We start from the raw sequence: 144,179 nt of genomic DNA, 5'->3' as shown, positions 1-144,179 counted from the left end.
AGGAAAAAAACAAACAAACAGCTTTTGTGAGGTTGTCATCTTCTTTAGGTATAGGATGAAGGGAAAGGCTCAGGCCATGGGAGTCCTGGCAATGTGTGCTAGCTGGTGAGCGAACACAGAGAAAGGGAGATTTCCACCTGTCTGTGGGTAGGGGAAGGGCAAGAGTGGGCCAGGAAAATATATGTTGGAAGAGTGAAGAGTTTTCCAGAAGGAGAAAAAAATGGGCCTCAAAGGTATAATTTTCCCTTCTCTTAACTCTTCTAATCCATACTTTTCTCCCATGCATCTATTACTTCACACGACTTGTGGTTGTGGGTGAGTTCTATACATGGTCTCTTCAAAATCATATGATACATCCCTTGAAGGTAAAACTATGTATTACACTTACTTATTATTCCTAACAGAGATACATACTGAATTATATTACTTAGCAAAAGGTAGGTATTTTGGGGAGCAAGGAGAGAGTTGGACTATTGATGAAAAGGGGATAAAATTTATATCATTCCTCTGTCTCTCCTCAATTAACCTAATTCTCTTATGCTAAATTCAGATTATGCATTATGCTTATGCATGGCTACATGGGAGCCTTCAAAATCTTCAGCCCATAGGAGGAAAGTGTGGTAACTGTAAGTCACAGGATTCTTCTTGGAATGGAAGTCTGGAGGAGGGAAATTCCACAAATGATCAGACGTATTATTTGCAGATTAGCTACCATATGGCATGTTTAATTGCATTCCTAAAACAACAGTGAGACTAAAATTGATGGTTCATTTTTAAGTTTCAAGTTATAGAGCCTTTTCAACATCATTTGAAAATGTCAGTGTTTTAGCTAACTGGCCAAATTAAGGAAAGCATTTCTCATCGTTTAAAGAATGAATTGGAAACTCTAAAATGGTTGAAAGCTTAAGGAGAAAACAATATTTTTTAAATGGGTTGACTTTACATTCATCTCCTGAAGTCACAATCCCCTTTCCCTCTTTCTTTTCCTTTACTTTAAGCAAAACCACAAATCTATACTAATGAAAGGGTAATAGACCAGACTTCTTCCAGACATCATTCCGATGTCCTTCCTGACAAAGCTGGGGGCATGGATGACCTGCAAACCCCATGGCCCCTCGCCCAGCCCAGCTTCGCTCCCCAGTGGGGACCCTCTCCCAATCTGGGGCCCCCTTCAGGGCAGGCCAGCCAGCCCCCATCCGTGCACTAGGCCTCTATCCTATATAATAAAAGGGTAATATGCAAATTGACCCTAACAGCAGAACAACCAGAATGACCCCTGGACCAGTCACTGAGGCGCACTGACCACCTCTTGGTCCTTTTCCCTGGCCGGCAGGCTCCGATCACCCGATGGCAAACAAGAAACCAGGGGTGGGTGGTGGCAGGGGGAAGGGCCGTCTGCGGGCCGCTGGGGAAGATGGCCCTGATCTCTGGCCAGGCCTAGGGACCGTACCCGTGCACAAATTCCATGTGCCAGGCCTCTAGTATGAAATAAGAGCACATTGCTAGAACCTAAAATTTATACTCTTCCTTGCTACTCATCTGAACAACAATAAAAGGGTGAAAATTTAGGGAAAAAAAAATACTAACATTAAACTCCAAAAAAATGTCTTCAGAATCTGCCCTTACATTGGGCTGTCTGGATGGTGAAGAGACCTCCCTGCTCTGTTAGACCTTGCTGTGGTTCACTGTCACTACAGGGAGACGTTCAGGACTCCACAGGCAGAGTGGACAAAAGTGTTCATATCACTCCACTGCAATGCTCACTTTCTTTCCACATATGACTTTTATAGCTTTTAAATCTCTACTTGAATTTCTGGAAGTTTAAGGACCTCACAGCTGGCACTATTAACTTGCTTGAGGGAAGGGAATAGTGACTGCCAAACTTTCAGATCCAAGACTCCAGCAGGCTCTAGTGAACTGCAATTCTGTTCTTCAAACTCTGAGTCCATAACAAAATCCAATGACAACTTCTGTATAGTATCTTAAATACTATGAAACCAAGTTTCTCACTAATATATTTACAGAGATAGATTTATCAAAAAAGTAAGTGAGGAATACTCCTAACCAAAAGTGAACTTTAACCAACAGAAGGATGAATATCACTCATCTTTCCTAAGGACAGACATGCAACTGATCATTCATAAAATGTAAATTGGTTTAAGGATTTTAGTCCTTATTTATTAGCACACTGTTCTTTTTTTAAAAAAAGGAAAAAGTATCTTGCTATATTACAGATGGAATGTTTGTGTACCACCAGCACCCCCAATACATGCTGAAGGCCTAACCCACAGCGTGGCTATATCTGGAGACAGGGCCTCTAAGGAAGCACTTAAGGTGAAATGAGATTCTAAGAGTTGGGCCTTGGACTAAAAGGATTAGAGTCCTTATAAGAGACACTGGAAAACTCACTTTCTCTCACTTTCAGTTTGCTTAGACCAATGGTTGGCAAACTCATTAGTCAACAGAGCCCAATATCAACAGTACAATGATTGAAATTTCTTTTGAGAGCCAAATTTTTTAAACTTAAACTTAAACTTAAACTTAAACTATATAGGTAGGTACACTGTTATTAACTTAATTAGAGTACTCCTAAGCTGGCCTTTGCTAAAAACGTCCTCAATCTGATTGAGGTACGTTCGCTGAGGTCGACCCCTTTCAACTCTCCCATCCACACTCGTCTTGTATACTTGTTTCCGAAAACCGACTCCTGTGCATGGACCACGAATTTCAATCACACTGTACGTGCGTGCCCACACGTGGTATTTTGTGGAAGAGCCACACTCAAGGAGCCAAAGAGCCGCATGTGGCTCATGAGCCGCGGTTTGCCGACCATTGGCTTAGAGGATAGGTCATGTGAGGACAAAACATTCTCACCAGAAACCCAACCTGCCAGACCCTTATCTCGAGCTTATAGGCTCCTGGACTGTCAGAAAACACGTTTCTGATATTTAAGTCACCCAGTCAAGGGTATTTTGTTATAGCAGCCCAAGCAGACACTAGCCAACACCAAATAACCTAGGGGCTACTACTTATAAAAGGCAGAGTCAGGTTGATAAGAATGAAAAACTATTCTTCTGGATGGTTATTTTATATTTATTTTGTTAGTTTATGATTAAGCGATATTACAGTATTATTCTTAGTTTGTCTTTTTCTTCCAAAGTGATTTTGGGGGCGGGAATTGCAAACCAGAATACTGCAAAACCACAAACAGGTGAAAGTTTAGAATTTACCTGCAACATTGAAAGAATTCTCACGCATTTCTAACATCATCTTATGTTATCTATCAGTGACCTGAAACTGTTGTGTAAGTGACCTGAGATTGATTATAATTCTAAGTTTTACTGAAACCTAAGTGATTTTTTAAAAATAAATTTTTATTGATTTCAAAGAGGAAAGGAGAGGGGGAGAGAGAGACAGAAACATCAATGATGAGGAGAGAATCATCACTGGGCTTCCTCCTGCACACCCCTACTGGGGATCAAACTGCAACCTGGGCATGTGCCTCGACCATAAACTGAACCATGACCTCCTGATTCATAGGTCAACTCTCAACCATTGAGCCATACTGGCTGGGCTAAGTATTTTATTTTATTTTATTTTCTAACATCGCCAACTTTTTATTGTGACATATTTTGGCCACATGAGAATGTGTCAAACATTAATGTGTAGTTACATAATTTATGTTTAATTAAAAAGTAGCATTCATCAAAGCACTATGAAGAAATATATAAAAATTTTCTTAGAAGGTCCCCAGCTCCCTCCCTTGATCAAATCATTCTTCTATCCATGGAGGTCATCACTCTCCTGAATTCTGTGGTCATCATTCCCATCCTGAGTGTGTGCCCTTCACCCCAGCCCCACTGGCTTCTTATTGGGAGTTGGATGGATCTGTATCTTTCTGCCATGAGAATAATCCAGGGATCCCATTTATCCCTTGGGAGGTTTTGAGCTTAGCTCTTCAGCCTCTTCCCCACACAGCTTCAACATTTGGCAAATATCTTGAGAGGGAGAAGTATTGGGAGTTTGAGGCAGGCCTCCATTATTTCTCTGTGACCTCATCACAGTAAGAATGCCAGTCTTTTCACTCTGCTTCAGTCCTACCTCCCCAGCCTCCCAGGCAGTGTCCAAGTGCAGATAATGTCCCCTGTGAGAAATGAGCCATGACTGCTAGGCTCCCCAATTTCTAAATTTGTCACTATCGTCCCATACTCTCAGGGAAACCTTTCCAGTGTCCAACATAAGCCATCTGCCTGGGATAAACCAAAGTCTCAACCTAATCCCAGAATTAACAAAATCTCCTACAGGAAAGTCAACTAAAATGGCAATGGCAAGGAAAGCAGTGGCCAGCAGGCAATTCACTCACCTCAGACAGATGCCGCCGGCTCTGAAATGCCACTGGTCCCCGGCGCATCCCATTGTCACTGCATTGCATTTGCCCTCTGGTCCCTTTAAAAACATAATATTTGTTACACATTTGGCTGGGTCTTGTAGAAATATGGTAGAAATTTTGTGAACAAATGTTATCAGAACTTTCCTATTTTGTTACTTTAAAAACAAACCATGAAATATATTGAATTTTATCAAATGTTTTTTCTGAATTTAACATCAGGGGCTTTCTATTTTAATCTCTTAGCTTGGTGGATAATATCAATTAATTTTCTAAAGTTAAATACCCACTTTATCTTCTGTCATGCCTGTAAATTGCTTATTATTCATGTTAAGTTGTTGGTTTTAGTTTGCTATTAATTTATTAGGATATTGCTGCATTCAAAAAGAAGCTTGGAATATATATATATATTACTAAGCATATGCAGATAAAATATAGGTAGTCAAATGCTATATAAATTATTTCTATGTAAAGTAATCATTCTTACTATTTTTTATAAAAAGTAAATAAGCTTAGAAGTCATATATGACCCTTTATCACCTTATTATGAAAATGTCAATTAAATGTATTAGAAATATGTGTGGCCACCCATATTTATTGGGACTGCATTTAGTACTTTAAGACGTGTGTAATTTTTACTCAAATTTACTATCATGATTAATTAGTGCTGTGAAATGTATTCTGTAAACTCTTGTTCTTTATTTCAGGAAGAACACTTGGTGTAAAGTCAACAGACCTGTGTAATACACTGCTCGACATGTGAACTTTCGCTTTCTCAGTCACTTCATTGTTTTCAAAAGAACATGAATTCTTATACACTGACATGTGTACAAACACCTACCAGATGGTACCTTGTTCCTAGCATTTCCTCAAGAGGGAGCAGAATTTGCTTAGGCTGTGGTTGTGTCATTTCTAAATGAAAGACTCTAATTATACTAGCCATCTATCAGTATGGCTCTTAAATTCACAGGGTGACCACACCCTGGCATTAAAGCCTCAGAGTTCAATGGACTTGAGATTGTCCTCAAGGGTTTGAAGAATCTGTGTAAAAACGCTTTCAGGATATTTAGCAATGCATCCATCCCACTGTGGATAGGCCTTTCAGCTATTTTTAATTTAGACTGTGTAGAAAAAGAAAACAGCTGAAACATGCTGACATACAGTATACATATGTTGAACTTTCTAAGAATCTGTAAAATGGTTTTCCAAGTGGCAATACCCATTTATTAGCAATGTAATGGGACATTGGCAACATCTGGCATTATCAATCTTTTTAATATTAGTCATTTTTGTTGGGTGCATAGCTAGTTGTATTCCATTGTGTTAATAATTTGGATTTCTCTGATTATTAATGATATTGCTCACTTTTTGTTGATCCATCAATTGACAACCTTGAGAAGTGCTTGTTTGGGCTTTGGCCAATTAAAACAATATTTTTTAAATTACTTAGTAAATTTTGTTTTTATTTTTATCTTTCTTAGCTATGAGTGGTTTGTCATTTTGCTCTTAATATTTTTATTATTATTTTTACTCTGTTAAATACTGTTACTTTTACTGATGGGTAGTATTTCCTTGCATGGGTGCACCAGTTTGACTATCCATTCACCTATTGAAAAACAAACTGTTGGCGTTCAGTTTCTGAGAATTATAAATATAATGTGTAAAAAAAATTTGCATGCAGGTTTGGCGTGGATATAAGTTTTCAAATCATTTAGTATCTATGCATGTGATCACTGGAACATATGGTGAGTCCATGTTTAGCACTGTAAGACACTAGCAACTGTCATCCAAAGTTGCTGTACGTTGGAGATTAAACCCTTACCAGAGATAACATTGGCAAATACATTCTCCCATGCAGTGGGCTTTCTTGTTTTGTTGCTGGTTTCTTTTGCTGTGCAGAAGCTTTTTACTTTGATGTAGTCCCATTTTTTTATGTTCTCCTTAGTTTCCATCGCCCTAGGATCTGTATTGGTTAAAAAAAAAAAAAAAAGCTATTGCTACAACAAATGTCTGCTATCTGACTGCCTATGGTTTCTTCTAGGATTTTTATGGTTTCCTGTAGTACTGGTATGCATGCATATGAGCAAAACCAATGGACACAGACGGGGGTTGGGGGTGAGAGTGAGGGCACATGCTGGGGGTGGTGGCGGCCGGGTAGAGGTTGATGGGGGAAAAAAGGAGACTTATGTAACACTTTAAATGATAAAGAATTTAAATTAAAAACAAACAAAAACAACCCCAAAGTTGTTGTACTAGTTTGCATTTACATCCCCAATAAATGAGAGATCCCAGAACTCTGCACTTTCATCAATTGGTATTGTCAGTGTTTTGGATCTTAGCCATTCTCATGTGCATTGGGGTGACTCTGTTTGAATTTGAATTTTCCTAATGACAATTTTGATCATCTTTTCATATGTTTATTTGTCATCTTTATATCCTCTTGGATAAAATGTCCATTCAGATGTTTTGTCTCCAATTTTAAAAATCCAGTTATTTACTTTATTTTTGAGTTTTAATATTTCTTAGTACATTTTGTATGCAAGTTATTCATCAGGCATATTTTGCAAACATTTTGTCACAGTGACTTTTGATTTTATTCATAATGTTTTAGTAGAGCAGAAATTTTTCATTTTAATTAGCTCTAACTTATGGGTGTGCGGTTCTTTTTTTCATGAACTATGGTGTTAGGTTTATATCCAAAAAAACTCAACACCACACCCAAATTCATATAGATTTCCTTCTGTGTTTCCTATTAGAAATTTTATAGTTTTATATTTCAAATTTGTTATATACTCCATGTTGAGTTAAATTTAATGAAAGGTATAAGGTCTGCTTCTATTTTTTTTTTTTTTTTTTTACATACAGATATACAATTGTTGAGAAGACTTTTCTTTCTCCATTAAATTGCCTTTGCCTTTATCAAAGATCAGTTGGCTATATTTGTAGGTCTGTTGTATTTATGTATTTTGGATTCTGTTCCATTAGCCCAGTATCTATTGTTTTACTAATTCCAGCTGTCTTGTTTGCAATACGTTTGTAGTTAAGTCTTGAAATAAGATAGTGTCATTTAATATTATACTGTTTCTTCAATATCATATCAACATCAAGATAAGATGTTTACTGGAATTTTGACTGAAATTACATTTGATCCACAGATTAAAAAACAGTTAAATTGGCACCTTAATACTGCTTCCAATCTATGAACTATAATAACTCCATTAATTTTGATATTTTACTTCTTTTTTCTGTGTTTTGTAGTTTTCCACATATAGACTACCTATATTGTTGGATTTATACCTTAGTATTACATTTTTTGTTGTTATTATAAATGATATTGACTTTTAAAATTTTAAAATTCCACTATTCATTGTAGCATACAGGAAAGCAACTGATTTTTGTATATTAGCCTTGTATCCCGTAGTCTTATTATACATGCTTAATACTTGCAGAAGATTTGGTTTTCGTTTTGTTTTTCTAGATTCTTTGAGAGTATCTACATAAACATTCATGTCCTCTATGAATAAAGACACATTTATTTCTCCTTTTAAATATGTATACCTTTTATATTTAGATATCTTATTGCATTAGATAGAACATCCAAAGCAATATTAAATTTGAGTGGTGAAACAGGACATTGTTGCACTGTTCCTGATTAAGGCAAATGCATCCATCCTGTCTATTATGACTAAATATGTTAAATATAGCTTTCCTTTGATTTTATTTTCTGGAAGAAATTGTAGAGAATTGGTATTATTTGTATTCTTTACATTTTAATAAAATTCACCAGTGAAACCATCTGAGCCTGATACTTTCTTTATTAGAGTATTTTATTTATTTTTTTTAAAAAAATATATTTTATTGATTTTTCACAGAGAGGAAAGGAGAGAGACAGAGAGCCAGAAACATCAATGAGAGAGAAACATCGACCAGCTGCCTCCTGCACATCTCCTACTGGGGATGTGCCCGCAACCCAGGTACATGCCCTTGACCGGAATCGAACCTGGGACCTTTCAGTCCGCAGGCCAACGCTCTATCCACTGAGCCAAACTGGTCCCGGCGATTTATTAGAGTATTTTAGGTATTAACTCAATTTATTTAATAAATCTGTGGCCATGAATTTGTTAGTAGTATTCCTTTAGTATACATTTACTGTTTGTGGGATCAGTAATGAGAACTCCTCCTTCACTTATGATATGGGAAATATATCTTGTCTCCTTTTGTCTTTGTTAGCCTGGCTAGAGGTTTATCCATTTCATTGATCATTTCAAAGTACCAGCCATTGGTTTAATTTATTCTATTGTTTTTTTGTTTTCATTTATTTTAGCACTAATTTTTAATATCCAATTTCTTCCATTTGCTTTAGGGTTAAATTGATCCTTTCTCCTAGTTTTATAAGTAAAGATTATTAATATCAGATCTTTTCTCTTTTCTAATATATGTACTTAAAGCTATAAATTCCCCTCTAAAAATTGTCTTCACTGCATTCTAGAAATTGTGATTATTTATATTTTTTCCATTTGGTTCAAAACATTTTTTTAAAATTTATCTTCGAAATTTTCTTTGATCAATGGGTTATTTAATAGTGTGTTTCTTAATTTCCAAATATTTGGGGATTTTTCCAAGTCTCTTTTTGATAATTTCTAGGTTAATTCCATTTGGGTCTGAGAACATACTTTGTATGATTAATGCCTTTTAAATGTGTCAATGTGTGTTGTATGGCCTAATATGTGATATGTTGGTGAATATTCCATGTGAGCTAGAGAACAATGTTACAAAATGTTGTACTCCCTAAATATCAATTATATCAGCCTTATTGGTAGTATTGTTCACTTCATTTATATCTTTACTGATTTTCTGCCTGCTTGATCTATCAATTAATGACAGAGTGGAGGTTGAAGTTTTCAATTATAATAGTGGATTTATCTATTTCTCTTTTTATTTCTGTCAGTTTTACCTCACACCATTTGACATCTGTTGCTAGGTACATACACACTTAGGAATGTTACATGTTCTTAGAGAATTTACTCCTTTATCACAATGCCCCACTTGATTACTTGTCATTTTTTTCTTTTTTTCTTATATAGTTTTTTTTTTAATGTTCACTGGTGTGGGAACCCTAATCAAAGTACACCGGATGTTCAAGGCCAAGTTGAGTGTGGGGGCCTGGTCCAGAGTATGCTAGATGTTCAGGGCCAAGTTGCCATATATGGGTTCAAAAGCAAGGATACAGTGATTGTACTGTATGCACTGCGCAGGCCTACTTTCCTACAACCCGAATACTGATGTCACTATTTGGCAAGAAGCCTCTTTCTGTCTAAGTTGGTAGAAAGTGTGTTACTGACCAGCTGGTACGAGGCTGTTTTTATGGGCTGCTGTGTGTGGAATGGCTCCTATGTTCGAGGTTGCTTTGTGTGGCTACTGCTTTGTAAGCTACTTTGAAGAACTGTTCTGTCTGATGGCTCCTTGTTAGCAATGGCTACTTGGCCTGCAATAAAGCCTCTCCTATAGGCCTATAACTTCTCCTGTCTTCTCCGTCTAATGAAGGTCCATGAAGGTCCAGTTCCCGGCAGGGGAACTAAGGCCCCGACAGTTGGCATAGTTGAGCAGGATCAAGGAGGAACTTACTCCAACTATTAGGCATTATGAATGACACATGGTTGATATATATTATGTTACCTTCAAAAAGTATTATAATCTGTCAGGCAGTTAAATTATAGGAATCACCTTGACCATGTCAAACTTTGGTTTTAGCCTTTTTTGGTGAGTCTATTTCATGTTTGTTTTTTTTTCCTCAAAACTATATCATGATCTTTATATATATCCTAGGCTATGCCTCTACTATATGTATCTGGAGCTGGGCTCAGTTTTTAAATTCTATCTCCCAACAATGAGCAAGCAATGACACATCTGCCCAGCTCTCCAGCTGCAGTCATCTTTCCCTATGTGTCTATAGCTTAGGAGTTGGTACAGAAGCCAAGAAGGTGACCTTTGAAGCTCTTTCCCCACTTCCTTCCCTTTGTGGCCAGGTTTCCCAAATCCCAGCTTTCTGGGCAGTCCGCAGCTCCAACTCTTCCTGCTCTGTCTGATGAGACCACTACTGCCTACTTGAAACCTATTTCCTGCACCACATTTTAGAATAGGGGTTGAAGAAAATTCTGAATAGAAATGGTGGCTATAGTTTGCTGACCCCCTTTCTACAACATGCTCTCAGATTAGAAACCAAAGTAAAAATGGAGTTCAATTCTGACACATCCCTTCTATCAAAATATTTATATGCCATCCAGATTATGGAAAAGAACAAACAACTCGTATTTTAAAATATCCATTTAGCTTTTATAGTCTTGTTTTGTTTTTACATTGAGATGGTCTGATGACAGATCACCATCTTTGTCAGGATCAGTAATCTTTTCTTCTTATTCTTATTTCCACATAAAGTTTATATTTCAATTATAAAAAAATAAATATCAATTATACTGTAGTGATAAATTTCCTCCTTGACTTCAAAGGCATATTTGAAGCATAAAGTTTAAAGAAGGGGGTGGAAATGAAGGAAAATGAAAAAGGAAGTGGGAAAATCTCTATAAAAAACTGGTTTTGCTTCAACCACAGAAGTTACATTGTCACTCTGTCTCAAACATTTATGTGAATAGCAAGTATGTTTGCTTAGAGCTTTCTAATTTGACTTGAGTAATTTCTTATTCAATTCACAACACATCTTAGATACATTCTGATTTGAGAAATATATAAATATCTCAGAGAAATATATAAATAATTTGAAGCTTGCTTGAAGTTTTAAATTCTCTGAAGTATTTCCCATTTCCATTAACATGTATTATTAAGAGGTACTCAATTATTAGAGGCTGGTATAATCTCGCGATCTTTTTTCTGCAAGAGTATCTATATCTAAGAATACATTGAAAAGATGTATTCTGAGAGTGTTCTGTTCTAGGATTTAAATAATAATGTTTGAGAATAAAAATTACTTAATGCAGTTGATTTATTTTATTTTATTAATCCTCACCTGAGCATATTTTCCATTTATTTTTAGAGAGAGTGGAAGAGACAGGGAAAGACAAAGAGAAATATCGATATGAGAGAAACACATCGATTGGTTGCCCCCTGCACGCACCCTGACCAAGTCCCATGCTTAGGAGGAGGCTGCTACCGAGGCACGTGCCCTTGGTCGGAGTCAAACCCAGGACACTTTAGTCTGCACTCTATCCACTGAGCCGAACTTGCTAGGGCAATTCAGTTAATTCAAAGGTCAAATATTTTAGCCTACAACTTATTTTTTCCCCCAAAGGATATTTTCTAACCTCAAAGAAAAGAAATGAGTATTTCCTAAGTAGCTAGAAAGTATTGGGGAAATAACTCACAAAACTTAGAGACAATATTTATGTCTCAAGGTCATGCAGGCATTCTGATTCTGACTTAATTCAGCTCACATCCTTCTCTCCACTCTAAAGCAATGTTTGTGAATGTTAAAATAAAACCAAATGTTTTGTATTTGCCAGAAATGCATTTGTAGAATCACAAACCTATTGCAAGGAAATGTCCTTGATTTATAATTTACTTCCAGTAAGCTCAATCCAATATGAAATAAAGAACACTCAACTGGCATATACAGACATTCCTTGCTGCAACTGCCTGCGGTGTATTTAGACAGAAGAAAGCTTTGGAATATTTCCAAAATATAGGTGGATAAATTGCCTCTGAGAAGAAAGTATATAGAATCTCTCTAAGTATAGTGTCAACTCCTTACTTGTCATATAACTGATGTTCCCATTCTAAATATAAACTCTGACATGTAGAATTAAAGATTAAAGGACATGAAGGAATATCCTATTTGACATTTGTTGCAAGTGATAATCTATGGACAGTTGAATTCACTGTGTACAGGAGGAGGAGCACCACAAATTTCCTATTATAAATCCCAAGAGTTACCACTTACTGAGTACTTCACAGAGTGTCAAACATTTATTATGTCAAACACATAGGTGACTGTTTTAATTTTCCCACTATGTAGTTATAAAGAATTATCTCTATTTTGTAGCAAATTAAACTGAAACCCAAGATGGTTAAGTGATTTGTTGCAATTCTGGGAGCTAGTCATTGTGCAAGCAATGTTCATCCCAGGTCTCTCAGAATCCAAAGCTGAGGATTTCAATGCCTCTGCCATCTTGCCTCTGAGCTAATATGAGTTATGCAAACTCAGTTAAATAATTTTTTGATTATCAATTAAATTGTATGCTCAGAGAGAGTAAGACTACTTCTAATCTACCTCACAGTGGTGTTCATTTTTTTTATTTTATTCAGTCATTTGTTAATTCATTTAATATTTATTGAGTCCAGGTTCCTTGGACATTAGGCATTTAAAACAAGACAGATAAAGTCCCTGTGGAAACCACATTCTAGTGAGGATGACTAACAATAAGCATAAAAAAGAGAAAAAATAAATAAAATAATTTCCAATAGTTATAAATTTTATGGAAATAATTAAATATAGTGTGTCCCAAAAAATGTATACACATACTTTGAATAGGTAGTTTATTAAAAGACATTTCATTTTCAAAATTGAGCTATCAGCTGTTAAAGTGTATATGCATTTTTGGGACACTCTGTATAATAGAAATGAAATCTAATTTAACTAGCTAGTCAAGGGAGACACCCCTCCTTTTTGCAGAATTAACATTGGAGTTGATAAAATGCATAACACACTCAACATTTTGAAGCCTGGAGTCCATGTCTGTCAAGCGTTGAGATTAGTTCATTCAAATTCAAATTTGCTATCTATTCCTTTTATATTGATTCAGAGGGAGAGCCGTTGAACTCTTCAGGTAGAGATGCATCCTTCTATTGCTAATATTCTTTCTGATCACGGCTATTGCTTTATAGTAAGAACACTTTTTGAAAAGAATAATTGGCTCCTATGATAGTGTAACTTCAAAAAGAATGATACTTTTTCCTTACTTGTTCCTTACCATTTCAAAGGCTCCCTTCTCCCATTGTTAATCTCTTGGAACATGGTTCAAATAGTGAGAGTGATCTGCTTAGTGGAAGGGGTGTGTCCATTCATGACATGGTGGTGGGTTTCTTTTTTACTGATATGTTAAGATAAGTGATAATCAACCAAGAAAATGGGGGAAATGTAGTCAGAATACCCAATAGTCATTTGGGCACTATTGTTTAGTTGGTTTTCCGAAATTGAGTAACTGTTCATAGCTTGTATGAACCAAATTCTTCCCTGATGTTTACCTGTAATGCAACAAAAAATAATATAGGCTAAAATTACAAAAATTAAAGACATCACAAAATTCTTATCACCATAACAGTATACATAACATACACTGCCAAATTTATTGTCTGCCTACTATATTACGGTAACCTTTGAGTTAAATTTTTATTTGCAATGTTGCCTGATAGTATCAAATAAAAGCTGTCTGTAGAGGTAGTGAGAAACTTGCCTAACACTGGGGAGAATGGACCACTCATGAGAAAGGCTTTAAGAATATTATTTGTTTGGAGGACAAGATATCCAATGCCTATCAAATCTCTGAAATAGCACTGCAAATTGTAATTACATATTGTTTTGTTATGGCAAACTATGATTAAAAGAATATTTATATTCTTGTTATCAAAAAGGTACAGCACATTTTTCGTTTTGCTTCCTATTAATTGAAGTGATATAATCTCTAAAGGTGAGAGTAGAGCCATCTGCTTTCTTCGCTCCCTTTAATTATTTTGTGTTAGCTTAGACAAGGTGTTATTGGAGATTTATTGCAAACAATTTCACTTCACTGTGGCTTAGGCCTGATTGTGTAAGCATGGCCAAACCTGAACTCTCTATGGCTTCTGTACATCATTTTGAAATAGCTATATTTCCAAAACAAAACTCAATATCTAGAAAAGAGACAAGATATAACAGGTGCCATATATAATGCATGATTGCTGAAGGAAGGATCTGCTAACCAAAATTACTTTAACTCCTTTTTATCTTGCTTGAATAATCATTCTATCTTCTCAAGCTTTTGTTTCACAGATGTTCAGTCCTCTGCTTCTGTTGTACCTCCTTTGCCAAGTCCATTAGGGATGGTTATTTGAAGAATAAATGTTCCTTGTTCTCCCCTGCCCCACTTGCTGTCTCATTGCAATGGTGTTAGATGGTGATACTTTCTTGCCCTCACTAGTTTGGCTCAGTGGATAGAGTGTTGGCCTGTGGGTTCAATTCCAGTCAAGGGCATGTACCTCCATTGCAGGCTCCTCCCCAGCCTGGGCCCTGTTTGGGGTGTGTACAGGAGGCAACCAAATGATGTGTTTCTCTCACATCAATATTTCTCTCTGTCTTTCCCTCTCTCTTCCACTCTCTCTAAAAATATTGAATGGAAAAATATCCTCAGGTGAGAATTTAAAAAAAAAGTGAAACTTCCTTCTCCAAGAATCATAGGTTGACACTCAACCACTGAGCAACACTGGCCAGGTAGGACATATTCTTAACATACATTAATTATAAGGTATACCAGCCATAATTGCATCATTAGTTCATTTAAGAACATATCTTAGGCTAAAAAGATGTAAGTAAACGTTAAACATATCTTTTTAAACGTAATTTTAAATGTACTTTAATGCAGAGGTCTTTAAAGCAAATACAAAGGAATACTGATTGATTGTGATTTTTCCCATGCTAAGTACACATGCTTGCTAACCTTGCATTTTCATTTCTCATTTTGTGTCTTTTGATTTTTCAGGGCATAGTTACTAATCAATACTTAAATATATCTCAATCACTATATATGATACATTCATCAGTTAAATGAACAAAGGTTATACATATTCTATAGGAAGTCAGCTCCATGCACTCACAGAAATTGCTATATGAATATTTTGTGAGGGAATATGTGATGAATGTAAAAGTTTTCTAAATGAGAGGACAAGGATTATGTACTTAATCACTGATTAGAAATGATAAAGGTTATGTACTTAATTATGGCTTAGAGACTATAAATGGGTAATCTTAATACCTCTTTAAAAATGGTAAGTAGATATCAAATGTCAGTGACAGTGTCAAATTACTGGAATATATATTGCTTGTGGGAGAGTAAATTCATGAAATAACTTTGAAAAATAGTTTAGAAAATACCTCATCAAAAGAATATTTACACATTTTTTGAGGCTAGGCACTTCTATTCCTAAGTATATGCCCTATACATTCTCAAAAAGACTTTGAAAATGCTTATAAAATAATAATTTGAATTGAAAAACAACAACAGTGAACTTTCCAAATAACCACCAATCTTAGAAGAGGTCAATGGTATATAGTATACTAATTCAATGGACTAGTCTACAGCAGAGACAATTGTGTAATAGCTACCTAAAACAACAATGATAAATCACAATATGTAAATTGAGTGAAAAGTAAAGAATATATAGTATTATCCCATTAAGATATATTTCAAATGAAACAGAAAAATTTGAGGGATATGCATATAGAACCAAATAAAGAAATTCAACATACTTTAGTGGCTACTCTGAGGATTTAGACAAGGAGGTGGGAAAGGGATTGGGTACATATCAGGCTGATGATAACAATCTTTTAATTAAATTGAATGGTGTGCCCACTGGGAACTACCATATCTTTCTTCTTTATCCTGTACAAGTATTTCATAAATATTCTCTTGTATCTACTTGATCTTTAATTTAAAAATCATTTAATGAATAATGATAGAAAATGGTATAATAGTTGTGTTTAAAATAGGTATTTATTTTTAGTAAATAAAAATTCAAACCAAGAACAAAATCTAAAAAAGAGATAAAACAAAACAAACAGTATTTATTGATATTCCTGGCCTTAGCTACTATCATGATTACCTCTTTGCTGCCTGTGATATGGTTTTGGGAAGACACAACCTTTGCCACTCTCTAGATCTTATTTGTGGCATATATGAGATTTTATAAAAAAGAGAGAACTGTTAAGAATTATAAATGCTATCATTTTGACTCTCACAGAAGCTAGGATTTTAGCCCAGTTAAGTCTGTATGTTTTGGGGGGTAGATGTGTATGTATGTGTGTGCACACACACACATGCACATACTATACACACATGCACACACACCACATGCAAGCAAGGCACTGAAAACTGTAACTGGTTTAATACTTTGATTCATTTGAGAAGCTATTTTTGTTTTAGGAGCTATGAAATATGCTTGACCAATTGAAGAAACCTGACCACTTGATGATATATTACTATTATTACATTGTGAATTGTCCCTTGCAAGGAAAGGAAAATCAAAGATATCAGGCCCCCAGAAAGAGTTGTGGGAAGTAGAAGGTAGTAACATCAACTCACAGAGGTTTTTGTTCCCATATTATATGTGAAATGTGTAAGGTCCACCTCACTACTTCCTCAACACTCACAACCAGCCAGTTCTTTACCGAAAAGTTGATTTCATCTAATACAAGTTCTGTAAAATATGTTTCCATGGGCAAATAAGGTTGGGAAATACATTGTCAAACAAAGATAGTAAGTTTACTACAGCACATTTTAGAGGATGTGAAACACTGAACTGCATTTTGATTCTCTTCTAAGTGGGAGACATTGTACACAGTTCCACAAATTAATTTGATCATGATGACGTTTTCCTCCTTGGAGAATCACACTAATGGGGTTAGTAATTTGTGTAACAGACTTTGAGAAATGCTTCTAAAATTTATTCTATTCTTTTCTCTACCTTTTCCTCAAAAGATATGGTAATTAGAGAACTTAGGCCAGTGATGGCGAACCTTTGGAGCTCGGCGTGTCAGCATTTTGAAAAACCCTAACTTAACTCTGGTGCCATGTCACATATAGAAATTTTTTGATATTTGCAACCATAGTAAAACAAAGATTTATATTTTTGATATTTATTTTATATATTTAAATGCCATTTAACAAAAAAAATCAACCAAAAAAATGAGTTTGTGTGTCACCTCTGACACGCGTGTCATAGGTTTGCCATCACTGACTTAGGCCATGTCAATAGATTCTTAGAACTTATTCTGGATGGCAGAATGGGAAGAGAAGCAAACAAATGAAACTGATTATACATATACTCTTATTAGAAAAATCATTTTATAAAAGCATATTTTGTATTTTTTATCACCCAAGGTGCTATAAAAGGTTCCCTTTGCCTTTTTGTAATATTACCTGTTCATCCTATTTTATCTCTTCCCCTCTCCCCCACCATCAAGATCCTAAATTAATTGATTAAATTTAATTTGGTCTCTAGAACTAAAAAAGTAAAAACAGAAATCTTTGAATAGATTCACCTTCTCTTTAATCAGGCCAAAGAATTTTCACTTTAAATATAGAAATGTGTCTCACTCACGCTTCTGTACAAATATCATGAGACCCACATCCTACTTGGTTGTTTTTAGATTCTTAGTCCTCATAAAAGGATAAGATCAAGAGGTGAGAAATGTTAGGTGCATGTCCTCAATGGAATGGAATAAAACATTATTTTACACTACATGGAAATATGCTTTATTTAAGTGTGAAATTGGGATAAAAATAAGCTATCATGCTTTTATTATGACTTAGGGGTTTTCAGAATTTTAAAGTTATTTCATGCCCACCAATTCCCTCCACAACTTTATTGAGGTTATGCATATATAGGATTATTATTTCTATGTAATGATTGGAAATGTGCAAGACAACAAATTTAGATAACCTGTATAAAGTCACAGGGGTTAGTATGACATTCATAAAATGAGTGGGTTAAATTAAAAGAACATTAAGAGCTGAGTTTAGATTTAACACTATTGGATTCTATACTATAATTATGTTCTTTCTGGTCACACTATATTCCAGTAATAATAAGAAGATACAGTAATAATGAATACAGCCAAGATCATATCTCAGCAGTAGTCTTATACATGATACTAACCATTTACCACCTTGATTAATTTCTAAATCAGCCACTAATATTTAGACCAAATGTGATGGCATGTGCGGACTTACTTGGGGTTCATTTGTGGGTAGGCAGAAATTATAACCCCTATGTCTGTAATAGGTGGAATTCTGCCTGCTACACATACACAAAACAAACTAAAATGAATTAAGATGCTGGCTGGATAAAACATATTAAACAAATATAAAAATAAGGCAGATAATGGAATGCCTGATTCCATAATTCTTGGTCTACTGATTACATGAGATTTATAGTTTGTGCTATGAAGTCCCCGGAAAATGAAGATTGGTGGTAATATCAGCTATTGGGTAAACAAGTGGTAAGTATATTTGATAATGACTCTTGCAACTTCCACATAGATTGTACACATGAGCAAAGGATAACCAGGTGTTAGAATTATAAGTATTAGCCGAAGTGTAGAAAAATATAGGGGAAGACTTATCTTGTGCTGAGACTACTCTGCCAATTGAGAACTTGAAGCAAATCTCTGGTTGCAACCAGCACCTCTTAAAAAGATTAGGTGGACCTTGGCACTACAGAATGGTAGGAGGGTAAATTCCAATGTTTCCATGTTACTTAAGCCTTGGAAACAATTCTCACAGAATACTCTGATTGTTATTCCCATCATATACAACAGGAAAAAATACCTCAGATGGGTTAAGAAAACTAACAGAGATTTAAAAACTGAAAATGGCCAATCCAGAATTCCAATTCAAATGTTTCTCATTCCAGCACTCAAAATCTTAAGTACTAAGGCATGATGATTCTACAGAAACTAGAAGCACCTAATATGGAAGAGGTGTTCTGGAACCCTGAAATAATATTATTGTGATCCCCCTATGTGGAAAGCCAGTTTGGCATCACTCCTACATTTCCCTCACCATCAGGGATCAATTTCGACATATGTCGATGTGAAATTCAGGATACTAAGATCTGAGGCAGGTCACATCCCTGTTTCAGAACTCAATTTCCCCATTCATATCATAGGAAGGTTGGAGCAGATGATCTTTAAGATTCCCTTCAGATTTAACCCTGTTCAAAATTCCATCACAATTTTCCCTTTAAGTCTAAGATTTAGAAACTCTTCTAATGCATGATTCTATTTGAAAATGAGATCATACCACAAATAACTAAATAAATGTATTGACATTAAGACTTTTCAACCTAAACATGGTAGTTCTTTCTACCCTATTCATTTTCATCTTTGTATAGTACTCCATAGAACTCTGCGGTATTCCATAATACACCCAGTTTATTTAGTTCTCTATCTATATAAAATTATATAATGCATACCCCCTTCATCCTGTTTACTTATTCAGCAAAATATCACCGACATTTCCCATATCTCTTAATATTAGTGAATAGTCTTGGTGAAACATTTATATTTCCCTATTTTTAAGATTATCTTACCTCTCTTATCAAAAGTGGATTGTGCTATTTTTATTTTCTTCTTACTTAAAACCTGTCTCAACACAAATTAATATTTTAGCTTCTTAAAAAATAAATAGAAAAGCATGGTATTTTACTCAAGAATTATTCATAAAACAGTCAAATATGGCCCTGAATTTAATTCTATAATTATAAATTAAGTACAAATTTATAAATACATAAGTAATTTAAAAACAGTCCCTTTAATTTAATAGCTACATATCATATAGAGTTTGAATTTTCCAGGAATTTTTCATTCACTTAAAACTGAAGCTCAAAGTCTAAAATAAAATGATAAATGACTAAATGGGTTCTCCTCAGACAGATGGAGATGACAAGGTTAATATGATATAAAGAAAAATGAAAAATGTTTGAAAGCATGAATTTTTATTTTTCATTTTTCTTTGCTCATACTTTATGCCACCCCAGTTGAAATGAACACATTTTTCTCAAATAGAAATAAAACTTAAAATCACTGCTTACATTTCTGTAGATGTAAGGTACACAAAGTACTTTTTAAAAGTATCCACAATAAAAGGTTTGGCTGTCAGTTCGCTAATTACCTGAGTAGAATCAAGATTCCAAGAAAGAAATAAGAGAATATTGTCTGAAGGGAAGAGTAGGAGGTTGAGAATGTCACCAACTCAATGGTTCAAACCAAGTTCTATCATTAAACTAGACTCTAAGCCACCAACACCACCTAACTGAATCCCACCCCTTATGCCTCACAGTAAGTACTCCCTTCTTCTGCATTCCCAGTATCATAATTGATAACCATGGTACTTCTATATCAAATAGTTAAATGTCAGGATTCAAATAAAGAAAATCATCCTTTGAAGACTGGATTAAATAAACAGGAAAGAATCTCATATATTGCAGAGTACTGGATAAGAAGAACGGCCCTAGCCAGTGTGACACAGTTGGTTGGAGCATCGTCCTGTACACAAGTACACCAAAAGGTGGTAGGTCAGGGCACATACCCAGATTGTGGTTCAACCCCTGGTCGGGCACGAACAGGAGGCAACCAATTGGTGTTTCTCTCTCACACTGAGGTCTCTCTCTCTCTCTCTCTCTCTCTTTCAAATTAACAAAAACATATATCCAGGTGAGGATTTAAAAAGATTAGAAAATAAGAACTAAAATATAAATACTTTACAGGGATATTCTTTATCTTTGTCTTAAACTACAAATTGAAGTTATTTTCATGGGGGTAAGTACATGGGGGTGGAGGGGATATTTGAGGCCTAGCAAACAGAAAATCTGCATTTCTCATTGTGTCATAAATCAACTCAGTAACATGGTATCAGTCATTAAATTTCTCTGGGCTAAATTATTATTATTATTATTATTATCATTATTATTATTATTATTATTTACAAAAAGAACCTTTGGTTGATTATTTTCTAAAGTCAATATCAGGTCTAACATAACTTTCACTGAGTAATTAATTTGACATTGATTAATGGAAATGTGGGGGAGAGTAACAAAAGTATGAAAGTATCAAATTTGACCAATATAACATCAACGAACTATGGTGATTTCAAAAAGTTTTCATTGACATTCCACTCAATATCAATCCCCACAACCAGCTATGTGTAATTTCTTAGAATGCCAACAAATATTTCACCATCTTAACTGTTTTTCTAAAACGTGTATATAGTGTCTTAAAAGTGAACACCAGACTGCCTTCCTTGTGAACCTGTGTGAGGCTTGAGGAAAAAAACCATGACTTACTCACTTTTATATCCCCTGTACCTGGCACAGCGTATGAAACTGTAATAGAAGATCAGTAGTATTTGTTAAATGAGCGAATGAATGGATTGATAAATTGATTTGATCTGGTTTGCCTACGTTTCTGAAGATTAAGTGAAAAATGATTTCTATTAGAAATAGGATTCCATCAAGTAGAAATAAACCTTATAAAAAAGTGAAGTAAGTAGCTGCCCTATTAATACGAATTGCGTTAATGACAAAGAAATTATCTCTCCTATTTATTGTCATAATGTTGTGTAACCATCACTACCATCCATCTCCAGAACTCATTTCATCTTGTAAAACTGAACATCTATACCCATTAATCTTCATTCCCCCGCACCACTATCCCTGGCAATTGTGTCACTTCCTGTCTATAATTCTGACTACTCTAAGTATCTCATGTTCTTGGAATCATGCAGTGTCTGTCTTTTGATGACTGTCTAATTTCACTTAGCATAACAATCTTGTTGTTGCATATGTCAGAACTGCATTCTTTTTAAGGCTGAATATCTCATTGTATGCATATAATACAATTTTCTTACCCATTTATCTTTTGATGGACACTTGGATTGCTTCAACTTTTTAGCTTTTGTAAATTCTGCCCCTCATTTTAAGCCACAGATTTGGAGTTCAAGAGAACCACTCAAAGAGAATGATATGTGTCCCTTGGCAAATGTAGAGGACTTGGGGATCTACACATGACTCAGAACTGTAATAGTCTAAAGGCAAGAGGCTGTGACTAGAGCTTTCTGGTAACAGAGGAAGAGACTGGATGTATTGGAAACATTCTGCACTTTGAGAGCTTGGCAACAAAACTGTGTGTTCACCATGAGTCAGATGTTAACTCCCAGGAAAGGGGATTGGCTATGGGCCATCTTGACAGAGTCCACATAAAGGACAAAGATACTGAGGTCTACCTAGAGGTGCAGAAACTGAGGGAGATCATCGCTACCACTCAGATGCATTGTCAGAACCAGAAAACTGCTTTTGGTGGCCTTTAGTGGGCATCTCCTAGGAACTGTTAAAAGAGCCTCACAAGAGAGAGACAGTAATTGTGTATCTAAGGCCCTGACACCAAATTATAATGTACTAGTCGAGTGGTATCTTTTCTCCTCCTCACCCTTGTTAAAAAGCAGCTATAGGGTATGTATGTGTTTGGGTGTGAATGTGGTGGTGGGGCAGAGAGTTCTGAGCTAGCAACAGAATGAGGGATAGTATGCCAAGAAAGAAATTATTTCTCCCTTCCCTTATCAGGTTTCTTATTCTGAAATAAATCTCTTCAGTGCCACAGGAATATTTCAAATTGCAAAGTGTTAGAGTCTTATGCTAAGTTGAATTGCACATGTTAATACTTGGTAAAGAACCTACTCATCTATTAGCTTGAATAGGAAGAGCTGTGGGATATGCTTGGGATTTCATGTGGGAGAAAGAAGAGAGTCCACAGAGAGACTTGAAATGCATTTTTGTGAGAAAGATCTTGCAAGAATCTATGTCTTAGATACACTGAGTTAGTTGTTTTGGGAGACTGCTAAGTGAAGGGGTCTACTGGGCAGTTGGATATTTGTTTATGAAACCTGGAAGAGTGTTGGCAAAGGGCTTATTTTGTGTTCCAGTAAAAAATGAGAATAATAGAAAATTAAGTCACTGATCTATTATCTGTTCAAGGGCAAGAAATATGTTTAATGAAACTTTAAATGATACCTCAATTGAGGCCTGGTAGCAATTAGGTATTAATAAATGTTGTTAAATAATAGAACAATAAGTAATAATAATATTAGATAATATTTTGAACATTTAATACGAGCCAGAAATTTTATAAATTGTTTACATATATTAATTCATTTCATCCAGAGAGCTCTGTGAACTCAGTATTATGATGATTAGGCTATATGCAGATGAGAGAAATGTAAAAAATCCTAACAGTTGTGACTTGGGCATGACATTAAAATTTCTGGTAAGACTTAAAAAGTGTATCAGTTTTCTTGCTTAAACCTCTCACTTTTTGACAAAGAGAGTAGAAATTTAAAATATATTTTCTGTAAATTTAAAGAACACCTGTTTTTCTTTAAAGTATTAATCTGAGATGCTAACATTAGTTTCCTCAATGAAATGGTCTTATGATTTTAAACTGAAAGTCTTCCTACAGTTGGTAGATCCATATTGTATTTTCTGTTCACATTTGTTTTCTGCTTATGCAAACTGTGTCAAATAAATGGTAATGGTGATAATAATGATTTTATATATAGGTGTGGTTTTGTTACCACAATTAAACTTTAAAAAATGAAATCAATCATTTAAGAACTGATTCACTTTTCAATAGAACCACAAAAAATATGAAATTATTTTTTAAAAAATTCCAGGAATATTATAAACTATTGTTGCCATTTTCACATGTCTTTTACTTTACTCGCAGTTTACAATCCTTCAATACTTGAAGGGATTCTAAAACCAACAGAGAAGGAAATTCATGCTCTAGTTCCAGGCTGCCTGCTCTACCAGTCCTATCCACTAACAGTGTCACAGTAATGACACTCCTGTGACTCCAAAGTCTAAGAGAAAGTCCCCGGGAGGCATTAACAACGAGAGACATTTGCCCGAGGAAAGTCGGCTTTACCATGTCATGATTGCCAAGGACATCTGAGAATCATTACAAGATAATTCACAGCCTTGATCAAAGTTATTATATCATGTATAAATGTTGAGAATGTTTACAATTTTCAGACCACAATTTGACATTTAAAACACACACACACACACACACACACACACACACACACACAATGATTTCAAAAGATTGGTCAGCTTAGGATCTGAAGATTCATACACTCTTATTCAAATGTGCAATGACATGCATCTGGAAGATATCTTATAAGATTCAACTTTTAGATTTCAACAGATTTTCAATGAGCATCTACTATGTGCCAGGTCCTCTTCTGGGTGCTAGGGAAAGTGCATTAGATATGGCAAGTAAATACCTTGCTGTCATGGAGAACGGATGTTCTTACATGGTGGTAGGAGCATTACAAGAGGATGGAAATAGAAGTGGAGATGTCTTTGGGCTCAGACTTCAGAGCTTACACGTATATATATTCTATTGCACAAAACGAATTGAAGGCCAGCCCCAATTCAAGCTTGGGGAAACAGACCTGACTTCTACATCTGGTTCATCTAGTTTCCTGAGCAATGAGGTATAGGTATTTTCACTCTCCCATGAGATTTGAGAAGGTTAAGACTGAGATAACTAAACCACACTTTTTCTTCTCAGTTATTTTAATACTGTATGCAGTAACATGAACATTAACCCTTGTAATATCATGCTGCAATTAAAGAAGCTAACATTTGAAAGAGCTATAGATATCTCTTCCCATGTCACTCACAAGGAAATGCTATTCAACTTATAGTCACTAACTGTTAAAACTGAAAAGTATCACCCATCATTTTATTGATGAGAAAATATGACAGAGAGAAATGAAGTAATTTTCCCAAAGTCACAGAGTTAATGACAAAGCCAAGATTTCTGATTCCGAACTGTATGCTCTTTGTATTATATCATGTTGCCTCTAAAGTTTTATTATAGCTGATGATTAAAGAAGTGAATTAATAGCTATGCTATTTATTACCAGAATCATGTTATTGAGAAATGGTTTACAACCATGCATAAGAGTTCAATTTCTCACATCGGATTGCCTGGATTTAAAATCTGTTCTGCCATGAACTATATAATGAACTCTATAGATTATATTAGGCAAGTAACATAGCCTTTCTAAACTTTAATTTTCCCAGGTGCAAAAATGTGGATATTAACAGTACCCACCTTGTAGTTTATTAATGAAGATCCAATAAGGTCTGTCACACAGCACTATTCCTGATTATGCTTATTTATAAGGATAATATTTATTTTATCAATAGGATTTTTATTAAGGTGAAATTAGCAAGTTCAGATTTTAAGTATATCATTTCATAAGTTTTATCAGTGTATAAGACTGTGTAATTATAGAATACTTAATTTACCTCCAAAATTTATCTTGTGCCTCAACCATTATAGGCACACTCTGCTCTTATTTTAATCACATAGAATTCTCTTGTTGCCCTTGAAGTAATATAAACGGCATCATCAGACAGTATGTACTGTTTTTTGCCTGACTTCTTTTGCTTCACATAATATTTTTGAAATTTGACCATGCTGAATATATATATATGTTTGTATGTATATGTATATTACATATTTATATGTGTGCATTTATTTATATGTGTTATTCATAACATTATTGGGGAATAATTATCTAATTATCTACTTTCCTAGTGATGATATTTGGATATTTGGATTGTTTCAATATTGAATGAATCTTCTACAGAATTCTTGTTCTAGGCTTTCTTTGGGGCACATATTTTTATTTTCTTTGATAAATATCTTGAGAAAGAATCAGTTGATCATATGGAAAGAGAATATTTAACATTGTAAGAAACTGCTAAAATATTTTGCAAGTAGCTGTACTGTTTTACATTCTCACCAGAAAGTATATGAGTTTTGTTTACTCTATATCCTCAAAAATTTTTGTTAATTTTGTAACTTTTGTTAATTATCAGTTTTGTTAATTTTAGCCATATAGTGCATATAAAAACATAGCATTATAGTTTTAATTTCCATTTCCTTAATGAAAGCTGATTATAAAAACCTTACCATGTACTTATTAAATACACACATGACTTTTTTCATAGAGTCTGTTCAAGTATTTGGAACTTTTTTATTGTTTTTTTACATGTTCATCATTGAGATTTAGAATTTCTTTATGTATACTAGATATATGTCCTTTGTTAGATATTTTCATTGTGAATATTTTTTCTCCATATGTGACTTTGTAAGTTATGTAAATGTCTAATGACTATGCTGTACACCTGAAATTAATATAATATTCAATGTCAACTGTAATTTCAAAAATATTAAAAAATTGAAATAAAACCCATGCACAAACTTTTCTTTTTGGGCATTATAAATTTTAGTTCTAGAATTCTCTTTTTTGCTTTTAAAAAATAGTTTTCATATATTTGCTGAGATTCTCTACTGTACACTTATTGATCATATAAACATCATGACCATTTTTCTTTTAAGTTCTTGAACTACTAGAAATAGTTAATTGAATGTCTTTATTTTCTGGTTGCATTTCAGGTTTTGTTGGTTTATAAAGACTGCTACATTTTATATTTTTATTGACTTCAGAGAGGAAGGGAGAGGGAAAAAGAGATTGAGACATCAATGATGAGTATCACTGATCAGCTGCCTCCTGCACACCCTTACTGGGGATCCAGCACAACCCTGGCATGTGCCCTGACTGGGAATTGAACCATGATCTCCTGGTTCATAGGTCCACACTCAACTACTGAGCCACACTTACCAGGCTTAGTTGCTATTTTTTAATGTGTCTTATTATGCTGCACTTTGTATATCTCATTTTTTTTACCATGTGTCAAACATGTTATATATTATCATCATTCTGATTTTTAGTACACCTCTGAAGAATGTCAGTATTTGTTCTAACAGGAGTTAAAATATTAACAAATCACCTTAATCTTGTGCAGGATTAGTTTATATTGCTTCCAGATTAATTCCAGTTTTGCCCTTAGGCTTCCAGCAAATTCTTAGTTCTAAAACAGGGAAGGGTTATGGTACTTCTAGGGTTTTAAAGGAAAGTCTGAAATGCTTATTATTAAGACCCTCTCCCTGGTGGGATTCAAACTCCAATCTCATTATCCCCTGCAATGAGTGGCAGCTGAAATGTTGGCTCAGCTTTTTCAGGATTTTAGTTTTTGTTTTCTTCCAGGATTTTTTTGGTGTCTTTCCCCTCTTTCCACCCCAAAACAAACATCTAAGGAAAGTTTGCATGTGAATTTGGAGTTTTACCTCTTGGTTGTTACTTTGTTTCTATGATTTGCCCCTCAATTTGAGCCTCTCACTAAAAAATAAATACAGAGTCATAACCCACCTAAGTTTTGTGGGGTTTTTCTGTAAAAAAAAAAAAAAAAAAAGCGTAAATATAGAGGGCTAAAGTTTAACACAGTGCAGCAAGGAACAAGAAATTTACTAAGAAAGGGGCTTACATTTGTATTTCCTCCAATTAAATCATTATAGAAAGAAATAAATTGACTGGGTGGTGAATGTTGTTGTTGTTGCTTTAATTGGATTATTCTCTAATCCCATAAATAAGTGTCTAAGGCAGAATTCTAAAGACAGGCAGGTGTCCAGGTGTGTCTGTTAGGCCCTTTTGGCTTCCTAGGCAGAATGTGTCTCCTCAAGCCTCTGTCATGAGCAGAAGCCACCAGTAATTATCTCTGCTTTCCTTGAGTATATTTTAGGGTTGGAGATGGAGTGTGGACCTGCTCATCTCAGGTTCTATTCCTAAACCTCCTGGACTCCTTATTCATGTTGCCTCCTGGGAAGACTTAGTTCATATAGAAAAGGCACTGGCTTTGATATAACTTCCTGCTATGCTCCAGAATGGAGTCCAATTGGTTCTCTTCGCCTGCATCTCTACATGAACATCTTTGCTGTGGACTGGACTCTACAGGAACCTTGAAACACACCTCTACTTTCTTCTCCATGGTCAGTGAATGGGGTTCTCTCTGTGGTATATGAACTGGGTGGTCATAGAGGGATGTCTCCCATGTATCAGTATCCATGATAACAGTCTAGGTAAGAAGGAAGCATGCTAACCACCACTCATTCACCACAGAAATTTTCAGGATTGTCACAAAGCAGAATGAAGAAAGAAGGTCAACCCTGCACAGCAAACATTATATTGTTAAAATGCCCTCTTGACCTCTCTGTGTCCAATTTCCCTTCAAAAAGTCCCCTCCTGTTTTACGGTTTATAATCTTTACTCGGGCAGTTGTTCCCATGCAGTTACATTATTCAACCTTCAAGTAGTTTGTGTCTTTACATTTTCACTGGGGGTGGAGAGCAGAAAAGGGAGGAGTGCATCACGGGGACACAGCATTTCTTCATGTCTTTCAAATCTATCAATGTTGGCTTCCTTCAGTCAAACTGAAAATCCATCAAATCTCTTTTCAAACAGGATGGTTTTACTGTGAAACAGCCATTCCTCCCCCACACTGGGCTCTCCCTCCTCCCACTCGGCTCTCCCTCCCCCTACGCTGTAATCAGGATTTCTAAGACTGCTCGATTTTAAATAAGGATTCTCAGCAGATCTGAGGAGACAAACCTTCTGCCATTGGTGTATAGTTTATGGGCTTGCTAAAGCATCTCCTGGCTTTCATGGGGATGAAAGCCAGCCTTGCATACTTGTGCATGCAGTGAAGGGTTAAAAAGCACTAGAGAGACACAAGGCATGTGTTAATTCCTGCTGCTGCAGCAGCATGCATTGCTTCCACTTTGACCTCATAGTTAATCTGCGTGGTAGCTGATCACGCAGAGATTCTCGTGGTTTTTATATGTCTTTTAAACACACACAAACACACACACACACACACATACACACACACACACAGCCCTGCCTCTTCTAAAAGAAAAATAAAAGCAGAGCAAGTAAATAAACCTACAAGGATGGAACTGGAGGAGTACGTGTGAGTGTGAGGGACATGAGAGTGTGTATTAGGGTACCTGCTTTCTCACCCCCCCCTTATTTTTCTCTGAGTGTCTTTCCCTGTACCCTCCCCCTACCTCAATTATATTATTCCCCCAGACTTGGAAGCTGCTCCCCGAGCTGATGCTCTGATGGTATCTGCAAGCGTGTGTGCTGATCTTATTTCTGCCCTCTGAATATTAATTCCTGAAGCTGGTAGCAATATATCTCCCCAGTGACGGGACCTACTAGAGGCAGGTGGGGGGAGCCACCACCAGATCATAAGCATAATAATAATACAAAGGGGAGGGATTCTTCTGCAACCGAGAGGCAAGAAGCAGGGGGGGGGGGGAGCGATGAGTTCGCCAAATATATGGAGCACAGGAAGCTCAGTCTACTGCACTCCTGTATTTTCACAGAAAATGACGGTGTGGATCCTGCTCCTGCTAACGCTCTACCCCGGGTAAGATGTGCTGTTTTCAGCTTCGTTTTGTTCCGGAGAGGTGGGGGAAGGGTGAGGATGTGGCACTACGGAGACCACCCAGATTGAAAACACTCTTCTAGGATTTGGGGCTTTGTAAATTAGGGGGGATGTGAATGTGTGAGGAGTGGAGGAAGGGAGGAAAGAGGAAGGTCACTTTGGTTTATTTATTAATTTATCGCGTTGCTTTGTTTTGTTTTAGAGTGGGCAAGCTAATGTATTAAAGACTTTGTGTTTGAGGAGTAGCATGTTGATATTACCGCAAAATGATGTCTAGGTGGGCTGTGCTGATACATGCTGGCATTTGAGGCCATGTTGGAGGAGGCGTTTGGGGTGGGGGGTCTCGAGGAGAAAACTGCAAATGAGGTCCTGGCATACACCTGGGTAATACACGTTTGGGGGAGGGGTTCTGTTCTTATACATCAAAGTATTGCTTGCTCCTGCACTTTGGCATTCTTAAGATCAGTTTTCTATCCAGCCCCACTGACCAGGCAGCAGGCTCCGCGACACGCAAGCACGGTTCAGCACCAGGGACAGCAGTCCCGCTTAGAGCCAAATGGAAAGAGGCTTGTCTAACCCATAGGACATCCCTAAATTCACACAGGACATCCATATAGTGCAGACAGAAGGCCAACAGTGCCATGGAGCACTAATGACATCCGAGGACCCTACTCTGATTATTCCTACCTCCTCCTTGAGAAGGAAGGGGGGGGGGGGGGCTTTGAGGCATGGGCTTAGGAACCTAGTTGATGAATGCATGGAGGGATATAAGTCTGGAAAGAGTTGTCCTTGCTGCGGTATTGAAAACTATGCAGAACCAAGGGAATGTGATGCCAACATTGTGAAGCATGCATTAATGCCCTAGAGCCTTGATTCACTGAACAGAAAAGATGGGAGGGGAGTATGGATTCCCCAAAACCCTGAGCAGGTGTGTCATCTGAAGTGCTTTCACCTACATTCTTTGAACTTCCTTGCACCACAAGTATTAGTGGAATATTCTTCCAACTATAGTTCACCATTGATCTACCCACCTACACATCCACAACCTCTCCCCCCAACACACCTCAGGATTTCCAGCAAGGACCAAGTGCAGGTTAGAGAGCCACTATTTACAGAACTTGAACTCTCCTGTATTGCCATTTTGAAATAAAACTCTATATTTAGGGTAATTCTACATCCCTCTAAGAAAAGAAAAAAGTAGCTACAGAATATATCAAGCCATTGCCCTAAGGGTTTTGTGGGAGTTGACACTCTTATGTAGTAGTTGTAACAAAGTGAGATAAGAAGGATGGAGGTGAAACTGTTATTTTACTAAAATTTACGAGTTAACTTCTCTGATGCTTCATTTTATTTAGGGCAGGTAATGGAAGATGCAGATTCTGATAAAGAAGAGACTCAGGCAAAACAAGGAGTAAAAGCCTCTCTTGGAGTTTCTAAGCAGAGAGAGGACCTACTTAATTTTTCCAGCATTTTTCTATAAAATGCTGCATATAAAAAAAGAGTGCATTTTCATTAAGAATATCATATTAAGTAGATTTTTTAGAAGAGAAGAGGTCCTTTTACTGGAAATGGTTTATGGGCAAATATATTTTAGTGGAATCCTGGAAAAACATTTTCCTATTCAAAATTTGCAGACAGTTTTTTCTGTCTAATGTTGTGGTAGCTCTTAATTTGTTTCAGAAATTAGACAGTTGATGGTGGTTTTTGGATAGAAAATATCATTCTCATATTCCTACCTTTTATGAAACCTGTGGATTAAAATCTACACAAGACAGAGGGAAATAGGTCTTTCCTTCCCATGCACCTTCCATCCATCTTAATGAACAATTTTGCAACTAAATAGATAAGGACATCCTTATGTATTTTATCCTAGTGGTATTACTTCAATGAAAAAAAATGTGTAACTTTATAGTTACTCATAATAGTGGCTATTTCTCAGTTATAATTTCCTAGCCATTCCAAGATAGACTTTCCACAGTTTAACTACAAATAGCTATAGTGAAAGGGAGGATATCTAAGATGTCTTACTTTTTTGCAACAGTACCACCTATTCTTTTCCAATATACAAAACATAACACTTGGAAATACATTTTACTTTTTAATTCTTGGCAGAGTATTTTAAATAGCTCTAAATACTGGGAGCCATGTGCCACGCGAGCTCTTCCATAGGGGGATTTCACATTTCCTCAGTGATGACAGAAACAAGGCATTGCAGGTCGGTGCAGAGGATGAGATCAGAGCTTCAGTTTGCTGCAATCCCAGAAAAAAGCCAGTTGCATGGCTGAATCGGGATGGATGGAAATTGAGGCTTTGCTCTGAAGCTGCTCCTAAAGAAGGACCATAAGTAACTGGAAAAAATGTGGGATCCTAGGAGACATCCTTCTGAAGAAGGCTTTGGGGTTAAATAGTGGCAGTAGAACCACCTAAAAACTTTAAGGGACATTTTAAAAACATTTAATTGACTTTTTCATTTATATAACTCCAAAGGATATGTTTTCCTCCTCATTAATTGATTAAATTCATTAAGTTGTGTGCACCTAAGGAGGAAGAGAAGCTTTGGAGTGAAGATATAAATAGCTAATATCTCTTCTTATGTGTGAAGTCGTTAATTTATAAAACTCAAAATTACCTAAACTGTCATTATCTTGTATATAGTGCTGTCATTAGCTTCGCCTGAAGAACATGCTAAAATGGAGATTCCTGGACCATACCCTGGAAGATTCTGAACCATTATGTCTGGGGTGTAGCCCAGGAGTATTCATTTTCAACAAGTACCTTGGACCACCATTGAAGAAAAGTGGTATATGCCTTACTAATCTCCAAAGTCTATTCGCCACCATATTCAATGTTTACAAGTGCTTGGATTATTGCCACTTTTTTCATCAGCTGAGCACAATGAGTCAATTTCACCTCAGAATTTTTTGTTTGTATGTAAATCATTGAGTATATTATAGAAACCATAAAGGGTCAGAAATAGCTATAAAAATTTTAGTAAACCCACCTCATGTATTAAAAAACATTGGTTGAAAAATAAACAGAGACTTCTCTCATTAAGGGTATGTATGCCTGCATATGTAATTGAATTTTCAAACTATATACACTTTGTAAGGTCCCTATAGTCTTAACACACTCCATGTACAAATATTCATACATTTAGGTTTTAAGACAAATTTTCTACTTTTATAAACTTTTTTGATATAACTACATTTCATCTCAGAGTAGAAATACCTGAAGAAGAAGAAAGAAATGGATATAAAAATGGAGAAAAGAAATGGAGAAAATTATTTAGAGTAAACAGGAGTAAATGCTAGAAGTAAAGATGGTTTATTTTTTTCTTAGAATAAAATTAGATTTTATAGTATACTTTGAGTGATAAAGAACTAATTCTAAAGTACAGATTGAGCAGAGGTGAATTTGTTTAAATTGTGGTAATCTAACCCTTACTTGAAGTGCTAGCATTTAAAAATACACTGAGTTAAAATTTTGTAAATGTTTTCAATTGCTTGAACAGAAATACTTCAGGTGGCTTTTCTTATGAGCTGCTAAAGCTTTTTATCCCATAACTAGTTTTTCAATTTTTAACTTTTAACATGCATGTAGGGGAATACTGTGACTCTTCACTATAACCCTGTTCATTTACAGCATTAATCTCTACAGACAAACTTGTTATTTCCTATCTTTCCTAATGTTCCACTTGGTTTTATTTAAAAAAAAATGTTTCCTCAGCATGTTTAATTGCTTAGTTGTAGACATAATATTGCAATTAATCTACACCAAGGCAAACATCTACCTGAAGAAAAAAAAAAAAAAAAAACAGAGGGGAAAAAAAGTGTCACCAAGTACTTCTAAAATCCAACTGCCCACCACCCTGTAGAGAAAACATCTGGATCATAGGCAGAAGTTTAAAACTTGGCTTTTAATTTAAATAATTAGTTACTCAAATAAATATCTGCTTGATTTGCTAGACTCCGTTTAGAAGAGCTAAGATATAATCTACTCAAAACATTGAATTACAGAATATTTAATGCTTGAAGCCTCTGTTGTACATATCTTAAAAGGTGCTTCATGCAAGGATTTCTGCTCAAGTTCAAATGAAGTTAGGACTAACTTTAGAGATTTATCTTTGCTGTAAATATTAGATTACTAAGGTTGTGGCTATTTCTCAGTTATAATTTCCTAGCCATTCCAAGACAGACTTTCCACAGTTTAACTACAAATAGCTATAGTGAAAGGGAGAATTTGCCATCCCATAATATGCCTTCTTAGCATAAGGAATATTTTAGGCTGATTATTTTTAAGAAATAGCAGACCCAGGAGAAGCTCTGAAAGCCAGTAGAAGTTACCCTTTTTGGAAGAGCCATTTATATTTATAAGGGAAATCTCCATTTGTAAGGGTGTCTCCTTCCCCAGTGCCTGGAAGAGAAGGATGATTAAATCTGTAGGAAGTCTTATAAATTGAGCAGGTAGGAATTTAAATATTCAAAATAACCATGCCTCCAGTTTACTGTGCTTGCTAGGTAACTTCCTATATCTGCCTCCCCACCCCCAACATAATCTTTTGTCTTTAGCTGGAGATGATATGTAAGGTGACAGATTGGGCATTCCAGGAACTTACTCATTTTTCCTGGATACCTCCCCTCCATACAGGAGGTTATATATGTTACCAAAATTCTGTTTAACGCATCTTTTTATTACAGCCAAGAACCTCGAGAGGTAGAGAGAAAATTATTTTTCCTCCCCTGCATGTTTCTCCAAAGTACTTCTGCTAAATTTACAGATCACAGAAAATTGGTTAAAAGTTATAATTAGCACAGTTCCGGAATTGTTTGACCGCCGTGGGTGTCAGCACAATTTATGTGCTTAAATTTCAGTATTTCAATTGGGATGAGCATTCCAGATATGATAACCTATTCAGATAGATGTAAAGAGAAGAATTCATCCCTCTACTACTGGGTTATATCTATGTGATATCTTCAAAGTTAGTGTGGGTAATCAAGAACTTTTCCTCTACTCTCCCAGGTTCTTTCAGCTGGTCTAATAATTAAATCTACATGGGACAGATTAAGAAGAGAAAATAACCAAATTTGATGGCATATGTACCCATGACAACCCCACATACCTGAAAGGGTCAAAGACCCCACATACACCAGAGCTTCAGAGATAGAGAGGGAAAATGTGGTATATATGATATTCTGAACTAAGGATGAGATAAGGCCCCTCGGGGCTTCAGAGGGTCATTGTCGGACAACAAGAAGAGTAGATGTTCAGTAACTGAGTGTTTGCCCTGTTCTATGCTAGATCACAAAAGCTTATCTCTGATAATTTCTTATTATGGGAAAGGCCTCTAATTCAATTTTTTCTAGGTATCTGGGGAAAGGGCAGGAGCAGGAATTTCTCTTGAGCCCAGAGGGTCTCAGTTACCTTTAGCTCAAAGTAATCCACATGCCACAGAAGCACATATTGGGATGACCTGTTCTGAATACCTACATCAGAAAGTAAACAGTCACAACATAATGTCAATTTCAGACATTCAAAGCTACTCATGCCATGCACACACACACACAGAACCAAAATTTTACATATAAATATTAATTTAGAATATATATTTTAATTAATATATATAAATAATATATTTAATATATATGAAATATTTTAATGAATATATGATTAATATATATTATACTTAATTTTTATTAACATCTGTAAAGTAGTTATTGTCAACCACATTTGACAAATTAGGAAATCAAGATTACAGAGAGATTAAATGACCTGCTTAAAAGCAACAGATAATTAGAAGTATAAAACATTTATTTTATAAAGTAATAAAGTGGTAAAGTAGTATGTTTGTGGATAGAGATAGATGTAGATGCCTAATGATAAAGTCAGATACACATATAAGTGTGTGCGTGTGTGTGTGTGTGTGTATCCCATCCTAGGCATTCAGTCCCCTGTCCCTAGCGGGTGCCTTCCAGAACCAGGGAGCAGCTCTCACTCCAGTCAGCAGCATTAACTGTGTCCCCTAAAAAATTATCAGCAAGGTCACTGTGAATCCCTCCCCTGACCTATCAACAGTGCTGATCAAACTGAAGTTTCTCCTTCCTGTAGGCCCTACCACTCACGCACACAGTACTTCTCAGCGTTTTATCTAGACCCCTTCCTTCTCCAGCAGGGCCTCAGAAGGCCTACCACCTCTTTGCTTTATCTCCTGTGCCACAGCCACTCTATCTCAGTGTGTCCTTTTCTAAATATCTTCTTTTTTGTATAAGTAAAAGATGATTTGGAGTCACTATATATATATATATATATATATATATATATATATACTAGAGGCCCGGTGCACAAAAATTTGAGCACTCGGGGGGGGGGGGGCAGGGGGGTCCCCCAGCCCGGCCTGTGTCCTCTCGCAGTCTGGGACCCCTCGGGAGATAACGACCTGCTGGCTTAGGCCTGCTCCTGGGTGGCAGAGGGCACGCCCAATCCCTAGGTGCAGCCCCTGGTCAGGCTCAGAGCAGGGCTGATTGGGGAGTTGGGGCGCCGTCCCCTGTCATGCACAGAGCAGGGCGGATCAGGAGGTTGCGATGCCACCCTCAGTCACGCTCAGGGTAGAGCCAATTGGGTGGTTGGGGCACCGCCATCTGTCACACTCAAGGCAGGGTCGATGGGGAGGTTGCAGTGCCACCCCCTGTCACGCACAGAGCAGGGCCCATCAGGGGGTTGAGGAGCTCCCCCCTGTCATGCACAGAGTAGGGCCGATAGGGGAGTTGGGGCACCGCCCCCTGTCACACACAGAGCAGGACAGATCAGGGGGTTGGGCGCCGCATCTGTCACACTCGGGGCAGGGCCAATGGAGAGGTTATGGCTCTACCCTGTCACACACAGAGCAGGGCCTGTGGGGGGGGGGGGGGGCGCTGCACCCTGTCACACAGAGAGCCGCAGGGCGATCAGGGGATTTGGGCACTGCCCACTGTCACGCTGATCCTGGTGCCAGGAGGCCTCGCTGCTCTGCTGGTCCTGATGCTGGGAGGCATATTACCCTTTTATTATATAGGATAGAGGCCTGGTGCATGGGTGGGGGCCGGCTGGTTTGCCCTGAAGGGTGTCCTGGATCAGGGTGGGGGTCCCCACTGGGGTGCCTGGCCAGTCTGGCTGAGGGGCTGAGGGCTGTTTTCAGGCTGGTGGGTTGACTGAAGCTCCCAACCGCTCCTTTTTTTCTTATTCTGGGCCAGCTTTAGCTCTGAGGCCTTGGCTGCTGAAAGCCGGTTTCTGGCCTATGTTTTTCCTTCTGTATTTGATACAATGTTGGGGTCCGGCTGGCTGAAGCCTGGCTGACTAACGCAGGTTTCTGGGGTTTTGTTTAGCTTCTATATTTGCAACATAGTTGCTTAGAGTTGCAGCTGAGAGGCCGGCAAGTCAGGCGGGGAACGTTGGAGTCCACCGTCACTGGAGCAAGCAAGCCTCCCTGTTCGCTTCAGTGCATGGCTGCCGGCCGCCATCTTGGCTGACAGTTAATTTGCATAAGGATATGCTGATTAGCCAATGGGAAGGGTAGCGGTCATAAGCTAATTACCATGTTTCTCTTTTATTAGTGTAGATATTGTTTTTTCCCCAAGTGATCATGAGAATGGGTTATATTTTAGATTTGTCACTATTTTCTATACTTTTTGACCAGTTTTACCCTATCAATACTCTTCTCTCACAAGAGTATTTAACTAGTCTAGATTATATATATTTATCAGCATTAATTTTTATAATTATTTGATTATATCTTCAGACAGTAGAATTCAGGACAGATACCTTACTTCCAATGAGCCTACTGAAGACATAATTAAATTAAAATAATCTATATAGGAACATGTTTTGAGGTCCTCAGTCTCCATCACGTACACCATTCTTAAATTTATCTTATTTTTATTGAAAGCTTTAAGCAGAAATGCTTAGGAATAATCCACTATTTGTTTTTTTAATATGTTTAAAAACATGTTAAATGGCATTATTTAGATCCCAAACCAATATTATACTTAGAAAATACATTTTCTTAATGGTTAATTCTGTGTATATAATGCATAGCTTAATCTGCAATTCAGTCATTTAGCTTCTGCATGTCACCCCATTTTCAAAGAAGAGATCTTGCCCCTCCATTGAGTAAATTTAAAGATATTTTGTTGCAATTTTCCTACAAAAAATCCTTTGAAAAATGAAAGACAAAATCAAGGCAACTATACTGAATATTAAAATAGAAATAATATTACTACTTTAAAATCTGGATATTTGTACCTTCAGTATGTAGATATTTAAGGTTGATGTTTTTAATCACCTCAATTATACATGCAACTGCTTTGATAACTTTGGCATGTGATACTTAATATCAAGTTTAATTTCTAGAGGAATAAGAAGATATAATTTCTAGAAACTGGGGCTTTATTTTTTTCTGAGAATTTTTACAGGCATGTTCATATTCTCTCTATAGCCTTATGATTTAGATAAAGAAGATGATGGCTATAAAAAATGAGATACAAAGAGCCTAAGGAACTTGAACATTATCTGTAAAGCAGATTTTAGCCTCCCCAGTTTCATTTTAGTCTATATGCCATATCACACAAGTATAGTCACCCTTTTTATTTCTAAAAGTAAAAAAAATATTTGGATTGTCTGGAGATATAGAAGGTCTCTTCAGTTTGCATTAGTGGAGTGTTATTTGCTATGCATGTTTTTATTATTCTAGAGAATAAGTATCCTTTAAGAGAAAATAAAAAGTTCTTTTAAGGTACATATTAGGGTAAAATAAAATTTAACTTCAAATCATATTAATTTGTATACTTTTATGATATGGGTACAAAATATGGTAATAATTCTATATCATTATGAAACTCATTGTATAACTCTACAGTTAAAGTGTTATGTAAATGCTAAATAAGTAGTACTGATATTACACTCTCCACCCATTCATAAAGAAAACTGTATGAATCCCAAATAACATAGTAAGAAAAACAAGGAAGTCTTTTAAAGCAAAGATCTCTGCAATCACTGAAACCCTGCCACAAACTCAAGTTTAGTTGTACAACCAAAATTTGCTTAGTCAGACAAATACATACTGAGTTCTGTAATTTATTTGGATGTATTTAAATAAAATGGCCAAAACAAACTGAATATAACTTGCCAATGTAGTCTTGGTAGAAAAATAAGTGCCTGACTTATTTATGTTATATTTTGAAGGTTATCAGTCCTTTTTTATAAATTGCTTTTGAGGTACGTTTGAAATACATTGAGGAGAACTACTCTAGATACAAAATGTAGTTAGGTTCAGTGTTTCAGCTAGGTCTGTGCTAGGAACTGGATGTATAATTATGGGGCAGCAGAAGCCATGATTTCTGCCATCATGGAGTATGAATCTCAGGAGATAGCAATGATCAAAGAGGGGTCAAATAATTGTTAAATTTTAACTCAGGTAAATACCACATGAGAAAGTCACATGGTGCTATAACAGCTCTCTAGCATAGTGAAAGCAAAGGACAGAGAAACGGAGATCCACAATCCTGCTGAAACTGATCTACCATCATCTAATTGGTTAATTTTTTAATAGTCCAACACTTTTCTTGGTCATAATAGTTTTTGCTGAATTTGTTAGCTTCAATTACAGAGATTTTCACTTGAAAATCAATGGTATTACTTTGAAGAAGTAGAAAAGTGATGTAATTTTTTAATGTTCTGAAAACTATTTTTTCTTTAGTATTTTAAACATCATCTACATAATAAACAAAGATCATATTAAAAACAATTAAATAAAGCAACATGGTCATATATGACGCTATTTTAACATAGGCTAAATTTACAAATCAATGCCAGCTGATGGAGTTTTGCTCCATTTACTCCCTATCTTATAGGTATTCAAGTTGCATGCATGAAAATGATCTATTCCAGCCCCCACCCCATTACCTGCAACTGATTCACCTTCTCTGAGTCATTGTCAAACTAAGTAGTCAAATACAGTCAAACAGTGGGGAAAACAACACAAACATAACCACCTTGACCTTTTTACGAAGATGGTGCCAAAAGCTAAGAAGGAAGCCCCTTCCTCTCCTAAAGCTGCAGCCAAAGCAAAGGCTTTCAAGACAAAGAAAGCAGTGCTGAAAGGCATCTGCAGCCACACAAAAAAGATCTGCACATCACCCACCTACTGATGGCCAAGGCTCCCAAGGCAGCCCAAATATCCTCAGAAGAGCGCACCCCGGAGAAACAAGCCTGACCACTATGCCATCATCAAATTCCCCCTGATGACAGAAGACAACAATACACTTGTGTTCATTGTGGGTGTCAAGACAAACAAGCACCAGGTCAAACATGCTGTGAAGAAGCTCTATGACATTGATGTGGCCAAGGTCAACACCCTGATCAGGCCTGTTGGAGAGAAGAAGGCATATGTTTGACTGGCTCCTGACTATGCTGCTTTGGATGTTGACAACAAAATTGAGATCATCTAAACTGAGTCCATCTGCCTAATTCTAAATATAAAATTTTTTAACTGTAAAACAAAACAAAAAAAAACATAACCACATTAAATATACATACCAGTTGTGAGCTTCAATTAATTTCAGAAATATTAGGGCTTGAAAACTTAGATGTTATAGGATAAAGTAACACAGTGGACATTTTGAAGCTTTTTAAAATTAAGTGCAAAATACACTGCATATGGCTATTAAAATACATACAGAACAAGATTTTAGTGCCTTGGTAATTTTTCAGTATTGATACATTATAATCTTTGGTAGGAGTATAGATCATAGTAATTATCTATATATATATGAAAGCCTAAGCAACTGTTCAACCAGTAGTTATGATGTGCACTGACCACCAGGAGACAGATGCTCAACACACAGGCATGGAAACATGGAACAGACTGATGAATCTCAGAGGAAAGGGGGAAGGGGGGAGGGTGGGAAGAGATTAACCAAAGATCTTGTATTCATACTATAGGCCCGGTGTGCACCGGTGGGGTACTTAGGCCTGGCTTGCAGGATTAGGCCAAAAATAGCAGTCCGATATCCCTCGAGGGGTCCCGGGTTGCAAGAGGGCAAAGGTCAAGCCTAGGGACCCAACTGGTGCATGAATCCATGCTACGGGCCTCTAGTATACTAATAAATTGCCATCTACTTTTTAAAAATAGATTTAACTTTTTTTTTCATAAGATGATGCCCCCTTTATCATCCTATTCAATTAGAATAAGCAAGGGAGCATTTAGTTCCTTTCAAATAATCTGCATTCTAAAAGCAAGGTGTCCTATCCATATGCACACACATGCAAATCTGTCACCTTTCGATGGTTTATTAAAAGCTCTAGAGTCTCTTGCATTTTAGCCATTATTGTGGGGCTAAAGTTGTATCTATTAGGTTCTGGGTTTTGTTTTATTATATTTATTTTTTATTATGACTTGAAGCAATACTTTATGGATTTTACTTAAAAATCCATGGCAAATATCTATAGTGAAAATATTTTTCCCATTTTGGGGTTGATTATTTATTTATTTATTTATTTGAAAGTAAAATTTAGCAGGGTTTTTTTCTGTATTCGCTAAGAAATTTTACCTCCCCTAAGTATGCAAAGATATTTTCATATTTTTTGGAAGCTTTGTAGTTATAGGTTTTTCATGTAGCTCTATGGTCCATCTCAAATTATTATTTTTATATAATAGATGTTAGAAGTTGATATTCATTCCTCCCCATGCATTTATCTAATTGTTCCAGCCCCATTTTTTTAACGATTTTACTTTTTCCATTGACATTCCACAGTAACTTTGCCAAAATGTTATTAGCTTATATGTCTAGGTCTCTTTCTGGAATCCATATTCCATTTTATTGATCTACTTGTCTATGCTTATGTCAGCACTGTATAACTTTGATCATTGTAGCTTTATAGTAAATTTTAAAATCAGGTAATAAACATGCAACATATCATATGTGTTTTTTTTCAAGACCAAATTGTCTATTTTAAATCTTTCATATCCTTCTCTGTTTTAGAAAATTTTCCAATTTACACCAAAACAAAACATCTTTATTGAAATGGTATTGAATAAACAGATCAGTTTAGAAAGTATAAAAATTTTTGACAATTTTAAGTCTTTCAATCTATAAGCATGATTTGTTTTTATATTTTTTCATTCTTCTCACTAACTTACTGTATATTTCAGTGTCAAAATTTTGCACATTTTTCTCAAGTTTATTCTTAAGTATCTTGTATGTTTTATTCTATTTTAATATTTATTTTCCAAATGTTTATCATTATTATATAGAAAAGCAATTTATTTTGTATGTTAATGCATAACCTGTGATATTAGTTCTAGTAATTAATTCTAATAGTTTTTGTAGAGTTTGTGATTTTTATATATAACTAGAGGCCCGGTGCATGGATTCATGCACAGGTTGGGTCCCTTGGCCTGGCCGGTGATAAAGGCGATCAGGCCAGCTTGGGGGAGGGACCATGGTATGTTGGCTGGCCTCGGGAGGTTGGCTGTGGGATTGCACTGACCTGCATTGAGCGTCTTCCCCCTGGTGGTCAGTGGGCATCATAGCTACCAGCCAATCTCCCAGTCGTCTTGTTGTCCAGTCTTAACGGTCACTTAGGTTTTATATATAGAGATAGTGTCATCTGCAAATAAAGACAATTTCACTTCAGAATAACTACTTAAAACATAAATATGGTCATGTTATATTGTTGTACTAAAGCTTTCAATAACTCCCATTTCTTCCTAAGATCCAGTTGTCTTATTTAGAGTTAATATATTTATTGTGCAAAAAGGGAGAACTTTTTTTTTTTTTAATATATTTTATTGATTTTTTACAGAGAGGAAAGGAGAGAGATAGAGAGTTAGAAACATCGATGAGAGAGAAACATCAGTCAGCTGCCTCCTGCACATCTCCCACTGGGGATGTGCCCGCAACCCAGGTACATGCTCTTGACCAGAATCGAACCTGGGACCTTTCAGTCTGCAGGCCGACGCTCTATCCACTGAGCCAAACCGGTTTGGCAAGGGAGAACTTTTTTAAGTGAAAGAGGCATCATTATGAATAATTATGTCAGAACCACAGATGCCAACTGGAACTTTCCCAGGCAAACTGGGCATATGATCACTCAGTATGGTCCTTCAGGATCTGATCCCTGACAATCTCTCCAGCATCAGCTCCTGTCCTCTCTCAGACACAAGTCAACTGCCACCTGTATTTCATTAGATTCCTATAAATATCAGCATTATTTTCCGACCTTCTTTCCAGCTACCCTAAGAGCTTCTAACCCTTCTTCCATTTTGTTTTAAACTTTTTAATCTTTAATGTAGAATTTTTATCTGAGAGGTTTTTTAGGATCTGTGAGGTATTTTTATTATAAATCTTTTCTCTTTGTGGTTAAAAAGGAGAGATCACAGTAAGTTAAACTAAGCTAATATTTTTGAGAGCATGAAAAATATTCAACAGGAAAAGTGACTCTGAATAGATTAAAAATTTTTTCCAGTCATATCACATGTCACTTGACAAAAAAATCCTTTATATAATAAGATAAACAGGAAATAAAGTCAGCTCAGTGCCATAAAACCAAGCATATCTTGGCACTCAAATACTGCTAGAAACATCCATCACAGTGGCTAGGTTTTTCCGGGTACCCTTGTGGGCAATAGGCCATTCACAGAATTTCCAAGGTCTGTTCCAGGAGCTCCTTTTTTGTAGACCTGCTGCCATTTGTATTTTTGCAGATCAATTTCCCTGATGAATGAACATCATAGTAACCTCAGCAGAGAATCACAGGGGGAAGGAGAGATTTCCTCATTCAGTTTTATTCTCCTTGACTTCAGACTTTAAGTAATCTCTCAAACATATTCTTAATAGATGCTTAAGTATCAATTAAATTGATCAGAAAATTGCAGATGAACATAAAGCAGAAAATTGGAGATAGAGAGGTTATAGTATAATGTGTATCTCTGATTTAAGTAAGTTGTGTAACCGTTATACACTCTGATTTAGATGATCTGAATAGTGACCTGTTTAATTCCTATTTATTTTGTGTATCACATTTGGTTTGATCCACATCCACTATGTTCCTGGAACTATACCTGATAAAGAAAAGAGCATTGAACAAGGAAAACATACTCCTTGTTTCTGTGGAATTTATAATCTAGAATAAAGACATGCTTAAAAAAAATACACTATATTATATTAATACTAGAGGCCCGATGCACAAAATTCGTGCAAGAGTAGGCCTCTCTTCCCCCAACTGCTGGCACCGGCTTCCCTCAGGTACCCAGGACTCGGGCTTTCCTCCAGCCACCAGCAAGCACCCAGTACCCGGGGTTCCCTCCGGCCACCAGCAGGCAGCTGGGACCCGGGCTTCCCTCACAGCCCCAGCTTCGTCCTGGAGGATGTCAGGTCTAATTAGCATAATATGCTTTTATTATTATAGATAGTAAAATATTTTATATATCGTAACCATACTTTTACTTATCAGCAGTGTTGTACCTTTATATTGATTTGTTTCACTTATTATCTCTGATTTAAGTAAGTTGTGTAATCAGATACACATTTTATATTCAACCATTTTTAACCCACAAATTTATGTGAGTCTGTCCTTTTCCCCTCTAAATGGGCTAACATGGGATATCATTTGACTCTTGTTGAGTTATATTAAATGTGGAATAAAAATCAATGCAAAGTGGACACATTTCTTTCTTTATGCTTCTGGCCTTCTTGCCATACTTATTGAGTTCCTAATACTTCTTTTGCACTGTACTGGAGATAAAACAGTGAGAAAAACAGACATCTTTTTAATCCTCTTAGACCTTGAAGTTTGAAGACAGGCAGACAGTAAACAAACTTCTAAATATGATCAATGATGAAGAAATCACCAAAAAACTGGGGCGTCATGGAGAAAAATCAATAAAAATGTACTTCAGATAGATGATCATGAAAGACTCTTGAATAATGGATAAGAAGTTGAGATTATAAGGAGATGAAAAAATCAGCCAGGAAAAAATTTAAGGGAAGAACTTTGTCATCATTGGTAACAGTAGGTTGCAAGGACCCAGAAAGGAGTAAAAGCCTGGTTTGATTGTGGAACTGAAAGATGCCCCAGATGGCTGGAAGACGATGATTAAGAATGAATAAGTCAGGATACAGGGTTTCGGGGACAAAAAGATGCTTCCTATTGCACAGCCTTGCAGCCATACTGAAGAATTTGAATTATATTCCAGTAAGGGATTTGAATCGTCAGAAATACTTCAGTTTCCTGTTTAAGGAAGAAGTGTGCTTTTATGATCTGGGAAATGGTGAGGGTTGCAATTTACCTATCTATATTTAATTGCTTGGTAATTAACTTAATGGTTGACTTTTAGCTTCCTTAGAGTTATATATAGTATTGCATACATATGGTTTTATATATAGTTATATATGATTTTATACAGTTATATATGATTATATATATATATATATATATATATATATATATATATATGTCACAAAATTTTATCAGGATCAAGAATTAGTTATTTGAAGCATAGTAATTATTTTATGCAATTGTTATGAAATTACTGCACTACAAGTAACTAATGTATTTAAATTGGTATATTTTTATGAACATAAATACTTTGCATCTATGAAATGGCAAAGAAGGTTCCTAAATTCCAAATTAAACAATATGATTTGGGAGCAATTATTTGAATGACTGATTTTAAAATTTTAACAAATTCTCAGAGAATTAACAAAAGCACACTTATTTCTTGTCCACAACATACATTGTTGGAGTTAATTTGTGTACAGCAGAACCAGGGAGGGTAATATCCCATATAAATTTGAAAAAGACACAAAAATCTATGTACCAAATTAAAAAGAAACCACAATACCATTTTCTTTTTCACCAGATTTTAAATTTTTAGACTCAATTACCTCATACTTTATTATCAGGAAACTTCATCAAAAATCTCATGTCAAAACTATTTTAAAATTCAGTGATTCACTTTACAACATGATAGTTTTGTTTTTCTTTATTTATTAAATATACTTTTATTGATTTCAAAGAGGAAGGGAAAGGGATAGAGAGAGAGAAACATCAATGAAGAGAGAACTGGCTGCCTCCTGCACCCCCACAGTGGGGATCGAGCCCGCAACCAGGCATGTGCCCTCACTGAATCAAACCATGACCTCCTGGTTCATAGGTCAACACTCACCCACTGAGCAACACTGGCTGGACTTTTATTTTTAAGTTTGTATAGAGCAAGATTGACCTTTATTGGTGTAGAGTTTTGTGAATTTTAACACACATATAAATTCTTGTAGTTCAGTATCCCAAGTCAAGATACTGAACAGTTCTAGCACCCCTTCCCACAAATAGTTCCCTCTGCCACCTGTTTGTAGTCACACTCTCTCCCACACTTCTGGCAACAGCTGGTGTTTGATTTCTCACTGTAGTTGTTTTTCTTATCAAGAATGTTATATAAGTAGAATCATATAGTTCACTCAGCATAGTGCTTTTAAATTCATCTAAGTTACTGAGGTGTTAATAAGCACATTAAAAGATGTTCAACATTTAGCCATTAGGTAAATGCAAATTAAAACCATAGTATGATAACACTATATACCTATCAGAATGAGCAAAGTAAAAACAATATTGGCAAGACCAAGTGTTGGAAAGAATGTGGAGCAACTACAACTTTCATACATTGCGAGTGGGAATTTAAAAAGGGAGAAAAAGTTCTCAATTTTGTTTAAGATTAAACACATACCTAACATATTATTCATTTTTAATATATGTTTAATATATTTGAATTTGATACAGGTGAATATATATCTAAATATAGGTAGATACTTCATGCAATAGAATCAGCCTTCATTTTTATCCCATGGCTCTCAGTGACTAAACTATTCTAAATCTGGGATAGTTTCACTTTTTGTTCATGGACCATGAGAAAGTACAGAGACTCTGCTATCCACCTGTGACCTCCCTATAATTAAGTGAACTATTTTAAATGTTTATCTGTACTACATCACCTTCTATTTTCTAGAAGAGGGAACAAGAACTTTTAGCAGTTCCCCAAAATGTTTTATATTCTAGAGAAAAATATTCCTCTTACCTCAGCAATTGAAATTTGGAAATGAATACAGAGTCACCCTGATAGAAATAACCTTAACAGCAAGTTGGAGAGGCTGGTAGACAGAGATTAGTCATAGTCTCCCCTGTGACAATGTTTTTTCTATTATTGCCTTATATTGTTATGTGTGTTGCATTTTTATAGCTGCTAGGGTATTTGTCTCCTCAAATAGATGAGAGGTGTTTTGATACCAATATTGCAGTTTGCACTTCTTCCCATCTGTGACTGCATCTTGCACAAAAGAGTCTAAAATACATGCTGATTAATGGAAGGGTGAAGAAATCTAAATCTATACGTGATTGCTACCAAGTTTGGCCACTTCCGCAGCTTCACTTTTTATAACAGAAGACAACTACAAAGTAAATACAATGAAACCAGAATAATGTGCTCATGTTGTAATTATACATTGTTTTCTACCAGAAGTGCTGAGCTTGATTTGGCTATCAATAGAAATTAGGTTAGCAAATTGGAAAATGTGGTTAAAGGCAAATTGCAAATATAATGAGACTCTGTCCTTGATATAATTGGAGGTGCTGAAAAAAATTAAAAAGGGGACATTTTTCTAATTATGTGTTTTCATGTGTTTTAATGGTATGCCTGTGTGACATTTAAAATTGTCTTGGGAATCAGGGGCAGGTAACCTCAGCTTTGGGAAAGACTAATATGGGGTAAGCTTAATAGGACATAAATATTGATGGCTATCACATGATGGCATGTTATATGGGCAGCTCATTTCCATATTAGTTGCAACTCTTAGATATGCATATTTGTAAAGAATGAGTTTTATCAAGTTAATTTTCACCAATACTGAATCTTTAAAAATAACCCACACGCTCATCGATTCGTTTAATACTCTGAAAATCATTCCGTTGTTGATGTCTTATCAAGTGCCAGATACTTGAAAAGGTTTGGAAAAGACACCGTTGAAGACAGAAACACTTCTTGCCCTCAGGGACCTAATAATGTTCTACTTTTAACCCTCACACCTAAACCTATTTTTAAATGCTTTTGTTGTTTTTAATGTGAGGTAAAATGTGTGAAAATTCATAATACATAAATATGGCTTCATGAATTATCACAAATTGAAATAAAACCCCATACAATCACCAACCACATCTGAAAATAAAATATTGCCAACACCCCAGCAAACACTCTGAGGCCCATCTAAATTCCTTGCCTATTTCTCTTCTCTCAAAGGGATCTTTGTTCTTTCAGCTCTATGGTTGAATTTTGCTGATTATTAAACTGTACAAAAACAAAAACATACTGTGTATGTGTTCATATGTATGTGTAGCATCTTTTGCTCAAACTTTTAGTTTTCAGATTCATTTTGCTGCATGTTGCAGTAGTTCACTAATTTGTATTGTCATATGATATTTCAGTGTGTGAATATACCATATTTTATTTGTCCATTCTCCTCTTGATTGGGATTCCAGTCATTTCTATTACCAATAATGCAACTGTGAGCATTCTTGTGCATGTTTTTGAGTAGACATATGCATGCATTTCTTTTAGAAATCTAGAGATGGCCTTTCTGGGTGATTGGATTACCTGCATGCTCATTATTAGAAGATAATGCCAAAATGTTGTCCTTCCAATAGCGTTGGAGTCCTAGCTGCTCCACATTTTTCCATTTTTACTTAAGAAGGCTAAAACAAACAAAACAGAGTAACAAACTACAAAAAGGGGGCCAACCCAGAGAAAATGGACTTCGGTGATAATCCTAGAATATGACCTGATATTGATGGTCTTTGCTTATTTACACCTCTTGACCCCAGTGAATGATGTGGTTGCCTTCTCCACACTTTCCCTCCTCACCTTAATTATCCCAATTTTCATTTGGTATTTGTGAAACCCATATGCTTTTTGAGAAGGCGATTCCATCTTTGATACCAGTTGTGGGACATGAAATTAGACTAAATAATTAATATAGTCCAATACTGTAAACAGACATATCAGTTTCAAAGTATTCAGGCTAATGATGCTCAAAATGAGACAGGCTTTGTAATTACATATGCCAGTGCCTCCCTATTTAGTTTGGATGTCCTAATTCTTTCAATAAAGTTCATCTTAGCTAATAAAATCATACACATTTATTTGATATGGGTCATTCGTGATTGCTAGTAAAATACACAGTTTGCACATATTGGAATATATAGTTCTGATAATGGACTGAGTCAAATAAACACACTTGGCAACAGCTGTTATTCTAACATTAAAAAATGACCTAGGCATGAGCTAAGGAAATCATTATAAGTAGGACAATTCAATATCAGAATTGATACTTAGGGATTTACTTCCCTGCCCTAGCTCTACTGTATGTGTATAATGAGCACCTTCCCAAGAGGTTCTGTGCAGTATATGCATGTCCTTCCTGGGAGGTATAGAATCCCAGAGGCTTCTAAAGGTCTGTATGGAAGTGCCATGGGTGCCCCAACACTCTTATTCACTGAACACCACCACAGTGTCCCTCAAAAGCTCCCAGTCCTCCGGAGTCCAGACAGTACAGAGTCCCCTCCTCCCATGATCAGACTCAGACCTATGACCTTTGGTGATATCTACTCACCTTACTAGTACCTACCTGCTCCTATACTTCCTACTAAAATCTACCTTTGCATTGGCTGGAGGAATCCTATGAAATGACCTCGCTTACATGTATGCCTTGCCCCTGCAGTGTGCATTGCTTTCTAAGCCCAGAAATTGTTTTAGTGGAGCATCTTATCACATCCATTAAGTGTAAATTGTGAGCTTTGCTTCTATTCCTCAGCGTGGGGAAATCAAATCATTGGTATCTGCACTGGCAAGCTTATGAAATTCGAATGTTATTAACATTGTGCTGAGAGTGCCATACTTTTATTGAGCTCAGGCATAAACTGATTTATTGCCCTAAGGGAAAATTAGCTTAAGCAACCATTCATTTTGGTTGATCCTATTTTTTGATGAATGTCCAGTGGCAGATTCTCTGGCCCCAAATCCTGTTTAAAAGCCTTGTGGCATAATGGTATGACATTGGGGTTTTGGCAACCTAAAGTGCCTATTGGTAAATATCATTGTTTTCCTTCAAATCTAATGGTGTTTGGCATCATGAAGACAGAATACATGTATTTCTCTGACACAGATATGTAAATAGGGATACAATAGAAATATCAGTGTTTTAAGGATTAAGTGAAAAAATGTATGAGTCCCCAAGTTATTCTTAGAACACAGTGAATATTTACCAGTAGCTAGTGTTGGTTTTACTATTTACCTTAGGAAAACTAGTTAGCAAAGTAGCTCAGCTGGTTAGCACATCATCCAATATGCCAAGGCTGTGGGTTCAACTTCAGGCCAGGCACATACAAGAAGCAACCAATGAATGCATAAATAAGTGGAACAACAAATCAATCTCTCTCTCTCTCTCTCTCTCTCTCTCTCTCTCTCTCTCTCTCTCAAAATCAATTTAAAATGATTCTTCCCAAAAACCTTAATTAAGCATGTACTCATGGAATATATAATCTAGTAATAGAGACAGACAATGGATAAGTCAATCAAAAATACACATTATGAGAGCATTACCCTAAGCGAAATAAGCCAGTCAGAGAAAGAGAAATATCACATGATCTCACTCATATGTGGGATATAATGATCAACATAATTTGATGAACAAAAATAGATCCAGAGACAAATGGCAGGGGAGGTGAGGGAGGGGTGTTAGAGAGCAACCAAAGGACTTGTATGCATGCATATTAGCATAACCAATGGACACAGACACTGGGGCCAGTGGTGGCTTGTATGGGTGGGAATGGCTGGTGAGGGAGGGGGGTGTCAATCAGGGAAAAAGGAGACATATGTAAAACTTGAGCCAATAAAACACACATACACACATTATGACAAATGCTAAGAAGCAAATGAGGGATTGGATAGAACATACAAAGGTGGAACAGGTAACACAGGTCATTAAACAGTAACAGATGGCCTGCATGAGAAGGTGATGCTTGTGTTGAAAATTGAAAGGGAAGAAGGAATAAGCCATGCCAAGTATTGTTTTGGCCGATGGAGAGAAGGAAAGATGATCAGTAGAAAGGGCAATACATGCAAAGGTACAGGAGTTTGGCCAGGTTTCTGGAACTCCACAAACTTGCAGGTAACACCCTGATGTAAGGAACAACACATTCTCCGGTTACTGATGCTTTCGGACTGTGAGAATCCCAACAGGATCTTATAGCCTGATGAGAACTTAGGGTAGCACGGGATCCCTGTGGTTGTAGTAAAAAGAAAGAATGGATTTTAAGTTATATAGTGGAGATACACAATACAGGTAACATTGACGGAGCAGAAAATCCAGTGCACAGGAATTTTTAATAGGAAATTTTCAAAAGGTTTTATTTTGCTGACATACTAGCATATGTATTGGGAGATTTATGTTGACATCTAAAATATTAAGCTTTTGACTCATTGCACCAATAAAATAAAATTAATCCAAAAATTGTACCAATAAAAATATTAATGGTTCAAAGGAATCAAATACTAATCACTTAAAATATTTCAAGTATAAAAATAAATGAGTTTTTGTTTATTCAACTATTTACCTACTTGTGTCAGAGAATATCTATCTGTATCTATATATACAGGGTGTCCAAAAATGTATATACACTTTAATAGCTGATAGTTCAATTTTGAAAGTGAAATGTATTTTAATAAACACTGACTTCATAATTATTCAAAAGATGTGTATACATTTGGGGGACTGTATATGTAATCTGTCTTTATGAAGCCAAACTATAGATTTAAAAGGTACCTAAATGAAATGTTTTTATATTCATCTAAATGTTTGCTGTTGTACTACCTGGGGAGAGTACAATGACTAGATTTTCCCCTCACAAAACTTAGGGCTTTTTTGAATCTATGGAATCTGAAACACCTGAAATTGAAGATTTCATAAACTGCATTATTAATGTTCACAGTGGCAAATTTCCAGGAAATGTAACAAAATTCAAATATTTAGAATCTTCTACATTAATGAGAGCAATCTCTCATTATATTATGTCTTCCCAGTATTTGGTTTATTTTTATAAGCCACTTGTCCTAAATAAAATAATTTTTTGTTTCTAATTATAAATGTGAACTCATTACATGTTTGTATTCATGCATAAATTTAAATCATGCATAAAACTGTAAATAAAAATTAATAATCTAATTCATAACATGGTGATCCAGAGTCATATCTAAGGTATGAACCTGGGAATCTATATTTTTAAAAGAGCTCACCCCAGTACACACACACACACACACACACACACAAACACACACACACACCCCAGAGTGAAAACCACTTATTGAAACACTCTACTATTGGGATTCTCAAATTTAAATACATATATGAGTCACTTGAAGATGTTGTTAAAACAAAGATTCTGATTCAGGAATCTTTGTGGGGCTCAGGGTTCTGAATTCCTAGCAATTTTCCAGGAGATGTTCATTTTGCTGTCCAAAGTGCTGGGTCAGATGGCTTTCTAACAATTTTTTGAAAGCTTTGAAAGCTTTATATTTTCTGTCACTGTCTTTCAGAAATTATCACTCAAACTATTTAAAAAGTTTCTATTATGATAAGATAATTTAAGAGTAATTTCAATTTTAGCTCTTCCCTTTTATAAGTTTTATTTTTTTTAACTAGAGGACCCATGCATAATCACTTCTAGAGGCTATTTATTTAAATAGGTGCCTTCAGCTAGAAGTTTGAATTTGTGTTTGCTCTTAGCCCTCTCAATGTTAAGCAGATTTTCTTGAATCTTTATCATTCAAATAGAGGCCCAGTGCATGAAATTCATGCACGGGGGTGGGGGGTCCCCTAAGCCCATCCTGCACCCTCTCTAATCTGGGACCCCTCTCACAATCCTGGACCACTGGCTCCTAATTGCTCACCTGCCTGCCTGCTTGGTCGCCCCTAACTGCCCCCCCTGCTGGCCCAATCACCCCTCACTACCTCTGCATGCTGGCCTGGTCGCCCCTAACTGCCCCCCCCCCCCCGCTGGCCTGGTCTCCCCCAACTGCCCCCATGCCAGCCTAGTCACCCCTCACTGCCCCCTCCTTCCAGCCTAATTACCCCCAACTGCCCCCCCTGCTGGCCTGGTCGCACACAAATGCACACCCCCCCCCCCCCCCCCCGCCGGCCTGGTTGCCCCTAACTGTCCCTCCAGCTGGCCTGATTGCCTCTTACTTCCCCCCCTGCTGGCCTGGTCACCTCCAACTGCCCTCCCTGCCGGCCTGGTTGTCCCTCATGGTCCCCCCCCCCCCCCCCGCCACCAGCCTAATCACCCCATGCAGCCTGTTTGTTCAGTCATTTGGTCGTCCCTCACTAACTCCCCTGCTGGCCTGGTCATAGGCAGCCATCTTGTGAGGGCATGAGGGTTAATTTGCATATTACCTCTTTATTATATAGGATTAGAGGCCCAGCATGCACAAAATCATGTGTGGTTAGGATCCACAGGCCCAGCCTGGCCTCCGTCGCTGGCCTCTGCCGCCCTGTGATACTATGTGAAGCTCCCGACTCTGGGATGCTCCACGATGCTCACAGCCCCTCGACTGCTCCCCCAGCCCCGCCACTGCTCTGTGAAACTCCTCCAACCCCCTGACTGCTCCACAAGGCTCCCCCACCCTGTGACTGCTCCACAAAACTCCCCTGCCCTGTGACTGCTCTGCAAAACTCTGCTAAGCTCACTGCAGCCCTGTGAAGCAGCCCGCTGCTTCCACTCAACAGTCCCTAGTCCCACCCACTGCCACCACCCCCTCAAGGCGAACAGCTCAGGGGCCAGAGGGAGGGGTGCTCCATGCACTTCATGGTGACCGGTCATCTGTTCAGTCATGATGACACCTGGCTCTTTATATATTAGAATTCCTACCCTGGCATTCTCATGAGGTTCACAATTCTATAGAATGCCTTCTTGAATGGTCAGACCTCATTACCCCTATGGTTTGTTCACTTATATACGTGGACGTTTTTTACTCCAAAGAATGATAAAGAAACAGGCAACATTGAATGAGAGAGGTTATTTTTTCTTTTTTAAAGACAAATCTGGACACAATCCCAGATTATGCATCAGCCCTATTAATTGAGACCTCAGCTGGGAAAGTTCTAGAGAATAATGACTCCATTTATTTATAATGGAGGGGCTCATTATTTTTCTTCCTGGAAAACATCTGTTTTTATAGTCCTTCTCAGACCATATTAGTTAAAAGGCAGCATCTGTAGAATCAGGTTTTAGTTACATGGTTGGAGCTATTATTATAAACATAGTAAGGGTCTCTTTATACTAATAATTATAATAAACCTGTTTTCTAAACTATGTGTCAGGCATCATGCTAAGCATTAATAACCTTACACAAAAATTCAATATAAACTCTAGTATTAACTTTATTTTCAAATGAGAAGGTTTCATCCTAGCCGGTTAGGCTCAGTGGATAGAGTGTTGGCCTGTGGACCAAACGGCCCCAGATTCAATTCAGGTCAAAGGCAGGTCCCTTGGTTGCAGATTCCTCCCCAGCCTGGGCCCTGGTCAGGGCTCCTGTGGAGGCAATTAATTGATGTGTTTCTCTCACATTAATGTTTCTCTCTGTCTTTCCCTCTCTCTCCTACTCTCCCTAAAAATCAATGGAAAAATATCCTCAGTTGAGGATTAACAAAACAAAACAAAACAAAATAATAATAATAATAATAATATGAGGTTTGTTAAGCTAGGTTAAATAATTTGCCCAATGGCATAAAATAGTGACAGAGGCAAGATATAAATCCAATAAACAGACCTGGCAATTTCTAATTCCCAAGTATATATTCTAGTTTCTCTACTCTGTTTAACCTCTCTGTGGCTAAGTTGGTTTCCTGAAGTCTGGGAAAAAAAACCCACAAAAAACCATCACTGACACTTTTAAATGAGATCAATTTAAGTACTGTTCTGGCATCCAATAGGTGATAATATTAAGAGAATTATTGGTGCAATTCTGGAAAGTAGCATTCCTTCTAAGCAAGTATCCCTTATCTTTTCATTTGATGTATTTTTCCTCCTAGTTGGCCCAATAATAGCAATGTCAGTAATACAGCACATTGAGGCTTGGATAATTTCTTTCTTAGTATGAAGCAGTGCTATAAATAAGCAAACCAAACAACTTACTATATATGTCACCTTCCCTTGAAGAAACTTTAATAAGGTGTATTTGTCTGATAGAGACAGAGAGGCAGAAAGAGAGACAGACACAAAGGGAGAAAGGCAAAGAATGAGGGATAATTTTTTAAAAGGCCCTATTGCATGACCAAATCAAACAGGAGTACAATTCCATTGTGATGACATCTAACGGGCCAAATATATTCTTTTCCCCAGTGATTTATTGGAAGGACTTAAAATTTTCTTAGAGAGTTTTTTTCTTACTAAACTAGTCAGATTTGGGTCATAGGATCAGAGTCCCATTAGAGTTCCATTAGGCAGAGTTCACAGTGCTCTGGAGAAATGATGAATTGAGGCCCGAGAGGGATTTTCCTGGCAAGAGAACTGGTGTCTCTGCTGGTTGGAGCTTGTCCAGCCCTTCATATCCTCTACAGGTACGCTATGAAATTCACATTTTGTTTAAAGTTCCTATGCTACTAAAGTGTAAGATGTAAAACACGGGCTATGTTAGGTGTTATGCAGATGTGTGGCTCAGTTTGTTTCCTTTTCATAAAGCTTTAAAAGAATATAAAAAGAGATCACTTGCTTATTAAGTTGATTTATGCCAGTTATAACTCTTAAAACATCATCTCCCTGTCCTGGCTGGTGTGGCTCAGTTGTTTGAGCATCTTCCCATACACCAAAAGGTCAGGGGTTCAATTCACAGTCATAGCACATATCCAGGTTGTAGGTTCGATCCCTGGTCAGGAGGCAACCACTTGATGTTTCTCTCTCACATCAATGTTCCTCTCTTTCTCTCCCTCTCCCTTCTTCTCTCTCTAAAATCAATAAAATTGTATTTAAAAATAATAAAAACGTCATCTCCCTCACTCATTCTCAAATCACATTAATTACTTATCAGCCTTCTTCTACCATATTTAATCATCTATCCATCGATCTATTTATCTCCAAGTTACATATATAAAACACAGCCATATATATTATTATGACAGAAGAAAGGTGATAAATATGGTTTGAAATATATGTTTATTTCATATATATATTTATATATACTTTTTTATTCAAAGTAATGTGGCAGTGATTTATTTTTTAACAAGATCGTCTATGCCATATATATTTGGGAAAATAAACTGATGATGGGATGGGAAATTTTATATTTTACATTTGTAATTTTTTCACAATAAGTAATAGAAAGAACCTATATTCACTGAGTGCTGATAAAAATAAAAATGGCAGCTTTTGCAAGGTTTTGCATTGCCCCTAGGTCTGGAAAATACAATTATCTTGTTATGGGGGGGATTGGAATGTGGAGCAGTGGAGAGATAAGCTATAGAAATTTTAGTATCTTTCCAAAGTCAGCCTTAGCTTCTGGCCCAACCGTGGGGCATTTTGGGGGCATAGAAAATTGAGTCAGGATATTCTGTGGCTTTCTGAACACTCAAAATAGGTAATTTCATATCTATGATTGCAGTACAATAAGCAATAGTATGAGTTTCCAGCTTAGGAACTTCTGCTGTAGTAAAAGGTGGTTTAAAGTCTGCGACTACATTTTCTTTCATAGTCCCATGTTCTTAACAATCAAAGATAAATGAACCGCCCTTGCCTTCAGTGCAAGTGAGGAGACAAAATGCACATACACACACCCTGGGGGAGGAAAAGGCAGCAAGCCTGAGCTCTCCTCAGTAGTTCAATTGAGGAGGGAGAGGCTCGTCTGGCGGTTTGTGGGAGTGAATCTAATTATCAGTCTCCTACTTTCATTAATAGGTTGAAGCAAGTTAACTTCTCAAAGGAAAAAGAAGTAGACATTATGCCTGAATTCTTAGCCTACATTATGATAGTTTAAGCATCACTTTCACGAAAATAGTGTGTGGGGTTTTATCCATCTTTCATAAGGCTGGGCAGGTGGGCAAAAAGAACCACTATGGAAAAGGCAAAAGCTGGTAAACACACTCTACTTAGAGATAGGAGGGCAGAGCATTCTGCAAAATGGAAGAGTTCACTTTTATAAATTATAATGTACATCTGTGCAGTTCAATTACCTAGACAAATCCTCAGGTGAAAATTTCCACTCTAATCCATTTTAATGGATTCCTATAACCTGGTGTCACTTCTCCTTTTCCACCAATAGTCTGAGGATAAAAATTAATTTGAGTATAGTCTATGTGTTTTGTAACCAATATTTTTTGTTTTCTTAGCCTTACTAGCCAAAAATCTGATGATGACTATGAAGATTATGCTTCTAACAAAACATGGGTCTTGACACCAAAAGTTCCCGAGGGTGATGTCACTATTATCTTAAACAACCTCCTAGAAGGATATGACAATAAACTCCGACCTGATATAGGAGGTATGTTGAAGTCTTTTGTAGCTTGGTGTGGATCGAAACTCATAAACATGCCTACCACATTAGAAGACAACACTAGCATATTTCGATAACCAGAATTATTTAAATGAAACCTTCACTATATGTTATAAAAATAGATAAAAAAAAATATATAAGTAGCATTCTGGCTTGAAGCTAGGACGGGCATTGATAAGTTCAAATGAGAAAAGATGATTTTCAAGTGAGATTTGAGAGCTAGAAATTCAATTTTTGCTAGGTATCCCAGACAAAGGCTGTAGAAGGAAAGTGAAAAGTTCTTTATGAAGAGACATAAAAAAAGGATATTATGATAGAGGAAGGATATACTTGTTACCTATTGCTGTGTAATAAACAACCACAAATTCTCAATGGCTAATTACAACAGGCATTTTCTTAGCACCTGTTAGGGGTGGTGATTTAATGTAAGCCCAATGGGCTGTTCATTAAGAAAATCTGTACTCTCTCTTATTTTACTCCTGGGACCAGCACACTAGCTGGGAGTATTCGTCTCATGATAATAGCAAAGAGCAAGAGAGAAAGTAGAAGCTCATAAGGCTTAAATGCTTGGAGTTAGAACTAGCACAGCCACTTTTGTCTATATATTGTTAGCCAAACCAAATTAGATAGTCAAGCCCAAAGTTCGAAGGAGAAAAGTAGCCTCAATGAGGTGACAGGAAGGTTGTAGATACAGGGAACAGCAAAGGATTCAATCCACCACTGAGAATTAGGGCACACTTTCAAGGAAAGTGGATAAAAATGAGATACATGTTGAATTGAAGCCAGGAATGATATTATGAACCCTTGTTCATTAAACGTGAAATGAAAATGGAGCATATGCATTTGCATTTAGTCATAAATGTAACACTTCATGATTTTTAATATCAGTCCTCTTTGACAAATAGGTGTGTATTAGGTTTCCATATGGTTTCCTCATATTATTTCATGAGTCACAGAATCCATGAAGTCACTGAGGAAGATTGATTTTGTTTTGGCTAGAGGTATATTTGGATAAAGCGGTCATAAACGGAACCATCAGGTGCAAATATTCCAAAACAATTCACAATGCTTGTTGCTCTTTATATCTACTTCATGTTTCTCATGCTTAATTTTATAGGTCACTAAATAGTTATTTTTTTCTATATGGAGCAAGTCAGGTAATAATGCCCAAATAGATTTCAGAGCTTGTAGGAAAAATGGTAAAATTCAGGATATCTGAAGGGAGGGAAATCTGAGGAGTTTTTTGTTATTTGTTTATCTTTACATAGTCTTGAAAGGAAAACCAGTTTTGAAACTCTACTATGCTTAGTTATAGCATTTACATGCTAAATGGAGATATTTCGTTGAAAACAGAGCCATTTAAAAGAGGAGAATTAGTCACTGGCACCAAATTAGTTGTAAATAAACCACTTCTAAAATGGCAAAGTAAATGTATTTCTAGAATAGCACAGTTTAAAATATTGTGCTTCTCTGTGGTTCTCTTTACAGTGAAGCCAACATTAATTCACACAGACATGTATGTGAATAGCATCGGTCCAGTGAATGCTATCAATATGGTAAGTTTCTAATAGTTTGTCTGTATTATTAGCATACTAAAGGGTCCATGTGGTATGATGAAAATAGCAATAAATATGCCAACAAAAAAATTCAGAAGCGAGAATCTTTCAGTTTTTCTCTCTTGCAACATAAGGATAATTTTAATGATTTTTTATGAAAATTAAATGTGATCATATGTATAAAATTAATTTGTGTAAAATGTTATACTTAAAATTCAATAATTGTTTACTTGGTAAATACTGCTTACTACAAAGTACAATATAGGGCTCCACTACTTTTTAGAATAGTGTTGGTGTGGAGAAGGCATAGTTTTCTTCAAATCAGAACTGTTTCTCAGAGGAAATAATTGATTAGATGTAACAATAAACGTAAGTTATTATTGTATAACACTTTCTATCCAAATCTGAAATGAGAAACTAAATTGGAGTCTATAGTATAACAACATCATATAATATAACATAACATCGTAATGCTAACACCTTAAAATAGTGTTTACCAAGCTAGCAATTAGTACACTCTATTGAGTCAGAAATATGAGAAACTTTAATTGCTCTCAATTGGGGTGATTAAAAAGTATACCACCACCTGCATAATTCACAAAAATAAGCTTACTTATTTAACCATTAAACAAATACCAACACATTTCTTCTTTACAACTAAAACTCTCAGAATATTTAGCATTTTGATGCAAACTGTAAATCTAAGAAGAAGAAGGCACAGAACTTTTACTTTCCAGAATATTAGTCCCCAGAGCTACTGGTTTGATTAATCTTAAAGCTCTTATTTTTAATTTTCCTTATTTATTTGTATGTGTTTTGCCAAAGTGTACATCAGAAATTGTTAATTTGCTCTACTTACTGGCATTAATTCATTGACAGCGAATTTCACAAGATAGGTTCCCTTCTCGTGCTGTGTAGACTGCAAATATGGAATTAAATGGTGAACCAAGTGCCATGTCTTACCCCAGTGGAAATGTAGTCAAGTGCAATGAGGTGTGGCAGCAGGAGGTACTAGGAAATAATACAGAACAGTAAGGATGAGGCAATGTAATGATAGTCAAACTAGAATTTGGGTGTTCTGATGTTCAGGCCTCATGGTCTGAATTCACATGATATTTAATTCTCTTTGATTACAGTCAATCACTTGCCACTTTAGTAGTATGCCCTTGAGAGTAATCATTGCGGAGTAATTAATCACCACAGCAATTTGGCATTTTGGGAATATGCTTTGTGATAGAGATTAGTAAAGTGTTGAACTTATTTGGAATTGGTTTATTTCTTCTTGTTTGGAGGAAAAGACAACAACTATAATAGTTTTGTGTGTTTTTTTAAAGGTTACCTTGTACATTATATTGGTGTTTGCTATCTGCCAGACACACTGAAAAGCACTTTATGTGTGTTCTCTTTTTCTGTCCTCACACTACCCAGCAAGAGAGATTCTTTAGGGTCCCCATGTTCTTGTGAGGTGAATGAGGCTTCACAGCTCCAGTTTAGGACTGTGTTAGGTATTCTTCACTTTCACTCTACAGCAGAGGTTCTCAACCCAGGTGATTGTCTTCATTGAGACATTAGCAATGTCTAGAGGCATTTTTTAGTTGTCACAACTTGGTGGGTGAGGTTTGTGTTGGTGCTACTGGCATCTAGTGAGTAGAGGCTAGGTAGGCTCCTATCTTAAAATACACAAGACAGCCCCCACAACAAAATATTAGATAGCCCAAATAACATGAGAAACTCTGCTCTATCCACATCAAATGCAAACAAATGTACCAGGGCTCTGATCTTTTGCCAGAATTTATTTAGACCATCCTTTTTTATTGCGTTTTTTTTTTTCTTTCATAAAAATATCAACTTGTCTACCAGAGATAGTAAGTCTCCTTAGCAAAGTCTTTGCTTTATTTTGGACTATTCAAAGCCAAAGTATAACTCAAAATAGCAATGAGAACAAAGATGACAAATATAAAAAAATGCTCTATAATATAACCCAACTGTAATATAAATATTGTGTTTCATCTTTTTCTTTGTAACAGGAATATACAATTGATATATTTTTTGCCCAAACATGGTATGACAGACGTTTGAAATTCAACAGCACCATTAAAGTCCTCCGATTGAATAGCAACATGGTGGGGAAAATCTGGATTCCAGACACTTTCTTCAGAAATTCAAAAAAGGCTGATGCACATTGGATAACCACCCCCAATAGGATGCTGAGAATTTGGAATGATGGTCGAGTGCTCTACACCTTAAGGTATTCTTTCAGAAGTAAGAAAAGAGTAATTGCTGGGAGTAAAACAAAGACCAACCACACTCTCCTTGAGACCAAACACACACACAAAAAAACGTCAAGCCAACATCAGGGTTGCCATGTTTGAACAAAATAGTATGTGGCACTACAAAATTAGTTTTCTTTCTGTTGTCAGTAAGCTTTTTCAAAGGACTAGAAATAGGTGAAACTTGTTTTCTATGACTGATGTGAGAACTCTTTTTTTCCTCACAAGCACATGAAATTTTCCTTGCCTTTGTAAGATCACCTGATCTTGTATCAATCTTGGCTTTTGTGTGTGTGTCCTGCTACTTTAAAATATGGAAACTAAAACATAGTCATCCTTAGGACTACTAGTTGTTATGCTTGGAAATGTCTCCGTTTCCAAGGAAACTGTTGCAAAAGATTTTTTTTTTTATGCAGAAGTCTCCTGTATGTCTTTCTCTTTTTAGCTACACAATGGCAAGTACCTAGAATGAATTCCATCTCCCAGCACCAACTCCCCACTACATTGGTAGGCTGTTTGAATTAATTTACTGGCTATTTTGAAAGACATCTTTAGGGAAAACTTGGAGCTTTTTTTATTTTCTGAAGTTAAACATTAAGTAATATTTGGGAGGTTTTCTATGCCATTATCTTAGCATAATACTTAGATGTATTTAAAATAATTCTATGCTGGATTTTTTTTCATTGGCGAGCATATATTACTAAATAATATAATAGAGAAGTACATAGGCTTAAAAATTAGACAAACCTGGCTTTAGTTCCTAGCTCTACAGCATACTATCCATATGTACTAGGGCAACTCTTCAGAATTTCTATGTACAGGACTTGGGGGCAGCTATCTTTAGCAGGGGTCTTAGTGCTAGATAGAAGATATATCTCAAAGCCTTATTTGTACAGTAAGTTTGATGTTTTTAGTTGGTTACATTTTTAGTGAGAGGATATAGGTGGGAAATAATGGGGATTATTGGGAAAGAAGGCATGACAACCCCACAACACACTCCCCATCCAACTGGGCTAACTCTTACATTTAATTTCTTTGATTTCTCTAAAATAGAGATGATGATTCTTATCTTATGGAGTTGTTAGAAGGACTAAACGGTGTGATAAGAAAAGTGCTTAACTCTGATATATAGTAAGCATAGCAGAGACTAAATTTATTCATAAATATTTTTAGTAAAAGATATAAATATGATTCTTCTAGGTCTTAGTATCCTAGAACTTTTAACTTCCAAATGATTCATGTTAAATGCTCTTGTGACATATGCATGATGCCTTACATACTAGTCAACATACAAAATAAAATACTTTAAAATGGCTTCAAACATTTATATCAGTTAAACAGAGTTGATCACTAGGAATAAATGGCTACAAGTATAGAAGAAAGTCATTATATATATTTTGAATTCATCATGAGTTTTATTAAATTAGACATACAGCAATGACTGTAATTTGTATCTAGTGGAAATCAAAGTTTGATAAATCAGGGCTTGGTCTAAACTTTTAAAGTATTAAGTTACACTATCTCAAGTTCCTTTATATTCTCATAACATTATAGTCATTTTTCTCACTTCCCTTGATTTGCAGAATCACTATACAATTTTTAATTATGGAAACCACCTTAAAAATGTCACTCATAAAATTCAATCAAAGTTTGAATGAGTTGCCAATCTATGCTGAAAGATGATTTTATTATTGTTCTTATCTATAAAGCATTATGAATGTGTGTGCATAGATATATATGTACGTATCTATCTTCGTTTCTGCAAATGATCTATATTGTTTTCAATTTTAATAATTCTAGTTTAATTTGGAAACATACTAAATATATCAAATTTAATTAAAGTTTTACATATGACTAAAACTAATCTTTTCTTTGAAAGAGTGACAATGATTAAAACCTCCAACTTTGGAGACACATCATAATCTTGGGTTCAGATCTCAACTGTGCCACTAGTTTGGTGACTTCGGTCAAGTTCAAAGAAAATAAAGCCATAATAATGCTTATTAAATGATAGAACAATTCACCTTTGCCCCGTGCCATATAAACAATTAATGGCTCAGTGATTATCAGTTATATTTCAAGATCAGTAATTGCTCTACTATACTACACAAAAAATCTCCCAAATAAAAAAGCATGCTAAACTGTAAAATCTTTTAAATTAATAAATGTTCATCAAACAACATTTTTATTACTTCAAGGTTGATATCATTGTAAGAAATATAGCTAAAAAATGTGAAATTTAAAATATCAATCCATCACTAGTACAATTTTAGAGTATGTTCATACTTTCTCCTAAAGTGATCAAATCATCTGAACACCTTTAAATTTTCTCCCTTCTAGAGATCCAGCCCATTGGGATCCAGAAAACCTATATGTTTAATAAGTATTCCCAGATGTAAACTATTTGAAACTCATTGGCAGACATATTCCTAGTATGTCTGTGTCTATTTATTCAACATTTCCTGTTTACCATTAGATATTTTTCTACTTTATAAAACCCTAGTTAATGGCGTCATGGTGTTCCATTATAAAATGCATAATACCCTACTATGAAACATAGGTATTTTTAAACTCACATATAGTAATTTAATGTTAACAGCTAACAAGTACTTACAAAAAGTTCTGCTTTAATTACCATATAAAATCTGAGAATTATCAGCATTCATTTATATGCAAATAGTAAATGAACTTAAGTTCTTAAAACAATTTGTTCTGTTAAATATATTCACTGAACAATTTCATGTGTGCAATTAATTTGCCAAAAAAAAAACTTGTGATCCTAAGGTTTGAAAAAAATGGAGTTGAGGTCAATGAAAATGTTCAGTTTGTGAAAATGAAGGGACCACATTAGGTCTTAAATGCTTTTCTCCTGGACTCGGTGGATTTCTTCAGTGAGAATCATCTTGTGTTATCCATAAGAATGTGAGATACACTCCCCAAGAATGAAGATGGAGAATGGTCATTAGAAATTGTGCTAATGTACATTTTTAAAACTATGTCTAAAATATTTTTAGTTATCTTTCATATGTTTCTGTTTAGGTTGACAATTGATGCTGAGTGCCAATTACAGTTGCACAATTTTCCAATGGATGAACACTCCTGCCCCTTGGAGTTCTCCAGTTGTAAGTAACACTCATTCTGTGGTCTGTAGCTCCTCTCACCAATAGTCTAATTGCATTGTCAATTAATTGGGAGATTTACAGAAAATACAAAATTGCATTAAGCAATGTTGTTTTCTCTGAAGATTTTGACAGTTTCTTTCATCATAATACCAGCTTGGTCTTTTTAGAGTGATTCTTGCAGAAAAGGGTCTAATTTATCAGCAGTCACAAATAAGTTTTATTGATGTATAAACTTTTAATAAATTGGCAGTGGTTGCTAGGAGCCCTTTGTTGAGGAGAACTGTAAAACCAGGCCTATGCTGAATAGAAAGGGGTAATGGTGGATTATACATCTCCCTCCCTCCATGGGCCCAGGAGAAGAATAGCAGCACATTTGTTACTTATTTTCTCCCTTACCTGTCAGGATGCACAGAGATCCAACAGTGTGGTTTGCACATTCCAATTCTGTATACCTGTTAAAGACAACAAAATTAATGACTACCTCCTCCTCTTGGAATTCTAGTAATACCTAGAACTAGTTATCAACCAGTGAGTAAAAGACTGATTATGGGCATTTCATAGTCCAGTTCAAATTCCAACTCTATCAACATAGACTTGAGCAAATTACTAAATCTCTCATCAGTGAGTCCACATTCCCAGATACTCAACAGAGATTATAAGTCCTGCCCAGCACAATACTCTTTTGTTTGTAAAATGCTTGGTATGCTATCTCAATACACAAGATTCAATAAAAAGCTCTATTATTTTTCTTAATTATTATTACCATAATCAGATAATAGACTGCAGTAAAAAGATTCATGATGATTCTAGCACAAATTACAATAAGCTTTAGTAACCTTCACATATTTCCTGCCTGAATTAAAAACAAATATTTGTCTCACTACTTGTTCAGCAAATGTGTTAGGTTGCTCACCTCCTCCTTATTATTGATCTGCCAACTGTACATATAAAGCAATGAAAACTGATTATGAATTTTAATTTTTTATTTTCATAAATATAATTTCCCAGCCTTGGATTGAAGGAGACTCCTTAGAGCCAATTAAATCATAATAACCATCATTTAAAAAAATCAGTGATGAGAGAATCAATCGTTATTTTATCACTACAGCAATTCCAAATGGAACTAAAGGAAAAGCATCACTGTATCTTATATAATAAAAGCCTAATATGCTAATTATCCAGTCGTCCAGTTGTCCATTCAACCAATCAAAGCATAATATGCGAATGATATGCTAAGGTCACTCAACCGTTCGCTATGACATGCACTGACCACTAGGGGGCAGACATTCCGACCAGTCGGTTAGCTTGCTGCTGGGGTCCAGCAGATTAGGACTGAGCGAGATGGCTGGACATGCCCTGGAGCCCTCCCGCAGTCCTTCCCCAGCTGGCCAACCTCCCACATCACTCCCCAGCCCCAATCATGCACCAGTGGGGTCCCTTGGCCTGGCCTGTGCCCTCTCACAATCGGGACCCCTCAGGGGATGTCGGAGAGCCAGTTTTGGTCCAATCCCGCAAGCCAGGCCGAGGGTGCATGAATTCATGCACCAGGCTTCTAGTATCATATAAACAGGGTTGTGCAAAAGTAGATTTATAGTTGTTTGTATAAAAATACAATAATTTATAAATAATAATATAAGAATAAGCTCTGCCTTTTGATACTCACAACTGTAAACCCACTTTTCCCCCACCCTGTATTTACAAAAGGTTTTACTATAAAACTTATTTCATATGTTTTACTTCATCCAAGAATGGAATATTTTTAAGTGAAAACTTCCCCAAGCTTTAGGAGATTAGATTTATTTTCCTTTAATCTTTCAACTGGGATTACTCCTGAATCAGCTAAGCTTAAGAACTGGTGATTTTTGTGCCTTTATATCACCAATTGACAACCATCTTCTGAACCCAAACACAACTTAATATTACTTATAGCTATCAAAAATTAAATCATAATTACATTCTCCATAGGAAGTTCCTTAATATCATCATTATTTTCCTGATTCCAGCACATCCTGCCTCCTCACCCCTGCTCTATCAGGGGAGACTGCTTTCTCTTTTCCTTCTTCTTAATTAATAAATACACAACAGACACAGAGTTGGACCAAAAGAGAACGAAGAAAAGGAAGACACAAATAATTTTTTGCTAAGTAGTGAATCAGCCTCCGTAATCAAGACTCATCTTTCCGTAGCATTATTAGTAGACAAACAGTTGAGATGCTTTCTAATTTTTTAAAATCTCTCCCTACTTAATTTTTAATTGAAAGGTTATTGTATTGTTTACTTAATAGTAATGTTTATCCATTAAATGTACATTGATCATCAATTTCATGAAATAGGTATTATCATATCCACCATAAGGAAGCAAATAATTTGTATAAAATTAAGAAACTTGTCTAGGGCCGTGGTTGGCAAACTGCGGCTTGCGAGCCACATGCGGCTCTTTGGCCCCTTGAGTGTGGCTCTTCTTAAGCCTTAGGAGTACCCTAATTAAGTTAATAACAAGGTACCTACCTATATAGTTTAAGTTTAAAAAATTTGGCTCTCAAAAGAAATTTCAATCGTTGTACTGTTGATATTTGGCTCTGTTGACTAATGAGTTTGCCGACCACTGGTCTAGGGTATTGAGCAAAGAAATGGTACTGATAGTCACTGCATTATCATTACAGATTTCTGTGTATATTAAAATGAAAACCAAAAAAATTGAGAGAGAGAATAATTAATGTAAATAGTTGAGGTTATTTTTCCCCACCACCTTCTACTAAGGGTGCATGTTCTGGAGAGGAACTTAAGGCTACTCTTCTCTTCAATATTTTCTGTTTCTGCATGATTCCCCTTCCGTGGTTGACTCCCCTTCATGCTGAAACAATATCTTACATATGTACTGTCTATTTATACTGACCACATATATCTCACCCCAATGTAGACTGTGCATATAGTATATATTAAACCATGTGTAGTATATCTGCTATGCAATTTAAGTGACTTTCAGGGATGATTTTAACCTCATAATGTTTAAATCTAACTTCCCATTAGGATAGGATGTCACTGTATTTATTTTCTCTAAGATGAGACTCTTTAGTCCAGGGTTCTCATTAAGTCATAACTTTATCTCTCTCAGCACATTCTTTGGTGTCTTGTTCCTGGAAGGTGGTTGCTACATATGTTCATTTATAATCATCTTAAACATGTGCTTTCCCACCTCTTGGCAGATGGCTATCCACGGGAAGAAATTGTCTATCAATGGAAGCGTAACTCTGTTGAAGTGGGTGACACAAGATCTTGGAGGCTTTATCAATTTTCATTTGTTGGACTGAGAAATACCACAGAAGTAGTGAAGACAACTTCTGGTAAGATGCATTTAAAGAGAATTCTAAATGACCCTTTAAGAGCTAAAATTGTGGTGTATATTCTCCAGAAGGCTTTTCAGTAGCTGTCTACAGGTGATATTCAGAAAATTAAAGTGTTTTAATTTACTAGAGAAAATTATAATTGGAATTCTTGTATAATCGAATATATATAAGTGGATTATTTCAATCTGAAGCAAATTGAATTCAAATTGGATTAGTAAATTATTTGCTTACTTTCTTTAAGCAAGAATAAGCAGCAATTACTTAAAAAGAAAATACTTATTAGGTATAGATATAATGCTTCCTTTAAGAAATGTTTCATAACATATTGAAATAGAAGCGTTTAAAGTAATTGCACAGAAAAAAATCAATTGTGCAAAAATGTAGAAAAGTGACCATAGTGAATATGGGCTAATTCTCCATTCAATAAGTTAATCTTTTGAACTGACTCCATCACTGGAGTATCAAATAGGTCTGGGTTCAAACCTCAGCTTCATCAATTACCAGCTGTTGATATTGAGAAATTATTGAAATTCTCAGGGCATCAGTTTTCCCAGATAACCAACGTGAACAAAAAGAGCTGTACCACAGGCTTACTCTGTGTAGGAGGAAAAAAGTAAAGTGCTTCCAATTTCAAATATAAAACTTGTGTTCTTAGATTACCATTTATTAAGACATGTCTTTAAATTGGTTGAGCTGTTTTCTGTTGATTTACTCACATATACCTGATTTCCCCTCCACACCTACCCTGGATTTTGTAAGACACAATGACACAGTTTTGTGCTGACTTATGGGGAATAAGGCCTTGGTCTTTTGTACAGAAGCAAATTTAAGACCTATACAAAAATGGAAATTTAAGATTCTACCTTCATAAAAACCATCCTCAAATTCAAAGAGCTATCTGGCCCTCACATTGTTATTGGCATTTTCAGATTTCTCCTAAATATTCTTTTATTTTGAAAAAAAGAACCTGAATGAGGGTCAAAGAAATGCTCAAATACATATTTTTAAAAGGGGCCTTCTGCTCCATTATTCACTAAAAACACTGACCATCAAGTACTAGAACAGTGTTTCATTTGGTGCCAAAAAAAGATTCAGGATTGCCTTAGAAGTAAAATCTTCCATCTGTGGAAGGAAGAACATGTGTAAAAATAATCTCTAAGTCTGCACACTTCCAGAATGTGAAATTGAACATCAAGTTCTGTTGTATATTCATATCTATAATTATTTCAGTACCCTAAAACAGAACCCACAAAGTCATGACTAGCCAATCTTTTGTTCAGTTATTTGAGCTCAGAGTTGCATTAAAACCAAAAGGTGATGAGGAAAGGGTTGGCTTTTATCACAGGGACTAACATCCTCCCCTTCCTACTGTCTCATATTGAGGATGATCTAGAGTATTTACTGTCTCTTTAGAGATGCTGCCAGAAGAAAGTGAACCACTTACTGAAAGAACAGCAAGAAATATCACCCAGGTGTCACACAGCTACTAATCTTCCTAGGGAAATCAAAGCAAAACTGCTAAATATCAGATTTGATACTGAGTAGCATCATCTAATTGATCACTTCTACACAATGAAAATATGAATATGGTAGTTAGTCTTTGCATTGGTCTTCTTGTCCACTCCCTGCTCTTGTTGGTTTGTATTTATGGGCAGTCCTATTACAGTTGCCTCTGTGAAGAGGGCTGAACTGAAACTGAACACCAATGCTGAGAGGCAGCCCGATTCTTGTGATGGTTGATTTTGTAATGACTGGAATTTTCCACATGGTCTTTTGTTTGATGCCTGATGTCATTCCTATCTTCAAGCAAAGCTCCATAATTAGTTAACATCCACAAAGTTATGTTAACAACTTTCTTGGAATATCAAATTTCTAGTTCTAGTTCTTTTTCATCCTAGCCATTATTGCAATATGGTTTTCTCCTAGACTTATATGAATTTTTTTCCTTTAAAGAGCCTTTGTGGAAATGGGGTGAGAATATTGCTTAAACTGGTACCTAGCTTACTGTAGGAGATTTCTAACCTTCAGTCATTCAAGCCTACCTTTCATGACTTTGTTAAGCCAAGTGACTCTACTACTGGTTCCTTAGTATTTTTTTTCTTTAAATTGATTTATTGTTTTTATTTATAAAATTTTTAAAGAAAAGTTCATATTAGGGCCATAATTATAAACTAGAAGTATTTGATATAAATATAAGTTTATATCAAACTTTCATTAAAAAACATGTTTTTATATTATATAAAATGTTCTCAAATGTTAAGTGCATATATATTTGTGTTCCCCAGACTCTGAATATGTTGAAAAAGAAACAGAAAGAGAGATATTAGAAAAAAAAAACAGGAAAATACAGCTATTACCAAAGTAAAAACATACTTGATGTAAACAGAACAGAGAAAGCATTTCATAGGAAATAATTTTCTCACCATGGAGGCAACCCATGCATCCACCACCCAGATCATCTCCTACCACCAGTTGATCTGTATCACACTTTATTAAAACATTGCCTTGGTGACATTTTGATAAAACTTGAAGAATGCCTTTAATCCATAGTCAATACATCAAAACAGATTATGGGTCCATAATTTCTTCTCCAAATCATCATGTCTTCCTGGTTATACTATATCTGAAAATAGCGAGCCAGGCATGAACACTCAAAGAGTCACATCTCTGCCGCCCACACCTAATGAATCATAAAGGCACTTATGAAATATCTTGTGTAACTGTTCTCTTTTTAGTTGCCATCGCCATAGTCTTAGTTCACGATGTTGTCTATTATCATCTGGACTGTATTGATAGCCTATTAAGTCCGTCCCTGTTTTCAGTCTCTTCTACAATCTATTATGTACACATTAACCATAAAAGCTAGCACTTACTGAGTACTAAATACATGCACCATAGCAAGAATTTTACATAAATGACCTACTTTAATTCTCATAACCATAGTCATAGTTACCATCATTAACTCTGAGGGTAACACTGTGGATGAGGAAACTGAGATGTCTAGGGGTTCACTGACTAGCAGGGATCATTATGAAAGATGGGATATAAATTCAAGAGGCTTACTGGCAGACTCAGGCTCTTAATCATTACACTATGTTACCCCCACCATGGCCCAGGTCGTCTGAAGCACAACTTGCATCTTGTCTCAAGAATTCAGTACATTCCATGAAGCACAAGCTATTGCTCCTAATATGTGAGCACCTGATCTCAAGAACTTCCCAGCTTTTTTTTTCTATAATTAGCCAGCATGTGATAAAACTAATCTGTTCTGTTTTCTTGAATATAACTAGCCAATCTCACTGAATCTCAGCCTCCTTTCTCTATCAAATGGTTTCTCCACTCATCCCCTTCTTCTTTGTGACTTTAAGGTTTAAATAGGCAGCACCTCCTCAATGAGGCCTTCACTGACCCTATCACCAAAACAAAGTCAAACAATTTTTAAGAATGCGCACCCTTGGAGTCAGGCAGCTCACGTTTGAATACTGGCTTGTATACATGATTTAATATAATTAAATTCAATAATATTGCTGGGTTGCTCTGAGGATTAAGTAAAGTACTCCATTAAAATGCTAAAAACTTTGTCTAGCACATACCACTGACTCAGTATATGAAAGGTATCATCATCATCATCACTATCCCATTAATTCCCCTCACAGCATTTTCACCCACCATATGAAATCACTAGAGGCCTGGTGCACAAAAATTTGTGCATTTTGAGGGGTCCCTCAGCCCAGCCTGTGCACTCTCACAGTATGGGACCCCTTGGGGGATGTCCAACTGCTGCCTTAGGCCCGCTCCCCGGGGAATGGGCCTAAGCTGGCAGTCAGACATCCCTCTGGCAGCACAGGAGCCCTCGGGAGATGTCCAGTTGCCAGTGGGGAGCAGGCCTAAGCTGCAGCCTGGCTTGTGGCTGAGCAGAACTCCCCCTGTGGGAGCTCACTGACCACCAGGGGGCAGCTCCTGCATTGAGCGTCTGCCCCCTGGTGGTCAGTGGGTGTCATAGTGACCAGTCATTCCCAGTTCTGCTGTTAGGGTCAGTTTGCATATTACCCTTTTATTATATAGGATAGAGGCCTGGTGCACGGGTGGGAGCAGGCTGGTTTGCCCTGAAGGGTGTCCCGGATCAGGGTGGGGGTCTCGCTGGGGTGCCTGGCCAGCCTGGGTGAGGGGGTGATGGCTGTTTGCAGGCTGGTCAAGCCCCCCCCCCCCCAGTGGGGACCCTCACCCCATGGAGGTTTGGCCAGCCTGGGTGAGGGGCTGATGGCTGTTTTCAGGCTGGTCACACTCCCTTTAGGGTCAGGGGTCCACACTGGGGTGCCTGGCCAGTCTGGGTGAGGAGCTGAGGGCTGTTTTCAGGCTGGCCACATCCCCTTCAGGGTGGGGGTCCCTACTGGGATGCCTGGCCAGCCTGGGTGAGGGGCTGAGGCTGTTTGCAGGCTGGTCTAGCCCCACAGTGGGGACCCTCACCCCATGGGAGTGTGGACAGCCTGTGTGAGGTGGTGAGGGCCGTTTTCAGGCTGGCCACACCCCCTTCAAGGTGAGGGGCCCCACTGGGGTGCCTGGCCAGCCTGGGTGAGGAGCTGATGGCCATTTTCAGGCTGGCCATGGCTGCAGGCTGGAAGCAGGTATCTGGGATTTATTTAACTTCTATAATTGAAACTTTGTAGCCTTGGTCCCACTCAAAGCCTGGGTTGCCCCTGGCAGCCCATGTTCCCAGCCCCTCCTTGAGCAGAGGCTATGCCAGCTGGAAGTAGGTATCTGGGATTTATTTATCTTCTATAATTGAAACTTTGTAGCCTTGAGCAGAGCTCAGGGCCAGCCAGGGCAGGTGGGAAGCTTGGCTTCCTCCATCGCCGGGGGCAACCCAAGCCTCCTGCTCACTCCAGCTCCGTGGCTGCCACCATCTTTGTGATGGAGTGAGGGTTAATTTGCATATCACTCTTTTATTAGATAGGATAATTTCTGCTTCATGTTGCTGGGCATTCATTTTTCTCCTTTTCTGCCTCCTCACTCCAATAAATTGCAAACTTCAATACAGAAACCTTTCAGTAATTACCTTGGTATCTATCATGCTTTTAGCATGGTAGCTTGCCTAGAGTGGTTAATTAGTAGGTAAACTGTTGTTTATGACAACTATATGGATAAAACTGTACATTATTTCTCAATTTAATAAACAAGGCAGGATCCTAGTGTGTATTTTTCTATCAATGTTTATTCTAAAGTAGAAGACTTCTTTTTGGTCATGCTCCCATTTCCAGTTCACTAAATTATCTAACCCAATGTTTAGTATCAAGCAGAACTTTGTTCCTTCATGTTTTCAATATGAAATGTGGGCTAGAAAAGAGGGAAAATTAGTTTCATGGGAGAACCTATCTATGTTCTTGGGATCCAAATGCCACCACATTTATTTAAAAATAATATATCCCATTCTTCCCATATTAAAATGCCATTAAAACTTCCATATTGTGGCCCTAGTCAGGTAGTTCAGTTGGTTAGAGCATCATCCTCATAAGCCAAGGTTGTGGGTTCAGTCTCCAGTCAGGGAACATACAAGAATCAACCAATGAATGCATAAATAAGTGGAATAACAAATCTCTCTCTCTCTCTCTCTCTCTCTCTCTCTCTCTCTCATTCTTCCTCTCTTTCTAAAAGTCAATAAATAAAAATTTAAAACTCCCATATCGTCTTTAGAAATGCAAACATCGGTGTTTCATGAAATAACTTCTTAATTTTTTGACAAACCCATGTACATTAACTATTATTTACTTCCTTTTTGTCTTTAACATTTTTTTTTACTTAGATTCCATGTCCTAGTTATATTTTCCTGGTTTCCAATGCAAGAAATGCATAAATGTTAAAATAAAAGGTTCACATACCGCTAAATTCATCTTACTTTCCAACAGTGACATGTAGACCACAATTTTAGGAAAGTCAGCTGCATGGATAAGTCTCTGTTCACTACTTGATTCCTAACCTTTCCTACTATTCTTGCACCTTCCTTCCCTTTTCTGTGTAAGTTGTACTCCAGGTCTTTGTGCCCAATTTACCTTATTTAATACCAAGTCCAAACTTCTCTGCTTATATCAGTGTATATATACTGGTCAAATAATTCAAAATAACTCTCCAAATAAGAAAAAATTAAAAAGCTCCCTTCTTCCAGGCTATATTTTTTTTTTAAGAATTAAGAGGCTTGCCCTGACAGGCTTGGCTCAGTGGATAGAGCATCGGCCTGCAGACTGAAGAGTCCCAGGTTCGATTCCGGTCAAGGGCATGTACCATGGTTGCGGGCACATTCCCAGTAGGGGGTGTGCAGGAGGCAGCTGATCGATTTCTCTCACATCGATGTTTCTAACTATCCCTCTCCCTTCCTCTCTGTGGAAAATCAATAAAATATATTAAATTAAAAAAAGAATTAAGAGGCTTATAGCCTCTTTTTTTTTAAATGTTTATTGGCGGTGTTTGTTGTTATTGTTGTTGTTTTTTGTTTGTTTTGTTTTGTTTTTAGAGAGAGAGAAAGAGAGAGGGAGAGAGAGATAGAAACATCAATGATGAGACAGGGTCACTGATTGGTTGCCTCCTGCACGCCCCACACCGATGATCGAGCCTGCAACATGGGATATGCCTGACCAGGAATTGAACGGTTCGTAGGTCAATGCTCAACCACTGAGCCATGCCAGCCAGGCCAGGCTGTATTTTAATTAAGATGATTTTTACTCATTATTGAAGTGAACTAGTTAGAGGAAAGAAAAATGAAATTTTAAAAAAGATACACATTAATTGTAATTTTTTTTTCACTGAAGATGTTGAAAGAAAAAAAAGTAGAAACCTAAATGATAGAGAGAAGTAAATAACTACAGCATCAATCCTAGAGTTTCCCAGCACTTCTGAGTCACAGTAAGTTGTGAGCCCATTTTAGTCAACAGTAAAGTTTTCAAACTACTTGACGCAGCATACTGTCTTAAAATAAATCAGTGGATGAACACATAGTAATAGAGTTTTATTTTCTTTAAGCTTTAATTTAGAAAAACGAGTATGGTTTCAGGAGAGGAAAATGTATAAATTACATAAAGAGAGTTGGGCCAGTAACAGCCATGGGAAGAAGCTTAGGATGAAAGTTTATTTTCTTAAAATATATTTTTATTTATTTCAGAGAGGAAGGGAGAGGGAGAGAAAAATAGAAACATCAATGATGAGAGAGAATCATTGATTGGCTGCCTCCTTCATGCCCCTCACTGGGGATGGATCCTGCAAACCAAGAATCAAGCCATGACCTCCTGGTTCATAGGTCAACACTCAACTACTGAGCCATGCCAGCTGGGCGAAAGTTTCTTATTTTTAAAATAAATGCATTTGACTAGATGCTCCTTTAAAGTCTTTGTCCTTAGAGCTATCCATAACCTCTGATGTAACCAAGGTCATACAATACATGTATAATGTAGGAGCGACTTTCTTTATAAATTAATGTTCTCCTGAAATGTTTTCCTTCATTAAGTTTTTAACATGTTTTTAAAGCAAGTCAAATGCAAAACTCCATTAAGTTTTTAATTTAGGGGGAATGGCACCATTTTCTCTCTCTCTCTCTCTCTCTATATATATATATCCAAACATCTTTGTTATTTTCTTTCAGTTGCAATATTCATATATGACATTTAAGAATCTCACATTGGAATTTTTAAATTCCAAGGTTGCTCTGACATTACTCAGTGGGAAGATAGGACTTGGAAGATAGAAAGAAGTTACATAGAGAAGTCCTATTAAAATTAGGAAAATGTTTGGTGTCAAGGTGACCCATTTCTGTTTACATTCCACTGACAAGAACTAGGTGCATGTTCCCATGAGATAAAATGGGGCTGGAACGTGTAGCTAATTTGTGTGCTAGAAAGGGACAATGGGTTTTATAACTTCCCAGCATCTGTGCAACATGCATATCATTTTTATTTTTCTCAACTAACTTCTGAGAAAGATACTATTTTTCCATTTGACAGATGAAGCAACTTAAGTTGAGAAGGGCTAAGTAATTTGTTCAAGGATATTCAATAAAGCAGAGTTATTTATCCAGATCCCAAATTAGGTAAAAAGATGAATTAATTAAAAGTTATTTCTAAGCTTCATAAGAGCTTATTTTAGCGGCAATGAAATGAAATAACAGCACTTAATATGACAAATGCATACAGGCATCAACTAAATGTTAACCTGTAGGAATAGCAATTATATTTACACATAGCAATAAGATCAAGTGAGAAACAATTAAGCAATGATATTCTTTCATTTTTCCGAAATACGTTTACTGCATATGAGATGTTATCATTCACTTGCTAAGTAGACCTATGTGTTCCACCCAAATCTGGACTTAATGAACTGTTGGATCCACTGTATTTGTATAAAATTTTTTCCTCACAGAAAAATCTCATCAGAAATAAAACACAATAAAAGATTTTCATGACTATATTTATAGTAGTTTTGAGGATTAATATCTTATCTTCACAGTCTGTCAAAACCAACCAGATCAAAACAACATGAATTTTTATCCAAATTTTTGGTGTTTCCTAACTCAATTAAAAATCCCATTTTGCTGTGTTCAAAAGACACATTCATCAGTATGATTGATATAACTAATAGAGCCCTCCTGTCCAGCTGCTACCCCAAAATAAATGTAATAAAACAGTAAGTACTTTTTAAAAACATAGAAATGTGAGTGAGATGATGAAGACTGAGACTACAGACACCATGCTGTCTACTCAAACTCATTCCTTTTACTCTATTTGACACAATTGAGTAATTTCTTCATCTTATTTTTGCATTTTCAGAAAATAATGCTCTCCAGCATTGCAGATAATGCAAATTTAAGCATGTCAGAGACTGCAATGGGCAGCAAATAGCAATAAGAAAAATAATTCTCATTTTATAAAATTTAACTTTCTTTCCTCAAAAGGAAGCTGTTATGAGGATCATAGCACACAGCAGTGCTTAACAGCCCAGGAAAGAATTTGCTGGGCATACAAACTGGGACTGACCAGAATTTGCTTACCACTCTCATCTGCCACGTCTGTAATCTATTGCCTTTGGAAAATCAATTAGTACATTCAATAAGGCAGAAAAACTCAAGGAAAAGAGATTGACAAATATGTTAAACATGACTTAGTATAGTATTTTTTGTTTACTTTTACATTTTTTCTTTATTTTTTTGTATGTGGGCGTTTCTGCTGTTCAAAAAATTGACAATGCTTCACTTTTAACATATAAATCACATCATAAGTGTATAATTTTTCACATTTGTCTTCCTATTTATCCACCGCAAATTAACTGCTCCTTCTATAAACCATCTTTCAGAATTATGACAAAAAGAAATCCTAACAAATAGTGTTTTTTGAAATTACAGTTCTATCCCCACCACAAACCTAATTGTTTTGCCCATAAGTGCTTTTCTATCAGCAATATATCTTTATTTTTGAATACTGAAGTACAGTAAGTGATATTGCTGATAATATGAAAGCTTCAATTTAAAAAACTGAGTTCATTGGAATAATTTCCAAACACAATTTTTAATCTGCCTACACTCATATTACTTACAGTACCACACACCTTGTTTTCCATTATTATATCTATTGTTCATTGTTAAGTGGTGAAGTGCTATCTATACTAATAAAAGGGTAATATGCTAATTAGACCGGACATCTTCTGGACATCCTTCCAGACAAAGCTACGGTGGCAGGGGCTGAGGCAGAGGCAGTAAGGGGCAACCAGGCCGGCAGGGGAGAGCAGTTAGGGGTGACCAGACCGGCAGGGGAGGGCAGTTAGGGCAACCATGCCGGCAAGGAAGGGCAGTTAGTGGCAACCAGGCTGGCAGGGGAGGGCAGTTAGGGGCAACCAGGCAGGCAGGCAGAGTGGTTAGGGGCGGTTAGGCAGGCAGGCAGGTGAGTGGTTAGGAGCCAATGGTCCTGGATTGCAAGAGGGATGTCTGACTGCCCATTTAGGCAGTTGGATGTCCCCTGAGGGGTCCTGGAATAGAGAGGGTGCAGGCCGGGCTGAGGGACCCCCGCATGCACGAATTTCGTGCACTGGGTCTCTAATGTAATATAAAAGGAAATGTGTACTTCATGAGCTGTGTAAGAGTTACTTATTAAAGAGATAAGAGATAATGCAATTATGGAGGCAAATTGTAACCACCTAATAATTACCTTTTCTTAGTTGGTGGTTTCTTGTTACCAGGATTAGTGATGGAGACAAAAATACTCTTTGTAATACTTTAAGCAATAAAACAATTAAAAAAAAGAAAAAGAAAAATTAGGGCTAAATCTTGAAGATCAAGCCCAATTTTAATTTTACTTTTAAAGAAATTATCCAAAGAGGCAAAGTATATTGTAGTCAATTCTCTAACTCTAGCCTAGATCATGGATCATTAGACAAGAACAGAGTTAAATTTTATTTATTTTAGTCAACATTGAACAACTGAGAAATTTTACATGGGAATTTTACATATCTTTCCATTGTAAACATTGGGGTCTTCACTGGCATTTGAAAATGATTGGGTAGAGCTGAATTGTCACTTGTCTCATTAGGTGAGGCACAATCTCGGGTTTACCAGAATCCCTACCACTTCCTGTTGTCTTTTCAGGGCTATATGTCTTTCTTCTTAACTAACTATTTCCTTATTTTAGAAAATTATGTGCCTCTATATCTCTACCTAAAAATAGGGAAAATGAAAGATAATGAGAGCAAATGAGAAAACATATGTGTCTGTGAAAATAAATATTTTTACCTTTGATAGGCAAAGGGAGTTTCTATCATGAAACAACGCTCTAAGGGATGAATGTGATATGTATTACCCAACCAAGGTTTGCCTGAGAATATATAGTCAGCTACAGAGAGGTGCCAGAACCTGGCTGACCTAGGTCTCACTTGATTTTTGCATTCCAAAACTGGGTTTATTTATCATAACTGTCTAGTACATATGATTCGAACTGATTTTAAGTTCATTCACTTTAGCTCTACGATCCACTTTCATGAAAGATGGACTTAAAGTAAATATAAAATTCTGAAGTTTCCTATACAAACATCTGTGCATTTAGCCTTCTCTGTGTTTTTCTTTTTCAGCCCACATACAAGCACCAGAAGCTTTGTTGCAATTTTCCTGCACATTACTGATTAGCAGTCATACATAGCCAATTAACACTTTTTCCCATTGTACATTTTTGAAGATGAATACAGTTATTGTTCTGTAATAAAACCCTGTTCTCTATTTTCTTTGATAAAATGAGATAGCTGGATATAGAGCAAAAGACTATGACTGCTATTTGAGAATGGCCTTTGAGGTTGTGCTACCATATAGGTGAATGACCTCGAACTAGTGATTTTCTCTCTTGCCCTTTAATTTCTTCATCTCAAAATAAAACACCAGACTAGATTGAAATTAAAGGTTCTTTTTGTCCCCGAAATGTTGTGTTGTTTTTTCTTATATTTAGCAGCTCTGTGAAAAGCAAACTTTTGGTCGTTATGTAGGTTTTCTACATCCCCATGAGTTCCTAATAGAAATTTCCTCTGGTTTTCTGATTCTGTGAAACTCAGAAATTAACAGACCTATTTTATCTATCATGTATAGAGAACCTTGGTGGCAACTGTGGGGGCAAGAGGCCCAGGGTGTTGCCATAGAAATGGTTGACAAGTTAGTTAAGGTCTGAAAAATGAATTTGGCACAGGAAAAATAGGCCCGCTGTGGGTGTGAGGAGCGAGGGTGGATGTCAACTTAATTTACTGTGAATGAGAAATTGAGAGAGGGTCAGGATAGGACAATGATAATGACAACGCTTTTGAAAGGAGAAAGGACAGTCATTGACCTTAAATAGAGAGAATACTTGTAATCAGCAGTGATTAGAATAACCTTAATTTATTATTTTATTTTTAAAAGCTTAATTACATAAATTTGACTAAAGTATATATGCTGTGAATTGGCAGTCCATTAAAGTAGTGCTGACTCTATCCTAGCCGGTTTGGTTCAATGGATAGAGCATCAGCCTTCAGACCAAAGGGTCCTGGGTTCAATTCTGGTCAAGGGCAAATACCTTGGCTGCAAGCTCCCCCAGGGCCTGGGCTGGGCTCATGTAAGAGGCAACCAATGGCTGTGTCTCTCCCACATTGATGTTTCTCTCTCACTCTTTCCCTCTCTCTTCTATTCTCCCTAAAACTCAATGGAAAAATACCCTAGGGTGAGGATTAACAAAAAAACAAAAACAAAAAAAAGTACTGATGCTAACCCTTCTACAACAATAAGACAGACATGATGTGCCAGCATTGGTAAGCCCTTTATATAAACAACGCTTCATTAACTTTGCACAGTGATTCTATAACGTGATGCTGATTTTCCAGGTGAGATTATTATATACAACCAATCTTGTAGAAATGTATCAAGACAGTAAGGACCTTGTTCAAAACCAGAGAGTAAGTTACTAAACAGACACCCATTTTCCTGACTGACAGGTTGATTTTCCAATCCAGTGATGACATGAAAGCTAGAGCTGTTTCTAAATTTGTGTTTGCAGAAAGGCTTGCTCTTGGCCATTTATCTTTATCTGGTGTGTAATTTGTTTTCTTTGTATTGTTATGGCATCTATTTGTCCATCTGTTTATCTGTATATCTTCCTATCTATCATCTGTCTATCCAAAGCTGGTTGTATACAAATAAGGCAGAATTAGACAGTACTGGCCAGTTTAAGCAAATAGCCCTCAAATCTCAGTAGTTTAAAACTAATATGCAATGTATTGCTCTTCCCCATTTCTTTTCATTCTGTGGCTTACCATTCTCATTGCCAAAGGGAGAAATAATTTTAAAAAATTATTCTTGAAATGTCTGCTATGATAGGCATGTGTCACTTGACACACATTCTATTTGCCAAAGCAAGTCATAGGGGCAAGCAAAGGGCCACCAGGAAAGGCCTCTGTAGGTATGAACTTGGTAGAAAAAGATAGCAAATAGTTTGAACTACAAAATTATAACCAAAATTTACCATTAGAATAATCCTTTATGCTACACATGGCCAACCTACCTGGCCACGTAAGTAAGTGTAGCTAAAGATCACATGTCAGGATGTCATCCCAGCCAGGGAAAGCAATGACTACCTGTCAAAGAAAACAGAGCCCAGGCATAACATGTCTCTCACTCTGAAAATTATCCTCTAAAAAAAGTCTGTTTGGGGTTAAGCCTGCTTCACTTTGTCAATGACCTGGAGCCATGATTTCCCATTTATGTAAAATTGGCTTCAGAAGAAGAGGTGAGAAGACACAATATTAACATGAAAATGACTGTAGGGTGATAGGAACTGTCACGTTTTATAAACATGGGCAAGATTTCCCTGCTGTACTGCCGGAACAGCTTATTAATTACAACAAAAAACAAGTCCATAAATATTGGTCCCGTACTAAATTCAATTTTACAGATATTAGGCAGTGGTGACTTCTAGGAAACAATAAACCAGAATCATCCTCATGTCAGTAGGAGAAAGTAATTGAACACGATTTAATAAAGAATGGCCATAAAGTAATGCAAAGGTCAGTCTGTCTTGATTGCTGTTACTTTTTACATGGAAAAAAATCCTGAATGCCTCTAACGGTCCTAAGAAAGTGCAAATAGAGCAGTTGCAAGTAAAATTTATGTTTTATTTTATTTAATCGTAACAATGAGCTAAAATTTTAACCCTTCCTCTATGAAACATTCTTTAAGTTAATTATTTCTCTATTGACAGATGAAGTACTTCATCTACCAATAATTTAAAACATTTTGTTTTGTCTAGTTATTAGCAGAACTAGAACTAAACAATAGCGTCTAAGTCCCCAAGCCCCTGCCTCCTTGCCATTACCTAAAACTAATCCTATATAATAAAAGGATAATATGCAAATCCACCAAACGGGGACTGACCGGTCGCTATGACGTGCAATGACCTCCAGGGGGCAGACACTCAACGCAGGGGGAGTGTTGCTCAGCCACAAGCTGGGCTGACAGCTGATGAGTACAGCAGTGGTGGCAGGAAGCCTCTCCAGCCTCCGCGGCAGCACTAAGGATGTCCAACTGTGGCTTAGGCCCGCTCCCTACAGGCCTAAGCTGGTGGTCGGACATCCCCCGAGGGCTCCTGGACTGCAAGAGGGTGCAGGCCAGGCTGAGGGAACCCTCCCCACCCCATTGCACAAATTTCGTGCACTGGCCCTCTAGTCTAATTTTAAAAAAGAACATTTCATTGGCTGTCAATGGATAAGTAAGTAGTAGTAGATATTTTGGTCCTAAAAATCTGCCATTATTAATCTATACACTGATAAGTCATGTTGATAATGACTTGATGATGATAATGTGGATGTTAAAGTCAGCTTTTATTGAGAATGTCACATCTATGAGCCACTGTGCTAGGTACTTTTCAAGATTCATGTAAATATGCAGCAGAGTTAAAAAGATGACATATGTCTACTTCTATGCTTTCTGAAAAATCTCGGCTTTCTGTAGAATAAATTGCGTATGCTTTAGCATTTTTAATAGTGCTTAGAAATTTAAATCATTAGTCACATGTGATTAATGACTTAGTTACAATATCATGGAGCAATGAAAGAAAAGCTTTAGTATTTCTTAAAATCCAGTTTCACTCCCAGGCCTGCCTCTAACTTGTTGGCATCACCTTGCTCAAATTATTTTCACCCTTGCACTTCAGTTTCTTGTCAGTAAGGTATATATGACATTAGCAGGCATCTTTTCTCAGACAGGTGTAGAGAGAGCCAAATGAGACAATGGATGTGAAAATGCTTTATAACAAAGCAACATCATCATCATTGCATTAATAATCATCTATAAGGCCCCTGGAAATCTGATGTCTAAAGCCTTGGAGTTAAGACTTAAGATAGACATACTAGTTTATATATACTAGAGCAGTTAGGGGCATCAGGCAGGCAGAGGTGGCTAGGGACAATCAGGCAGCTGAGCAGTTAGGATCCAGCAGTCCTGGATTGCGAGGGGGATCCTCTATTGGAGAGTGTGCAGACCAGGCTGAGGGGACACCCCCCCCACCCCCGTGCATGAATTTCATGCGCCGGGCCTCTAATATCTACACTAATAAAAGACAAACATGCAAATTGACCATACCTTCACTACGCCTTAAGCCACACTCACCAGCCAATCAGAGCAACTATATGCAAATTAACCCAACCAAGATGGCAGCCAGCAGCCACGGAGCTGGAGCGAGCAGGAGGCTTGGGTTGCCCCTGGCGATGGAGGAAGCCAAGCTTCCCGCCCGTCCTGTCTGGCTCTGAGCTCCACTAAAGGATACAAAGTTTCAATTATAGAAGGTAAATAAATCCCAGAATAAAATAAAAAATAAAAATAAAAAAAGGAGAGGCTGGGAGCTTCCGTTGCCGGGGAGCTTGGCCAGCCTGAAAACGGCCCTCAGCCCCTCACCCAGGCTGGCCAAACCTCCATGGGGTGAGGGTCCCCACTGGGGGGGGGCTTGACCAGCCTGCAAACAGCCATCAGCCTCTCACCCAGGCTGGCTAGGCACCCCAGTGGGGATCCCCACCCTGAAGGAGGTGTGACCAGCCTGCAAACAGCCATCAGCCCCTCACCCAGGCTGGCCAGGCACCGCAGCGGGACCCCCACCCTGATCCAGGACACCTTTCAGGGCAAACCAGCCGGCCCCCACCCGTGCACCAGGCCTCTATCCTATACAATAAAAGGGTAATATGCAAATTGACCCTAACAGCAGAACGACTGGGAATGACTGGTCACTATGACACACACTGACCACCAGGGGGAAGATGCTCAATGCAGGAGCTGCCCCCTGGTGGTCAGTGTGCTCCCACAGGAGGAGCTCTGCTCAGCCACAAGCCAGGCTGATGGCTGCCAGCACAGCGTTGGTGGCGGGAGCCTTTCCCGCCTCCTCAGCAGCACTAAGGATGTCCAACTGCAGCTTAGGTCTGCTCCCTGCTGCTAAGTGGACATCCCCCAAGGGCTGCCGGGCTGCCTGAGGGATGTCTGAGTGCCAGCTTGGGCCCAATCCCCCAGGGAGCAGGCCTAAGCCAGCAGGTGGAGGGGTCCCAAACTGCAAGAGGACATAGGCCGGGCCGAGGGACCGCCCCCCTCCCCCCCCCCCCCTCCGAGTGCACAAATTTTGTGCACCCGTCCTCTAGTGTATATATATATATATATACATATATACATATACATATATATATATATATATATATATATATGCCATGAAGACATGAAAAAAAAAATGAATCACTTATCCCAGCTCCAGAATGAGCAAGTCTGGGAGTGTGACTCATGTTCCTGCTTCTCACTCTTGGGTTCCATGATTAGATTTTGTCAGTAGCACTTCATGAAAATAACAATCATAATAACAATCAGGGGAATTATTAAAGCAACACAAGAGGTAAACTTCTGACATTTTTTTGCTATTCTTGGGTGGTGGGGGTATTGCTATGAAAAAAATCAAGGCTAAATTTGGAAATAAAATGATAAATAAAGTTACATACAGAGGGAGATGGAATAATGGATTTTGCAGGTCCCTAGGACTAATGCATTGTCATCTAATGCCAAGAAGGAACCTGTAGCATTTGACAGTTTTGAAGTCCCTAGGGGTTTGCAAGAGAGCTGAGCAGGGCTAATTTCAGTCCTTTACCTTTTCTGGGACTGAAAAATTAAACCTTTACTTGAGGAATGTAGGGTGAAAAACACAAAATTCATGTAGAGTTTTAGAAACACATTTTAAGAGAAGTATGCTTTCATTTTAACACATTGAGGGCAGTCTCTTGCCTCTAAGAGGGGATGCAAGAAGCATTATCACACTTTGCATGAGCGCTAGGCTCTGTTCTGGTTGGGATGGGAGAAACCAATGCTTAGTTCCTTCTTTAAAACTGATGGCCTCATTGAATATTTCTCTCAGGATAATTGCTGTTTATTTTAAGGGAATACAGTTAGTCAACGAAATAATAAATAACATAGTTTATTTATTGAAAACAAATTGCGGAACAAACTGCACATGGCAATTTCTATAAAGTATCTTTTAATCCCCATTAAAACCTCCAAGTAGATATGATTACTACCTTCTTTGAGAGAAAAGAAACTGTAAACTCAAGAAAATTAGGTACCTAGTCCAAGCCCTGACATTCAGTCAGAGAAATAAAGGGTCCGAAATCAGAGCAAACCAGGTTCTTAAACATTCTGCTCTGTAAGTTTCCTTTATGAGGATGCCTTATTGAGGGAGAGGGGGGAAGAGGTAGGGGAAAAATAATTCTGCAGTTATGATGTACGTCAAAACCACTGTAATCTGAGATCAGCAAGCCTAGAAGGCACATGCCAAAATGCTACTAGCTTTTGCCAAAGGCAGGTTCAACAAAGGCTGCTCCAGTTTCAATCTCGTTCCCTCACCATATGTTAACTAATGAAAAGAAACATTTTAAAGATCTCCTCATAGGCCCCTGAATGTGTCAGTTTCCTTTGTCTTAGAGGCTTATTTACTGTTGGATTTCAGCAACTCTCAGAATAGTCAGAGATGCAGTATAGAATGCATGCAAATTAGTGGGCAAACCCACTCAAAACATACTGAACAGAAAAATGGTTTCTTCATTGTTTTAACTGGCTCAGGATTTTTATTGCTCTAAAGAAAATTAAAAACATTTTTAAAGATATTTTTACTTCATTAAAACATTTTTAAAGATATTTTTTGCTATTGAAATAGTAAATAGTGTCCATGTTATTTAACTCTCTCAATGAACCCATGCAGTGGGTGTTAATACAGCCATTTAACAAATGAAAAAATAGAGGCTCAGAAAGGAGGTGTAAGTTGCCCAAGGTCTCAGGTCTAATGAGTGGGTCAGACTCAGTTCAGATTGCAAAACCTGCCTGTATACATCTGTGCACCGTGGCTCCGCTCTACCAAGAGTGGTCCCGGCTAGCTCCTCTCTCTGATATCAGCTAAGTTCATTTCATTGTGATTCATTCAGAACCTCCTATGTTTCAGCACCATTAATAGGGTCCAAGACGATAAATTAGACATGGTTCTTGCCCTTGAGCAGCTGACAGTCTAATGGGATGACAATGAGCTGTATCTAAGTGAATTTTAAATAATTTTACATGAATCTCTGTGACAAGCGTAATGAAGCATCACGCACAGAAATCCATACTTTGTACTGCACCAGAGCACATCATGCATACATGCTTCAATAGTACAGTATGTCATCCTCACTCTTTTTTTCTTCCTGAATGAAGAAACTATTAACCTAAAAATATCTCAAATTTTTAAAGTACCTTAGTATACCTTTGGAATATAATTGGAAAGTATCAGTACAGTCATTAACCGGCTTAAGAGCTATTGTAGTTCTTAATTGTGACTGCTCCAGGAGCTTATGTTTTCGAGGTGCCTAGCTCCACCCACCCCTCTTTCTGGCAGTAGGGATGCTCGCCCCCTGCCTGCAATGCCTAGTGCCTCCCAGACTGAAGCTGGTGGGAGAGAGGTGTCTTCAGAGACCAGCTGCCAGCCACACTCTGAGAAATGAAGTTTGCTTGGGGAGCCTTCACTAAAACCTCAGCCAAAGTGAGGTTTCTGTAGCTGTGTCAGCATAACGCTCAGTGAGTGAGATGCTGTAAGGTTTCTGCTTGTCTTCCCCTGCTTTTTGCATTTCCCTCCCATGGAAGTGCCAGGAATGAGCTTTGCATCCAGACAATTCTGATCTCTAGGTATGATAGTCATTTGATGCTACAGTCAACCTTTGATCCACCATCAGTTCCACCGGAGTCCTCTCTGTAGTCTAGGGGAATATAATAGGTCATAGTCAAGGAGAGTATTGTTATTGAGCTCTTCTTGAGATCCATCACTCTAGGATTGAAATTCCATGTCTGACATGAAACCATACCTACTAGAATTCTCTGGGCAATGGTGACATTAGGAAGTTGCAATCAGCACTCCAGTGCTGCAGCGTTTACTTGAATGATGCATCTTTCTACATAGCTAAAGAGGGAGACGGGAGAATTCTGAACGAGGAGGCAGATACCCAGAGCTCTGGTGCCATCTCTGCAAACTACATGGACTAGGGCATGTTTCTGAGCTAGTTTCCATGCTTATAAATGAGGACTAAAATATTCTATTTAGAATCTTTATAATAATTAAATGAGATTAAAGTATGTGAAAATGGATTTGTAATTGCAAAGCATTACATAACTTTATAGGATCATTTATACAGCATTATACAGCAAGGAAGCTTGCCAATTTATATTAAAAATTCCTATTAAACATGGTATAAAATCTAACATTTCTTTCATTAACCAAGGTGTTTTTCAGTTAGTTACTTTGTTCATCATTCGTTTAGTACTTCCTAAGCACATATGATAAATAAAACACCGTGTCAGGAGATAACAGGTTAAAAATAATATGAGGCATGCATCTCACTTTTAGAAGTATAAGGACTAGTTATTTTAGTTAGTTATTCAAATAATTATAAAACTGTAGAAGTGCTCTTTACCCTCTTTATTTAATTCACTTCAAACTAATCTATGCAGCTACCCTCTCTATTACCTCTGCAGCAAGTACTGACTGATGTCGAAGGCAATTTGAATACTTGAGGCTTATGGGTTACTATATTACATGTCCTTAAAATTCTTTGAATTTAATATTTAGCCAGTCTGCTGAATTTCTAACCAGATATGTTTATAAAAGTTAAACTATTTTAATAATATATTAAATACTACAGCGAGGCATATATTTAGTTGTGGGCTAATTATAAATTACTAGTGGCCCGGTGCATGAAATACATGCACGGGGGATGGGGTTCCCTCAGCCCAGCCTGCACCCTCTCCACTCAGGCCTAAACCAGCAGTCAGACATCCCTCTTGCAATCTGGGACTGCTGGCTCCTAACTGCTCACCTGTCTGCCTGCCTGATCACCCCTAACTGCCTCTGCCTGCCTGCTTGATCGCCCCTAACTGCCCTCCCTGCCAGCCTGATCTCACCCCCAATGGCCCTCCCCTGCTGGCCTGGTCGCTCCTAACTGCCCTCCCCTGCTGGCCTGATCTCGCTCCCAACTGCCCTCCCCTGCCAGGCTGATTTCCCCTAAATGCCTCTGCCTTGGCCTCCACCACCATGGCTTTGTCCGGAAGGAAGTCGGACGTCCGGAAGAGGGCCAGTCGACCCAGTCTAATTAGCATATTACCCTTTTATTAGTAGAGGTAGATTATATAGGATAGGCTTGCTCAAATGGGGGGGAAAAGCCTTTTTTATCAGGAGGGGATGCTCTTGGCAGACAAAAATACATAATCCCTATATCTGGACTGATAGCCAGCCATATGCACTATACTGCCAAACCGGTCATTAAAAAATTGAACCGCTTTCTTACACCTTACATCAAACAGCTGTTGCCCTTAAAATTTATATGTGATTTATGTATGAAAAGTGACACTTTTAGAACAAATTGGCAGGTTCTTATTCAAAGAATAAAAACCTTGGACCTGTTTGTTTTCCAATGGTGAATAAAGTGTATATTTTTCAGGTTAAAATGCATTTTAAAACATTGTATAAATCATATTTATTAATATCTGATAAAAGACCACTTCTAATTAACTGATATACTGCAGTCTCTTTGTATTTGATGACAGGGCTTCTACTTTATAAGCCTGAGGGCAGATAAAATGCCATGGAAGCCCAAATTCATGGTCATCTCCCTGGCAGCCAGCTCAGGACCTGGCACATAGTAGGTGTTCTATGACCATCTGTTGTAGAATTAAAGGAAGGGAGCTAAAAGAAAGAATTGTGGATATACAAGCATTTGACTAAATCTTGAAAACAGGGAGAAATTAGCTTGCATAGAGATGTGGACAGAGCAGAAAGAACGTTAATGTGATCTCTCTCGAGCAAGGGAGTATTGCTTAATGTAATTATGATTTGTAGGCTTATTGCAGAAAACGATTCAAAATTCCGGACTTGCACTTCTCACCAGTATTGGCTTCAACAGAGAGTGAGAAGATGACACCAGGAAAATTAATTCCTGTTTGTGCTGAAAGATCTTAGTTTGGCATTTAAATGTCTGTTCTTGTAAAATGTGGAAGAGCTGCAATCAAAGGGTCAGATAGAACTATGCATGGATGAATAAATTAATGCTTTCACTGGCTCTGTAATGTCTTAGTGTTACTGAGGGCAAAAGCCAGCTTTTAAAAAGTTCTTAACTTTAAATTATACAAAGAAGCATAATAGAATTTGGGGAATTGAGTGAGATGAGTTTCATATATATCTTTCTTTATTCCACTAGCCTAGAGCTTGAAATATTTTGCTGACGTATTAAGGAAAACACACACACACACACACACATATACACACTCACATATTTATTTTAAAATCAGACACAAATTTACTTACATATTTTGAAGTAATTTTTATTTATGCAGAGCTAAAAGAAAGTTACATTGATCAAAATTAAGCAGGGAGTTGAATATTTAAATGCAATTCATAGAGTTAGATCTCTAATGCAATGTTGTGCCTATAAAAAACAAATCAAACCAAAACAAAACTAAACCAACTCTTCTATAAAATAGAATTAATAGTGTCTACATCACAGGATTATCCTGAGATGCCAAGGGATACACTGTGGGAAATGGGCCTTGCACCATAGCTGACTGAGTGAATGGTAGGATAGTGTTGGTTTCTCCATTACCATCCACTACAATTCTACTCCCCCTCCTTAAAATACTCAGCTCCTTTCTTTATGGTCAAATCATGCACAACCTTTCAAAAGCCAAGATCTAGTGATACTGTGTGCATGACATCTTCCCTGACTCTTGTTTCTTGCACTGCTGCTTTCAAGGTGTTTAATGCACTGATAGTCACTACCATGTAGCTAAGCACTTTGTGTTTCCTTAATTATTGCACATGTTTCTTGCCTCTCCAAATAGATTATAAATTCACTGAAAACAGATGTATTAAGTGACACCCCTGTTCTCCCCGCCGCCACTTGAGGCACGACTTTGAGTGAATATGTAAGGAAAGCTCAGTGCACACTTGGGGAAGTCCTAAAGCAGTGATGGCGAACCTTTTGAGCTCGGTGTGTCAGCATTTTGAAAAACCCTAACATAACTCTGGTGCCGTGTCACATAAAGAAATTTCTTGATATTTGCAACCATAGTAAAACAAAGACTTATATTTTTGATATTTATTTTATATATTTAAATGCCATTTAACAAAGAAAAATCAACCAAAAAAGTGAGTTCGCGTGTCATAAGTTCGCCATCACTGTTAAAGCCTAGTTGGTCACTGATTCCACTCAAGAAAGAATGGTCCACATATTCTAAGTTATTTAAAGATAATCACGTTCCCTTTGTCTCAAAGTACTCTAAGGAAAATTTACTTCAAGTATCAAGATATGTGGCAGACAGGAGGATTATTTAAGTGAGATTCAGTTACTCAAAAAAATTTTACCAAAGATCTGATTTCTGTCTTTGTCTTTCCTCTTCTATCCACGGTTTGGCTCCATCCTCAGACTCTAGTCCAGGGGTCCTCAAACTTTTTAAACAGGGGGCCAGTTCACTGTCTCTCAGACCGTTGGAGGGCCGGACTATAGTTTAAAAAAAAAACTATGAACGAATTCCTATGCACACAGCGGTGGCAAAAACACCCAGCGGGCCGGATAAATGTTTTCGGTGGGCCGCATGTGGCCCACGGGCTGTAGTTTGAGGACCCCTGCTCTAGTCTGTGGATGATCCAGCATGGAGATCCAGCTTCTCACTCAGTAGTAGTAAAATGACCCATTGAGACCAGACCTCATATCTTCCCACCACACTAACAAGAGAACTTCCCCTTGGAGCTCCTGGTATATATCTTTACTGGCTCTGAATTTGTTCTGATTCACATCCTTGAATCACTCTAGCCATGAGGGTAGGATCTGCATTTTAATCTTGACCCCAGGATCTGGAGTGAGATGCTTACCCAAATTCAATGACTGAGAAAGGAGAAAAGTAAATTCCCAAAGGAAAATTAGGGTATTTTGGTCAAAGAAAAAGGAAGGAATAAGATACCGAGTAAATGACCTACAAACTTCCATTACAATGGTGCTCATTTTCTTAAACCTAGAAAAGATTAGAATGAATCTTACTAATATGAAGAAAAATAAATAATAAAAACCAGTGTAAAAATAGGTTATCATCAAATTTACATTGTCTTAATATTTAAAAGTAAGCCTAGTGGTTTGGAGCAATCATTGGTATCAGACCAAAAATATAACAGAATATATTTTCTTATATTCCTTTAATAATATATTGCTTGTGGAAAAGGCCCAGGGTAGGAAACAGTGGTAATGCCAACAGCAAAATTAATACACAACATTATTAATTGTCTAAGGGCCTGATGCACAAAATTCGTGCATAGGTAGGATCCCTAGATTTGGCCAACCATCATGGCTGATCTGTGGAGTGATGGGTAGGGTGATGGGGGGGAGGGAGGGGGCTCCCGCTGGCACGCACCTTGGCTGGCTTGGGGCCTGAGGGCAGCTCATGCATTGAGCATCTACCCCCTGGTGGACAATGTGCGTCATAGCGACTGGTCGTTCCACTGGTCATTCCGCCATGGCCGATTTGCATATTAGGCTTTTATTATATAGGATGTTTACTTTGGTCGTTTTAGAGTTTAGGAATGGAAAATGAAGCTAATAATATAGATGCAAAGCGGTAAAACCGAGTAACAGCAGATTAGTGAGTGCTGTAACAATCAGGATTAGGCTCCCTTAGCAACCACCATGGCCACACCTAACTCCAATGGGGATGAGGGAGTGGTTTTCTACCATGATCCAGAATACAAGGAGAAGGCGAATATTCGTGAGCTGCACTAAAGAACTACATGACTGCATACAAGCAGAAGATTTTAGGAATTAATATCAAGAAATTTTAAAGTTGCATTTATATTGCCATTGAAGTGCAGTTTTTCTTTCTTAATTTAGTAGTGAAGGAGACAATTTTGGAGCCAGGCAGTATAGCACAGTGTAAAGGATCTCATCGTCCTTATAATCAGATCAGTCACGTTCTTATCCTGCTCTTTCCCTCCCTAGCCTGTCATTGAGAAAATCATTTTAACCCTCTGGGCCTCAGTTTCCTCACTTTTATGATAAGATGAGAGCAAAAAGCCATTTTCCCCCGGAGGAATATTGTGAAAACAACAACAACCGATCATATGTGAAACACAATACAATGCTGGGCAAATATTAAGTATTCAATAAACTGTTGCTATTAAAAGTCTATAGTGTCTTATCCACAGTATTCAATCTCAAGTTACAACATTAATCTGAAAATTAAATCTTCTATTGCATTGCCACTAAACCAACCTGATCTCAATGCATTTGGCAGAAAGAACTGACCTGAAAGGACACAAAGCTTGTTATAGACTTTATCTCTCATTTAGTATGAATATTCATACATTTTCCCGTAGAAACATTGGCATGTTTGAGTATGGCTACTGTCCCAGACGCTTCTGAATGGTGAACAAGACATAACCCATGTCACATGCATAGTGTTACCATTTTAAAATCATTTTTTAAATGGCCTCAAAAACACATCTATCCCCAAGAGGTGTGGAATAAAGGATTTTATGTCTTTACTTAAAGCTCTGCAATTGATCCAGATGACTGTGTTATACACTCCTATCGGTCATTAAAATGACTTATGGGGACAATTGATTCTCTTCACCTTTACAGCAATGAGGGGGCTCTGAAAGAAAAAGAGGTAGCATTGGAATCCCTCCGCTGTTGCTTCATTCCTAACCTTTGTTACTTGGTCTTCTACCCCTCTGGTTTTCTTTTTACTTTAGTTTTATTGTTTACACTATTACAGATGTGCCCATTTCCCCCTCTGATTTTTTTAGAGCATGATTTCTCAGAGGACGTTGTGAGTACTTCAGCATCATTTCTGTTCCTTATTCAAAGTGCAGATTTCCAGGCCCCACCTCAATCTGTGGAATTAGAATCTCCAGAATGTAGCCTTACAATCAGCATTTGAAACAGGACCCCAGGGTGATTCTTAGGCATCATAAAGCTCGAGAAGCGCTGCCTCAGATATTAAGGATACACTGGCCTCATTATTCCCTCTTACACAAGTGATTCCGTCTCCCCACAACACATTTCTGCAGGTCTGACACTGTGGTGTGTTCTGTGTTCCTGTACCCAGGAGTGTCACTGGAAGTCCACTGCATCTGATATGCTGCTTAGTTCCTGGCATGCTTATCTGGACCTTTCTTACTGCCAATGCTTGCCACCTGGGCTTAGCTTCTAAGTAGAGGTCTTGAAACAGCACCTGGCAGAAGGGAAAGGCATAACCTTCTTCGGAAAATTAATCCAGAGAAAGAAAGGGATACTAAGGAAAGTCTGGAATGTAAGAAAAGGTGTGCTTTCTTTCTTAGCTAATAAGAGGCATATGGTGAAGAAGTGGTCTCTATGGTCAAATAATACCATGGAGCTTCAAATGTTTCCAAGGGAAGCCTCTAAATAGATATGAATTTGTTACCTTAGAGCAGTGGTTCTCAACCTTGGCTGCACATTAGAATCACCTGGGAATCTTTTTAACATCCTGATTTCTGGGCCTCATCCTCCGGAAATTCTGTTTCTTTGTTACTAATGTGGCCCCACCCCATAACAAAGAAACAGAATTTCCGGAGGATGAGGCCCAGAAATCAGGATTTTAAAAAGATCCCCAGGTAATTCTAGTGTGCAGCCAAGGTTGAGAACCACTGCCTTAGAGCCATTAACTTCAAACAAGCAAGAAGATTTAATTTTCAGATTAATGTTGTAACTTGAGATTGAATACTGTGGATAAGACACTATAGACTTTTAATAGCAATAGTTTATTGAATACTTAATATTTCCCCGGAATTGTATTGTGTTTCACATATGATCAGTTGTTGTTGTTTTCACAAGTTTTTCCAAAAACAAGAATGAGAAAAACATGGCTCAGTATTTGGAAAAATTTAGGTTTAAACCACAAACTCACCAAGGAGCAGTTTAGTGAGTCATTTTATCTGTTTTTAACAGACATTTCTTCATCTATAAAATGGAAGTTTACTTGGATTAAATTACCTTGAAGTTTACTTGGATGAAATAAGTGGAGGGCAAAATACAGTACTTGACATTTTATATTTTATTTTATTTAATAGAAAACTGTCTTCAACCCATTCTAGATTTGGATTACTTTTTTAGAAAAATATCAGATAAGAAAACCAAAATGCACTGGCTCCTCTTAAAAATTCCCAGTAGCAATGAAGTAGAACTGAAATACTCCTCTGCAAAATGGCTCAGGAGAGCTTATAAGTCACTTAGAAAGGGCGTTTCAGAAATATAAGTACAGTCTTGAAATTAGGAACAGTCTGTTCCTTTTGCAATGGAGGAATATGAGTGTGTATTTGCACCTAAGCATATGAAAAACTGTGTAAAACAAGGTTCCTCACCTTGGGTTGTGCTATTTTTTTATTTTTTATTTTTTTTACTATACCTCATCGTGTTCAATAGTTTGAATAAATAAAGCTGGAAAAATAAGTGCCGGAATTCTTGTCCCAGCATCAAGAAGGGTTCAGGAATCTGGAGAAGGGGCTGTGCGTAGATTTAATAGGAATCCAGAGACTAATAAAGAATCCGGAGACGAAATATAATTTTGAAAGGCATTGGGGGTCAGAGGAGTTTAAAGGAGCTAAGATCTAAGGTCTTAGGTTGTCTCTTTGTCCTCAGGACCCCATGCTTTTTATTAACACAACTTGTCCTGAGGCGAGATGGAGATAAACACTTCAAAGGGTCAGGGTTTAGTACAGAGTCCATTGTCAGAATGGGGGAATTAGCCTACAGCTGTTCAGGTGTTTGGCCAGTAGGAGGCAATAACATGTAGATTAAGATGCCCTTTAACCGTCTGGCAGCCACAATCAATTTAATGTATCCTATTCAGGTTTGGGGAAATGCCTTTAGCCATTCCTAACAGGTGACTACATGTGTGACTCAACCCTGTTGAGTCCCCAAGTCTCATCAACCTTTTGATGAAACTTGAAATTATGACATGCTGGAATTGGTCTATGGCAGATAAGACCTTGGGGTAAATATGCTGTATCCTGAGATGTCAGAGACTTGCACTTTTTAGTAAAGAAACAACTACAAGAACCTACTGCCTCTAATTTTTTTTCTTCTAATCCCTAAAATGTGTATCTATTTGCTTCCAGTTGAATTTTTGGGCCAGCTATATTTGGTGTTGGAGTTCTATTTAATCCTTTGGATATTCAATGTTATCTTACTGTCTTATGTATCCCTTCTGCCTTAGAGTTAAGTTTTATAAATCATTTTAGATTTTCTTTTCTTTTTTTTTCTTATGAAGGTATAAAATAATCAGTGGGCATCTGGGTTCTAGTGACCAAGCCATTTCCCACCAACATTGTGGGTGACACAGACACTGAAGAGCTCTCAGTGCAAACACACAGAACAGTTGCAGAACATTTCACAGGTTTGTTGGGACCCTGTAGACCAGTGGTTCTCAACCTTCCTAATGCCGGGACCCTTTAATACAGTTCCTCATGTTGTGGTGACCACCAACCATAAAATTATTTTCGTTGCTACTTCATAACTGTAATTTTGCTACTGTTATGAATCGTAATGTAAATATCTGATATGCATGATGTATTTTCATTGTTACAAATTGAACATAATTAAAGCATAGTGATTAATCACAAAAACAATATGTAATTATATATGTGTTTTCCGATGGTCTTAGGCAACCCCTGTGAAAGGGTCATTCGACCCCCAAAGGGGTCTCGACCCACAGGTTGAGAACCGCTGCTGTAGACCATTCTGCAAAGTTAGGTTTCCCAGATTTCTAGATATTATCTGCTGATTGCCTCAAAGTTACTAAGGCAAGAGGATGGCTGGACTGTCTAAGGAACAACAAGAAGGCCAGCTCTGCCTGGAAGTCTGGGATTCACCAAGGAGGCCAAACCAGAGGGAGGGAATGTGACACAGAGGAGAAATGAGTGTAGATATGAGGAGACTGGTATTCCGAGGAGCTCAGTAACTTTCCTAACGTGATATAGCTAGTAAGAACTAGAGTCAGGGTGCACACCCAGATTTGCTCTCAAAGCCTACACTGTTTGCATCGCATAAACATGAGTTGAGCACAGAGCATTGTCTTGGGCAAGACGAAGAGGCCATGTGTGAAGTTAGGCAGGAGGAGGAAAGGAGATGGTGGGTCCCATAGGACAGAGCACATCAAGAGGCAAGAGAGCAGAGAAAGGGGAACCATGAGATACAAATTCAGCCTTTACTATGCTTTAGCTTAGAGCCACAGGATTAACCAGAAAAAGGGAAAACCTCATTTCCTTGTAACTGCCGGTCAAGTTTCCTGAATGCCCTTCCTTTCTGGTGATTAAAGAACGTGGCTCCATGCCAAGCCAAGATGCTCCTCTGCGTAGCTATCCCAAGTGCTCTTCCCTGGCTGAGACCCAGTGAGGAGGGGCATTGATTTCAGCTCAGATTTTCATCAGGGTCATTCAACCTACACTCAGCAAGCGGCATGCTTTTTACTCCTAGAGGCAGAGGAGGCAGGGACGCTGGCTATCAGTCTCTCCCCGGAGGGCAGCTGAGTAAGTGTGGCGAGCCTGTTTGTTGGCATCCCTTTCCTTATCTGGGTTTGTTTTACATAACAACATGCCACAGCTCTTCACAGAGCAATGCTAGAAACTGCCCTGGCTTTCCTTGTCCTGACACATAGCAAGGAAACCTCGGCCCTGGCAGATGCTGTTGCTCCAAGCTCAGTTCCCAGCAGGTGGATCATCAATTTTCCCCAATGCCAAGCTCCTCTCTCTCTTCGACTCTCCCGCTTCTGCCACATTACACATAGCAACCTGACAAGGACACTGACAGCTCTCGGTTCTCTAGGGGGAATGGTGGGGAGGGAGAAGACTCTCTTTGGACTCAGTTTCCTCATTTCCAAGATGAAAGAATTGAACAAGTTGATAACTCACATTGCATATCTCTATGATTATGTTAGCGTGTTATTATTTCAGTGGCATGCCGTGCTTTTAATGAAAAATCACTATGAGAAAATTTCAAAGTCCAAAAAATTTTTAAAAAGAACCAAGCTATTGGAATTTTATATTTTGTATCTCCTACTAATTAATGGTGTGACCCTGAGTATATAATTTTAACTCGGAGTTTTAGTTACAGCTGGGTTAAGTGATTTTGGAGATCCCCTCTAATTCTACATTGTTTAAACTATATGCTTTCTCTTTTCTTATTAACATACTAAGGGCCTGGTGCACGAAATTCATGCATGGATAGGGTCCCTAGGCCTAGCTGGTGATCAGGGCCCATCGGGGATTTCCTTCCCCAGGCTGCCGACTGCTGGCCAGGGCCTTCCTTCCCCCAGCTGCAGGATGGAGCCTTCCTTCATTCCACGCTGCCCCTGGTGGTCAGCACACGTCATAGCGAGCTGTCAAACTCCTGAGGGGACAATTTTCATATTAGCCTTTTATTATATAGGATACTTTATTTACTCTTCAGTGATAGTGGTTAAAGGAATGATTTTAGAACTGGAAAAGCAGTCTATAAAGTCTATTCTGTATTTATCCTTGTCTTTCCTTAGTGTGAACAGGGCCAAACTCTACAGGAGGGAAATGAGAGTTTGTGGGGAATGTTTACGTCACTAGAAAGACAGGCTACACATGAGCTTGGTGACCTTGTCATCGGGGTATATTACAGATTGTTCGCCAAAGCTGACACATGGCAAACAAGGAAAGGAGGATCTTCTCCTTTTTCAGAACACAAGCCTGAATCCATCACCAAGGGTATCTTCCATTGAAAAGTTGAAGATACTAATATTTAACCTAAAGCAGCCTTATTCAGTTCCATAATGTCCTAAAGCCTGCTAGCCGGTTTTTACAAATATTTCCCATTAGTAGTTCCATGCCACCAAATCAAATAGGTTGTTAAGAAATTGGTTGGGGTGAAAGACCTATACATTAGCGTTAATACACTCTACAAAGTGCACATCCTATGGAAACTGCTTAAAAAGAGAGTGAGATATTTTTCCCCTTTAAGGAAGACTAGAAAGGGGAAGAAAAAAAACTTCAATTTTCTCACTACTTAAACAGATTTGGAGCAGGCTACAGTTTCATTAGTGCCAACATCAAATCTTCCTTGAGAAATATCTCCTGACCAGCTGGCTGAGAAGTTGTCTCGGTGCTGAGAGAACAAAAGTACTTTAGCAAATAAGACAGATTTTACAATTAAGGATTATCATTATTTTTTCCATCTTATTCTTTGAAAATCATAAGAGCAGTTTACTTTGTAGCAAGGGCTGTTTAACTTTGGAATGTATTCAGGAACTCAAGCATGGGAAAGGAGAGAATCTAATTAAATATTTAATGCATAAACCATAGTTCAACTTACAGCTCAAAGTGTAGTTATGTAAATGATAGTGCTAATGGAAATAATAAAGCACTCGGTGGGAAACAGAGAGACCCAGCTTCTGGTGCAGGTGCTGTGGGTGAACAGTGACCTTCAGCAAGCTCCTGTGCTCCTCAAAGTTCTCCTTTCTCGCCTGTAAAGCAAAGACACTGGCCTGATCTCTACATTAGCTTTCAGCTCTGACACCCAGAATCAAAATCCCCATTCTAATTCAATAATAGAAGCACTGAAAACTCCCTGTATAATGAGTCAGTTTTGGCGAGTAGAGTGTTACACCATTGTTCTTGATGGAATGCCATCTGTGAAAATAAAGCAAATGCCAACTCAAGAAAAATGGGGGGAGGGGATTTGGAGGGGTTTCTCATAATCTCCTATCAATCCAGCAATAGCAGAAGCCAGATGTGAGGCAGATACCACATACATTGGTTCACATGACCTTCACTCAAAGCAGTTGCTCCCAGAGGCCCATTTTACTCTTAAATAAAACACTGTCCTCATCCTCCCTGTGGACAGAGTGCTGGACATCAACTCCTGATCTAGACTGACCTTTATAAAATGTAAGAGGTACAACACACAATGAGGCCAACAGGCTAATGCTAGAATCCATCCTTTCACATAATAAATTGAAAACCCAAAGAGCCTTGAGATTTGAATCCCAAATGTAACCAGAAAATGGATGTAGTTGTCTGCTTTCCTCAAGATCCATTATCTAATTGAATTAGTTATATTTTGTAAAAAAGAAATACAGAGAAGCAGAAAGGAGAAGGGCTTTACTCAAGATCACACAAGATCATAGCCAGGCAGGGATCGGAACCCGGGTCTACTGACTTGAGCCTAGCCCTTTCCCCATCAACAGAGAAAGCTTCTTCATTCAGAAAAGTTGAGCCTTTTGAGAACCAACTTTATGTAGTATGATGTGATTTACAAATATATCTTTACAATAGTAATTATTTTTGACAGACATCTTAAAAATTACCTTGAATATCACAAAAAGAAAGACTTCCTGGTTGAGGGGATTCCAACAGGGAAAAACAACAATGAAAAAAATATATGAAAAATAAATATTTAAAAAATACTTTGAAATTGAGTGCTTGGGCATAGAGCAAAGAGCCAGTGAGGTCACGTTTTTAATCCTATAATTTTGCAGAGTATCCCCAGCAGTGACTTCACATCTCGGGGAACATTTTGTGATTTGACCTTTTGCAACCATTGCCTGCAGTTGACTGAATTTAAACGTTCTCTCTCCAGCTGCTTTCAAAGCCATTTTAGAAAGCATGGTATTCTGATAACATTAAGTTTCTCAAGCTCTGTGGAGTCTTTTCTTTAAGAAAATGTCAATGCCTGGCTTAGATTAACCAGGTCTTGCTTCAAACACAAAGCTATGCCAAGTCCATTGAAAATAAGAAGAAAATAAAGTATTTCTATTAATATGCTTCTTTCTCCAGAAGAAGTTTCTGAGTTTTGACTTACAATCATTAACAACATTTCTATTTTTGTCTTCTTATTTTTGGAACCATTTGTAAGATACATTCATAAATTAAACGGAGCTTAAATACCGTCTTCATTCCTAGTAGCATTGGTTTGGAAGATAAGTCTATTGTCACAGATGGGATTCTTACTCTTCATCATCCAAATCTAATCTTTGGTATTAATAATACAAAGGACAGGTGAGTGTGCAAGACCGACATACTTGCTAAGAATAGCTCGCTGGCATCTACTGAGTTCCTAAAGAGAGGACTGAGGGAGGCAAACTTTTAGATTAGCTTTTAGAAATTAACCCAGGTCTTGACTCAGAAGAGCTTACCAAATGTATAACAGATCCGCTGGTGTCACAATAATACTCTGAGCAGAGATTAACCACACATAAAAGGACATTTTGTTGCCTTTTACTACCATGTTCATATGTAATTCTTCTACGCTTCAGAGTCCAAGTTGAACAGAAAAGAGTACATAATTTTTGTGACCCAGCCTATGGATTATATTTAAATGATGGTATTAATGGTGTTCATGGATACATTGATGTTCATATAAACAAGAACAAAATTGACTGCTTTACTATTATTCTTGACCATTCCAGGTAGCCTTTTAATAAGGGCTAAAAACAAACAAATAAAACAAACAAACAATAAAACACTCAACAGGCAGCTTACCTACTAATGTCATGGAAGCACTTTTACAAACAACTGTCCTTAGGAAGTTACAAGTACCACCTCATCTATACATTGTCTCTGAAAGATTACAAAACACTTTCCCAACCATTAGCAAACGTGGTTTTCACAACAGCCTTAGCAATAGGTATGATATCTCTATTTACTGGAAGAATATAACTTATCCAAGTCTTTGCACCTTGGTAATGTCACTAGTATTTGAATCCCAGGTCTGAATCCTGTATATTTTCTACAACCATGAACTACTCTGCCCTTACGTAAAAACATGTTTTCGTATCTAGTCAGATGTTTGTAGGAGTCATATTTAATTATGCTGGGAATTAGCGTTCCCTTTGGATGGATCAAAGTGGCAAATGCACTCATTTGTAGCTTCAACTTTAGACTTCTGAGCCAAAGTTGTTTTATTACTATAAATCCCAAGGTGAGTTTATTCGCTGGATTGTTGGAATTTTATGATGGGCTCACAATAATGAATTTTATTACAAAAGGCCACACTGAGCTAAGAATCTGATGGCTTTTTCAGAGGGCAAGGAAGAGAAGCTATTACACTAATAAACGTCTCTAGTAAAAGCGTAGAGAACTGAGATATTAGCCAATAGGTTCACTGTGTGAACCTAGAGAAAACCACTAATCTCTGGAGGCTGTAAATATTGAGCTTCCTTTCGTCTAAAGCTATTCTCTGAGAGAAAATCTCTAGTATGGTTTGTTGAGTCAGACAGTCTGGTATTCCAGACAAATGAGTTTTCAACCTCCTAAAAGCACTACATTTGTTACATAAGGTTCAAGAAGAAATGAAAGGAATTTTTCTCTGTGTGGCTGGGGTTTTACATCTATGATCCTGATCACTGGATCAGAATGAACAGGCTGTTGACTCCAGAAGCAGTACTGGTTTGGGCAGCAGGATTCTTGGGTCTGACAGTTTCATCTCCTAAGATAAAACATGCATTGTCTTCCATGAATTTCAATGGCTTCCTTTATATAACATTACACTAGTTTGTAATAACTGACATGCATGGACCTTTTACTATGAGTCAGGAATTACACTAAGGAATTATACTAAGAGTGTTAACTTTTCTTATGTTCACAATAACCCGGAGTTCTAGCAAATAAGTTGAGACACAGAATGTTAAGGAACTTGTCCCAAGTCACACAACCAGGTAGTGAAGGACTAGGATTTTTTTTTAACCCTGGGAGCTGCAGAGGTTGGCTTCTACCAGCCTGCTCCTGACCCCTTCTCTGAAGAATTGCCTCTGGCCACCACAGAACCATCTCCTCCAGCCTGCAGAGTACAAATAACTGCTTCTCCTGCCTCAAGGTGGGGCTAACTCTGTGGTGCAGTTTGTTCCAGAACCTCCTGGAAGCCCTCCTGCATAGGCTGAAATAAATCATGCTTAGCTTTTCCCCCACTGACCTTTCCTGCTTCTTTCATCCCCTTTTCCTGACAGATCAACCCCTTATAAGTCAGCCTTGAAAGAAATCTGGACTCCATCCAGCTCTGCCTCTAACCTGAAGTGGTCCCTGCTTTTCACCACCATCCTATGCTCTCTTTCCTCACTGGGGATAGATTTAGCCTGGAAAATATGATATTTTATACTTTCATTTTTCATTGTATTTCCCCAATTGTTATTTTGTTCTTTTTTTCACATAGGAACTTAAACAAGCAACAGATGAAATAAAAATGGTGCAGTTCTGTGATGGAAACGTACCTATTAGGCTTGATGTGGCAGACTGATGGTTCTGTTTCAGCAGCCAAGCCCTTTGTTCTCGTCTGGCACTAATTGGATCTGGCCGAGAAGCTAAAATCACCAATCGATTCTTTAATAAGCATAATGTAGCCACTCTAATGTAGCTAATTTCCTTTCCCTCTTTTCTCCTAGGCAAGCAGTTAATATTGCTAACAGCTCTCTCTGACCTTATATGTACATCTGTAGGCTTCAGCAAAGTATCCAGTAAAGTTATTTCCAGAAGCAATAATTTCTAAAGTAAAAGTTCAATATTTTAAAAGTCCATGTTGATCTCTGCCTTGATTTTAAATGCTTTTGGTGTATAATTTACCCAGAATTTTCTTCAAGGCCTTTTTAGCTAAATTTATTCATCTATATATATAAAAGCCTAAGCGACCAAACGATGGGTCAACTGGTCGCTATGACGCGCACTGACCACCAGGGGGCAGACGCTCAATGCAGGAGCTGCCCCCTGGTGGTCAGTGTGCTCCCACAGCCAACCTCCCATGGTCCCTCCCACAGCCGGCCAGCTCAGATCGGCCCGGATCGGGACTGGGCGAGATGGCCCAGATCAGCCCTGATTGTCGGCCAGGCTAAGGGACCCCACCTATGCATGAATTCATGTACCGGGCCTTTAGTTCAATAAATAGTTGTTGAATTCCTTCTATATATCAGGCACTGTACTAGATGCTGAGAGTAAAATCAGTGAGCAAAGTAGATACAGCTACTTTGCTCATGGAGCTCATGAACTAATTATAAACTAGAGCATATTCCAACATGCACACCAGTCATATACCTTCAGGTATAATCAGCTCTACTGTGGTCATAGATGGTGCTATGAGATCTTACTAAGGACATCTCATCTAATAAGGATTGCTAATGTTGAGATAAATTAATTGACATATGAGAAAGAATAGAGTCAGTTAAGATGGAGGTATTAGAGTTTGCACCAAGGGAATCATCCTGTGAAAAGACTCTAAAGCAAGAGGAAGCAGGGGGCATTGGAGGAACTAGGAGACTCCAGATGGAGTGTGAAGAAATACTATTTAAGATTAGGCTGGAGATGTGGTCAGGGAAACGACCATACAGAGAGTTACAGGACAAGTTAAAGAATTTTAGTGTGTACTGACATCAACTGGCAATTATGGGATGGTTTAAAGGTGTGCATATGTGTATGACATGATTAGAGGAGCACAAAGTAGAGTAGAAATTCAAGGTACCATGATGGACAAAGGAATGAGTAGGTCCCCTTGGGACAGCAGGAAGTAAATCCAGTTGGGTGGTCATAAAATGGGAAGGTCATAAGTGATGTGAGACACAGCTGGGATGGTGAAGTATGGATCAGGGCAAAATGGACTAGAATCATATGCTAAGCAGTGGGTTCTATACTCAGGAACTTGAAGGGAATGAGCAGAAATTCATTCCAGAAAGATTAATTTAGATCAGCACTGTCCAATGGAGCTGTCCACAATGAAATAACTTTTCTGTGATACCACAATACAGTAGTCACTAGACACGTGTAACTATGGAGCACATAAAATGTAGCTTGATCGACTGAGGAAATAAAGTTTTAACTTTTATTTAATCTTAGCACAGGTCTGGTCACAGTAGAGAGTATGTATGTCTGTTGGTTGAAGGGAAGTGTTTGGAAGGTTGGAATGAGGAAAAGGAATGAGATGAGTTATGGATCTAGGTGAGATATGATTCCAGGACAGATAAAGACAGAAAAAAATATAGAAGCATGCAATAAAAATTTTTAACTTTCCATGTGCATTATTTATAATCAGGGGTGGGCAAACTTTTTGACTCGAGGGCCACAATGGGTTCTTAAACTGGACCGGAGGGCCGGAACAAAAGCATGGATGGAGTGTTTGTGTGAACTAATATAAATTCAAAGTAAACATCATTACATAAAAGGGTACAGTCTTTTTTTTTTTTTTTTTTTTAGTTTTATTCATTTCAAACGGGCCGGATCTGGCCCGCGGGCCGTGGTTTGCCCACGGCTGATTTATATTCACAGTTAAATTTGGGTCCATCCATTTTAAATTTGTTTTTGTGTGTTAGGTACGGTATAGATCTAATTTCAGAAAGTAATTTCCCCAAATGAAAATGCAACCAACTATTCTACTTGCTAATGGTCAAATGAACCTCAAGGAATTATGCCTCAGGTTCAAGAGTTTAACAAAAAAGACTAAAGGTAGATATAATGCATTGTCTCAGCATAGCTCTCTATCTAAGTTGTAGTCAGATAGAAAATACTATTGTTCCCATTTAATCCATTTAATTTATAATTAGTTGTGTAATTCCTTTGGTGCTAACCTCCACATTACCTAAATAAGTGTTCTAGGTATAGCAGAGATTAAAAATATTTGTTGATTTAAATAAAGATGAGACTAGAGAAAGGAATGTAAAAAAGAGTACAATAGTAATTATGTCTTCAAAGTTAACCTGGTGGAATAAAATATACTCTATTCACTATAGTTAAGTGGAGGAAGAATCATGAGAGAGTAACAAAATAAAGTCTTTATTATTATCTTGACAAAGTGATTAGGATGTTTAGAGATAATATATGCACATCATTCAGCCCAGTGTCTGCACATAGTAAGGCTACATTACTGGTAGCTAGAAAGTATTTAGTTTTTTCTAATTTTAGATGTTCAATGGAGGGGCATATTTCTTTATCATGGAATTTTCAAGTTTTTTTAAAATATATTTTTATTGATTTCAGAGAGGAAGGAAGAGGGAGGGAGAGAGAGCTAGAAACATCCATGAGAGAGAATCATGGATCGGCTGCCTCCTGCAAGTCCCCCACTGGGGATCAAGCCCACAACCCAGGCATGTGCCCTTCACTGGAATCAAACCTGGGACCTTTCAGTTCGCAGGACAATGCTCTATTCACTGAGCCAAACAGGCTAGGGCGGAATCTTCAAGTTTTTAAGAGATAGGTTCATGTATAAAATAGAGCCTAAATGCTCTAGTAAATTTGAATTTTAAAACTTTCATATGGTTTATTTCACTCCAAAGAAATAATAACTGGAGTTCACTGTTCACTGATGTTGACAGTCTCGTCCTGAGACTAGATATAAGAAGCTTACAAAAAATAAAGAATAGACATTAATGGATGTTTTTCAAATTCTATGTCTTCTCTCCTCAATCATAGCTTGCACATTATGACCTAACTTGGGACAAAAGCAGGGAACACACTAATGTATAATATGCTATGACTTGAAATATTTATGTTAGAATAATTCAATAGAAAGAATAAATTTGCAGTGGCTGGAACTATCACCTTTGACTGGGTTGACATTGAACCCTTTGACTTGGTGAATCACTAATGCGGCACCCTCAGGGGCTTTGATTTCATAGGCTCCTGGGCCCAAGAGTTTTTTAAAATACAAAAAGTGATAAGGCCTTAGAGATAAGACAGGCATCAGGCTATCACTGGGAAGCTGCTTTCTTTTTAAATGGCCAGTTCCCAAATTTGAATCTGTACTCTAGTGGCAAAAAAAGCTTTGGATTTGCTGGTAAAGATGAAAGATGCTCAGAAGCTATTATCTTAAAATAGAAATCGATGGATTAAAAAGCTATGGAAGTTTAGAAGCTGGCCGAAAGGGAAGAGGAGAATTGAATTGAGATAATTATCTTGTTATTTGAGGGAAAATTAAAGCTCACCTTTCAGAGAGTCAGAACATTAATGCCAAAGTGTAGATTCTCTTTCATGATAAGGAGTAAAAAGAAGTTACTAAAATTGTCCAGATTTATTTAAAATAGTATAACTTGTAAAGTGTCATTTAACACATTTAAAATAGGCAGAAAAAACTCTCAAGGACTTGGAAAATACTCTTTCTCAAGGGGAGAAAAAGTATCTCCTGAATATTATTATTTTAAAAGAAACCTATTTATTTTTCCATCTTGTATTTGCCTTTGGTATTCAGATAAAATAAACAGAGTGGGGAAAAGATAGTCATTAGTAGGGATCATCTCAAATTAAATGTCTTTAATCCTCAATCATAGCCTGTGTATATTATATTCTAAATAAGAAATTTGTACCTTTGCCCCTTTGCCCTAGCTGGTTTGGCTCAGTGGATAGAGCTTCAGCCTGTGGGCTGAAGTTACCAGGTTCAATTCCAGTAAAGGGCACATTCCTCGGTTGCAGGCTTGATCTCTGGCCCTGGTTGGGGTACATGCAGGAGGCAATCAGTCGATGTGTCTCTCTCACATCCATGTTTCTCTCTCCTTCCACTCTCTCTAAAAAAAAAAAAAAAAAAAAAAAAAAAAAAAAAAAAAAAAAAAAAAAAAATCAATGGAAAAATATCCTCAGGTGAGGATTTACAAAGAATGATAAAATGAATAAATTTGTACTTTCAAGTTTTAAGAGGTAATCACTAAATAATTGCTACTTATTGATCTATGAGAGGAAACTGATGTTCCAATGGGAGCCAAATTCCCCAGTGTCCAGGTCATTGTCACTGCCTTAGCCAGGCCTGACTCAGACAAGTAATAGTACATTAATCTACCAAAGGCAGGGTTAGCAGCTACTCATAACTCCACTTAGAAAGGGAGAGTCTTTACTTCCTTGACAAGGAGCCAATGAGGGCTTTCTGTCTCAGCAGCTTGGAAGGGTGTGGCCTTAAGGTTGAGAGTGGGAGGAGGAACTGGGCTGAGCAGTAATATCTCATCCTGCTAAATCAGTCTTGTCTGCATGAGGCTTCTACAGTACCTTATTTTCAAATCAGATCTAAATCAGCCAAGTAAGTAGGGAAACGTGGGCATGAAGCCAAATAATTAAAATGAAGCACATAATTTGGATTTCATTCTCCCTGCATTTTAGGACAAATTATAATTTGGTAAAGAGAAAAGAAGCAATATTTGAAAATCAGTCTCTTATGTCTTCATCTCCCATTGCAAGAGCAGATAGTCTTTAAAACTGATGTTCTCTAAGAATATAAAGAAAACATAAATCTGTGATAACTGGGATATATCCCCATAGTACATTTTCTAAACTTAAAAATCAAAATTCCCTAAAATTTCACTTTGAACCATGCAAAATGAAGGGCACGGACTTTTAAAAGCAATGCATGACTCTTGATTGTAAAAAATCAGAGACCTCAAATTGTGTCCATTAAATTGTTCTCATGTATAGCTATATGGTTATTCCTTGATTCCTTTATGACTCTATTCTAGATTATTTACATAAACTCCTTTTTTAACCCAAATGTTCAAAAATACAGCCTCTTGATATTTTGTTTTTTGCTTTATGCTTACATTTTTAAGTGTGTTCAATTATTTGATCGTTTATTCAACAAACGTTATGAAATACCTATTTAGAATCAAGCAGGATGCTAATCACTAGTAGTGTAATGATGGGCTAAAATAGGCACTTTTTGGACTCATGCAGATAAAGTCTAATAGTGGAGACAAGCATTACAAAAACAACCACACAAATAAATGAGAAATTGCCAATTGAAGTAACTGCTATGAAGCAAAACCATATTATTCAATGAAAATATGAGAAAAAATGTCTCAGCATAGGAATTTCATTGTAAACTAGTCATTTACTAGTTTTAAGCACCAGCATATTACCCTCTGGTTTGTATGAAGATAGGTCCTGAGAACAAGAGAAAATTGTTACAAATCTTAGGATTCGTTTTAGGCAAGTGAGACACAGTATAAAAGCTCTGTTCCATCTCTCCCCACCAAACAAACAAACAAACAAACAAAAACTATGTATATTGTGTGTATTAAGTAGGCAGAAAAGGCACCATCGAAAATCACCTGAAAGAAGAAAATATGATGACTATGCTCAAAAATGCTTCCTTCTTTTTAGTAGTCACATGGCTTCTAGAAGGATCAGACTTCAGTTTCATTTGGATTTTGCTTTTTTTTTAAATTTATTTTTAATTTTTTTAAATTTTAACCCATGTTGGTAAAAGATAGTTTTCAACATACCCTTGTATGGAACTCTCATTTTAAATGTGAGAGATTTGAATATATGCTCATTTTTAAATGCTTTTCAGTTTTTGATAAGGGGTTGCATGGTGCTATCTTTGGTCTGTTCCCAGGAGATTATGTGGTCATGTGTGTCTACTTTGACCTGAGCAGAAGAATGGGATACTTCACCATCCAGACCTACATCCCCTGCACACTCATTGTTGTTCTATCCTGGGTGTCTTTCTGGATCAATAAGGATGCTGTGCCAGCCAGAACTTCTCTAGGTAAGACACAGTTCTTGGTGTTATAGCACTTATCCAAGGTAAGTAGTACCCCAAAGGAGTAATCTTTATTCCCCTTTCCAAATTGATTTGCTTTTAATCCATTCAGCAATTACATAGAAACGTTCTTTGTTTCATTTTAAAGAAAACTAGTATATTAAAAAGGAAAAACAATGTTTAAAGTTTTCTAATTCTGTTTTTCTTAACAAACTTAATATGATTTTTTTCCCAGTAAATTATCTTAATAAATTTAAGTTAGCTTAAAAAAAAAAACAACCTTTCTAATTTCAACAGACTTTTTGTGTTGGTCTCTGGGCAGTTCTGTATGCTGGAGCTACTCACACCAGCTCATGAGAGCTGATCATTCGTCCTTTCCCAATAGTGTGTCTAGCGATGTCACATTGGCAGCTTGACATCAGCCAAGGTGAAAGTAATAATACCATCGAAATAGGCAAACACTAAAAATCAAGGCATTCATTTTTTTCTAGAGTAATTTGTTACACCTTTACCAGAACACCATAGGCTGTTAATTAATTCCAACAAGCATAATCATGATGACATTAGAGGACATACATACATGTTAATTGAATACTTACGAGCCACTAGGAAGATTATTTTTGGGAGGACACAATTACCTGTGAAATTTTGAGAATCCATCTCCTCACTTTCAAGATTATTTACAGTTGCTCAATCTATTGTATAATGGTGATATTTGTCTCATGTTTTCAGATATTTTTTTCTCACATGAGGAAGAAGGTGCACAGAGATTATAAGAAAGCCACAGAATCACAGGGACATTGGAGTCTAGGTCCATGAATAAAAATTTTATACTACGTGAAATTCCCTAAAGACTTAACTAAGAATAAAGCTATTGAAAGATGAATTATTAAACCATAATCCCTTTCATCAGCTATGAGAAAATTAGAACCACATCTCTTTCTCAGTCTTTTCTAGGGAGGCAGTATCATGCAATAGTTAAGAGCTGGGGCTCTGAAATCTAACCAATCCGAATTGCAACTCACAATTATAGCTTGGACTTGGAAATATCCTTTAATCTCTATTCATTACAGTTTCCTCACATATAAAACATGTATCATTTCCTTTACCTAACTCATGGGGTTTTATTAGGTTAAATAAGTTATTCCATGCAAAGAATACAAACCATAGTAAGACCTAGGAATGTTGGCAACTGTGGTCATTTTCTGGCAAAATGGTCTGTCCCAGGCAACTAAACCTGAGGGCAGAGTGATTACTGGGGAAATTTTTTTTTTAAATATATCATTTGCATATTTGTGCTCTGTCAAATCTTATTTAGTCTCCCAACTGTTTCAAAATAAAGTTATTTTGATTTTTCCCGTTATATGTGGTACTTTATGTTACAGGTACTATTCAACAATACAGTGTCTAATGCTACATGCTAAAACAAACCCAAAATAGTGTGAGCCTATTACTTTAGGATGATTAACTGTCACTGTGAGTAGAATGTGTTGTATAACATGCTATGCCTGTCTCTCATATCAGCATGCAAATATCTTTTATTCCCAGTATAGTGTGTGGCACATAGCTGGTAGCACAATGATTATTTGAGTAATGTATGTACACTTATGAATAAACTAGAGGCCTGTTGCATGAATTCATGCATGGGTGGGGTCCCTCTGGGTAGCCTGCAGGGATTGGGCTGAAACCTGCAGTCCAATGCCGCCTGCAGCTCCTACCTGTTGCTCCCGCTCATCCTGGTCCCACTGTGCCTGCCACTGGCTTTCACACAATCAGTCCTGATAGGGAGAGGCTCACGCTGCTTTTGGTGCCCACCCAAGGGGAGTGGCCTGCTGGATCAGGCCAAAACTGGCTCTCCGACACCCCCTGAGCGGTCCCATATTGCAAGAGGGTGCAGGCCAGGCTGAGGGACCCCACTGGTGCATGATCAGGCCGGGGGGGACCACAGGAGGGCTTCAGGGCATGTCTGGCCCATCTCGCTCAGTCCTTATTAGCCAGACCCCAGCAGCAAGCTAACCTACTGGTCGGAGCATCTGCCCCCTGGTGGTCAGTGCACGTCATAGGGAGTGGTTGAGCAGTCTTAGCATATCGTTAGCATATTACACTTTGATTGGTTGCTCAATTGTTCTGCAGTTTGGTCTATTTGCATATTACCCTTTTATTATATAGGATGGAACAAATAGATTGCTGCATTCTAATTTATCTATCCCACAAATATTTTAAGGAAAAGATTTCAAATCAATTTCCTCTCTTGAAGTCCACACTTCTGGTGATCAAAATCCCTCTTATGGTCACTCTGTTAGCTCATTTAACCACTCATTAAATGAGTGCTCACCAGCAAAAGACCATGGTGGGAGAAGGGAGCAAGGTGAGTGAGCTAAGGAATGAGGAAGAGACCCCTGAGCAAAAAACAGGTCATTGACTACAAGTTCATCATTGAGGACAAATCAGGCATATTCAATATGGTCCCTGTGCCTGTTCTACTCTTCACGACTAAAGCATGTAAAAGTCGTTGTAATGATTACAAAATTATCACATTTTTTAGAGCTAAGGAAGCAGAGATGCTGCAAGGTTAAATGGCACTTGAGAGGCAACTGATATTTGTGGGCATAGTCTATGAGTCTAATTGTACTTTCTTTCCCATTACTGAGGTTGCTTATCAGAAGCCACAAAACAGGTTTAGCTTCCATCGTCACTGAGTCACCCAACTTGCTGATGTGGTCACATGACCTTTTCTACTGTGCCTCTCTTCAGGTATCACAACTGTCCTGACAATGACAACCCTCAGCACCATCGCCCGGAAGTCACTGCCCAAGGTCTCCTACGTCACAGCGATGGATCTCTTTGTATCCGTCTGCTTCATATTTGTCTTCTCTGCTTTGGTGGAGTATGGCACCCTACATTATTTTGTCAGCAATCGGAAACCAAGCAAGGACAAAGACAAAAAGAAGAAAAACCCTGTATGTATCATTTCCCACTGGGACCACTGAAATTTTTATGCAGAAAGACCACCTGGTTTGGTTTTGGTTTTGTCTCGTTTAGTCTATCTGCAGGTTATGCCTCAACACTTTGGGCTCCAAGGTGACAACTGAATGTGTGACTTTGACCGGGACATAAGGATTCAGTATGGTTATTAGTTAAGAGAGACCTGATTCACTAAGGCAGACTCTTGCTCTCTTCATTTCATGGGGACGATAACCATTGCTGAGAGATGCATCTCTCTTCTCACTGCTATTATTCCAGCTTTCATTGATTTTCATCTTTCTGCCCCTTACTATAATATTTTAAAATTACTGATATTTTAAATTAAAATTTTCTCTCCAAAGCTTTCTACCAAGAAGCCATAAGAATCTTTAAATTTCAAATTGGAGTCTATACTTTTGCAACTAATATCTGTGTGTGTGTGTGTGTGTGTGTGTGTGTGTGTGTGTGTTGCCACCAGAGGACTTCTATTGGTTTAATATTCTGTGTACCTTCTTATTTTAAAAGAAATGTCTCATCTATTGTTTGGACAAGTTATTTAGCCTTCCTATGTTTTTATATTGTCATATATAACAGAATATTATAAAATATGTTATAGGGCTGCTGTGAGAAATAAATGTGGTAACAGAGGTAAAAAGCATTACATAGTACCTTATACATTAAAGTTCTTATCGTTTACTAGTTGACAATGATGGTTGATGTGGATAATTATATAAGTACTAACCTGGATTGATTTCAGTGATTTGGAAACAGAGAGAATGACTTCACCTTGCCATCAAACTTTAAATAGAGATGATGAAGCACAAGCTTGAATGCCGAAAGCAATTGTCTTTTATTATTAATGTTGAAGAGAGCATATAGCTACCCATTTACCCACCTAAACACAATGTCTGGCTCATAGGAGGCCCTATGGAAGTTAAAGTCCATTCCCTGCCAAGGCAGGGGCTAAGGAATTCACCCCATTTAATAGCCTTTCCTGATCTTCTGCTCTAAAGGCCATGAGAGATATGATAGTGGCTAACTGTCTGACCCGTGGACTTTGGGAGACTAAACTATAATGAGGAAGTCTGGCTGATTCTAGGTTGTATCTGGATGCATCCCCAAGAACACCAGTGAAATTCTCTACATGGTATATGTTTATTTGAATATAAGAATTTATAACAGGTAAAGAAAGAAGCATCATTTTTTATGATTAATAAAAAAATAAATGCTTATCTCTAATTCCCCAAATACTCATTATGTTTTATGCAGTCCTTCTCTTCCCTGTGTGTTCTGCCTCTCTTTGCCTTCACATCTTCTTTCTCCTTATTTTCATTTCCTAATTGTGTTTCTGTTTTCTCCCTCTCCTTCACTTTCCATCTCATCCCTCCCCTCCCCCCACAAGAAGATGGTTCTACTGATACTTAGCATTATTACCTGCCAGCAATTACAAGGCACAAGAAGACTGGCTTTCAAACAAATCTGAAGAGTGTTCTCTCTCTCTCTCTCCTCTCTCTCTCCTTCCTTCCCTTCCTCCTTCCCTCTCTCTCTTTTTCTGAGTCCTTGAGAAAAAGCCCTTTGCCCCTCTCTAACAGGTAGGTCATTGCAGAGTGCATTTTGTTTCAGAAATAGAAACATGTGGATTCCTTAATCCAGGGTCATGAAGATGACAGAAGAAAACAAGGCAGAAGATAAAGAAGACGAAAGAAACTGAGAAAATGAAGTTACCTGAGAATTTCATGCATTTCCCTCTTTTAAGTCAATTAGATGCTTTATCAGAACAGGCAAGAGCCTAAGGAGCAAAAGAGAGGCTGAATTTAATTTGCCCATTTAATATGTGTTTTGATTCATTATGTCAGGATTCACTTACTAAGACCTTCTTAGTGATAATTAGAAAATAAAATAATAGAAAGATTCCTCACAAATGAACAACCCTGGCTTTTGTAGTTAGATAATTGTGGGTTAATTTATGGAAGATTTCACTAGCAATCACCAAATTCTCTTTTTCAACATTAGGCATATACTTTGTTCCATGTTCAAAATTGTCCTTCTGTGTTTATAATTTTAGTTTATTTCACCTACTATGTTTTCAAAATGCATTTTTAATTTATCTTATTTTGTCTCTTTTTTCTTTTCTTTTTCTTCCTCTTCTTTTAATGAAATGAAATGCATTCTCTTTTCTGTCTACAAACCCAAAGCTTCTTCGGATGTTTTCCTTCAAGGTATAATGTTTTTGGAATGGAAATTCACTGCATGCAACGGCTGAATTTAAGTATTAACGCTTACATGGTGTTTGTTTGTTTTTTATGAATAGACATTTAAGCATTCTACTAAAGATAAAACATTTCAAATGAGAAAGTTCTGTTTTTTTCTAGAGTTGATTCAGCAACCCTATGCTAATTCACAGAGGTTTTGACCTTACATGAAGCTAAAAAGCTATAAGCACTAAGAGATGTCATTAGTAAAGAGGGCTTCTTTAAACATCAAAGCCAAAACTTACCCTTTCTTCGCAGATGAAAGTGAAATCCAATGCCACTGCCTGCATCTGCCATATACCACATATAACCTATGTGCCCTTAAATTTTAGTTCTGTAAATCCTAATGCAAAAAATAATCTCCTGTGGCCTAAACTTTACCTGTCAGTTCTGTAAAAATAATACTCTCTTTAGAATGCTTTAGTTAAAACACCCATCCCTTCCTTCTAGGGTGATCCAAGAGCCCTTTGGCTCTGTCTTGCAATATTATAAGGCTAGAGGCCCGGTGCATGAAATTATGCAGGGTGTGTGTGTGGGGAAATCTCCTCAGCCCAGCCTGCACCCTCTCCAATCTAGGACCCCTCAGGGGATGTCCGACTGCCGGTTTACGTCCAATCCCGGGGATCAGGCCTAAATCGGCAGTTGGACATCCCTCTTACAATCCTGGACTGCTGGCTCCTAATTGCTCACCTGCCTGCCTGCCTGGTTGTCCCTTACTGCCCCCTCTGCTGGCCTGGTCACCCCCAACTGCCCCCAACTGTTGGACTGGTCACCCCTAACTGCTCCCCCTGCCGGCTAGTCACCCCTCAGTGCCCCTCCTGCCAACCTAATCACCCCCAACTGTCCCCCCTGCCGGCCTGGTCACCCCCAACTGCACCCCTCCCCCGCGATCCTAGTCTCCCCTAACTGTCCTCCCCGCCAGCCTGGTCGCCTCTTACTGCCACCCCTGCTGGCCTGGTCGCCCCAACTCCCCCCCCCTCCCCCCGCTTCAGCCTGGTCGCCCCGCACGGCCCCCCTGCTGGCCTGGTCGCCCCACGCAGCCTGCTGTTCAGTCATTTGGTCATCCCTCACTAACCTCCCTGCAGGCATGGTCGTAGGCAGCAATCTTATGAGGGCATGAGGATTAATTTGCATATTACCTCTTTATTATATAGTATTAGTATTCCCAGTTGAATCCTGACAGCTGATTCAGAGACACTGGGATTTGTATTTATATTATCGTAAAACTAAATCGTCCAAATTAACATCAAATAGACCACTGAGTCTTAAAGCAATTTTATAATTCATCCCAAAGCAAAAGTTAGATTAGCATTCAGTTGATTAGTACTAATTTCTTCTCAAATGCTAAGTAATGTTTGACAGGCAGTAGCATATTTTTCTGAATCTCACTCACAAGTAGGTAAACCTTGCTGACATTCTGAAGCTTCTAGATGGTGAATATTACACAAAGTACCATATTCTTCTAAAACATAAGCCATACTCTTATGGTATAAACTCAGGAAACTTCTATATTATACATATTTTTAACATTTTATATTAAAACCATCTAAAAATTTTCCCAGTCTAATGGGGTTTACTATTTGCTGATAGGTAAGCATGTCACAAAATTTGATTTCAAAATTGATACATCTTTTATTTCTCTGTTCTACTCACATGCAAAACCATTAAATGCCTTCATGTAACCTAGCTCGCATCTAATATTTACTAGAATAAGATTCCATGTAGTTGTTTGATTTTAAATCTTTAAACTTTGCGTTCTTTTGGTGTTAATCTCCTTGCTCTAGCTATTAGCTTGATGGTATTATTTTCAGCTGCACTGCTTAAACTCAAAATTCAAAATCTGCAAATGTGCTATCCTTCTGAGTTCAATTTCACCATTGTAGATCACGATGTCATAGCAATTTCCCGAGTACTCATTTTCAGATTCATCATTCACATTGGTAACATTGTGGAGAAATAGCCCACGATTTATCAAGTGGAATTAACTCTGATCCCTCTTTGTCCCTCCCCTTGTCTCAGGCCCCTACTATTGATATTCGCCCAAGATCAGCAACCATTCAAATGAACAATGCCACGCACCTTCAAGAGAGAGATGAAGAATATGGGTATGAGTGTCTGGACGGCAAGGACTGTGCCAGCTTTTTCTGCTGTTTTGAAGATTGCCGAACAGGAGCTTGGAGACACGGGAGGATACATATCCGTATTGCCAAAATGGACTCGTATGCACGGATCTTCTTCCCCACGGCCTTCTGCTTGTTCAACTTGGTTTATTGGGTCTCCTACCTCTACCTGTAAAGAGGTAGGGGTCTTATTGTTATAAGGGTCTTATTTACTAAATCTCATGGAGAGAAGATGTCCTTTCTAAGTCCACTTAAATAATCCTCTGTGCGGTTTATAATGATCTGAATTTGTTTCTTTGTTCTAACCTGGTAAATTGTATTAATGTCATACTGTTTGCACCCAACTCGCCTTTGATAAGTGTAATTTAAACTATAATGTTTCTGTGTTGCAAACCTGCAGGGCAAGTTGAAATTAGAGCAAGAACATTGAAACCAAACAAGATATTTCCAGCTACAGAACTGAAATAGTAAAAGCAATGATTATTTGCAGTGGTGGTGTCCTCATTCCATTCAAAATACAGTTAGATGCAAAATATCCCAAACTGTTCCCTAAGATCATCTGGGGTCAAATTGTAGTAAATTGATCCCAGCAGAACATCTCCCTCATTTGAGACAAATCACAACTCATTTTAAATATAAGAACCTAGACAAGAAACCTATTATACCTCGATCCCAAGATAGAAAGAAAATTTCCTTCACATCACATGTACAATGATGTAAATATTTCAATAACATAGAATGCTTCAAGTTTAATGCATGCATCTCTTTAGAGCCAAAATAAATGGACTGAAGTTAACATCATAAAGCATTGTCTTTTACTCTTTGTGTCTTTGGGCTATAAAAGAATCATGAATGCAATTATAAGGATTTGGGAATTGGAATTGGAGGGGAAATTTTTCACTATCTTTTCCCTCATGCATAAAGATTGAAATAGCTTATGCTTCCTCGTATGACATATTAAACACTCTAAGTAAAATATAGACTGAATATTAGACATTTGCCACCTCTAAATATGCCCAATTTCATAGAGTATAAAGTGATTGTATGTGCTTGCTGCTATTTTTCCTTCCTTTTAGGACTATAGATCTTAACAGAACTTACTCTCCATCTCAAGATCTGCTTGTAGTGATTGTGAGTGCCTCGGGGACAGTGTCCTTTTCATGTCCTCTTTGGGTCCTCAGCACCTTGCATAGTGCCTGGCACACAGCTGGTGCTCAATAAGTATGGTTTGGAGTAAACTGGCCCCATATGATGCCAGTGCATCTCTCTGTGCTGGCCTGGAACCAGTGACTCATCTTTTCATGTTGGCATTGTCAAGTGATATTTGACTTTGTAGAGAAAAACAGAAGGATCCAAAGAACTAAGGCTATTTATATTCATTTTCAAAAATTTATTTTAGCTAATGTCTATATTCCTTTAAAATAATACTTATGTCTGCTATTTGTATACAAAAATGAGTCTGCTAGGGAATAATTAAAAGTTCTATATTATTTCTTCATGTTTAGGAGTGAGTCAACCTTGACCCATGACAATTGTCCTTAAGGACACATGACAGGTATGATCAATACTCATACCTGACTAGTATTTAGAATATAGTATTCTATACTCTGTGAAAAATATTTAATGTACTGAAGATTAAATTTAAAAAATGAAATAACAAATGAATAACTTACAAGGAGGCTGAGCCTATGCAATCATTCAAGTAGATTGTAATCACATAAAGTGGTTGTCCCAGACTTCAAAACATCATGAATAGAGCTCCATCTTTGTGTATTCATCCTGAATCCTTATTTTTGTATGTTAGCATCCTTTGTCAGTTCTTCTTTTTTGGCAATCATTGCTCTAAGTCAGAATTCAATCATAGCTCGTAAAGCTTTATAGATAACCTAAAAAAGAGTAGAAAAAAGAGACAGTGACTTTGTTAATATAAATCCATGTAAAGTCATCATCAAGTCATCTGGATGAATCTTGAAACACATTTAGCTGCCAATTTTACAAACATTTAATATACCAGTGATCTAGTATATAACCTCAAACACATGTAAATAGAATCCATTATTTTCTTGTTTTGGATTGTTAACATATTAAATGCTGACTCCTTGGGAGAGTTGTTGGCAAATTTTCAATGGTGAGACACATGTTATTATTGTCAACTTGAAATGTATTCCATAATGGGGATACTCAGAAACGCTGGCTTTCCAATATGTGCATAGTATTGGCAATATGAATATATGTTATACATACCCTAAATCTTAATTATCAGCTGCTCCCTGTCTCTGTATTTGAAAACCTTTTCGCAAAGGGAATTGCCTAATATGTGGACTTTTACAATAAAAATGCTGCATTCTCATCCATGGTGGCATCCCAGTGGTCTGGTTCGACGTCTATATCTTAAAGATTGTGACCATTTCTTCCTGGCTCATTCCTCAACACTGCCTTCCCTTTCTGTGAGATTCATGTGTGAGCAGTGTGATCATCTTTTGCATCATGATGCCCTCACTTCACAAGAATTAAGAGATGCATTTGGGGTGTGGCGTGGAGACAGAAGGTAGAAAGGTCATGATGTAATATAGCTCCGGCCTTCTTTACCTCAAAACTTGTGGTGTGGTTAAGAATATGGACACAATGTCAGACATAGTTGGGGTCCCAACCCTACATTTTTAAAACTATATTTTATGAATTTTACAGAGAGGAAGGGAGAGGGATAGAGAGTTAGAAACATCCATGAGAGAGAAACATTGACCAGTTGCCTCCTTCACGACCCCTACTGGCGATCGAGCCCGCCCGCAACCAAAGTACATGCTGTTGATCAGAATCAAACCTGGGACCCTTCAATCCATGAGCTGACACTCTATCCACTAAGCCAAACCAATTAGGGCCTAACTCTACATTTACTAGTTATTTGAAAATTGTCAATTTAGCCTTAATTAGGCTCCATTTTACCTGCTATAAATTAGGTACAATAATGCCAACCAATGTAGTGTCACTCAACAAAGGGGCAAAAGTCCCTTCCCTCACTTCTAGTGCCTATAGTGCTCAGCTAGCCATGCACCTTGTTGGCTCAGCTCTCCTAAAGGAACCCCCAGCCTTAATGTGACTCTATGTCACAATGTTTGATCTTTAAAGAGTATACATTGCAAACGTTCTTTAAAATCTAGGTTGAAAATCTAAGTCTACTGTTGATAAAAAAAAAAATCTCACACATTAGATTAGTTATTTTTAAGCCCAAAGAGCCTTTCTCTGTATCCCTGAAACTTAAAAACATAGGGCGCTATCCTCCAGAACCCCATTTTCTTGAAGTCCTTTGAAATTTTCAAAAGAAAGTAGCATCGTTTTTTACAAACACAGCTGCTCTAACCTTCCTCTGCCTGTCATTATCTTGGCCCCTCATGGCTTCCTGCATCCAATTTAAACATCTATTTCTCACCTCTCAGGAGTGCAAAGAAAAAGAGTTTTTACCTAGGTCATATCTGTTCTCTAGCTAACGCCCTTATCTTTAGCTGAGTGGATATTCATGGTATGGCCTTTACACACACACACACACACACACACACACACACACACACACACACATACTGTTTTAAAGTAGCAACATTATTCTGACTAGTAGCAACAATTTTTATGTGGTGAAGGTCAAAGTACATTAACCAAATGAAGTGGCCTTTAGGGATTTTGTCAAAAATTGCTCTCTCTATGCTTTGTCACAATGGTTTTTTATCAAACATGTAGGAGAAATGGAGATTGACCTAGGCCAAGAGCTCTGCTATATTTTTTTAGTACGCATTGAGTTTCCAAAGGTCACACAACCAGTTAATGGCAAACATGGAAAAGCCACCTGGGCATTGCTCTTTCTATTGAACCTCATAGAGTCTCAGGATTGGGAAGTAAAATTTTGAAACACTCTACCCTTCTATCTTTAGGATTTGCCAAACTTGAAGATGTCTTCTTTCTCTGATCTTGACCTCACTTTAATTATTTTAATTTCTCTAACACCAATTTTAAAATACCTAGCAACAGAAATACTAGTAAGTTAATAGATTTTGCATTTCTTCTCTAATATAATAACCAGTCAATATTGAATGTTACCCACAGTTTTCAAAATTCTGTTTGAAAGATGGAATCTACAATGGTATGAAAAATTGCAAAATGAGTTGGCCTTTGTCCCTCAGGGATTGGGACGTTAGACAACCATGCAGTTTCCTTTGGCTGGTCCATAGACTCATTCTTTCTACTATAAAAGGAAAGTTGTGGGAGGGATCTATACCATTCATTCTGACATTAGAAATTATAGGCTAATTACAAAATCCAGTTGTCACTTACTTTTGCTATAATCCTATATAATAAAACTCTAATATGCAAATCGACTGAACGGCAGAACCACTGGTAGAACGACTGGTCACTATGATGTACACTGATCAGCAGGGGGCAGACGCTCAACACAGGAGCTGTCCCCTGGTGGTCAGTGTGCTCCCACAGGGGGAGTGCCACTCAGCCAGAAGCCGGGCTCATGGCTGGCGAGCACAGTGGTGGTTGCAGGAGCCTCTCCTGTCTCCGCAGCTGCGCTAAGGAGCAGTTGCAAGCCGAGCGGTAAGGAGCAGCAAGCAGGCGGGCGGTAAGGAGCGAGGGGTCCCAGACTATGAGAGGGATCCCAGACTGCAAGAGGGATGTCCTAGACTGTGAGAGGGCGCACACCAGGCTGAGTTACCTCTCACCCCAGGGCACAAATTTCATGCACCAGGCCTCTAGTTAGGATAATACAAGTCTTCCCCTATTATTGTTTGTATAACAAAATAAAAAAGCAGAGGCTTTTGCCCTAGATTACCTGGGTTCAAATCCTGACACTGTTCAAACCTAGTGTCCAACTTTATTTTGCCTCAGTTTCTTCATCTGAAAAATGGGGATAATGATGGTTCATAGTTTTATTGTAAGAAATAACTGTGTTAATACTAAAGGATGATTGGATGTTAGTAATTTTCCTCAGCACAGATGTGAATTGTCAGAAATAAAAGGGCACAAGAATCGTAGTCTACCTTGCTTAAGAATAATTATTATTTATGAAGTTAAATACTACAGTTTTCTACTATGTATGAATGCATTTAAATAAACATCTTTACTGACATCATGCCGTACTTGGGAAATCCATGTACATAAAGAAAATTATAGAGCTAAGTAACTATTTCCAAGTGGAACTGTGTATCATTTAAATTACTATATGTGATATATATGAAGACACAAAGGTAGACATTTTTAAAAAGTAAAAATTATGATTTCCCTTAAAAATACAGAAATGCCTAATTGAATTACTAAATAAATAAATAATGTTATAAATAGATGTGTAGTGCCATTTTAATGTAGTGTTTTTTGCAATATAACTAAGTCAATACATTATTTTGTAGCTAAGTTTGCAAAACCATAATGAAATGAACATGAGGATGCTTAATCATTATTGAGGACTCTTTTCATAAATAATAATAATAATAATAATAATAATAATAATACTGGACTAGAGGTAGATAATTCAAGACACACCTGGGATTTTCCTAAATATTCCTATCTCAGGAGCCTCAGTCTCATATATAAATGAGGATATTTAGACACTTCTCCTTCTGACATATCTTTTTTTTCTTTTAATTGAATTTATTGGGGTGACATTGGTTAATAAAATTATATAGATTTTAGGTATACAATTCTATAATACATCATCTGTATATTGTATTGTGTGTTCACCACCCCAAGTCAAGGCTCCTTCCATCACCATTTATCCCCCCTTTACATTCTTCTATCTCCAAATTCTTCTGACATATCTTACTTCTATCTCTCCTCTGCTGCTTTATTATGGTATGATGTTATTAATTATCATCTAACATTCAGACTCTCCTAAACTCATATCTTCACACTGCTATCTTCACTCATTTGTCCTATTTTCTCCTCCAATTTTCTCCAAAAGAGTGCCATATTCCTAGAATGCCTCTCTCTGATCAACAGGCAGAACAGTCACTAATTAAAGATTCTACCTGGTCCATAAACTTTCCAATTTCACTAACGTACAATAGACTATTTTCCTTTATCTCTTCCAGGACTTGATGTGATTTTTGAGTAGCCTAATTCCAATGTTTACCTCAGCTAAGTACTTACATTCATCCAATCCTCTAAGTAAACATATTTTAAATGAATAATTCTGTGACAAGAATATGATATAAATAATTCACTATTCATTTGCATTTTAAGAATCATCTGTGTATTTCCTGGTTTTATAAATTTGCCTCATAATTACTTCTGTTACTTGCATTTTTATGGGTCTGGAAATAAGTTTCAATTAAGCATCTATAAATTCAATTCAGTATAAAGCTTTCTGTAAACACATATTGCAACTCTCACATACCTGCACTATGAGTACAAGACAAAATAAAAAGTAGGGCATTCTCTGCTGTAAGATGTCCAGAATTTGATAGAGGAGTAAGATAAGAATACAAGTATTCCTAATGAAGCTGCATAAAAATAGTGATCTACACTAATAAAAGAGAAAGATGCAAATTGACTGTACCTTCATGATGCCCACCAGCCAATCAGGAGTGAGTATTCAAATTAACCCAACAAAGATGGCAGGTTAATTTACATATGCAGGCTCCAAGCGGCCCGGGGCAGGGCAGGATGCCTACCTCATCGCCGTGGTGATGACACAGGCGTTCTGCACTACCCCAGCCGCTCTGGGCCTCTGGGCAGCATGGGAAGGTGTAAAGGTGGCTCCGGGCCAGAATGAAGGCAGTGCTGGCAGCCAGGGGAAGGAAGGCCCATTCTTGCATGAATCTTTGTGCATCGGGCCTCTAGTAGGTAAAAGAAATCATTATTCTAATTGTGAGTGAAACCATAAAATATTTTTTCTAGCACACAAAGCATTCCACCGTATGTGAAGGGTTCCCATTCCTGCTTTAAAACTTTCATTTTAAGACTATAAATGAAAACCTTATAGAAAATTTTAAAGAGAAAACATATCATCTTTCATCTACTAGTAGATGTTAACCACTAAACACATCATTTATCTTTCCAAAAATATCTTTCCAAAAATTAGCACATACAGTGCATGACAGAGTCTCTTTATTTGCATGGTAGTCATAATAACTCTGACGATAAAGGTAAAATTTAGGACTTTTAATTGATTCCTCTTTCATGAAAAAAAGCAGTCGTTAACAGTAATCACATTGGAATACTAGAGACTTATATATGTTATACGATGTATTCTGTTCAACATAAACAACTTTCCAATTGGTTTTATAACAGTCAAGCAAATGCCTCCAGAAAACTGCTTTCTGGGAGTTAATGTGGTTTAATAGTCATGGCCCTCTGGTGAGCACCATGCAAGGGTGCCAAGTCAGCCAGTGATTTGCAGTCCAAAGCAGCCTGGAGCTGTTTTAACAAAGGGTGCAATTTCTGAGCCAATACTTCTCATCTGCTCAGTTTTAAAAGAGACAGGGCTTCTGAGTCAGTGGGAACCCAAGGGTACAATTCTATATTGGGTTTAAGGCTAAAAATAGCAATATGAGGAGTCCTGGTTTTGTAAACAATATGACTACAGGGACAATTAAAACTTAACTGGTACAACTTAACCTAAAGTAACTATAGCTGGACCAGATCAGATCAGTAGACACTCTGAACCCAGTGTTCAACAGAATGCAAGACTATGATATCTTCATTGAATATCCTCCAATCCCATAAAAGATGGAGGAAATAGTCTTCCTTAGGACTCAATTTAACTCTGTTGAACAGAAGAATAGGGCAATTTTACTTGATACTTAAATTTAATTCTTTTTCTAAGACTCTAGATAATCTGTCTCTACCCTTTCACTTTCTTATTTTTTTTAAAAAAAAAAAGATAATTGATGCCTTTGCAAAGTAATGAAGATGTGATTCCATTCAATTAAGTATACTGAGCACCAACTATATGCCTAGCAATGCAGTAAGCTTTAGAAATATGTAAAAAACTACTGGTATAGGCCTATCCTTACAGTTTACAATATAATGCCAAAAAAGTCTTAAATTTGAAATTCAGTAGGTGGTGATAATTATTACTGCATAAGTAAAGATGTGATCACAAAATAGTTATCCCCCCAATACTATAAATATGGGGAAGTTGCCTTAAATTGGTATTCTGTCATTAATTTAAATCTATTTATATCTTACAAATAAAAAAGAAGCTTAAAAGTGATGTGTTATAGGGTTTCCCTAGACTAGAATTATACTTTTTATTTAAAAAATCACTTGTTAAAGACATTAAGTAAAACTTATTCAATACTGCACTGGGGTTTTTCAGTAGGGGAGAGAGATTGGACTCAACTTCAAATATAGGACAAATGGAGATTTATAGCAAAGAGCAAGGTAGGTATCAGTGTATAAAAACATACAAGGGGAAACAGCAAGGCTAGTGGGGTTTTTGCTAAACAGACTCAACAGGGTTATTGCTGAAACTGGGCAAAGCAAAAATAATTACAGATGTCCAAAGCTTGGTCCTAGTGGATCAAAGGGTTGAGAAGAGTCTGATTACAGTTTGGTCAAGGAGAGAATCTTTGTCAATATATAACACAGCATTTAATCTTTTTCTTTCAAACGTGTCTTCTGGAATATAGATGAAGTTATACAACCAACATGCATTTCTTTTGGTTTTCAGGCATTGTGATTTTTACTTAGGAAATAAGCAACAGAAATTCTTGAAGTGCTCTGAAAAGTGTTTTATATTAAGTTGCTGACCTCCCCCATTTGACACTGGAGAATTGGTAGCAATTATTAAAGTAAAAAAAAATCCTGATGCGACCATGAAAGCCGGGGCTCTCAAGTTTGTACTTTTTTAAAGAGTACATAGTGTATAATTCTATTTGTTTATCTTTAATATATTTTTATTGATTTTAGAGGAAGGAAGAGGTAGAGAGAGATAAAAACATCAGATGAGAGAGAATCACTGATTGGCTGCCTCCTGCACACTCCCTACTGGGGATCAAGCCAACAATTGGGATATGGGAATAGAAGTGTGACCTCCTTCATTGGTCAACACTCACACACTGAGCAACACCAGTTGGGCTCGTTTATACTGACCTATGGTAAGAAATCATTTTATGTTACAAACTAATACACAAACACTACATACCATATAATAGCAAAAAAGTATTAGATTTTAAATTCAGTAGGTAGTGGGAATTATTAAATCAGAAGAAAAAATCAGATCACAAAATCCTTATTACTCTTCACCAAATTTGCAAAATGAATACATGATGTGTATCATGCATACACATAATTTCTTATAAACCTTCTCTATGTAAAGCTTTCTTATAAAGCTTCTTATGGCATTCATGTAAAGCTGTAAGATCCTCAAGAGTAGGTGCTATAGTTTTCACCTCTGAATCTTTAATGCCTAGAAAAGTCCTACTCCATAATAGGCACTTGAGAGATGAAGGAAGGAGAGTTTTCAAAACAAAATCTGTAAAATGAATGCTACTTACTATTATTTGTGACATTTCCACTTAAAATACTAGTGATATTTTTTATTCTAGAAACAGGTTACTCAGAATAAGTATATATACATATACTTAATATACATAATAAATATATATACATATATGTATATTTATTTATGTATTTATATTTGCATATCTCCACAATCTTCCAAGGCACCCCTCCCACAACCCATCCCTCAGAAGAGTACACTAACTTGTGCAACATCAAAAGTAATCTTCTGCCCCAGCCAGTTTGGCTCAGTGTATAAAGCATCGGCCTGCAGACTAAAGGGTCCTGGGTTCAATTTTGGTCAAGGGCACATACCTCAGTTGCAGGCTCTTCCCTGGTCTGGGCCCTGACCTGTGCATTAGGCAACCAATCGGTGTGTTTCTCTCACATTAGTATTTCTCTCTATCTTTCCCTCTCACTTCTAAAAATCAGTGAGAAAATAGCCTTTGGCAAGGATTAAAAAAAACACCACACGGAATCTTCAAAGTTTAATCTAAAACCAACATCAAAGCTAATATCTAGCAACAGAAACAATAAAATTTCCTAAAATGTAATGAGATTTTTATTTACTAATTATCCATCAATGACAACCAATAGACTGAATTAGTTGGGGGGGGGGGGGAATTAAAAAAATATATACAAAAAATGTTTCCTTAAATTAAATTTTGCCAGGAAGAGTCTGTCCGAAAAAGGGCAAAACTAGAAATGCTTTTCTTCCTGATAAGTTAGCTATTCTTTATAATTTTCTTAATTAACTTTTTTAAGTGATTGTAAACCCAATTTTGTGTGCTTCTTTTTTTTCATACCTGATGTTCTAATATCTAATCAGAAGTAGGAAAATAAAAAGATGACTATTTAATGGTTATTTTGTATAGCTTCTACATCTTTCAAATAATTATTTTGACTACATCATACTGTTTGTATGAAATATAAGAAATAGATCACCTTTATGTCTTCTGAGTAAGAACAACACCAATAACAAGTTATAGAGATGAAGGATGGGGGAAGGATAAAGATATTTATACTTTCCTGACTATCAATCCATTAATGTCAGGAGTAATCTAACTAGAATTCTGAATATAATAATTCTGTTATATTGTGATTTGATTTTTTGTTATTAAAATTTACATATTACCTCTTGTAATAATTTAAGCACTTAGATTTATATATTTAATAGAAAATATTTCACAATTTTTCAAAATGTTCTGTTATTTATGACATAAAGCTTAATCATAGTATGCTGCTCAAAGATGTTACTCAATAAATGCCTGCTTTAGTGACAATGATAATGACAAAAGTTGACACACCAAGAAAGATGTGTTGCTATATATTGATACACATCATTTTTATACCGTTTACTTCACAGACATTGATATTTTAGATCTTTGCACATTCCCAGAGTATTTTATTTTTCTCCTAACAGATTATCCCTTGTAGAACTTTTGTTATGTAATTCAGAAAAAATTTTTAAATACTTAAAAGGTTCTTGAAGGAAGAAAAGATGTCTTAGGTAAGATTTTTTAAAAAAGGTGCTAACCATAATATAAACAAGGATGAATTGGATTATAGTAAGAACTATTTTTCTAAAGACAAACTTAAGAAAGCAACCTACAGAGAAACTAGAAATTGTTTGAAATACGTAACTATGACAAAGGACCCACTCAAATTCTAAAAAGAGGTCATATAAATCAATAAGAAAACAACAACCCAATAGAAAAATGGGCAAAAAGGTGACAGGCTCTCTTCACAAATGAGGATACTCAAATAATTTTATATAGTCCTCACTGGTGTGTAAATTAAAACTACAATTCTACGTAACTAAACAACTGCTGAAACTGATTTTAAAAAAGAAAAGAAAGAAATTTTCAAGCATTGGCTAGTATGGAGCAACACAAACTCCCACACTCTACTTGTGGATGTGTAAATTGCACAGCACTTTGGAAAACTGTTTAAAGAATCTACTAAAGATAAACTATACATAACCAAATGACCCAGCAATTCCGTTCCTAAAAGCATTATGTTCACTAAGACGAAAATGGTTACAAGAATATTCATCATACCACTATTTTTAATAGCTTATATCCTGAAAATACTTAAATATCTATCAACTGCAGAACAGATAAAAATAGCTGTGATATACTCTCACATAGCACATTCTACACAGTAGAATTCACAACAGATAAACTATAAGCAACAATATGGATGAATCCACATCTGTGATTTAGAGCCAAATGACAAACTCAGAGGAAAGTACCTGGAAGAGTCAATGTATATAAAATTCAAAAAGAATCCAAACTAATCTGTGGGCAGAAGTAGGGAGTATTCTTATGAGTGGTGTGTGTGTGTGTGTGTGTGTGTGTGTGTGTGTGTGTGAGGTTGGGGGGTATACGGTGGTGGGAGGAGAGGGTTCCTGGGCACAAGAGAGGTTTCTGGGATACTGCTAATACTGTTTCATTATATGGATGCTGGGTACAGAGGTAGGTCATTGTGTGAAAATTATTTATCAGTGTACTTTTCAATATATATACTAAAATATATACTTTTAGTACATACTTTTAAATATTTAAAGGGAATGAATAATAATTACCACTAAATATATAAATATTTAGTACATACTTTTAAAATCTAAATATATATACTAAAATATATACTTTTAGTACATACTTTTAAATATTTAAATATTTAAAATCAGAAAATGGATAGAATTACTGAGGGAAAGTGTTTAGAATAGGAGAGAGAGAAAGAGAGAGAGAGAGAGAGAGAGAATGAATATGTAACTAGGATGAATTTACACATATTCATTTTCCATATTCATTCTTATCTATCTACAAACACTATCAATCCTTTGGCTGTGAAGTCATGTGGCACAATAGAAAGAATATTAATAGAAAATCAAATAAATTTTAGCCTAGCTCTGTTTTTGCAACTAGCCAGCATTGTGAGATTGGGGGGAAAAATAGCTGGCTCAGAATGTTCTCATGAGAGATTTGGATCACATTAACTCAAAATTTATTTATTATATCTTATATAAGCATTTGAAAAAGAATGAAGAGAATATATATGGTTTGTTGAGTATTAGTAGAGCCATTGTTATGTTTGTTTATGTCCCCTGACCAGAGTCCCATGGCCCTGTAGCTGTGCCTAGACCTCAGCTGCTTTGAAAGCCAGCGACCAAAGCGAGCTCTCCAATGAGAACCTAAAGTCTTTTGCCACCCGTCTGAGGACGGGCTACAAAAGTCATGCATGTTTGAAGCAAATCATGACCTGCAATCTCTCTGGGTTTCTAACCCTGGGCTCCCCAGAGTAAATTTTAATTATGCCACCTAGCATATTTTAAATCAGAAAATAATAAAGACAGCTCCCAAATGTGGTACATAGATTAGATAAATGGATGAAGAGATGATAGAAAGATATAGATAGATGATAGATAGATAGATAGATAGATAGATAGATAGATAGATAGATAGATGATAGATAGATAGTAGATAGACAGATAGGTATGAGGAAAAAAAGCTAAATATATTTATGCTGTTTGGAGCATTAGAGATTATTGGTGCGTTTCTTTCAAAAATCCTCAACTATTTTCTAAAATCCTCAGTTATGCAGATGAATTAATTTAGTAATCAGAAAAGGGATATACTATTAAATTAGAAAATTGCTATGATAAATATCTGGATTTTAAAAAAATACATTATATGTAGTCAGTATATGAAAAAGCTCAGAGAACAAGAAATTCTACCTAAAACATTACTACCAGCAAAGCAGGCCTCAGTGATACATATACACATACACAACACACACACACACACACACACACACACACACACACCACAAAAAATATTTTAATGTTAAATGTTCTAAAATCAATAAATAACATGTATTCACTTTCTGTTGTTGTTTAAAGGCATTCCCATGTCCTTTCCTCTAAGCCTTTCTTGTTTCAGATGGCATTTCAGGAAGCTATTTGAAGATTTAGCCCAACCCACACCCACATCTTTACTTTCAATTCAATTTTTTTTTTTAATACAGAAGATGTTCATGGGGAGTGTTGGAACAATGGATCTTTACATTTCTGTCATTAGTGGAGCTCAGGAGGCAATAGTCCGTCTATGTTGCACCATCCCACAGTGTGGTTTTTAATGTTTCTCAAGTGACAGGGCCCCAAAACTGGGTCATGGTGGCCCTCCTCCAATTAGAGCTACTCTGCTGTGAGGGCGATGAAAAAACATTGCAGCATTCTTCTTCCCTAAGGTTAACGATGATTCAGTAGTGTGCTTTTCTCTCCACAGTGCCCACACCAAGACTATAAAGTGACATGTTTCAAGAGGACACTATGCAAGGTGCACATTGATTATTTTCATTATTATAAAATCTCACAGCTTACAAGAGCCTTAAAGATCATCTACTTCCTTCAGTGAGAACTCTATTCAATTATTCATTCATTCAAGATACTTATTAAGCTTACTAAGTGCTACAAATGATGCTACAGACTGGGGACTCAACCATAAACAAGTCACCAAAACTTTCTCCCTTCTTTTTTTTTTTTAAAAAATCACTTATTTAATAAATACTTTTGAGTACCTACTACATACCAGACACTGTGAGGCGTTAAGTCTAGAACCACAAACCAGCGTGTAGCAAATGTTATGGATTCAACCTTCAGCTGACAGCTCTTACATTTCTTTATTTGGGGGTCTTTGTGTTATTCGAGTTAATTGTGCTGCCTACATAGCAGGCTAGAAGTGTCAGAGAATCAATACCCTCTCTTCCACTCACCTGCTCTCACCTTAGCTTCCTTCAACCAGTAACTGATAATAGCTGGTGGTAGGGTGATTAACTTCCCTGGTTTGTCCAGGACAGGGGTTACTCAGGGCTAAAACTATAATTGTCAGTGGAGCCAGGATAGTGTGTGAAAATGCTAACTCTCTCATGTGGGGTAACTCTGAGGCACAGATTTTATTAACACTCGGACCCACAGTGCCTCAGCATATTAAGCTCCACTAACCCACACTGGTAATGGACTTGAACTGCTCACGGACTACCTTTCCTTCCCTGCCTCACTTCTTTACTCTGCCTCCAGTGTTTACTGAGATCACCTCCAAAAATTATTTATAATTGAACCATTCCCTCAGGCTCTGCTTGTGGAGAAAATGAAAATAAAGTCCTGATGGCTACTCTTGAAGGGACATAATAAAGTGTAGTGACAGTCAGGCAAGCAAATGGGTAATGATGATGCCTAAGCTCATTATGCTTAAGAGCCCTGGGAGAACATAGGGGGATCTTGGTGGGAGTGAGGAGGCTTACAAGAGTAAGTTCCATCTAAGCAGAATCGTAAAGGATGAGATGCAGTTAAAACTCATTAAATGGGAAAGAAAGATATAACTTTTCAGCAAGACAAAAATAATTTTTTAAATCTTAGAACTAAAATAAAAGCACAGCCCGCTCAGAGATCTACAAATAATATCTGCTCATAATTGGAACTTAAGAGTGACATGAGTAGTTTGGATAGAAGATGCCATGGTTTTGGAGAAGCTCCATCACAAATGACCTTGCATGCCCTGAGTTTGGACTTTATCCTGAGAGCAGTCCAGTGGCATTGACAGGCTTTAAGCCAGCAAGGAAATGACATGAACAGATTTGACTTCAGCAAATCATTCAGACTGCATTGTGAGAAATGGATGGGAGGGGCCGTGACCTGAAGCAGGGACACCAGTCAGAAAGCTGCTACATTCATTCAGGGGAAGATTCTGGGGCTCTGACCACTGGGGATAGGTAGAAAGTGCTGTATTTTTAGGTACTAAGGAAGTAGAAGTTATTTTGTAATCAATAGCAAAAATTTGTGATTTATTAGTTATGGTCTATAAGACAAAAAGTCCAGTTTCTTCATTGTGTAATTGACTCAGAATTTCAAAATCATTGGGTAAATAAGTCAAATGAAAGAGTTCAGTTTAGGGCCTGTTGAATTTGAATGTTTGTGGAGAATGCCATATATATATATATATATATATATATATATATATGTCAAAGTGGTATAAAAAAAATGGTCAACCACATGAGATTAGGAAGCGAGCACATCTGGGATTCTAATTGCATGCATTAAGTAATTTATTAAATATCTCTAAGCCTCAGTTTACTCATCTTAAAATGGAGACAATATTCGAAGCTATTTTTTTTTTAACTTTGAGATAATTCATGTAATGGATTTAGTATAGTGGCTGGTCCACAGGTATTTCTCAATTATTATGATCCTTACATTTAATAGCAGTATTATGATCCAGGTTGTGATATGCATTAGATACTTGGCTACTTAGATTGGGGCCAAAGAAAAATATAAACTGAAAATATCATCTAAAGTATATTGATATAAGGGATGCCCAAACTTGCAAATCATTTTTATAATATTTTATTTTAGCTAAACTGACAATAATCACCCAGAAGCAAGATCTCAAATGCTCCTTAGAATAAAAGTTTTGCAGTTTCTATTATGCATTTGAAATTAAGGAGGGGCCTTAATTTTTACAAGAAAAATTACAAGAAGTTTCCAGGAGAAAACAAGGCAGTGATTGTTAACAAGGAGAGTTAACAAGATTATGTGCTCTCTTGAGGATGGTTAGCTTATTTCAAAGGTGTGCTAGCATAGATGCACAAAACCAATAAACAGGACTTGCTTAAGTCAGAGATAAACCTTTTACTAAAGAAGTTATATGCCTGGGGCATGACCACCCACAATGACATGCCCAGTTAAGAATTTATGATCAAACCACTCTGAGATTACTTTCTGTAGAACCCATTTTTCATCCAGGATTATCCTCCTATATAATAAAACCCTAATATGCAAATCAACCGAACGGCTGCTATGACGCACACTGACCACCAGGGGGCAGACACTCAATGCAGGAGTTTTCCCCTGGTGGTCAGTGCGCTCCCACAGGAGGAGCGCTGCTCAGCCAGAATCCGGGCTCATGGCTGGCAAGCGCAGTGGCAGTGGCAGGAGCCTCTCCCGCCTCCACTACAGGCAGGCGGTATAGAGCAAGGGGTCCCGGACTGCGAGAGAGATGTCTGACTGCCTGGCCTAAGGATCGGGCCTAAGCCAGCAGGCGGACATCCCCCAATGGGTTCTGGACTGCGAGAGTGCGCAGGCCAGGTTGAGGGACCACACCCCAAGTGCACGAATCTTGTGCACCGGGCCTCTCGTTAGGATATAACATAGTACATGAAAATCAGAAAATGGATAGAATTACTGAGGGAAAGTGTTTAGAATAGGAGAGAGAGGAAGAGAGAGAGAGAGAGAATGAATATGTAACTAGGATGAAAACCAAAGGAAGTTCCAATAAGGACATAGCAAAATGTGTGGTGTCACAGTACCCCTGCCTCCTCTAAAATAGAGGGCAATGCAAAGAGAAGTTCATGAACATTAAATCCTGCGCTAAGGCTAACTAAAACTAGGATTGAGAGGTTTCCATTGAATTTAGTAACAAAGAAGTCAATGGTGATTTTATCTATGACAATCTCAGCTGAGTGGAGGTGGCAGAAGTCAGAGTATAGTTGTCTGAAGCACAAATGGAAGGTGAAAAAATGGAGACAATAATTGTAGACATCGCTTTTAAGACACTTGGTATTGAAGGGAAAGAAGAGAAATAAGAAAATAGCTCCAGGGGGTCTAAGAGAGGTGAATGGAAATATTTATCTTTTAAAGATGGGAGAGAATTTCACAGGTTTAAGTGCTGTTGGGAAAGAGACAGAGAAAAAATAAGGTTGAAGATAAAGAAAATCTTATCATTAACATCCAAACTCTTAAGAAGACTGACTGCAAAGGGATCCTGTGTGCAGGGGAAGGAAAAACACCTTTCATATCATAACTCAAGAAGGAGTAAAAAAAAAAAAATAGGTGCAGATGTGATGAAATATGAAGGTGGTTTGTCGAGAAGACAATAACATAACTGATGGTTCTAGGAAGGAGAGTGTTATACTTTTTAATTAACATTTTAGAGAGCTTTCAGTCAACAAATTTACCAATCCATATCAAAGCAGGACTGTTAATATTCTTGTCAGTGTCTTAGTCTGTTTGGGATGCTATAACAAAGCCACCTAGTCTTATAAATAATATACATTTATTTCTCCCGGTGTTAGAGGCTGGGAAATCCAAGACCAAGGGGCCAGTAGAGCTGTTGTCTAATGAGAGCCCTCTTCTGATTAGCTGGCCATCTTTTCACTGTATCTTCATATGACTGAGGGGGCAAGGGAGTTCTCTGGGACCCCTGTTATAAAGGCATTAATCCCATTCATGAGGGTTCTATTCTCATTACCTAATCACCACCCCAAAGGTCCATCTTCAAGTACTACCACATTGAGATGTTTAATTTCTCTGAGGCTCATTCTCCTCTTCTGCAAAGAGAGAGAAGGCCTCCTCGGGTGGATGTAAGAAATACATGAAATAATGTATCTAAAACAAATCAAATGTTTGAGCCATAATACACATTCAAAAAATGAGAACTGCTAATAGTATTATCATGACAATCGTTTCCATGGAACATCAGTTAGGCAAATTATTCAGTAATGTATTTCTCTAATCTTTAGTCTTTGGTATGCTAAATATGGTTAGAAGATTAAGTTTACATTACTTAATTACAATTAAGTTATTTAATTGTTAATATAACATTTAAAATTGCATTTTAAGGTGTTTTGTAAACTCCAAATAAACAACTGGGTGAATGTAATTTATTCCTTTGGATAAATCAGATTCAGTGTGAAAATCAAAAAAAGTTCAGGATTCAATTCCCTGTGAGTACGACATCTTTTTATGCTACTTCACCTTGGCTTTCCCCTTCTACTAAATAAATTGTGTTTGTCTCTATAATATGTCTTCTCACACTATCCGCAGAGAAATGGAAAATAGTGATATTTTTAATGTAGGCTTTTGTGCTCCCCAGAAATTGAGCTATAAGAAGGTGAGAATCTATCAGAGATGCCAAAAAAGAAATGTTTGGTGATAAATTATCTATCTGAGCATGTACAATGGACATACAAGATATTCTGAAACTGTCAAATTGAATGTGAGCATGATTAGAATAAAGTTGCTCTGTGTCAGGGTCTTGCTTAAATAAAAGTGACAAGTTCTGACAGAATTTCTGCCTGGTGTGAATGATTGAGCAAACAGCATTGAGATGATTTCTGAAATAGCTTCTTTTTTTTGTCAAGGAAACATTAAAAAGTCAAAGTTTTTTTTGCTCTATATCATCTAAAGACAATACTTTGGAAATGAAAAGCATATTTTCCCAGAAGCCACACTTTTCACTGATTCCAATAGTGTAGTCTTTCTCCCTTTGTCACTTTCAGCTGGTCCTGGTCCTTGATCAGTTGTAGGTAAAATGACACTATGGTTTCCAAAGTTCCATGGGCAAGCTACATGAGTTAGATTACAGAGCTTTAAACTATCACATGTGGATTGAATTCTGGGAGGGTGGGGAGTCAGGGTCATAGTTTTACCTCTGGTGGTAACTAACTGACCCCTACTCCTCCCTTTGCCAGGCCAGGATGAGTTGTATTCTGACTCAGTTAATGTTTTTGAAACATATGTCCCAATGCCCAATGGCCAAGTATGCCTCTACGAAGGCCCTGTGCGACTGAGATGGATTTCAGAGCCCACAGAGATCAGTTTTCATTTTCTTGGACGGCTTCACTAACACTCACACAATATAAAAAAATGATTAGATTGTTTGCCAGTTCTTTATTTGTTCATTCTGGCCTTCTCAACTGGTGTTTTTTGAATGCCCCAAAGGAAACTGATATTGTGCCCAGGAAGAAACAGAAACCAGAGACATTTTTTCCAATTAAATACTTGTTATAGCTTTAGCTCCTGTTTTCACAGCCAGAGGGGAAACTAAATTTATTAAATAAGAAAAGAATCCCCCCTCTCTTCTGCAATATGTTATTCTATTAATGTGTGAAAACATTCAAAGTAGAAAGTTATTTCAATGAGGTCTCCTTACAAATATGACACATGCAAAATTATGCTTTCTGGGAGCTGTTGATGAGTACTATTACCATGGACTAGTACTTGATTTTCCTAAACATAATTGTCTTAGCACATGTTTAGATACAATAGGGCCTACCTCATGTGGTTGTTTTTTAAAAAAGGAATACAAATAAAGAGATTAATAGAATGTGCAACATGGGGAACTGTAGGGTTCAACAAATGTTAAAGGGGACGAGGTAGAGGAGGAGGAATAGTAGGAAGAGGAGGAGGAGGGGGAGGAATAGTTACATTCAGTGGAGAACAGAATCCAGAATAATTAAATACCTTGTAAGCCATTCATGAGCAAGGGATGGTGAGGGAGGGACAAAAACATATTCCATTGCTGAACATTAGGACATTGTTAACGGATGGGTCCTTAATGATGTTAGCAATCAAGCTCCCTAAAAGTAAAAAAGTGATATATCAGATATTTTAATCATATATTCCATCATTAAATAAACATTGTCAATACTATGTGCTGAACATGGTGTCATGCTTCAAGAAGAGACCAATTAAAAATTATTTTGTTTTTATTGTGCTATTTCTCAAGAAGAAGGAGAGCATCTTCAAATTTAATTATTATTGGCCTTAAAAATTTCTCAAAAGATAAACTTAATGTTAAGAATCTACATAAGTTATGATCAATATGCAATCATTTGGCACTTAAATGGGCAATATCTAATAAAATTAAATCAGCCCTTGCTGGTTTGGCTCAGTGGATAGAGTGTTGGACTGCAGACTGGAAGGTCCAGGGTTCAATTCCAGTCAAGGGCACATGCTCAGGTTGTGGGCTCAATCCCCAGTAGGAGGCGTGCAGGAGGCAGCCGATCAATGATTCTCTCTCATCACTGATGTTTCTGTCTCTCTCTCCCTCTTCCTTCCTTTCTGAAATCAATGAAAATATATTTAAAAAATAATCTACACTAATAAAAGAGAAACAAATTGGTGTAACTCCGCTACACCCACCAGCCAATCAGGATGCATATGCAAATTAACCCAACAAAGATGGTGGTTAATTTGCATATGCAAACACAGAGCAAAGACTGAAGGCTCCGCCAGAACGAGACTGAAGACGACTGAAGACTGAAGAGGCTTGGCTTCTCCGCTGTGGCCAGAATGAAGGCCTGGGTCCCGGGTGCCAGAGGAAACCCGTTGCCCATAGTCAGGGGAAGGAAGGCCTATTGCACGAATCTCTTCATGCAACATGCCTCTAGTAATAAGATAAAACTGAACCAGTGTTTATATTAACTATCACCACTATCAAGTTATATCAACCAAACTGCTAACACAGTTTTCCTACCTACAATTTTGTTGCCACAACTCCCACTGCATTATCATCCATCCTATGTCCATTGCAAGAGGAAGTCCCAGCCAGCAGGCATGCCTCCTAAATATATTTAGCTTTTACTGCTGGTTCCTATTAGTGCTAACTCCTGCTAGGCAACCAACCAAAGATTCCTAAATCAAGTCCTAGCCAGATGCACCCAGGATTGCCTCAAACATCATGCATATTTAGGATGTTTCAGCTCCTTTTATTCAAATGTGATTGCAATATTCTATCTTTTAACCTATGTAGCTGCTTTCAGCAAAATGTTTATTTGTAAAGATATACGTACCCCTATGTTCATTGCAGTATTATTCACAATAGCCAAGACTTGGAAACAACCTATGTGTCCTTTGATTGGATAAAGAAGATGTTGTACATATATACAATGGAATACACTCAGCCATAAAAAAAAATGATGTAATGTTGCCATTTGTGACATGGATGGATCTTGAAAGTATCATGCTTAATGAAATAAGTCAGGTGGAAAAGGACAAGAACAACATGATTTCACTCATTTGTAGGATATAAAACAGAAAGCAACAACCAAACCAAACAAACAAAAACCCACAACAGTATGCTAGATACCAGAGGAGAAGGAGCTGGAAGGAAGAGAAAGAGGTTAAAGGCAGTCAAATATGTGTTAATGGAAAGAGACTAGACTTTGAGTGGTAAGCACACAATGCAATGTATAGAAGATGCATTATAGAACTGTATACCTGAAACTTATGTTATTAACCAATGTCACCCCAATAAATTTAATTTAAAAAGTTATATCTCAGCAAAATAAAACAGGTGGTAAAAAAAAAAAAAAAGTTAACAACAGCCTCTTCTGTAGATTTCCCAGCTACAGTGTATCATCTTGGAGCCTAACAGAGACCCTTTCTTGCTGACTGCCACTCATCTCCCACCCTACTGCCACAGGAACTGACTGCACTGAGGCATCACCCACCTCGATGGCTTCTTGCATTACTCTGAATTATGAAAGGAAGATACTTTACTGCTAAAATAAGTGAGGACACATTAAAATTAATGTCAACTTTAAGCCTCAATCTCCTGTGCTGTACTCAGCTGGAAGAGTATCATAGCATTGATCATTGTCATTAGTTCTATTTTTATAACTGTGATCAAGCTGAATTCTCATCAGCCACCCTAATATCCTGACCATAGTAAGATAGTGAGAGGCAATTAGCTGGTTTTCATCATTATTCTTGTTTTTTAACCCTCTGAGTCCTGACCTCTCATTACACTAAACTGATAAAAAGCAGGAAATCTGTCCTTTCAATAACAATTATGTTTAGCTATTGTTTGGTTAGGCAGAATGAACTGTTGAGCTATTGAAAGAAGAACTCCCATGAAGAATTAAATATATTTTAATATTTATGTAGGAACTGAAAATAAAATATGTTCCCCATGAAATATTGGTATAGGAAAAATATAGGAATTCTTCTAATTCTTTCAGAAAGTTTTAGAACAGTAACAGAATTAACATCCTATAAAAACAATCATTCAATTATTATACTTTCCCTATTACTTCAACACTAGTTCAATGAACTATATTCATGATATTCACTTAGAACCCGCAACACATAGGTGTCACACTTTTTAATATTTCATAATTATATAAGGCATGGGGAGTGTGGGAATTACTTAATAAGAGATTACTTAATACATTGGGGTGTTCTATAATCTCCATTGTGTCTTCTCAAATTAAGGGAAATAATTTGGGTTATAGAATAATGCTAGTTAAACCCAATCCAAATTTATTATGTTCAGGACTCCATCCCACAATATTGAGTGACTACTGTGTGTCAGGCACTAGGGTAGATATAATGGATGCACGTATAAGTAAGATAGGGTCCTTGTCTTCAAGGGTCTCATTATATATCTGGATAGAACTAGTAATTAAATAAAAAATTTCAATATTTTTAAATACATTCTACATTGGAGTAAACATAATGCATTTAAAAAGCACAGAAAAGTTGCACAGATTCCAATATTATGCTATCTGTCATGGTTTTTCTTTTTTAATTTATTGGAGTGAAACAGGGTTAACAAAATCTGGTACGGTTTTTCAAAGGTGGAGCACTGAAACCAATTCTAAAGGAGAAAGTAAAAGAAGTAAAATTGTGAAGGTTGGTGTTTAGGGCCTGTGGATGACATAAGAAGGCATGAAGTAAGCTATTCAATTCTTTTTCATTTCAAAAAGAGTACTTTTAGAAACCTTGTAACACCAAAATAAAGGTACCAGGATGTTAGTATGTAACTAGAAAAACAAGTAGACCCTTGCTGTACTAACTTGTGAAATACAAGGAAACTCTTACAGTTAGTTTATGAATTATTCAAAAAAAGCTATTCAACCTTACTTTTAGAGAGATGAATATATATATTCATTTACAAAGTATTTTTCTTTCCCAGAAAATAATGCGTATTAACTTACCCTTTATTTTTTATTAGAGGTGCGGTGCACAAAATTTGTGCACTGGGGAGGGGGTGTACCTCAGCCCGCCTGCGCCCTCTCACAATCTGGGACCCCTCAGGGTATGTCCAACTGCTGGTTTAGGCCCCCAAGGGTCCCAGATTGCGAGAGGGATGTCCGACTGCTGGTTTAGGCCCAATCCCGAGGGATGTAGCAGTGCGCCAAGCAGTAGGCAGTCAGGGAGGAGCCAGAGTTGAGGCTGGGTGCCGCACCACTTGCGCTCATCCTGGCCCACTGCACCTGCTGCTGCTGCTCAGTAGTGCTGCTGCAGAGTTGGGAGAGGCTCCCGTCGCTGCAGCTGCACTGGCCAGACGAGAGCCCGGCTTCTGGCTGAGGGGCACTGCTCCTGTGTTGAGCATCTGCCCCCTAGTGGTCAGTGAGCATCATAGCCACTGGTCAACTGTTCGTTCCAGTCGTTCTGGTCGTTCCGTCGCAACAGTCACTTAGGCTTTTATATATATAGATTCCTTAACATATAACTTCATTCAAGACAGCATTTTTTTTACTTTTTATTATGGGAATTCTCTTCTTTAAAATATTTTATTGAATTTATTGGAGTGACATTGTTAATAAAATTATTTGTTTCAGATGTACAATCCTATAATATATCATCTGTATATTGTATTGTGTGTTCACCACCCCAAGTCAAGTTTCCTCCCATCACCATTTCTCTCCCCTTTACCTTCTTCGACCCCCACTCCCCCTTTACCCCTGGTAATTGCCACACTGTTGTTTGTGTCTATGAGGTTTTTTATTTGTTTTGTTTTGTTTGTTTTGCTTAATCCCTTCACCTTTTTCACCCAGAAGCTACCTAGTGTTACTAAATTTTGAGATCTGGACATAGTTAGGGTGCCAGCAAGAAACAGATGGCACATTCAAATTAGGATAACTCAAGGAGTTTACCAAAGGGACCTGTGATCAGGCCAACACCAGGGCTGTTTGCACCCCTGAAGGGGGGGAGTAGGCAGAACATTTATAAATATTCTTAAAGAGAGTCAGTGGAGAGGGCCACCTGGAGAGGAGATCTAGCCTTTAGTTAAGGGATGCAGTCAAGCCAATGAGAAACCATACAGCTGGGGAGAATAGGTACCCTGAGTGATCTCTCTCTCTCTCTCTCTCTCTCTCTCTCTCTCTTTCTCTCTCTCTCTTCAGTTGGCAATCCAATGGAAGACAAAAAGATCCATAATGGCCAGCCTTTGGGAGGCAAAGAGCAGGAATGAATGATCTAAGGGCATAAGAAAGCTACCCAGCACAGTATAACTCATGAATCAGAAAGGGGACCAATTCACATGCATCCACTTAATTATTTTCTAACCCTTCATACTGCACTGCTTATGAAATTCTTTACAAAAAGGTCTTATGATGGAATTGCAATTATTAAAGAATTATCCTGTGTGTGTGTGTGTGTGTGTGTGCGTGTGTGTGTGTGGTGAGGGGGGGTTAATTATGCCTTTCTAATTCTTCTGAGTCTGTATTACAGGCCTCTTAGCTGATCTATTCATCATCACCAGGGAAATCATTGAATGGGCTGAGTCTATTTTAATCTCCTCTTCTGTAAGATTACCATGTTTTAGAAAAAATACTATAGACCTCACCAAACAATATAATTAATCACCAGAAAATGTTTATAGTCCTATAAAACTGATCTAGCACAGCTAGTATTGTTGCTAGATATTACATATTCACCGTCTATGTTTGGGGATGAAAGCCAGGCAGTTTTAAATGGAGACATTCTATGGTTGAAGAATAATAGATGCCAAGAAAAATACTAGGACTAGAGCCAGGAACAATTTTTCTATTGGATAACTCTGAGGTTCTAAATTTGATCTTCATCTATTGCTTCCTAGATTAATTTCAAGGTATACAGAGCCAGTCCCACATTAAATAGACACTGACAGATTTCAACAAATAGGTCAGATGCTCTCCCTCTGGTTCTAGGAAATTCTAACCATAGGAAGTGACTTTGGAGAAATAGTGGCTATTGTAACAGAAGGTGGCCAACATTTCCCATTGTCCAGACTGAGGAAGTACTTCCTATCCAGACCATAAGCTAAGTTCAGTGTATTATCCATGACATATAATAAATACAAAATAAACATTATTTATTATTATCATAGAGCATGTTTTAAACTTGCCCCTATTTGCACACATCCTGTTCATATTCTATTCTTATAACCTTACCATATCTTGTTTTCTTTCCACCACGATAAAGTAAGTAAAGCTTATCCAAGGACAGAGGTATTCTCTTTATTTTATTTTGAGTTCCTGACCACTAAACTCCAATGTTGGAGGAAGGTTACAAGACTGCAACCCCCACTCTCCTGCTCCCAGTTCAGCTGCCAATTGCAAGCCCAGGCTTCTGACCAATCAGCTATAAATCAGAGGTCTCCACTACTCTCTTCTCTCGGATTTGATTAATTTGCTTGAGCGGCTCACACAACTCAGAGAAACATTTTACTTACTAGATTCAAGTTTATAATAAAGTGATATAACTCAGGAACCAGACAGAAGAGATGCCTGGGGCAAGGTGTGGTGAAAGGCTTCTGTGCACTCTCCAGGTGCACACTCTCCCCAAATTTCCACGTCTTCAGCAACCCAGAAGCTCTCCAACCCATGCCATTTGGTTTTTCCCAGAGCTTCATTACATTGCACATTTCATTAAATCATTGGCCACTGGCAACTGAACTCAATATCCAGCTCTTCTCCCCTCCTCAGAGTTGGAGGACAGGGGTGGTAGGGACTGAATGTTTTAACTCTCTAATCACATGGGTGGTTCTCCTGGCCACCAGCTCCTATCCTTAGGTGCTTCGCAAAAGTCACCTCATTAAGACTCTCTCTCTCTCTCTCTCTTCCTCTCTCTCTCTCTCTCTCTCTCTCTCTCTCTCTCTCTCTCTCCATCTCAAAGGCTGAAGGTCAACATCATCATTCAATACATCATATACCGATACATCATATACCAACATCATTTGCCAATGAGTTTAGTGTTGCCCAACTCTAATTAAATCTAGCTGATGCTAAAAAACATTATTGGAAATCTATTATCTTCTTATTTATGAGAAGACTTATGAAGATTCTCAGGATTTCTTTTAAAACTAACAAGATTAATTACATAAAGTGAAGTGTAGTTATCCTCCATTCACATTTTTTACTGTATTCTGTTATAGTAAATTTAGTTTTCATAGTGTTAAACAAAACCCAGCTTTAAGATATTTCCTTTGGATTTTGACCAAGCATGGCTCTTTACCAACATGAATCGTCATTATTTTCTCAACAACTTTCTTCTCCGTCATCATTTTCCTCTCCCTTTCCCTCGGCATTTTTCTATCTTCTTCATCCAAAAGCAATTCTATTAAAAGCCAGAAACCTTGCAGTAATTGCCTTCTTCGGGATTCTGAAATTAGTATACCTCTACTTATTTATTTAGCTTTTTGAAAAGAACAAGAAATTCTTTCCACCACCAAGGGAGACAGAATTCTCACACTCTGTAGCCTGGTATGATGTCAACATGAATGCAAAACATTTCGGTAAATTATTGGGCTAAGTTTTATAACAAACGTCCCTGTTAAGAAGTATAGAGTGAACAAGCTCCTTTTCATAGCAATCTCTTACTTTATTTATTTATTTACTTATTTATTTACTATCCTTGGGCAATCTCTTACTTTAAATAAATACTTAAAGCCCTTTTCTATGCTGTACTCTCATGGCTAATTGTCTTTTCACAGAGCTGCCAGAGGGGGTCAATGCAGCATTTTCAGTCTCCTACGAACCAAAAGTGTCCTTTCTCATGGCAAGACCCCTAGAGTTTCAGGGAAACTGAAAAGGCTACATTTTTTAAAAAATGCATGATTTAGGTGTGTTCTCCCTCCTGGGAGTGCAACTGTGCTTTTCCCTTCCCTTTCTTCTTCGCCCATAGGCATGCATCTTCTAAACTCTAAAGGTCCCCATGACACTTGCAGCTAGGGGAGCAGTGGGCAGCAGCAGCTTATCCTGGGCTAATCCCCTGCACCTGTCCCCAAGGCCCCCTTCCTCTGACTTCCCAGTGAGCCAAAGCAGCCCAGCCCGGGCTCATTTCTTTCCTACAACATTTCTAGAGAGCTGAAGCATCCCTGCTTAGTCTCTCTCCTGCTGCTTCTTCTGCCTAGGCCCTTGTTACACTGTCCCCAGCTTTAATTAACATACTCTCAAAATTCATAATTTAAAGCTCTAATTTTAAAAAGCTGGTTTTTTCTTAATATTGAAAGTGACATGGAGAGGGGTTTGATTCAATAGTGACAGTGTACTTATATTTCCAAGAGAACAGTCCCGTATCAAGTGCATGCTTGCAGTTAAGGGGGGCAACACTCAATCCTTCTGCTCCCTGGAATTGTTAAATTAGGAGAGAGTATATTCAAGGATGAATATGAAAATGAGAAATAGAATTCCACTTTATTACTTTAGAACAGTACTCTCTAGCTCACTAAACAAGGGGGTTCTGAATGTTGGACAAGGCAACTTAAGTTGGAAATTGAAATGGAGCTTCCTTCCCCATTCCCCTCTTAAATTTAAAACAGTTGTATCCAGAGAAGATTCAGATTTACAACATTACACTCGAAATAACCGGCTTCATTGAGCATCATCAATTATTTTATACTGTCACTTACCTAATCTTGAATATTTAAATTCATTTTTAAAGACAGCTGTTTATGCATGTGCATGTATTTCCATTGCAAAGGATTTAAAGCAGATATAAGGATTTTGTTTACTTGTTTATTTCTAAGATTTCTTCAAATAAACACACACGTACTTGCATATTGCGTTGTGTGCGTGCAGATGACAACTTAAATCAGTATTGACTCCTTGAGTCACAATTCATTTTTCCTCAAAACTGTCAACATCATTGCATTGCCTTCTGGTGTTTCATACTATAGAGGAAAAGTATAAGAGAGCTATTTTCCATATATATATATATATATATATATGTAAGCTTTTTTCCCTTTGTTAGTATATAAAGGTTACATTTTCTTTATTCTTGAATTTAATATTTAGGTCTGAATATTTTTAACTTTGTGGACTCATTTTGATCTACTTTCAAATGTTTCTTCCAGGATAAACTTAATTATTATTCATATTATTAATTATTATTTCACTGAGTATTTCACCTTTGTCCATTCTTTCCAACACTACCCCCTACCCCATGTAGTAATCCCCACATAGAAACCAGAAGTCCTGTATCTATTAATGTATTTCTTTTGTAAAAAAAATATTTTTATTGATTTTTAGAGAGGGAGAAAGGGATAAGGAAAGAGAAACTTCAACATGAAAGGGAAACATTGATTGGCTGCCTCCTACACACCCTCTTCTGGGGATCAAGCTCACAACCCTGACCAGGAATGGAACCAGTAACCTTTTGGTGCATGGAATGACACCCAACCAACTGAGCCTCACCAGACAGGCAATGCCTTTTAACTATTATATCACTTCTAGAGGCCCGATGCACAAAATTCATGCAAGGGGCTCAGCCCTCGCAGCCCTGGCTTCATCCGAAGG

At 37.3% G+C, this 144,179-nt stretch overlaps 1 protein-coding gene and 1 pseudogene across 4 annotated transcripts; both read left to right on the top strand.

Annotated features, from left to right (window-relative positions):
- The first annotated feature begins 28,997 nt into the window (after nt 1-28,997).
- On the top strand, nt 28,998-117,693 carry GABRG2 (gamma-aminobutyric acid type A receptor subunit gamma2). Of its 4 annotated transcripts, none has more exons than XM_070414469.1 (11): nt 28,998-29,092; nt 29,511-29,554; nt 57,022-57,173; nt 58,674-58,741; nt 60,769-60,989; nt 64,051-64,133; nt 67,340-67,477; nt 107,861-108,013; nt 110,762-110,967; nt 113,167-113,190; nt 115,243-117,693. In XM_070414469.1, exons 2-11 carry the CDS (start codon nt 29,514-29,516, stop codon nt 115,516-115,518), a joined length of 1,362 nt encoding a protein of 453 aa, XP_070270570.1. In that variant the 5' UTR covers nt 28,998-29,092; nt 29,511-29,513; the 3' UTR covers nt 115,519-117,693. The 4 variants fall into 4 exon arrangements, with proteins under 4 accessions (XP_070270570.1, XP_070270571.1, XP_070270569.1 ...); XM_070414470.1 differs by having other exon boundaries at nt 29,002-29,086; XM_070414467.1 differs by lacking the exon at nt 28,998-29,092 and having other exon boundaries at nt 29,266-29,554.
- On the top strand, nt 39,613-40,050 carry LOC139011587 (large ribosomal subunit protein uL23 pseudogene; annotated as a pseudogene).
- Nucleotides 117,694-144,179: the final 26,486 nt, after the last annotated feature.

Source organism: Myotis yumanensis, unplaced genomic scaffold (genome assembly GCF_028538775.1).
Source record: "Myotis yumanensis isolate MYYU_CA2020_CCGP unplaced genomic scaffold, mMyoYum1.0.hap1 SCAF_5, whole genome shotgun sequence".
Classification (NCBI taxonomy): Eukaryota; Metazoa; Chordata; class Mammalia; order Chiroptera; family Vespertilionidae; genus Myotis; species Myotis yumanensis.
This window is presented reverse-complemented; position numbering and strand designations above follow the sequence as displayed.

Bases quoted from the DNA above. Each gene is read 5' to 3' on its own strand.
- GABRG2 (XM_070414467.1), top strand. From the start codon at position 29,448: ATGAGTTCGCCAAATATATGGAGCACAGGAAGCTCAGTCTACTGCACT. The intron at 29,555-57,021 runs GTAAGATGTGCT...TTGTTTTCTTAG, and splicing joins CTGCTAACGCTCTACCCCGG to CCTTACTAGCCAAAAATCTG. The intron at 113,191-115,242 runs GTATAATGTTTT...CCCTTGTCTCAG, and splicing joins TTCGGATGTTTTCCTTCAAG to GCCCCTACTATTGATATTCG.